General features: G+C 33.6%; 5 protein-coding genes across 6 annotated transcripts; 1 reads left to right on the top strand and 4 right to left on the bottom strand.

Moving 5' to 3' along the window:
* Nucleotides 1-2381: 2381 nt before the first annotated feature.
* Nucleotides 2382-10922, bottom strand: LOC105324738 (peroxidase-like protein). Its single transcript, XM_011423902.4, has 13 exons — nucleotides 10789-10922; nucleotides 7358-7525; nucleotides 7043-7205; nucleotides 6212-6456; nucleotides 5839-6015; nucleotides 5624-5666; nucleotides 5385-5503; nucleotides 5104-5199; nucleotides 4730-4828; nucleotides 3893-4625; nucleotides 3597-3775; nucleotides 3051-3168; nucleotides 2382-2820 (listed from the first exon to the last, which is right to left on the bottom strand). Exons 2-13 carry the CDS (start codon nucleotides 7521-7523, stop codon nucleotides 2418-2420), a joined length of 2541 nt encoding a protein of 846 aa, XP_011422204.3. The 5' UTR covers nucleotides 7524-7525; nucleotides 10789-10922; the 3' UTR covers nucleotides 2382-2417.
* A 14959-nt stretch (nucleotides 10923-25881) lies between these two features.
* LOC105324729 (peroxidase-like protein) lies at nucleotides 25882-55878 on the bottom strand. Its single transcript, XM_066083680.1, has 12 exons — nucleotides 55689-55878; nucleotides 55324-55486; nucleotides 51180-51433; nucleotides 43043-43219; nucleotides 41819-41858; nucleotides 41608-41729; nucleotides 34193-34288; nucleotides 33597-33701; nucleotides 29576-30359; nucleotides 29247-29425; nucleotides 26402-26519; nucleotides 25882-26197 (listed from the first exon to the last, which is right to left on the bottom strand). The coding sequence occupies exons 1-12, from the start codon at nucleotides 55870-55872 to the stop codon at nucleotides 25966-25968; spliced, it is 2454 nt and encodes an 817-aa protein (XP_065939752.1). The 5' UTR covers nucleotides 55873-55878; the 3' UTR covers nucleotides 25882-25965.
* Nucleotides 55879-61583: 5705 nt separating this feature from the next.
* Nucleotides 61584-66405, bottom strand: LOC105341159 (peroxidase-like protein). Its single transcript, XM_011447520.4, has 10 exons — nucleotides 66242-66405; nucleotides 65772-65945; nucleotides 65574-65619; nucleotides 65127-65242; nucleotides 64775-64870; nucleotides 64546-64644; nucleotides 63719-64448; nucleotides 63406-63584; nucleotides 63151-63268; nucleotides 61584-62001 (listed from the first exon to the last, which is right to left on the bottom strand). Exons 1-10 carry the CDS (start codon nucleotides 66387-66389, stop codon nucleotides 61671-61673), a joined length of 2037 nt encoding a protein of 678 aa, XP_011445822.3. The 5' UTR covers nucleotides 66390-66405; the 3' UTR covers nucleotides 61584-61670.
* A 7850-nt stretch (nucleotides 66406-74255) lies between these two features.
* LOC105341160 (glycogen [starch] synthase-like) lies at nucleotides 74256-91528 on the bottom strand. Of its 2 annotated transcripts, none has more exons than XM_066083507.1 (14): nucleotides 91326-91528; nucleotides 88824-89005; nucleotides 88097-88288; nucleotides 87576-87761; nucleotides 86948-87092; nucleotides 86497-86614; nucleotides 85872-85992; nucleotides 82768-82934; nucleotides 81428-81506; nucleotides 81195-81308; nucleotides 80547-80673; nucleotides 78640-78797; nucleotides 77592-77693; nucleotides 74256-77305 (listed from the first exon to the last, which is right to left on the bottom strand). In XM_066083507.1, exons 1-14 carry the CDS (start codon nucleotides 91468-91470, stop codon nucleotides 77051-77053), a joined length of 2091 nt encoding a protein of 696 aa, XP_065939579.1. In that variant the 5' UTR covers nucleotides 91471-91528; the 3' UTR covers nucleotides 74256-77050.
* Nucleotides 91529-93337: 1809 nt separating this feature from the next.
* LOC105341161 (protein FAM234A) lies at nucleotides 93338-99538 on the top strand. The gene is made up of 13 exons (XM_011447523.4): nucleotides 93338-93496; nucleotides 93702-94052; nucleotides 94203-94337; nucleotides 94473-94664; nucleotides 94774-94916; nucleotides 95047-95221; nucleotides 95373-95517; nucleotides 95621-95785; nucleotides 95867-95960; nucleotides 96103-96297; nucleotides 97491-97734; nucleotides 97815-97970; nucleotides 98078-99538. The coding sequence occupies exons 1-13, from the start codon at nucleotides 93490-93492 to the stop codon at nucleotides 98374-98376; spliced, it is 2301 nt and encodes a 766-aa protein (XP_011445825.3). The 5' UTR covers nucleotides 93338-93489; the 3' UTR covers nucleotides 98377-99538.
* Nucleotides 99539-113776: the final 14238 nt, after the last annotated feature.

Raw genomic sequence — 113776 nt, 5'->3', positions numbered from 1 at the left:
TTATATATTCTCGAGTTAAAGATAATGATTGAAATACCTAAAAAAAAAAAAACAACCCTGGCGATAGAATAATTACTTTCATCATAAATTTCCTAATAACTATAAAACACTCTAATTTAATGCAATGTATTACTAGTCTGTATATTTGTGACAGTCTGATGTAGCACTGGTTTGTTAAATATCTAATTCCTTTTTCCCAATCCACCTCTATACCACCTTGAAACAACCGACCATAATCAGTTGTTCGACAAATACATAGACAATTTTGAGTAAAAAAACTCTGAGTTAACTGTTGCATGCCGTTACATTCTTCAATCGACTGCAGACAAAATTATAAGGCGAACGAAAAGGTTTTTTTTTTTTCATATGATTTAATTACAAAAATAAATTAAATATATAATACATGTTTTGACACCAATCATGTTCTACGTAAATCGTCCACCAAACTTCCTGCGTTCTCTCGTTGCCTGGCCTCCCGTTTGCCCCCGACTGTTGGGAGCGTTTGGGTTATTATTGCTCCGTGATGGAGCACTGCTTCCCGCTCCATCTTAATTTCCTCCTAAATCTCCGGAAGTTGCGTCTAAAACATCACTGGGGTTAGGAACTCTGAATCCGACATTTGTAGGAGCGGTGCGAGTTTCATTGCTGGCGCCTAATGAATTAGAACTACTTCCAAGTCGTCGGGCGAAAGCCCCAGTCATTCCATTAAAAGGAAAGCAAGAGAATACAACACTTGTATGCATAAGAATGCACCAAAAAAAAAACCCGAAAAAAAGACCAATTTAATTTTACGTAAGTCATGACATTGTTCTGACGTGAAGCATAAAACCGGAATTTTTTTTGTTCCTGAGCGATTCTTAAATTTGTGTTCTCCTTGCCGAATGTCGGTCATCAAATTAGACAAAAATACGTCACCGAATAGTGCTACCATTGAGAACAAAATACGTCCTAACACAAGCTAACAAATTCACTCCTTTTAATTAAAACAATACTAGGTTATTCTTTATAAAACCGAAATACGAAAACAGTGTTTGATTTACTCATCTATGATACAACAAGCAAACCGCAATTGCAGATAGTTTGCACCTTGGTCTATAAATCAAGACAAGCATACAAGTATATCATTGCCGCCAGCTCTTTTCAGATTTTTGTATCTTTTGTTATGAACATTTCACCTTCAAGTTAAAGTCCTACCTCATGCACTTTGGTAACTATATGTAATACCATGTCGGAACTACGATAAACCGCAGACACAACGACACGTTTGGTTCACATTAGAATTACGAAGAGACACACTGTAGATGAGGAGAATAAAGACAAAGAGAACATATTCACGTCACAGGAAAAAAAACTCCCATTAAAATCCATCTCCTATGACCTTTAGATAACGAATATTGTCGAATTACCGTGTTACCGTGGTTGCTCCCTATTTTTAGTCTCTGTTGTTTATGCTACATTTGTACCACCCATTGTTTCAACTTTACTCGTTTTTTTTCTTTTAGAACCATTTTAACAAGACCTTGGACTTTCAGTAGGACGTAGATATCTATTTCTTGCGTCAAAACAAGTTAAAAATGGCGCGGTTTCAAGCGAAATATGCACTGATTGTGTAAACTTGAGCTCAAAAGCCAGACAAATCTCGTTGATTTCAAAGAGCCATGGCTGAGTGGCCGACACTGAAATGGACAGGCCTACGTCACATTGCTGTTTGACACAACTACCCAAAGTCCAAGCTCTTGATAAAATGGTTCTATTATAATTTCTGCCGTTGATCCTGCGTCCGTTGCTGTTGGTCACTTGGATGTTTCTGTGCCGAACACTGTAGCATTGCCAGGCTTCAATTGTTGTAATTTTGTCTCTTTTCCTCGCGTCTACTGTTTTATATGCCCGCTGTCTTGTAATTCAGTGCGATGTAGGTGTGTCGTTAGTTGGTGTATTAAAAGATATCTTGTGTGTGAATTTTCAAGAAATTACCAGCTATTGATATTAGTACCATTATATATTCTCGAGTTAAAGATAATGATTGAAATACCTAAAAAAAAAAAACCCTGGCGATAGAATAATTACTTTCAACTTAAATTTCCTAATAACTATAAAACACTCTAATTTAATGCAATGTATTACTAGTCTGTATATTTGTGACAGTCTGATGTAGCACTGGTTTGTTAAATATCTAATTCCTTTTTCCCAATCCACCTCTATTCCACCTTGAAACAACCGACCATAATCAGTTGTTCGACAAATACATAGACAATTTTGAGAAAAAAAACTCTGAGTTAGCTGTTGCATGCCGTTACATTCTTCATTCGACTGCAGACAAAATTATAAGGCGAACGAAAATGTTTTTTTTTTTTTCATATGATTTAATTACAAAAATAAATTAAATATATAATACATGTTTTGACACCAATCATGTTCTACGTAAATCGTCCACCAAACTTCCTGCGTTCTCTCGTTGCCTGGCCTCCCGTTTGCCCCCGACTGTTGGGAGCGTTTGGGTTATTATTGCTCCGTGTTGGAGCACTGCTTCCCGCTCCATCTTGATTTCCTCCTAAATCTCCGGAAGTTGCGTCTAAAACATCACTGGGGTTAGGAACTCTGAATCCGACATTTGTAGGAGCGGTGCGAGTTTCATTGCTGGCGCCTAATGAATTAGAACTACTTCCAAGTCGTCGGGCGAAAGCCCCAGTCAATCCATTAAAAGGATTGGCAGTGCTCCTTCGACTTCCCCGTAGTCGGATCATTTGGTTCGCAAATGGAGTTATATCAAACCCAAGGTAGTTTCCGTTTAGGATTATTGTGCAAGGTCTCTGGTTATTTCTAAATAATAACCAATCATTTGAATCATTATCTTTTTCATAAAAGAATTAAAAATAAAAAAATAAATAGGATTTTGAATTCATGTTTGAGAGTAGCTTAATTCAATTTCATAAAAAAATATTTTGTAAAGGGTTTAATTTAATGAAATAAAACATTATCAATAACACATCCTTTAGTGTTATCATTTTAGACGATTTATTTAATTTTTCATTTTAATAAATTGTAATTACCCAAATACTTCAGGTCGTTGAAATAGGCGTGGCTGGTACCGTATCTCCCCTAAGTCATTCTTCACCACAGAACAGAGAACTTTGGAATGGGTCATTTGTTTGATTTCGGCAAGCTGCTCTGTAATTTCCAACATCAACAAAGTACATGTTTTGCTCAGTATTACAATAAATATCACATGAATTCCTAAAATATAAAATAAAATCTTCCCACTTTCTTTTTTAGAAAATATATGGGTTTATTCACTAAGAAGATTATATTGATGGACGAGAAAATTACTTTTATAGGATTATTCTGCAGTGAGAATAATTGCGTTTATTTTCTTGATCTTACACGAATTCTTTAAAAGATTATAGAAAATTTGATATTTTTGAAACCCCTTTTTGTTAATTTCAGTGGTAATGGGCAGAGGGACAAAATAATAATATCGTAACGTTGGGTGAAGAAATTAAGCAGTACATTATATATACATATATATGTGACTTGGCGGAAAATATCTTTTATAAGTCGTCTTTGACAATTCCATTGTATCCATCTCATGCATATACCTTCTGTAAAAGCAGTGAGTGGATTTTCGTGGTCGTTGTTTTCGTACCAGAACCTATCTCCATGTTTGTACAGAGAGAACTGATAGGCCAACAGACAGGAGAAGGTGGGGCCCAGGATTCCTCCCCGGACGGGGGTCTCCGAAATACCACCAGCATACAGGTCTATATCATGAGGACTTCTGTAGAAGAAAAAAAATAGAATGGTTCTCTGTCTGGAGTCGGTTTTCGAAATTGTCAATACAATAAATGCAAGGCGTAAACAACATTGATAGCAGCTGCTGTACAACATAGCGTACCTATACACTCTAGCCAATCTCGCTGCATTCTGTGGGGAATGGTCCACCAGCCCCCCACGACTGGTGGTGCTGAAGTGGTATGCCGGATACCGTCCGCAGAACCGACGGAAGGCGTTGTATGGTGGAAGTCCATGCTCCCGGCCTCGCTGAATATTCAGAGCCCCGAGGTCAAAAGAGAGAGTCTCTGAAGGATAGGGACCGGGTGGACCTTCAAACAGTCTATTTCTAATGCCGTCCACAAGCGTCCGATCACTCCGGGATTTAGGGGATTTTGACATCCATCGAGCCATGTATTCATATCCATAAGAGGGAGAAAATATTAAGTCTGGGTTTTCAAAATGATCCTTTAACGGGAATGTCTGCACCTGTCCCCGTCCATTGTCATGACCGACAACGTTTCTAACCAAGGAGTGACCCATACGTAACACCGCCGCCCCAAAGGAGTTGAAGGTTCGAGGGTCAACGCTAGGGTTGTATATGTTATCGTGTCCAGATCGTCTGGAAAGCAGGTTAAAGAAATTAAGGTGGCGATTGTTTAGAACCGCTGGCAGAAATTCGTTGTAAGTGATATGCTGGAGTTCCGCGACCACAATCCTCTTGGCTTCCTGGAACAGAGTCTCGTCATCAGTGATACCAGTGGCTGTACGTAGGGCGTCTGCTATCAGATTGTGACGTCGTAACCACGTGGTATGCATGATTGTGAGCGTAGGCGTTTCGCTTTGTCTGTGGTCGCCTGTAGAATAAAGAGACACCTTAAACATATATTAATCAGAGAAAATTCCTTTTAGTATTATTCAAAAAAAATCTAATCATAAAGATTTTCATTGAAGGTCTTACCGGCCATGAAGCAGTGGTACTGAGTAGATATTCCTAACGGGCACCTGCTTCGAGGCAGAAGCCCAGGGTTAAGGTCACTCTCCCGCAGCCGTCCCCCTCCTGATAATATTTATCATACGGATTAAAAGCACTGTTACTGTATGATTATTTACTGAATGAAAATGAATGTTTTTATGAAAGGAAAAAGAAAATTTTGAAAAAATACTTTGACTATCTTTATTTATTTTTTTAAATTTAAGATAACAAAAGAAAAGCAAAAGTAACAAAAAGTATTCAGGACTAAATTTTGATATGAATCTAACATTTATTACGAGTAATTTGCAATTGTATACGTAATAAATAAAGTTACTTGACGAGAAAAGACCCGCCCTTACTTTGTTCTCTGAGCGCTAACTCCCTGGTTCTATGGAATCCATAGATCGCCGTGCCATCAATGAAAGAAGACCTCTGGTTCTGCTGCTCCCTGACGCCTACAGGTTACCCAAGTAAAGGTTAAACAGATTACGACATAATGAATGAATAAGGAATATTTAATAACGCACTTCAGAATACTGAAGTTGCCTTTCTGGAATTCTATGTTGGTAATAATCCACAGAGCAAATTCAATACCTCGAATTAAAGAATCATTCTTTCATTTAAAGAAAACGTGACTTACCATTAGTGCAGTCTAATGGTAGTGCAGCTGCATGTCGCACCATATTCATGCACGTTCGACCTTGGTAATATGGATCGTTGCTCGGGATGGGTATTGTGAAACAAGAAAATTTATTCCTCCTAGAATAGACATATTTTCATACAGTTTTATCAATTAAATGGATAAGAAATGTCAATTCGACCCTGAATGTATTTACAAAGAGTTATTGATATTCAATATATTTAAATTATGCAACTTACACCCCGGAGCAGCAGTCATTAATACTCCCCGGTGGACTTCCCTCTGGAAAGAATGTAAATTTGACTTTACGTTAAGAATATTGTGTAAACTGTTTCACGATGAAGAATTTTACAGCTGTTTTACATCATGTCATTTGTGAAACGTATGTAGGATTTCTGGGAAAAAGAAATGGACGGAATTTGAAAACTTGTAAATTTTGTAATTCCCAAGTTACCTCTCATGGAAGGGGTTGAAATAACGTCGTGATCGATAAACTGTCCAAAGTGTGTCAGGAAGGTTGAATGGGTTGCACTGGTTGGAGTAGATCCGGAGAGAACGGTATTACTGACCACGCGGGCACTAGGGAGGGACCCCTGTCTGTCGCTGGTCAGGGTACGGGGTAGTTCAATGTCTGTTGAAAAAATGTAGAGATACAGGCCACAGAATTTCGGAAGTCATAAAGGACAAGCGAAATAGATAGGAAGCTTTGAATTGAAAATGTGAAAATCAGACTTATAAAGGAAAATCCTGGACCTGCTACCATTCTTTTTCTTTCATACATATGAGAGAGATAGGTATGCTTTGTTTAAAGTTTTCTTAAAACTTACAGTCATCATAAGCATTTTGGAGGATACGGGACTGTGGAGTGAAGGATTTGCCGAGCAAAGGATTGTACAGGTTGTTGCAGGAACCGTCCGCTGTTCTGTAAGGGTCCCGGGAATTGCAGAATGGAATTTCATAACAGAATGGAGAGACAGCCCGTCGAAAACTGGCCGTGAGTCCTGCATCAGAGGTCACAAGCTGAGCCCGCTCATTGGCGTTACTTCCAGAGAACTGAGCGGCCAGGGCTGGGCTATATAAAAAAGCACAATTTGTTGAAATGTGGTTTAGACACAATTAATGTACAACGTGTTGTATATTGATATAAAAACTTTACTTAATTAAGGCGTGGCAAAACTGAGCTGGAGATAATATTTTTCTAGCGTAAATTACGTTAACATTAAAGTACAGTTTAAAATATTAATTTTATAAAAGATATAAATATGCTTTCATGTCAGTTTGAATCAAAGCTAAACACTTTGGTTTTAGTACGGTATCCAAAGCTAAAGTGAAGTCAAAGTACCAGAAACCTTTATACAAACGTCATCGTTCAGTTTAAAAATAGTGTTTTGGTATTACAGAATTCTCGTTCAAAATGAGTTGATCTCATATGAAAACCGCATGACCTTGCCTGGTTTTGAGACATTAAACTTTATTAGAACACCACCTAACAAACATGCATCAATTCTGGCAAAATACTAGTATTAGGTTGACAAAATAGTTTACACGATGTTCAAAGCGGACTCTGAGATAGCGTTTTGGACCACCAACTCGCACAAACGATAGAAAGAATATATCAATGTGGGCTACAAATTAAATTAGTGGGTTTTTAGCCTCACCTGGCCGCGATGGTCTTGGTGGCCTCAGCCGCAAACCTGGCCCTGTCATCTAAAAGCTGGTTCATTTCCGGTTCATTATTCTGGGAAAACCGGTTCAAAGAGTTTACTGCACTTGATCCCCTAGAGCTCCCAGAGGGTGGATCAGCAGTTCTACCAGCGATACCTAAAATGATATTGTAATATCCAAGTAATCAATTCTTTTTCAAAATAACTGAATTGGAAGTAATGCTGCAATCTAAACAGTGAATACAAGAAATGTGTTCTGATAGTTCCTGATTATGACGTCATAGATAAACTAAAGATTCTATTGCTCACTTGTTGGAATTAAAGACCGTTCTCTCGTTGGTTGTCGCGTAGTCCCCCTGCCCCTGTTAAACGCCGATGTTACAGCATCCTGGACCACGGAATCTATGGACTGGCCTTGAAGTCCCAAAATGGAGGCAGCATATAGCAACACATAAATGGTTGGTCTTTCAAACATCTCTGCAAAATTGATTATTTTCATGAAATTTTTGTCTCTGTAAACTGAAGAAAAGTTCTTATTACTGGTTATTTTGTCATTGGTTGCTCAATGTCAATCGTAGTCTTAATTATTTCCTCTTTGTATCTTCTATCATTATTATGCGTATAGAGTTCGACCACCTGTCAACAGACTCGCCGAAAATATACACCCTATGCATTTCGCTACTATATGGTAAATGTTAATGTTGATTTATTATAAATTATGAGGATAACTGAGATTTCATTTATAAGAATATCTAAATAAGGATTATATAAATGATGCAATGAAATGTAATGGCACATAGTTCTGATAAACGATGAAATGAATGTTGACTCGCATCCCTCTTTTGAAAATTATTTATATAAAGCTAACTGCCAAATGTTATGAACAGTTACGATTGGTAAGTAAAGCAGACTTGTGACATAAGGCCACGTGATTGTCATGTTTGAATCCTGGTATAAAAATGGATGATACTTAATATTAAGAAGAAAACAACAATTTGGCAAATCGATTTGAATTTAATGAACATCCTTAAAATGATTTTCACGGTTACTAGGTGTCCTTTGGACATTCCTCTTGTTTTTCAGCTCTATATAGGTGAGTTTGTTTTATACAAAAAACAAAATTATGTTCGCACCATTTTTAAAATTTTATATAACAACAAGTTTGTTTTCCACACTTCCTAACATTCCCTGATTTAATTTGGTTTTTATTGAAACCGTTATGATGTGGTTTTACCATTTTACATTTTCTTTAATGGGATTGTGGGCAGAAGTGTGCAACAGTAAACAATAAGTTATTATTCCAAAAGCAAACTACGACCAGTCCTCTATTAAAAGTTAAACCTTGTGGTTTTTATCACACACATATTTTACCTTTGTCATCTGACTGTTTCATTGGTTGTTTTAAAAGACTATTATCTTTAATACAAAGGGTATTTGTTAACAGTCGTAACAGTCGTAAAACTCCATGCATTTTTTATATTTCGAAATATTTAAAGGGACTTGGACACGATTTGAGATCAAAAATTTTATTTTTATTTTTTATGTATAAAATGGTTAACTGGTGCATTTTAAATGATTGACCAAAATATCGAATGTTAAAATCAAGTAACAAGTGAGATACAGAGGTAAGAATTGGTTGTTATGTAAACAAAGCTCGAGTCTTATAGTTGTTTACAAAAATGTAATGAGGAGAATTACCATTTCGTAGACAAAATGACATGTAAAAAAACAATTTAAGCTAATTCAATATCTTTGTAAATACTATTATCAACAAAAGAAAGGCTCATTTGATTGAAACTTACACCAATACAACACGTATGTAAAAAATTACAATATTCGAACTTTGTTTACAAAACAAAGAATTATGAACTCTGTATCTCGCTTATAACTTGATGTTTAACTTTCAAATTTTGACATAGCATTATAAACTTTTATATTTATCAGTTTAAACATTGAAAATGGAAAAATAAAATTTGAAAATTTAAGTCGAATCGTGTCCAAGTCCCTTTAAGAACTTCTTTTCCAAGCGTTCAAAGCAAGAAAGCTACAAAATGATCATGTATTTATGAGAAATGATCTTGTAAATACCTAATACAGTCACTATGACGCAATGATCTTTTAAAACATTAATTAATTTCAAAAATATTTATTATATTTTGAAAGATAAAAAGATAAAATGTCGTTGATAACCTCCAAAAAATGATAAATGGTGGCAGCGATTCAGTTCTAAATATATCTATAGGCTAAATTCTTTTGCTGAATATTGAATTTTTATCAGAACCTTTTTTGAGAAGGGTTAAAAATTAGAATAATGAAAATTATTACATTTTGTTTTCAGTTTCATTTCATTTACATTAATTTCATATGATTATTACACTGTACATCAGACGACACCAAAATGATTAATCGGTACCTGTATGTAAAATAATTATCAAATCAAAGTGTGGTTATCATTTTCTTAAAATGAATCATTATCTAACCACATGGCAAGCGAATGCAAAAAAAAAAATGCACTTCTGTTGTATTTTGCACTTACGTTAAAATGTTTGTTATTCATATTCACTATTAATCCTTATTTTCTGTAAATAAATGTCATTTATGCATTGCTATTATGAATGTTTGTGAAATGAAGAAAAAAAAAACGTTTGCAATAAAATTAACAGAGTAAGTTTATTCCAGTATAATAAAGGAACAAACGCATCGACTTTTGGGTTCAAAATTTAGTGAAGACACATACGTGGCCGTTTATTATCGAGTAAACAATAAAAAAGATCATCATTATTCAATTAGTTTTTTTTAAATTCATATAGTGCATACGTTTTGTATATTTCTTCATACCAAATGATTTTATCTCCGAGATCATTTATTTGTCTGTTTGAATATATTAGCACTTATTATAGTATAATTATTACAATAATAGTATATCCAAGGAAACCGTTTTTTATTATGGAGGCGGGATGGTCATCAAACTGTCCAACACACCTACTGTACCTGAACATTTAGGCATAATGTTTATCTCTTAAAATAATCTTAATAAAGAAAAGTCATAATACTTAAGCACAAGAATATCCAACCCTCGCAAATGGTTGATGAAAGATATATTTATATTAATATTAAATCTTGAACACTCAGTCCCCTTAAAGTTTTGATTTGATGTAATTTAATTTGATTTGTCAATAAACAAATTAGATAGGACATCAAACAATCCTTATATAAGCCTTCTCCATAAGGTACAGGGTAAGTAGATGTAATGTTAATTAAAGTGAAATTTAGTTATATATGTAATCTTATAGATGACTCTGAATAATTCTAAATACGATAGCAAAGTACAGCTAAGTGAATATTGAAGAGGACGACAGCATTGACGATTAACGCCAGTAAGATAAACAAAATAATTAAACAGCAACCAAAAAAAAACAACAACAAAAAACAACCAGAAATTTACGCCTCTCCCAATTTTTAAGGTACTTTAACACAGATACATTAGGATAACGTTATTTCGAGACTTATAAATAAATAAAAAGGGTTATATAGAAACAAGTCTAGCTATTTCATTACTCTTTGTAGCCTTTTAGTCACTTACAAAGTTGATTGAATCTTGTATATGTATAAAAGAGTTTTTATGATTATATGATAATCAAATGTAATAGCGAAAGGGAGACATGTTAGTCCCTTTAACTTTTAAACAGGTGATTATTTTAACAAAGTTAAAATTAAAAACTTCAAACGATGTTACTTACCTTAGTAAATTTGTTTTAGAAGAGTTTACAATCGTATTTGATTTATATACTCTGCATCGCGTCATCAAACTTGTCATAAACATCTACTGCACTACTTGATGGATAAAATTTTATGCGAAGATTTATGAATGAATGCACTTATAATTAATTATTAGCAACTAACCATTTTAATATACAGTTTTTTTTTTTGAAGACTGGGCGGATCTTTATCGTAAATCTTTGAATAGCGTGTTTACCTATCAGTTGTTTCCCTGTCATCTTGATTTGTGGCGATGGTTGATCTTATATGTAAAATAAATTTAATTTTTGATTCCTCTTTAAATATTATTTTAAAGATTCAGTTGGTAGTTATTGATATAATACATGTACTATTAACATGCTTTTCTTTGTCATTGTTATAAGAGACGTCTCCAATTCATTCTAAAGCAATATATAACTTCAAACGTTCACATCTGTCAGGAAATGGACTCAAGATTACACACATTTTCCCCCAGTTTTTGCAACACGCCTATTATTCATTTACACACATGTGCCGTGTTAGCAACTTGTATGGTATTTATTGTTTTAAACAAATATATGTCACTTTGGACTGATTTTGATTGAATTACAAAAATTGCATCACTTTTGGCGTCTATATTACTATTGAGTGAAAATAAATCAAATGAATAAAAAAGTAACACATATGAAATTAATCATTTAAAAAGAAACATAACATTTTAATGTACCTGAAAGACTTTAAAAATTTCAAGTTATGTGGGCCAAACTTGGACCATATATTAAAATAGTTCTTTGGCATTATTTAAAGTGCATTAATGGATTTTATTGATAGCTTTTCATAATGATTATATTTATAAAATTATTTCAATTTCAACACAAACTATATTTTGTGAATCGTTTATTGCTTGCATTTATTTTGTATTTAAATAAATGGTATCACGTTCGATAGCTGCAGGTCTGTAGCTCCCGCTCTGCACACAAAATCGGATGGACGTCCAGGAAGCTTAAGTTCCCTGCGTGCTAAAAAAAGGCGCACAAAAACGCGAAAGTTTTGGACTTCTTTTTGGACGTCACACGGAAAAAGAAAATATGATAAATTCACGTGCCCGATCAAATCCACCATTTTTACATGCAAACCAATTAAAAGACTTCCCTTCAGAGGAATGTTAAGTGACAAAATCTGTTCTAATACCTCAAGGAATTTGTACAGATTGTGTTCGGAAAAAAGTTAAATTCAGTCAAAAACTAGTGCATTTCTTGTGCGCCGTAAATTGTAACCTTTAGGAAGTAGGGAAAAGTCGCTACCAGGTCGTCCATCTATTTTTTTTTCAGAACAGGAGATACAGACCTGCAGCTACACATTTGAATAATTCCAAAAATTAAAAAAACTCATTATTTATACACAGAATGTAGAGTTGGCAAAAAAAAAAAAACCCCAAAAAACCAAAAAAACAACAACAACAAGATGCTGTCATTAGACAGTAATACCCGCACCAAGTGTTTGCCTCTAAATAACACTGGTTTGTACCAGTTTAATTCAAAATGAAGGCCACACACAAGTTACGGTAATACATTTAAAAATTATTTTCATAACTGAAGGATTAGATCCCTACCCATATGATAATACACATGACCAGCACTTTACACTTTATGAGTTGAACTGTTTGCATGTCAATTTTTAGTAAATCAATAATCTTAACATTTCATGTCATAGAAAGTATATGGTCTATATAATTATTACAAACAAAATTAAATTATGCCCCCTATCCGCGGGGGTTGCCGGCTTTAGATTTGCTTCTGTGTGCATACATGTACATAATCGTGTGCATGGATTTAGAGAAGGGGTAGGAATGAGGGGACCAGAGCTCTCTCCCCCATGACAGTTCATCTATATCAATTGTAAAATTACCAAAAATACACCTTGGACCCCAATGCCTTTACAGACAAGTAATTGCTTCAACCCATTGCGCTTCAGTGTTAGGTAACATTATTTTGGGGGGAAATATTATATTTATACTTTATTGTTTATTTAAATAGGAAGTATACATCACAATATGCAGGTGTTCTGCACCACCTTAAAGCTGTTATATACAGTACATAATAAAATAGTGCAAGGGGTTTTGAAGAATAGGTCATGAAAATACATGCATGTTAGAAATAACTGATCTTTGTCTGAAGTTACGTACACAACACAGGTCTACAGGTCTCAATAGCGGATACTAGTTTTACCCAGCTCTTCGATTAGATGGCTTTCACGTGGTGTATGTGTTTTCCATATACAGAAAAGGATTAGATTACATGCATAAACATTTCTTTTGTGATGCTCAGCTAAAGGGATCCATATTGTGCTCTAATTGCATTATCATTATGATGTTGACCAATATACATGTAGGTAAGCATAATACATGTATAGTGAGTATTATAGACGCACAGTATCGTGAGACACCGGTATATACATAAGCATTATTTTCACTTTCGAAATAAGTGATCTCCCTTTGCTAGCATACTATCATCTTTTAATATTTAAATAAGCTTATCATCGTTATTCTATCGCATTTGTAAAGTTTCTGGCATTTTAATTGCAAAAGTTATTTTTTCATTTGTCAGACTTATACTATTGAGTTGATCCCATTTTGACCCTGTAACAATTCCGTATTAAATTTGTGTATTACATGTATAAGAAAGTGTAGAGCCTTATCACTTTATATGAGTTGTAATAGGAAAGAAAGGGTCTTTCTTCCTTAATGTATTATAATGCATCAAGTAAAATGTAGGCCATGACCCTATGTGATTGTTCTGACCCCATGAAACAGGAAAATACAAAATATCTTTTTATGTCATTATGATGCATCAAATGGTGTAAAGTAAATGACCCACAGGTGTTGTCTTTAACCCCCCCCCCCCTTTATGAAATAGGAAATGATGATACACTGTATATTTTGATAACTTTTGAGATCCTCATCCCTAAACCATATAATTTATTCTTGCTCTTTGTGTCATTGCACATCGAATTGTATATAGGTTATGCCCCCTTGGAGACCCTGACATTCTAAAACTATAAATAATAATGAATGTTATCTTATTCATATGTAGTGTTTGATCCATGTGGGTTATTCCTAGCCTAATGATGACACTGTTTTGTTTAGGAGACTTTACAATTGCCCCAAATAGGCGAATACACATGCCTATAACATTTTGTTAATAAATATCAAAAATTAAATTTAGCAATTTCCAAAATGTTAATGTGCATAAATAGGAGAGAAAAAGCAATCAAGAAATGATTTAAAATTTGCTACTGTACACATGTAAGAATGTAAGACTGAATATTTAGAACCAGATTTGTTTGGGGGGATGTGGATGTGGAGTATAAACATTTATAATTTGAATCATTTATTGTTATTAATTTTAACTTGTTAATGAATATTAGTTATTGATCCCAAGGTAGAAATATAACTTTTGATCATATCTCAATAGATCATTTGTCAATTATGCAAGGTGTGATGTGATTTTTTTTAAAAATAACATTTTTTACCAGTTTATAAAACTTTTTAGACCCCAAATTAGATTTTGATTTTAATAGATCATTCAACAATGAAGAAAAGTGTAAAGGTTATTTCCATTTTAAGCCTAAATAAATGCAAGTTTTTTAAATTTCATTTTATCTATATTTTGAGGAGGAATACATGCTCTGATCCAGAAAATTTTCCAGGGGGAAGGGGGGGGGGGGGGCAACAGTTTGGGGGTGGGGGTTCCAAGTCATATATTTGACAATTTTTTGATGTAATTTAAAATAAGACTAAGCCATACTACAGTTATGAACATGAATTGTATAGAACAAAACACAAACTAATACATGTATATATACATAGGAAGTACATGTATTACAAAACATAGATGATAGATCTATATTTGGGTTCTTAAATTGAATCATATATCTTGTACTTATATTATTGTTTCTTTGTTCAAGGCATTGGTATGTAGGTCATGATCCCAAGTGCTCTTCCTGAAATTATCAAATATCATAAAAACCATTAAGATTCCAACCTTAATCCAAAGATATTATTCCTCCTTTGGTCATGGTGCATCAGATCATTATGGTATGTAAGTCATGACCCTAAGGGGTCATCCTGACCCCCTTATCAATAATTGTCAATTATCTTTAAATTATTGATATTTGATGATCCTATCTCTATTTAAACTTTATTATTAAGTATCCCACATGAAATTTAAAGACTTATTGTTTTTGTACGGTTCTTGTTACTTGTATTATTCTTCTTTTAATTTTCTTTTTTCCCGCTCTGAACTTGTTTTTCAGAGATGGCTTTACAAAATGGTAAAAAACTCTAGGATACAATAGGCCTGCATATCTAGTTGTACACCCTAGTTTGATTGTTCTCATTTGGGGCTAGACAACCACTTTTCGGGGGGGGGGGGGGCAAAAGGGTGTGGGGTCGAACATTGAACCTTATGGGAATAATCGTAGACTTTATTGAAAATGGTAACTTGAAAACGGACAAAGATAATAATATAATAATATAGGGTTTTCATAATCATATATTGACTGCTACTGGCAATAAATAGGGTTTATAAGATCTGACCCCTGGGGTTATCCCCACCCCCCAGGAAATGGAAATTACAATGTATCTCAGAAACTGTTATAATCATGACCCCTATATATATTCTTGTACCTTATATCAAGGGGCATCAAATGTGATGAAGGTCATGGGCCCTGTGGGGTGTCTATCCATTAAATCACAAGAGAAGTTCTAGGATCTATGTTTTTTGTTTTAGTGATAAACGTCAATTTTCTGCTACTTTTTTACTCCCTTGGTGAAATTTAAATTTTTAAAACCTTACTACACATCTATAGAACAGTTCCTATCATATCCCAAGATATGATGTGTCTATCAATTAAATCATAAGAGAAGTTCTAGGATCTATGTTTTTTTTAGTGATAAACGTCAATTTTCTGCTACTATTTGACTCCCTGGATGAAATTTAAATTTTTAAAAAACTTATTGCACATCTACAGGACAGTCCCAATTATATCTTAAGAGACGACGTACGCTACTCCAAAAGTTGTAATAGGAGTTCTGGAAACCAAACTTTTTTTGTAAATAAAACGTCATTTTTTGTTGCTCACTGATCCCCTTAATAAAAAAAAATTCTGGAACCGGATCACCCTTCAATATGACACCCCAATCATATTGTAGAAGATCATTTGGCTACTGAAAAAAGACGTTTTTTAAACAATTTTTTTTTGTAAAAAAAAAAACCACGTCATTTTTCAGCCATTAAATGACCCCCGGGACAAAATTGAAATATCCGAAACCTTTTTGCGCATCTATAAGATACCCTAAAACATATTCCAAGAGATGATTTGTCCATTGTTGAAAATGTTGGAGGAGTTCGAGGAGGAAGGTTTTTTGTGAATTTTTTTACCAATTATTTGACCCCCAGGACTACCAGATAATTTTTGAAACCTTTTTACAAAACAACATGACACCCCAAATCATACTCCAAGAGTTCCATTTGCTGGTTTATAAGATGTAAGAGCAGTTCGAGAAAGTAAAACGAGACAGACGGACGGACGGAACAGGGTAACAACAATATACCCGAACTTTCTTTAGAAAGTGCGGGTATAATGGCGTTTTTGACACCAGTTTTTTTGTAAACAAAACACGTCATTTTTTCAGCCATTAAATGACCCCCAGGACATAATTGAAATTTCCATAACCTTATTGCGCATCTACAGGATACCTTAAAACATATTCCAAGAGATGATTTGTCTACTGTTGAAAATGTTGGAGTTCGAGGAGGAAGGTTTTTATGTGAAAAAACGTCATTTTTTTTAAACCAATTATTTGACCCCCAGGACTACCAGATAATTTTTGAAACCTTTTTACAAAACAACATGACACCCCAAATCATACTCCAAGAATTCAGTTTGCTGGTTTATAAGATGTAAGAACAGTTTGTGACAGACGGACGGAACAGGGTAACAACAATATACCCGAACTTTCTTTAGAAAGTGCAGGTATAAAAAAGGGAAATACTTATTCTTCTCAAGACAGTGTGGAATTATTTGCAATTGCCGAGAAATACTTGGCGATAAATTACAACTACATACTTCGTACCTTATATCATAACTGTAAATGTGGAAAGTAGTTCACTTTGTTAGCTGCAATTGGATTGTGGCTTTTTTTTTTTATTTTGTATATCCCACACATTTTTGATGATTGGCATATCAGGGCCATACTTTTTAATGTTTTATGTAGGGGGTCTGATTCTCTATAATATGTTGCCAAATATATTGAAAATGAATCAGCGGTGTTCTCTAGTCTCGTCTGATGCCCTCAATATTTACAGTTTTTTCTTTTTTACATCTTTGTCATTTATTTGAATAAATGGCATATTTTCATCTTCAACTATGTAATGTTTTTCTATTTTTATCAAAAAACCTAGTGCAATCGTCTTGCCTCTAAATAACAGAGGGACATAAGGTACACTTTGTTAGCTATGACTTTTTTATCATTGTCTTTTATTTAAAAAACTAATCAATAATTCATTAGACATATACTTATGAATAATCAAAAGAAAGTTCAGTCGTTCACTAGTGGTATTTGTTTTAGAGTTGAGTAAGGTATAGGTGCAATCTATACAGTTATCATTAACGTGAAAGTAAAACTGTCAGATTCTCAGGTCTCTTTGATATGTGCCGAAAAAAATTGTGCAATATAAAGTGGGATTGTGTCACTTACGTATACGTGTACATCAGTATGCAAAACCTTAGTTACGGAAGCGTATTAGTGCCACATATACACTTCACATTTTTTTTATTTTCTACACTTTAAAGTGTAAATTTCACACTTTAATCTGTAAATTTTACACTTTAAAGTGTAAAATTCACAGTTTAATATGTAAATTTTACAAAATTCACACTAAAATGTGTAAAATTCACACTTTAATCTGTAAATTTTACACTTTAATCTGTAAAATTCACACTTTAAAGTGTAAATTCACACTTTAATCTGTAAAATTCACACTTTAATCTGTAAATTTTACACTTTTATCTGTACATTTTACACTTTAATCTGTAAATTTTACACTTTAATCTGTAAAATTCACACTTTAAAGTGTAATTCACACTTTAATCTGTAAAATTCACACTTAATCTGTAAGATTCACACTTTAATCTGTAAATTGAACACTTTAATCTGTAATTTTTACACTTTAATCTGTAACTTTTACGCTTTAATCTGTAAATTTTACACTTTATTCTGTAAAATTCACACTTTTAAGTGTAAAATTCACACTTTAATCTGTAAATTTTGCACTCTTATCTGTAAATTTTACACTTCAATCTGTAAATTTTACAATTTAATCTGTAAAATTCACGCTTAAAAGTGTAAAATTCACACTTTAAAGTGTAAAATTCTCACTGATCTGTAAAATTTACACTTTTATCTGTAAATTTAACACTTTAATCTTTTTAATTTTACACTTTAATCTGTAAAATTCACACTTTAAAGTGTAAAATTCACACTTTAATCTGTAAATTTTACACTTTAATCTGTAAATTTTACACTTTAATCTGTTAACTTCACACTTTAAAGTGTGAAATTCACACTTTAAAGTGTGAAATTCACACTTTAATCTGTAAAATTCACACTTAAATCTGTAAATTTTCACTTAAATCTGTTAATTTTACACTTCAATCTGTAAAATTCCTTCTTAAAAGTGTAAAATTAAGACATTGATATGTAAAATTCACACTTTAATCTGTAAATTTCACACTGTGAAGTATTAAATTCACACTTTAAAGTGTAGAATTTACACTTTAATCTCTACAATATACACTTTAATCTGTAAATTTCACACTTTAAAGTGTAAAATTCACACTTATAAGTGTAAAATTCACACTTTAATCTGTAAATTTTACACTTTAATCTGTAAATTTCACACTTTAATCTGTAGATTTACACTTTAATCTGTAAATTTTACGCTTTAATCTGTCAAAATCACCCTTTAAATTGTAAAATTCACACTTTAATCTGTAAATTTTACACTTTAATCTGTAAATTTTACATTTTAATCTGTAAAATTCACACTTTAAAGTGTAAAATTAACACATTGATATATAAAATTAACTCATTTATATGTAAAATTCACACTTTTAAGTGTAAAATTCACACTTTAAAGTGTAAAATTTACACTTTAATCTGTAAATTTTATACATATATCTGTAAAAATCACACATTAATCTGTAAAATACTATGTCAACACCACATGGCTGTTTTTAATTAAATGTCCAACATTTCTTTGATCTAGCTTTAATAATTTGTTACACTTTAAAGAGTGAAGTTAACAGATTAAAGTGTAAAATTTACAGATTAAAGTGCAAAATTTACAGATTAAAGTGGGAATTTTACACTTTAAAGTTTGAATTTTACAGATTAAAGTGTAAAATTTACAGATTAAAGTGTAAATTTTACACTTTAAAGTATGAATTTTACAGATTAAAGTGTAAAATTTACCCTTTAAAGTGTAGAAAATAAAAAATCAAAGTACTGAAGTACTGACGGGAGTTGATTTTATCGATTATTATTTATTTTAGAAACAGCGATAATATTATTTTGCATGGCAAGTGGTTTCCTATATGTATTTGATTTACGCACATTTTTTATAATATGAATGCTCGGACTCTTCCGAAAAGAATTTCGAGAAAACCCGATATGAATCATGTCGTGTAATATTTAAAGATACTATTAATTCCATCAACGTACGTATCAGTAATCGAAATATTTTCTGAAAAATTGTATGGATCCAAGCAATATTGAACTCAAGCTTCGTTCAACCGGACGCTCGGCTGTCTCCGTTAATCTCCGAGAAGCAAGTTTAAAATCAACTCCCAACAATGTAAAGTGAGTATGTGGCACTAATACGCTTCCGTATGAAGTAAATAAAGCTGGACTGAAATTAGTTTTCTGCCATAGAATGCTATTGAGAAAGAGGACATTGTAACTTGCATAAGAATGATTTAATAATATGATCAATATGTTAAACAGTGTTTTTATGCTTTTTACCTATATCGTATTTCCTAAACACGTTTTGTTTTTTATTAATCAAAAAGATATAGAATTTGAATTCGTTATTCAAATTAGTTTCCAGTTTAGAGAAAACGAGTCGTACTTTTTTGACGGGAATTACCGTTATTTACCACTGGTAATTCCCAGCACCGGTTTTTCTCGGCTAAGCCTGTCGAAAACACGTTTCCTCAAATAATTTAATCTGTCTCCAGCTTTTTTTTTTTGGAGCATTGGACTTATGAGAGAGAGAGAGAAAGAGAGAGAGAGAGAGAGAGAGAGAGAGAGAGAGAGAGAGAGGGAGAGTTCGCCAATACAAAAGCAGCAGTCTTGTTTTTCATGGTGGATTGCTAGTTAATTCTAACGACATCATCATTCATTCATCAATTCATATTTGTTCTATTGATAATTGATTTTTTTTTGTGTTTCATTATTTCCACAAAAATCAAAATTAAAATATTTTTTTTTCATAATAACCTTCAAACTGGACATTTTTTCATGTGGTTATAATTAATGAAATGTATCATAAACAATTTTTGGATATTCTGATTCTCAAGTTAAAATTTGAATAGATTATGATCCTAGCATAATGTTCTTGTTTATCGTAATCAGAAAATAAAATTTTCATACACAAAAAAACTTGTTGTTACTGGTCCTCTAAAAACTATTGTGGTTCCTTTAAACTAATATTGTTTCGTCAAAAAATGTTAAGAATGTTTACATATGATACGGTTTTAAAAACTTAGGAAAGTATTTAGTAGTAAAGTATAAACGTTTCACTTTATATTTTAGTTGTTTATTAGCTCACCTGAGCTGAAAGCTCAAGTGAGCTATTCTGATCACATTTTGTCCGTCGTCTGTCTGTCCGTCTGTCTGTCCGTCTGTAAACTTTTTACATTTTAAACTTCTTCTTTAAAACTCCTTGGTCAATTTCAACCAAATTTGGCACAAAGCACTCGTATGGAAAGGCAAATAGAAATTGCAAAAATGAAAGACAGATCTTTATTCAAAGCGGAGAAAACATCGAAACTGTCGAAAAAGGGAGGTGCATTTTTAAAAGTCTTCTTCTCAAGACCTACTAAGTCAAATTATATGTATTTTAGCATAAGTAATCCTTATGGAAAGGAAAATATAAAATGGGTAGGCATGACCGGGCCAGGGAAAAACAAAAGATTGATAGTTATTAATCTGCCAAGCTCATTAAAATTTCAGGATATTTACTGACCAGTATATTTGTATTCGCTGTGAATATTGCTGCAAATTAATGCGTAATTGGAATTGACGATTGCCGATCTGCCCCGGCTTTTATTTTGCCCCGGCCCAGGTTTGCTTACCCATTTTACCAAGACTCGTATTCCATAATTCTAAAAAGAGGTTCTTTGTTTAAAGCAGCCATGACACTATATGATAAACGGATCGATCTGACAATGATGAATTTGTTTGTTGTGCAACAGTTCGTGTACGAAGGGAATCTTTGAAACATGCAAAATACATTGGTACCGATTTTGTGAAGTAAATTGAGGCTAAATATTTCAATGCGTTGACAGTTTTCACATATGACGGTGGTGTTAGCTTGTTGTCATTTTCGTTTCGTTTTCATTTATGCTTTGCGTTAACCTGGGAACTGTCGCTTGTATTTCCTGATTTTTACGTATCAAATCAAACAGAGACTTTGGTAAGTCAAACAGTTTACTGTTTACCTGCGCAAATTAAGCAAAATCTGATGTATCAAAAAAGTACTGAAATACAATTCATTCTATCGGTAATTCGGCATTATCTTTTGCGTAATAGTAGATTAATGCAGTAGGTTTTGTTGATATGCTCGGCATTTTCTCGAGTTTATTCAGTTTAAATAGAGTTTGATATCGCTGACGGAAATATGTAGGTACAGTGTATATACATGTATATATTTGATTCATTTCGAAAAAAAAATGTGTTCTTTATTTGTTATAGTGCATGTTTCTTGTGTTTAATTGTTTACAATTTCTATTTACTTACCATATTTGAGTGTTAAGCTTCGAATTAAAAACAAGATACAGAATTTGCTCACAATTCTATGTTTGTACACAGATCTTAAAAACTTAAGATTAAAAAAGTAAAAATTTGGTCAATATTTATTAAGAAAATTTTCAAAGTCTGTTCTTCCAGAAACCAACTTTAACAACTTATTGTATTGTAAACTTAAGCTTTTTTCGTCATTATTACTCCTACTGTACATGTGATCCCTTGACTATGTTTGTGTTCATTGGTATAAACTGATTTTGAACCTCAAATACCAGTGAAATGGTCTTGAGTGAATAAAAGAATTGAAAATCTTAGGCCGTTCTTTTTTTCCATTCGAAATGCTGAATAGGAAATATCAAGTTAAAAATCTTAAGCTGAATGAAATAAACTCATGCGAACAAAATATGACTCAAACCTAGGCGAACTGTGAGCTCTGTATCTTGCTTTTAATTCCACGATTGACGCTGAAATTTTGGTTGAACATTAGAAATTCTATATGAATTAGAGTATGTTAAATACTTGTATAAACAAAATAAAAGAATGATATTCTGTATATACCTACTCTCTGGGGCCCCCTCTTTATACAATAAATAATGTGAAATCTACATCAATTTTGATAGTTTTTCAGACACGAGTAAATAAAAACGACATCTTTAAAACAGTTTCCATAGTTCTGACACATTTCTGTTGCGGGGATAAAGTAATTATTGCTATTCCTAAGAAAATATCACAGCGGAAAATTATCCTGGTTTGTACGCGAGGTAAATAACAGTCATTTAATTATAATGGAGAAGACATCAAATTTTTGAATGTTTTTAATTTGAGGAATTGAGATCATTGAGGTACAATTTTCTTTTTAACATCTATACATGTAGGATTTTTTAAAGAAAAAACAATAACTATTATATTTTTTTTAAATACAATTACTATTAAGAAGTTGATGAAAAAAATGTACCTATATGCTCTCATATATTTTGATCGCTTTACAAAGTGGGGGGGGGGGGGGGCAGAACGAAAATATAGGGAATTGGAAGTTAACAACTTAACAGTGTACCCCAACCAAATGTTTAGTTTTATATCTTGTGTAGGATTTTCTTATTCTGGTAAAAGATAGTATTTCATGAAGGTTCAATGTCAAAGATTACGTGTATGCAAAAATAAGTGTAAAATTCGAATACTTTACAATATTTTTTTTTGTTATTCTACCGATGGACCATATGGCACAATATCTTTTGAACGCTCATTGTTGCTCAGGTGAGCGATGTGGCCCCATGTGCCTCTTGTTTTGTGTACAAGTATTTAACATACTATAATTCATATAGAATTTCTAATGATGAACCAAAATTTCAGCGTCAATCGTAGAATTATAAACAAGATACAGAGCTCAAAATTTTGCTAGGTTTGAGTCATATTTTGTTCACATGAGTTTATTACATTCAGCTTAAGATTTTTAACTTATTTCCTATTCGGCATTTAAAATGGAAAAAAAATGAATGGCCTCAGATCTGTGTACAAACATAGAAGACGGACACCCCCCTTTTTCGACGGACAAAATGTGATCAGAATAGCTCACTTGAGCTTTCAGCTCAGGTGAGCTAAAAATTAAAGAATGATATGCTGTATATAACTATTCTCTGAGCTCCCCTCTTTACACAATGAATAATGTGAAATGTGGGTGAATAAAAACGACATCGATAAAACAGTTTCCATAGTTCTGACACATTTCTGTTGCGGGGATAAAAGAATTATCGCTATTCCTAAGAAAATATTACAGCGGAAAATTATCCTGGTTTGTAGCCATTTTTTATTTTTGAATAAAAATGAAAACAATGGGTGGGCCATAGTAAATTAGAGTGATGTGCCTGTCAATACGGTAACATTGATTTTTATAGCACTTTAACATGTCACGTGACAACATTTTTCATTCCAGTGTATTCATCAATCACGTGTGAGTAAAGTTATAAAAGTCACGAGTTTACGCGAGGTAAACAACATTCATTTAGTTATAATGGAGAAGACAAATAAAATTGTTGAATATTTTTAATTTGAAAAATTGAGCGCATTGAGGTTCAATTTTCTTTTTCACATGTATAAATGTAGGATTTTTTTGGATAAAATACCATAACTATTATATTTAAAAAAAAATACTATAACTAGTAAGTAGTTGAGGAAGAAAATATACCTTTATGCTCTCATATATTTTGATCGCTTTATTAAGTGGGGGAGGGGGGGGGGGGGGGAAACGAAAATACAGGGAATTAGAAGTTATTTAAGAAATAAACAACGTTTTAGTGAACATGGCGTTATGAATAGCAATTGCTCTGTTGGCATATTCCATGATGCGCACTAGCGCATCATGGAAAATATGCCAGCAGAGCAGTTGCTATTCATAACGCCATGTTCATTAAGTAATCGTTGTTTATTACTTATATTTGCATTTTACCACTCGCAAATACCCTGTATTAGCCTAGACCTTGACATTTAGCTATTGCATCAAAAATAAACATTCAGACTGTAATGTATCTTTTTAATTCACATAGATTTGTTAACAGAATCAATGATATGTGATAACAATAATTCGTTTAAAATGTTATTTTAAGTTAGTTTTAATTAAAAACATCAATTTTATGGAGTTGGAGAAAAACATATGATGTATCGTATAGTGGTTTAAATCTATAACGTCATGTTAAAGTATATGACGTCACACCTTTATGACGTCATAGTAAACAGACAGAGCAATTGCGATTATAGAAATATAATTGCAGTTTCTCCGTATGGACTTACAGTGGGAAAGAACAATGGATATATAACAGTGTACCCCTACCAAATATTTAGTTTTATATCTTGCGTAGGATTTTCTTATTGTGTAAAAACAGTATTTCATGAAGGTACATGTACAATATCAAAGATTACGTGTTTGCAAAAATAAGTGTAAAATTCGAATATTTTACAATATTTTTTTTTATTATTCTACCGAGGGTCATATGGCACAATATCTTTTGAACGCCCATTGTTGCTCAGGTGAGCGATGTGGCCCCATGGGCCTATTGTTATGATTCCGGCAGTTTTTTTGTTGCGAGAATTTTTTTTGTCTGTCAAAATTATTTCAAAAGCATAGTCAAAAGAACTTTCAATTCTTCAAATAGTTTTGATTCATGCTTTTTTTCTACAACAAATACAAAGAACGTTTACCTCATATTAATCAATCCATTTGACTTTCAAATTGTTGTTACTATATATTTTATTCTGAAGAATAATTCTGGTTTTTTTAAACATAAAAGATATATGTCTAACTCAATAAACTGTATAGGAGCTTTCAAATCTTGACGATGATCACAATGTGGATTTTAAAAAATAATAAACTTAAATATGCAGATAAGAAGATTACATATCACATTTCTTACATCGATTGTAAATTTTAATGACCATGCTCGATTTTCCTAAGCCTAGGATGTTTTGAAGCAATATAATGCCTGCATAAACATCCTTATTGATTTCATAATCGAGCTTAAGGACGAATACTTTGAATTGTAATAGACGATAACTTCGCAACTTCAGGCTTTGAAAAGAAATGCATTTAAGAAATAAGGAATTTTTCTTCGAGTATTATGATGTAATAAAGTAAACCAGAAGTCCTTTATGGTAGATTAAATAACCCGACCGTATTTGATCACCTTATAAGATTCAAGATTGATTCCTTATTACTTATATTCGAATATTTTTTTTAGCAATTGTACGATTGAATATTAAAAAAGTAATTGATAAAATGTATTGGGATAACCATTACAAAATCGATTTGTAGTGTTGTCAAAGACAAAGACACTGAAAAATATAAATATGTTTTTGACAACAAATGTAGAAAAATACTAAAATGTCCAGTATATTATAATTGATACAGATGTATTCAAATCATCGAGAATTTTGAAAAGTAATTGTTTAATACAAAACGCATTATCATGATTTCATTATAATTTTTATCCTCACATTTACAATTGGACAAATCAAATCTAATATACAATACACTTTTATCATGCATACACAGTAACTAATCAATTCTTCTATCAAACTCGACCGTCGCCTTAATGTTGTATCAAATGAAATTACGAGGTGAGGGAACTCTAAATCCAACATCAAATGGAGCGTTTCGGATTCTAGGTCTACTCCCGTATAGAGTAGAGGAACCTCTGGTGAACGGATCATAGGGATTCCGGGAGCGACCTATTCTGCTGCCACGCAGGAGATGAAGTTCGTTAGCAAATGGAGTAATATCAAAACCTAAGGGATTTCCGTTAAGAATTTCTCTGCAAGGGATCCGCGGATTTCTGCAATATTTCAAAATGATATGGAAATCATTTATATAATTTTAAAAAGTATTTTTATCTATAGAATAAAACTTTATTTCATTATACGGAGTTTAGCTTTTTTACGTAGCTTATCTTTCTTTGAATGAAGTTAAATCTTTCCAAACTAAAAATAAAGATAACTTTTTAAATTTTTCGTACTCTAATATTTTCATTATGACCCACCTTTCCTGATGTTGACGTTTAAAAAGACGTGCTTGATAACTGATATCTCCATGATCGTCCTTCAAGACTGAACACAAAACTTTGGCGTGAGTGATTCCCTTAATTTGGGCAAGTTGATCTGTGATATACAAAAGATATAGCATATAAAACACAATTTGTGATGAGATATATAATATTTAATTAAAGCACTTATTTTTATAAAAATAAAATTGAACAAAAAAGGTAAGCTTTGTTTTAAAGCACTTTGAATTTGGGACCATCTTAACGCTCTTTGAAAAAATCATTTTTTAAGTGCGTTGATATGGAAAAATAATTGTAGATTGATTTTTTTAACTTTCAGATAAAATTGGTAGTAAAAGAACTATGTATGATAAAAGTTAAATTTGGCCCCCATAATTCGCCAGTTTTTAAGTGTTTCGGGTACAATAAAATGTTAACTAAATTTTTAGTAGAGTTGATATAAAATATATTTTTCATCTATTTATTTGATTTATTTGCACTCACTGGCAGTATATGACGTCAGAAGTGACGCCATTTCTATAATTCAATCAAAATCAGCCAAAAATTGACATTTTTCTTATCTATTTACTAATGGAAAAATATAGAGCGCATGCTTGAACAAGGACAATTTTTTTGTCACTTATAAGTCTTGGCTAGATACATCTCTGATAAAGATATTTTATTTGTTCAAGAATGCGCTCTATGTTTTCGGAAGGAAAAACTGCTTGAAAACAAGCTGTTTTACGCTAAAAATGTAAAAATGGTGGGAAAAGGTTGTCTTTACAATGTCATATTTCTAAATTGTGGGCACTTGAACCAAAATGAATATTATGTAAACATATCACTTACATATCTGTACAAAGAAAACAAAGAATGATAGTAAAATGATGATGTTCATTTAAGGGAGCCATTTTATGCCCTTATCATATATAGTCCTTTATTCCTGTTCTTACGTTCAAGTCATACATAAATAAGTACTGACGAAAATTTATTTTTTTATTTACGAGTTAATACTTTCTGGCTCAAGTAATGAATATTTGCCATTTACCTACTGTGTAGATAATGTGACCCATGACTTAGTATTTAAGTATAGACATGCGATTTTTTAAAGCTGCAGTAATTCTAAATTCTATATCGAATGCCTTTAAATTTCAACAAGGACATATAAATGTCAATAAGGCATTTCCATCTTCGTTAATTTTTTGGGGGGTGTGTATAAAGAATACCTTTTGGAAAAACATATAACTCTCGCTCATATTACATACTATATATCTTACTATTAAATACTATTCCATATTTCAAAATCCCTGTTTACGCGATTTGTAAGACGAGTTCATAGTTTTCTTTTTGAATTGTAGAGCTATTTCAACAGAAGAAGCTGTCAAATTAATAAGTGTTAAATATTGAATTATAAGTTTATAATTGGCTGAAATGTACATTCAATATAAAATGTTAAAATAGGATTTCAAAAATGAATAAATTCTTTTCATCATACATTTTATAATTTTGTTTTCATAATTTGATGCTTAGAGATATTCTTTACTTCACATAAGAACTGAAATTTAAATAACGACTGAATTAAATTCAAGAGCTAGCGATCTTATACTTAGACTTCCTAAACTGGGTTAGAACAACGTTTTAACGTTTAAAAATACATTCTTTGTTTAAGAAAAAAAATGAATTCAAAATTCATTTTTTATACTTTTATGTGGTGTTAAATTGAATTGAACAATCATCACTTTAGAACCCGCAAAGTCGGGAAGGGGAAGAAATATGAAATGCATATGTGCCCTATTGAATCTTATTGTTTTTCTTTTCAATCGGTGCGGCAGGTGCCATAATCCTCTTCAAAGAATTGTTCCACAATTTTTTACATTTCTATCTGATCTCTAATGAATTTGAAACACAATTCATCAGGTCTCTGGGAGGAACTGAACTCGACGGTAGGATTAATGTTCTATGTATAAAGCTCATCCAGCATGGATCAGCGCATGAGAAACGTCCTTGTCAATACTATCTGACGCTATTATCTCCCTTGCTGAAAGAATGAATCGCCGTATCGGTTCAATGAAAACGAAAAATCAATTAATATTTCATATATAAACAAAACTATACATCTAAATGTTTATAAATAAATTTAAGAATTTATTTTATCAAAGTGCAATGATGTAAAAACAAATAGTGGTCTACACTCATTACGCACTTTGAAAAATTATTTTAAAGTGCGTTGATTTGGACTAAAATTTTAAGCACTTTGAAAAAAAAAAATTCTAAGTGCGTTGCCACAAAATCTTTCAAAGTGCGTAATATTTTCAAAGTGCGTTCCCACAAAATTTTTCAAATTGCGCTAATTCTGTCCAAAATTTAAAGCTCTTTTGAAATTTTTTTTTCAAAGTGTGTAATTTTTTCAAAATGCGTTGTAACAAAGCGTGCTTTTTGCATTTAAGATAAATACATCTCATAAATAATACCTCCCAAACGCCATTTCAGTTGTCCTATCGGATAATAGCACGCATATAGACTTTTGATTTTGTTTAACCCAATTGCACACATTGAATAATAGTTGACATGAAGTATTTTAATACGTTGTCTTAGATTCTTTATATTTCTTTGTGTTATTTTTGTTTCTTACATTCATTTAAACAGTTTGTCTTGTTGAAGTTGCAATGACTTTGTAAAATATATATGTCCAAACATATGTTATTTGTACAACAAATAAATTTTTATCAAAGTATAAGAAGTCAGCGGCTAATATAGGGGTTATAAGAACAAGGTTAATGAGAGGAAACTTGGCGCAAAATGTCTTTTATAAGTCGTCCTTGACAATTCCATCGTATGCATTTACCTTGTGTAAAAGCAGCGCGTGGATTTTCGTGGTCGTTGTTTTCGTACCAGAACCTATCTCCATGTTTGTACAGAGAGAACTGGTAGGCCAACAGACAGGAGAAGGTGGGGCCCAGGATTCCTCCCCGGACGGGGGTCTCCGAAATAGCGCCAGCATACAGGTCTATGTCATGAGGACTTCTGAACAAAAGAGTAAGACAATGATTAGGTATAAATACACAAACTTCAAATATGTGATAGTCAAAAGGTTATATCACTCAAAACTAATTTCTCTTCCGTCCATAATCTAACACGGATAATAGATTTTGCGAGATTGTTGAAATAATATACCTGTAAACCCTGGCCAGGTTAGCTGCATTCTGCGGGGTATGGTCCTCTAGCCCTCCGTGTACACCTGCAGTGAAGTGGTATGCCGGACGCCGTCCACAGAACGCGCGGAAGGCGTTGTACGGCGGAAGTCCATGCTCACGGCCTCGCTGAATGTTTAGAGCCCCGAGGTCAAAGGACATGGTTTCACGATCGAACATGCTGCCTCGACCTTCAAACAAATGGTTTCTGATTCCATCAACTAAAGTATTATCACTACGAGACTTGGGGGCTTTAGACATCCAGCGCGCCATATACTCAAACCCATGAGGAGGGGGAGGATATCTGGTCTGACAAGGGGGCAAATCACCAGGCTCGCAAGCAGGATAAAAAATGAGATCGGGTTTATCAAAATGATCTTGTAATGGATATGTTCTTACTCGCCCACGCCCATTGTCATGACCGACAACGTTTCTAACCAAGGAGTGACCCATACGTAACACCGCTGCCCCAAAGGAGTTGAAGGTTCGAGGGTCCACGCTAGGGTTGTATATGTTATCGTGTCCAGATCGTCTGGAACGCAGGTTGAAGAAAGTAAGGTGGCGATTGTTTAGAACCGCTGGCAGAAATTCGTTGTAAGTGATATGCTGGAGTTCCGCGACCACAATTCTCTTTGCTTCCTGAAAAAGAGTCTCATCGTCTATAATTCCTGTGGCAGCTCGTAGAGCCTCAGCTATCAGATTGTGACGTCGCAACCACGTGGTATGCAATACTGTGAGGGTTGGCGTTTCGCTTTGTCTGTGGTCGCCTGTAGAATTATAACACAAGGTAAAATGTAATGTTATATACTGTTTTATGCCAAGAGTTAGTTATATATTTGTCAAAAGGATAGAAGTTTAAATACATGTATTACAAAATTTTTAATTCATAATCAAAAATTATTATTTGTAACAATGTGAAGTGACATTTTACCGGTGAAGGAATTTTCAAGGAGGGAAGGGTCTTGACCCTTCACTACCACCCCTTCTCAAAACCCATGCACACAATGACGTTGGTACACAGAAGCAAATCTAAAGCCGGCAACCGCCGAGGGGAGGGGGCATATTTTTATTTTGTTTGTTATAATTATATAGGCCATGCTTTCTATGACATGGAATGTTAAGATTACTGATTAACTTAAAAAATGAATTCACAAGCAAACAGTTCAACCGCAAATCGTACATAAAAGGCTTCTCATTTGTATTATGGGATGGGATCTCATCCTCAATGAACATTACGATTTTCAAAAATTACTGGAAATTGTATGTAGCCTTCGTTTTTACTAAAACTGGTACTTTAACAAAACAGTGTTATTTAGGGGCAAACACTTGGTGCGGGTATTACTGTCTAATGACATCATCTAGTTTGATATTCCATTGTGTATTTTCTAGCACGCATCATGGAATATACCAACAGAGCAATTGCTATTCATAACGCTATGTTCACTAAATAACGTTGTTTATTTCTTAATAATATGTATGTTTATGCGGTTGATTGACAAAAAAAATCAAAAGATATAAAAAAAATCAGTTGAAATATGTGGAGTTGTCGTGGGAAATAGATAAGCTGTTTTTATTTTCTCATGAATTGATGAAATGTGTTTGAATAGTGAATATTCAAGGAACTTTTTCCATGCGTAAAGTTGTTGACGTTTTGTAGTAAATATATTGTGCGGCTAACAGTTATAATTTCTACAGAAAAGATTGACTTTTAACAAAATATATGCTAAAACATGTAATAAAAAGAATCATGATAAGAAGTGGTATGATTTTTATCCAACTCGTTGTGTATTTTCTATCCCCTCACCAAGACTAAGGGATAGAAAACACACAATTCATTGGATAAAAATCATATACCAAATTGTAAGAGTTCCTATATTTTTAAAAATCATATATCAACATCTATAGCTAGTAAAGAATAATAAGGCAGGGAGAATAAATAACGTATACGAATCATAATCAGCGCATGAGATTTTCAATGTAAAGACGAAGTATTTTTGTTTTGAACATATATTTACCAATTCATTGAAAAAGGCCATGAATCCTTCAAATGTACAACCCCACACTTTTCTTCTAAATTATTTTCCTCCCTTGTTTATTCAACGTAAGACAACCACCTAATCCTGCGTAATGTTTATAAGACGTCACGTTTGGTAAAAACACAGAGTGTAATATTAAAAAATTATTACATGAGTGATATCCACCGTATATTAAGCTTAACATGTAATAAGACATGTTGTTATACTTTCATGTTAAATACTGAAATCTGATTGGTTAAGACGCAGTTAATAATATTTACTATTACCCTCAGCGTAAGCAACGCACTTGGCAACGGGTAACATTATATAAATAGTGCCTGTTTGGGAGGGTAACAGTTGAAATTGACACCCCGAGAAAACCATTGTCAACCGACGCGAAGCGGAGGTTGACAATGGTTTTCGAGGGGTGTCAATTTCAACTGTTATCCTCCCAAACAGGCACTATTTATTTTGTTATACTGAATGTCTTTTTTAAAATTTTTAAGAAAATTTTACTGCTTTTATATAGGAATAACGTGAATTCTACAGCGAACCGTACGCGCATAATTTTCGCGCATGTAACATTTTTTAATGTTACCCGTTGCCAAGTGCGTTGCTAACGCTGAGGGTAATAGTAAATATTATTAACTGCGTCTTAACCAATCAGATTTCAGTATTTAACATGAAAGTATAACAATAAAAAATATTACATGCGCGAAAATTATGCGCGTACGGTTCGCTGTAGAATTCACGTTATTCCTATATAAAAGCAGTAAAATTTTCTTAAAAATTTTAAAAAAGACATTCAGTATAACAAAATAAATAGTGCCTGTTTGGGAGGATAACAGTTGAAATTGACACCCCTCGAAAACCATTGTCAACCTCCGCTTCGCGTCGGTTGACAATGGTTTTCTCGGGGTGTCAATTTCAACTGTTACCCTCCCAAACAGGCACTATTTATATACTAGCAAATATCTCAATTATTCAAGGAATGAATTTGATTTCTATCTTTGTTATAACATTACCTTTAACTTATGCTAGTATACGTAGGTAAAATGTTAATATTCTACAACTAAAATAAGAAAATGAGGCCCATTCTTAACGAGGCCGAGTACTGTTCTATTCGCACGCTTTCGCACAGCGTTTCATTTGTATTGTGACGTCACCTTTTTGCTTGATTGACGCCATGGCGTTATGGTTTCAACTGCAGATATTCAGCGAAATTTGTCGAAAATAGTTCGTTTGAGGCGTACAATTAATATTATATTGTAGAATAAACATACATGTCTTGAAGTATAAGATATATTTGGACTCGGGTCGAAAATCTGAAGAGGATTCGGCAAACCTAGCCCTCTGTCACGTTTTCGTACCCCGCCTAAATATAGCGTTATACATATATTTCAAGACAGTAACCATGTATTTTATATTAATGACCCTTAATATGTGATGTTACATATTTATTTATTACTAAAATATGTCTGAATGTTTTAATGATACATTAAAGTTCACCATTTCCTCCTTTGTCAAACAAATAATAGTCATTATCTGACATATCTGGGAAATTGGGCATACAAAAAAATAAACAACTTAGATAAGACACCAAGAACAAACCAGGAGGAAAGGGGATTTCTTGTTGACTATTTGATACCTTTCATGCAAAATCCCATAGGGCCCTATGTTAAAAATTAATCAACTTTGAGATCACCCCCTAAACAAACGATGTAGTAACTGTCTGATTTTTTCGTCTTAGAATAAATTTTTCAGTAGAAATTCATGTAAAAAATTTCATTAAAAATCTAGGGCAGATCAAATTAGACCCGGTCTTGGTAAGTTAGATCATATAACATAGGCTAACAAAAAAGACATTTAACTCATCATGTACAAGAAACAGAACTACACTGGCTGTTGAACAACTGAGATTTATGATTTTTAATTCAATTTAAAAAAAAAAGAATGGTATGTTTTACTTTATTAAAGTTAAACACCTACCGCCGTCGAAGCAGTGATACCGTGTGGTTACACGTGTGTCGGAAGGACAATTGTCCGATGGCAAAAGTCCATCAATAATATGACTTTCATTCAGTTTACCACCGTCTGAAAATAATGAAAGCATGACGCAAATCAAATTAAATTAAATTAAATTATATATGTCAATTCCAACACATACGTTAATGCTATACCTCATTCTACATCGGTTTGAATTATCTATATTTCAAAAATGGTTTTAAAAAACATTTTTAGCAATATCGAGATAATTTCAAAAGAATTGCCAAACAATTATTTTTCTTTTGGAACGTTTTTAAAAAATTGCTTTTTGATTTAAAAAAATGGCTTCCTTACTGAAAGATATAATTATATTATCTTGTTCGTAATTTGAATTTTAATATAAGTATTTTAAGAAAACTAAAGAAAAGGTTGGTTTCAAATAAAACACTGAAAACTTTAAATTCATTTTTAAGATATTCTTTAGAATTAAATGAGAGAGTCTTGATTTTGAAAATATCTATAGAACTAAGATAAACTCTAAATTTTCTGTTGAAAATGACACAGAAAGCAAAAATATGGACGAAAAGACGCGTTCTTACGTTTTCTTCTAAGTTGTAACTCTTTTTCCCTGTGGAAGCCATAGATCGCCGTGCCGTCTATAAAGGAGGATCTCTGGTTCTGCTGCTCGCGGATACCTTGAGGTCAATGTTAAAGGTTAAATAAAAATAAATGATGACGCAAGAGATACAAAAGCCTTAACAGTAACGTTTGTATCATGTAACTCTTTAAAGGATTCACTTAATAGCAATTTTAGATAAAGAAAAAGTGAGAAAGCTCACATACCCAACACCGCACTTTAATTAATAGTGTCACACATAATGATTGGCAGAAATTCGTAATATCCCTCTGCTATGAATTTTACCGAATAAGATAATATCTTATTTTTTATAATAACATATAGTGTGTACAATTGTGCCGTATTATAAAAATGTCAACCAATTACTTGTACATTAATATTGGACACCCGGCCCATTGGGCCTATAGGTCACTTTGGTAATCTCAACAAATATAGTTTTTATATGACTGCCGTCATGAGAAAAGGGCCCTTAAGGTCAAAATTTCACAAACTCACTTTTTTGTCAATTCTGATTAGTCAACTCTTTCTGAATACAAATATACAAAATTATCCAAGATCTTGTGTGTTTTAAGCATTTTATAACAATTTTAGTAAGAGATGTTAACACGACTTTGACGTAGCTCGTCGAAAACGTCACGACGTCAATTTATTTTGGCATTCATCATTTTCTTCTGTACTTCATTTCACAACGTCTTTAATTGTTTGAAGTAGAATTAATTAATAAATTTCTTACAATTTTAACAAAAGAGATCAAAACAATTTGAATATCCAGGTATAGTTAATGTTCTGCATACTTCTGATGACTCCACATGCAATAACCCCCTCCCCCCCCCCCCCTCCCCGAACATAAGATAGATCGGTAAAGGATATCTAAGGAAAACAAATATCAAACTTCTCCCCAACCTTTAAATAAATCAAAGTTATTTAAGCTGCCGAGAAGCAAATTAAATAAGCAAACATGTAAGAAACATAAAGATGGTCAAATTCGATGCTTATGTTTCCACAATTTCGGGGCATTGTCAAATTGCATACACGAATTTATTTTCAAAAAGATAAATATTTATTCCTTTTATTTATTCTTTTGCACGGAAATTTTATCGCATATTTACAGATATTACTTTTTAAGTATCTTCATAGTTCTATCCTGTGCAAAATTCACTATTCAGTTATAACATTATTTTTTAATTACTTTTAAAATTTAACATATGTTGCGTGATATTTTCTCACAGTTTATTTCTTACAAAGTTATTTATTTATTGATTAACACTTTTCGGACTCTATATGTGATTTCAAAGAGACAGAGTGCAATGTCTCAAGGACTGTTATCAGTTTTTCATTTCTTGGACATAAAAGACTCATTGAGTTTATTTAATTATTTTATATCTGTGAACCTTTCACTCAGCTTACTAATGTCATCACCTTTCAAATAATACTCATTGTTCAGATTCTTATATTTAGTAATTTACAATTGTTAATCGGCAGTCTGGAATACGGCGGCCAGCCTCGGTCACGTCAGACTCACCCAGAGTCTTGAGTCCGGAGGCCACTTCTGGCCATATCCGACTTGTATGTAATATGTCTGTCTGTTAAAATCGTTATAATGTTGCCATCGTTGAATCTCGTCCAATAAATGTGGAATCCTGCATCAATTGCATGTTTATTTCTCTGGAACTGTATACTGGTGGACCTTCAGGAATACGGCATACATATCCTTTGTTTTACCTTACGGCCTACAGCGCGCCACAACCTTATTTCTGCACCCCCCCTCGCCAACATTCCCTCACCCCGTTCGTACTGCAAACGGCTGATGCAGTTCCAGAAGAATTCCGTAGCACCGTAAAACAAACGTGGTCACAGTTCTGAAGCAAGATAGCTGTTTTTGAAACTCGGATGTTATGGTGTTGAATTATTGTCATGATTTCTCTTCTCTTTCATAGTTACGTTATCAACACTTAATTCTTATAAAATTATCGATGGAAAAAAAGTCGGCTTCAAGACTGTCTCACTGAAAAGTAATTACATCTACAAGAATGTGGACAGTTGATTTGAGAAAAAGATTTTAACAAAATCGGCATCTTATATTTATAGATTAAAATTTACATCCACTAAGTATGATTCCCGCTATTTCTTAAAAATTGATTGTACATTACAGCTGTATAGAAACAGACAGGACTGTAATCTACTCGGTCCAGTTCTAACCATGCAGTTTACCGATCGGTCGAAATCTTTAGCAACCTATGAAAAATCACGAATTGCATGATGATGCCAAACTCAAATTCCCATATAAGACGCTTTGGTTACAGCTTTTATCTAACGTACTGGTGTACATTAACAATAATCCAGTGACTTTTACTGACGTTTTACGATCAATTCCATTCATTTATTTATTAAATAAAAGATGTAAATTTAAAAAATAAACTGCTTTCTTTGGTGATACATGCGGGCTATAAAGATAGCCATATTCCAGAACGCGGGTTACGTTAATTTTCTTGGTATTGATCGCTATTTTTTGATTATGTTTATATATACTCGTACACCCCTAATTAAGTGTATCAAATACGACTGACCAGCAAAATACAAAAGCCACCCCACGTGTCACGTGCTGAATCTACACTTCTATTCAATCGCTTTGTAAGTTCACGCGTACCGTTGATTTTTGTGATGCGATTTTTATAAACCATAACCGAATCGTTGAAATAATTAATTATATATATAAGCATTATTCACTTTTTTTTCAAAATGCAAGATTGCAAATAAATTTCATTAAGATTTCTGCATTAATTATGTCCATTCTTTTGGACTACTTGGAAGTACAGTGCCGATAGACGTAGCTTATACTCCGTGAGAAGTTAAATTTTTACATGTTGACTAAATTTAATTTTCTTATTATCGATGTTACACGATGAATCTCTCTCTCTCTCTCTCTCTCTCTCTCTCTCTCTCTCTCTCTCTCTCTCTCTCTCTCTCTCTCTCAATGAATACAAATATCGGCCAAGTGATTATCAATTTTAAACAAAATGAGAAATTAGAATGATAGAAGTCCCGAAGTTTTAAGAAATCGCGATTCTCGGCTTTTTTTTTTATTGCTGTACATTGTAACAAACACACATGAACATTGACTTCAGTATCATCGAAATTTGTATCTTGTATAAAAAAGAAAAGATGAGAAACCATCATCTATGAAAGTGAATTGTACGGCCATGCATGTTAGTAATTGTAAATGTCACACATGTAGTGTTTATATTTATCGATAAACATGAATTGATTTATAAAACTTGATATTAAACGTATAGTAGTAAAATGATTGGATTTACCAACCTGTTTAATTTAAGGAATTTTGAATCATGTACAAAACTGATTTGAGATGAATATAATCATATAAAATGCTATAAATCCATGAAAATGGGGTGATTTTTTAGGCATGTAATGACTGATTTTTTTAATGTAAGTTAGCTCAAAAAGTACACATAACATGTGAATTTGGGTTATTAAATTGCAGAAGAAAACAAAATGTGTTGCACTCAAAGAATAAACAAGTTTTTCATTTGTACAGGTATATATACTTTTATGTTGTTTCATTAAAGGCACTTTACATGAAAATGTCACTAAGAATAAGATTTTTCCATGGAATCAAATGTGATATATCAGAGTAGATGTTTACGCTGTGAAAATATTTCTCAAACTCTTCTAATCCGTTAGTTATAGCTTTTTAATTCGTTATATAATTTCAAAATTTGGTCGCAAATTCTTAAATTGTAGTAGAATTTGCGCGAATTTATTTTGAATGTTGGCAGTAGCACTATAATTGAGACATAGCCGCTTCTCTCGTGTTCCTTCCGACTTATTTAAAAAGTGTAGACTCGTCTCCCGTGAGGTTAACTTCCAAACTTATGATTTGAAATATTTGACTTGTATTTTTTCACAGTAATTACTGCACAGATAACAGTTAGATTTGAACAATACTGTTCTGCATCGATTTGGTATGTCTCAGCTTTCAACCCCTCTTATCAACAACGAGTGTGAAGTGTAGTTTTTTTTTACTTTATTAAATCATACATGTATTGCTCATGCAAACTAAAGTTGTATAATCTTACTCATTGCAGATTGCTTTATAAATCATCATCGGAAATCCACGACCAGTCTCGCATTCAATTGTACGCGTATGCGAGACGGGTCTTTGGTTTCTAACAATGATTTATAAAAAAAAAAGTGATTACCAATTAGAGCATATTTTCATCACACACTAGAATGTAAAATGTGGTGTTTAAGTTTCATAGCGGATGCAAAAGCAATAATTTTATGACGTCTCAGCATCAACATGTATGCAATATTACGCGTTCGAAATGTGTAGATTTTGATGTTACATGTGTATATTTCATTTATCAAATGTTTATTTTTTAAATCAACATGTAATAATTGACTGAAAAAATATTAATCGCGGTATTAAAACAAGGCCTGACTCTAGTTATTCATAAGACACAACACAGACGCAGAAAAAAAAACAGAAAAAAAAACTGCGTTTACAATGCCGCAACTTTGACGTCGTTTTCTGAGCATTGTGACGTTAAAAGATAAGGGCCCTTTTCTCATGACGGCAGTCATATCTATTTTTATATATTTTAAAGAGAAATTCATAATTGATTTCATCAAAGTCAGTATGAATAAATTGAAATGAAACAAAGTTGATAAAGCGCCTAGCACTGCTAGATTTTTCAAAAATTTATCATGTGTCATGATATAAACAAAAGTAGACAAAGTGATTTTTATCATTGCAGCATAAATTTCGAAATCTTATATACATATGAAAATAATGTGTAGTTATATCCTCTGTCAATTCATATTACAAAACATAATGAAGCGCTACTTTTAAATTCAGAATAGCACTTTGTTGTAAGGGTTTGTAAAAACTGCTTTAATCAGCAAAGGTTATCTTTCTTCATCACAAACTTAATCTGCAGGGTAACTTGAACATGCAGTACAGGATAAATTGCCATACCGGTAGTTTCTATTTTCAAAAAAGGTTTTCTGTTTTAAATTTAGACAAGATAATTATAGCAAATGAATCCATCTGTTTTTAAAATGCTAAAAATGTAAACCAGAACATTTTGTTACAACAGAAGATGGGGATTAAATAAATGACCCACTACATTTAAAATTATAGTACTACCAAAAATATTTCAGTGAATAATAATATCTGAAATTTTTTCTCAGAATTTTCTTTAATTTGCTAAAAGTCCAACTTTGAGCCTTATTCCATAATATAGTAAAAAGACCGAATGTTATGTCAATAAAAACTCATTTCATAAATAGATTTTTTGTTTAAAAAAACTCTATTCCTGACATTGAACTTTATAACAACTAAAAGACTGAGTAAACAACATTCTTAAGTAAACCCTAAATTATAAATAAACATACATTATATAACCCTAAAATTACAGAAGACAACAAATGATTTTTTTTAAAAAAGCTTTGCTAATATCGGATTTAATTTTGTTGCTGATTTATTTAATTTAGATGGAACATTAATAAGCTTTGAGAAATTGAAACAAATTAATCTCAACAAAAAAATTATATAATATGCAGGTATAAGAACTGCTGTAAGGACCAGATTGCATTTTAACCATATCCGATTGCTTACTTATAAAGGTTGCAAATCCATGTTAAACAAATTATTAGAAAAACTTTGCATCTATATCAAATGGAGAGAAAATGCCAAAAACTGGCAAAAGAAACGTGGAGAAAAATTGTGGACTCCCTTTGAAATCAACTCAAGAATCAAAACTACAATGGTTACAGTTCCAAATTCTTCATAGAATTCTCCCAACAAATGAATATTTTTTTTTTAATAAATAAAGCAGGATCTCCTGTATGCACTTTGTTGTAAAAGAGATGACGAGGGTATTGGTCCTTTATTTTATGAATGCATTGTAGTAAAAGAATTGTAGAGTGATGTTGAAGAATGAATTTTGAGACGGTTTGATTTGTAAATATTTACAATTTCTGCTATCTTTGTCTGTGGTAACATTACAAATCAATTTTGAAGCCTAAACCCCAATAATTTCATAAATGATGAGTGACACAAAATGGGCACGTCTTATAGCATAACTGAAAAAAGGTATTGGCTGCGCCGCATAGTAATACATAACATGAGCTACATAACAAATTGTGGCTTTAAAATAATGTTTAAAAGTGTAAAATATGAAAATAATCTTAATATAAGTAATAAGGAATCATTCTTTGAATTATATGAGGAGCGGGCTTTATTAAATTTAACCACGCCCCGACCAAAATTATCACCTTATACTAGTAATACTCAAAAAATGATTTCTTTTTTCTTAAACAACATTTGATTAAAAATCAGAGGAGTTTTTTAATAAAAAAAATAGAAAAATTTATGATTATTTTTTAAATTTGGATGTTCTTATTGTAAAGCAATACACTCGTTCTTGTAAGTATAAAAGGAGCATAAATCCAAATATACCTGCATTGAAAATGTTAAAATAAAAAGGCTTTTGATCAAAAAAATATTTTCCAATGAAAAAATGTAGATATAAGGAGTATAAAAGCCAATGGCAGAAAGTATGTAATAAGCTGTAGTGAATATGATCAAGTTGTTCTTTGTGGTTTTTTCTATTTTGCTTGGATAACAATGTTTTTTCTATTTCTTAATCCTCTTTCAAGCATCTCTGTAAAACAGTTACCATTTCTCATGAATATGATTCTATTTTTATATTAATACGTAGACATTCCTCCTATCCCTTTCTCTCACTCTCGTCCTTTTTCTCCTCTCTCTATCACCACTAGCATCTCTCTCCAAAATCTACTTTCACTGCATTTAGTATTTAAGAGTGTAAAATAATCAAATAAAGACAGGTTTTCTCATATGCAAAATGATTGTATAAACTGATTTATGAGGATTATCTCATGTGTACATATGTTGTGGAAGTGGACATTCAGTTGAAAAAAAACCAAACTGAATTTTAAAAGGAACAAAATTTTGTGCAAAGAGAATTTACTCGTATTTACGAATACAAAAACAAGACAGACTGACTGACTAACGGACTGATAAAAAAAGTGCCTCCGCGGCTTAAATGACTTCAAATTACTTAAATACGGAATCATGATACATTTAATTCATATATTGTGGAAAATCTTGAAGACAATATTTGATGTATATTTTATACATTATCAGTAGCACGCTGCTCTTATCACGTGCCTATAAAGATTATAACCTTATTTTGGAAATGGGTACTCAAATTAAATGATGCATTGAAGAGTGTTGAGGCAAAACTATGGTTTGAAATATTGTAACCATATGCTTTGATTTCTAAAACCTTCATTCTTGTGTTAAAAATACAAAGTTCGTAATCCACTTACCATCGGTACATTCTATAGAAAGTGAAGCTGCATGCCGCACCATATTCATGCACGTTCGACCTCGAAAATGTGGATCGTTCCTCGGCACAGTAATTGGAAAACAAGCAAATCTATCCATGGGCCTGAGACAAAGTCAAGATTTATTAAGATGTTATGTAAATTGAAAATACCCTATATATAGCGTGTGTGGAATGAACATGAACCTACTTACCAATCGGAGCAGCAATCGGTGATTGATTTGTTTTTATAATCTGTAAAGAAAAAAATATACCCACACTCCTTAAGGTTTGGAATAGTGGCTTTCGGGGAATATTTAATTTTACTCATAATGGATAATTAAAATATGTTAGAAGGACAATATAGATCAGAATAGACATTTTTGTTATTGATACATTGATGTAAGACTTAATAAGCTTCTCTTACCAGAATTTTACTGAAAATATTTCTTAATGGCCGATATTTGTACTAAATTTTAGCTCACCTGAACCGAAGGTTCAAGTAAGCTTTTCGTTGTCCGTTGTTTGTCTGTAAACTTTTCACATTTTTTGACTTTGATTTTAAAGATATTTATAACAGCTTGTTGTATTTAACAAGTAACATTCATATATTTATATGTATTCAATTCAGTAATAATAGTTAAATTACTATCAATTACATGTGTATAACTAGATCTGAATATCAAAATTTAGATACTTATTAAGTGTTATATCTCTACAATTAACTAATTATTAATTATATATATATATATATATATATATATATATATATATATATATATATATATATATATATATATCCGAATTTTTGGGCTTTAATACCGAGAAAATCGGAAGAGTACTGTCTTTTGTTTTATATATTTTAAACATAATTGGTATTTGAAAATTACCAATTTGTTTACTTTTTTTTTAATTAAGCTTCGCAAATTAATTATCAACGAAAATTACATTCACGCTAAATCACGGGAGGCTCTTCAGTCTATGTTTCCACAATATGACATTTGCATGAATATGACATACTCAGAAACGATATTACAAGTACGTGTAAATTTTCATTGAAACTCAAACTCAGTGCATTTAATATGAGAATGTCAGCATAGTGTGTAAATACGAAGCGAGTAAAAAAACGTTGGTGAAGAAGTGTTGAATTCTTCATTAAAATGAAATAAGTTTTTAGATGAAAATTTGACTGTTATTTTCAATGCAGCCTCATTAATTTTCTCCAAAATCGTTTCGGAGCGATTCTACATTTTTTTGCTACATAACGGGTAAAGGACTGTTCCGACACACAGTTAGAATATTCTAACTAAGCTGAGTGTAATGAAATTAATATCATTATTGTAGTCTTAAAGCTTGGTGATGATAAACATACGCTATGTCTGTTGTCAAATCGTATTGAATTTATTCAATAAAATATGTTTAAATTAAATTCTTATTACCTAGCAAAGATGGAGTTGAAATTACGTCATGATCGATAAACTGTCCAAAGTGGGTCAGGAAGGTGGAATGCTCGAGGCTGTTTGGCGTGGGTCCGGACAGGACGGCATTGCTGACCACACGGGCACTAGGGAGTGGCCATTGTCGATAAATAGAACGGAAACGGGGCGTTTCAATGGCTGTAAGTATACATATACAACTAGGTTACGCTAAGCCACGAGTCAATGGGCCTGTAAAACTAGAAAGAGCATTTACTATAAAAAAACTATAAAAACGATTAATTGTGTCAGAAAGTATGTATTTCAGTAGGCAAAAAATTGTCAATACATGCTGAATAATTATAACATCTTATTTATGGTAACATGCAACATACTTGCAACATGTATATTAGTTGCATCTCAGCATATCTATCTCGCATTTCAAACATAAAAAGGTTGTTCGTTATAATATTCATATCGCATGCCATCATACTTAAGTTGCATGTCAACATATTTATTTTTGATATGAAAATACTCATTTTACATATCAGCGTTTATTAGTTGCATTTCGACATATATACATTTAAACTTGCATGTTGGAAGTCACATTCAGTTACATATAATTTCTGATTATTTACCAACAATTTGTATTTGATTGTATTTTTCTTGCATGTCAACATAAATATGTTGCATGTTGATCTACTTATCTAGCATGTTTATGTAAGACATGTACCGTAGTCTGTTCCAAGTTATTGTTCCTGTTACATTTTGACTATTATTAATGAAAACACACACACCTTTGAAGCAGTAACAATTGAAATCGAAAAAAGAGAAAATGCATAAATTATCTTCATTGGCACATAATCATTTTTCATTCTATAAAAATTTTCAGGAACGACAACAGAGTTCTTACAGAGATGTATAATTAGAATTATCATGTCGTTTGCAATGCCGGTAGATTTTTATTTTTGGTTGTGAATTAAAATCTGGAGTGGAAATGTGGGTGCTTTAAAACAGAAAATATAGAATTTTTTTTAATCTAATGGAGGAACGCAACATACATCCGGTAATTTTCGTGACGATCTAATTTTCGCTTTTTTCGTGAATTCTTTCAAAATCGCAAAATATTGAATTCGCAGAAATTATATCCTATATTATTTCTTTACGAAAATTTTAAAATTGCAAAAAAATAACTGACGCATATTTAAAATGCTGCATATTTTCCCATTTTTGCAAGTTTTGTGACAGGCGGAAAAAACCTGGACATACGGTAGTTAAGACACACAAACATTTATAATTATTGAAACATTAGGCAAAGAGTGGCAGAAGCAGAGACTTGTGACAGAGTATCTGTTGGCTGCCAGGATATTAAATCCGATAATGTTTTTCACAAAATTTAATGAATCATATTATGTTGGGAAATACTAATGTAAACCGATATGATATACATATAATGAAAACTAGATACGATCTCGTTACGAGTAACGAGTAGGTATTCCGTTCAAGTTTTAAACGATACGATATGAATATCAATGAAATTTCAGAATTCACCCAACCAATCCCTTTCAGACAATGTATAAAATTGTCAATATCCTTTAAAATGCTTAACAAAGTGTTGCTTTTTCACATACAGCACATTAAAGATTTAAGATATTAGTCCCCTAAAATCACTAATAACGTCATCAATGGAATGGGTGTGGCAATGAGTTTTACAAACTGATATTGTTACGATCAACAACTTTGTTTCTATAATGCAATACAAAATCTTTATCGTTTTAAGGTATGTGTAAAAGACTTTACGAGTATCTTAGCCCCTAATTTCAGGGGCCAGCCCTGTTTTCTTTTTCGTTAGAAACGGAAGACCGTAATTAAAAGCATTTCTACTAGATTTCGTGAATGTCTTAAAACTTTTACCATGTACAACAGTTTTTTATTCATTGTGTCCATTATATAGATTTATGGCTGTATTTGTACAAGTTCTGCGTGTACAGATGATACAATGGCAATGCAAGTTATTGACACAGATACTTGGTGCTAGTTTATTTGTGTTGTAGTTGGTTGAAATTTTTAATGGGGATGTGCGGCCGTCTTTTACACTTTAGCAGAATAATGTAAAGAGTTCTTAAACTGGCTTGTTTCTGTCCAAAACTTGTTTGTTGTCAAAAGATACAAAAGCAATAAATATGACGTTCAACATGTTGTTTTTCTGCAAATAACGCACACAAGGGCAGAACAATGCATTTTTAAATCACTTAGAACTGCGCAGCACCAGACTTGAATTTAAGATTTAAAAATTTGAAAAAATATGAAAGGAGGTCTTTTTTGGTCCCTACCCTACTTCTAAAAAGAATATGACTTATTTTAGACTAATAGAACTAAAACAAAACAATTGGAACTGGGAGGAGATGTCTGTCACATTTAGCCTAACTTGTTTTGAATTGACATTTATTTTTGACGATGTGCCTCCATAGACACGGGGGTTCTAAGTATAACCTGGTATTTTCTTGTACTAAAATAGATCCCATGCCTACTGATAAAAATAGGGTACGAAATTTTGAGACAAAGTTTTTACATTAATGTGCAAAATTCAACCTTTTTCTCAACAAATGGTTGTAGAGAGGACACCAATAAAAGGTATGTGTGGCGTATTTGGAGTAAAATTTTTGACATGAGTTTGAGTAAAAGTATATATCATGTTTCTTATAATAAAACGTTTCACAAACTCTAGGCCCGTAAACCATGTTCTTTCTTTAGTTATTTGTCTCTAAACTTTGCTACACGTCTAATGAATACTTATGTGATCCGCCTTTTATAACGCCACTGCGCATGAGTGCGGGAAAACTAGTATCAAAAACACGATGGAAGAACAGTTTGTTTACAAATTAGAATCACGTTTTTATGATACTCGAAGCATTATTATTCAGTTATTAATGAATGTAAAACGATTTAAATGGCTAGTTATGTCTAATAAACCCGAAACACGATTTTAGCATCAACGACACGGTAAAAATAGTGAATACCCCTCTCCCTGAGGGATGAATGAACTGAGAGTGTTTATTTATTCTTCATTCAAAAATTCTTCTAAACGAAAAACCTGACTAACAAAATCCCTACAACTTCATGATAAAATCTTAAGTTTAACTAGAACTTTTTTTGTCTTCAACAAAAAGTAAGGGCTTTTCGACATCCCCTTTCCCTTTTTTTATTGTAACTGTCAGGTAAATTCGTACTATCTTTTTTTTATTTAAAAATTCTTCACCGCCTTGGTATAATCAGTTGCCTATTAGAAATATAAACTTATAAATAATGAAATGTCAAAAAAAGTTACTTCAGAACTTAAAAAGTAAATTTACTTTTAATTTCCAAAAAATCATAAAAAAGTAAGTATTCCTTTCTCAAATAGAAAACGTGGTATGCCTAGAGTATTAATGTTCTACGTTCATTGAGCAAAGCGAGATAACTCTTTCTAAATCACTTTTTCAACTTTTAAAAGTTGCAATATTCACGCCCTTAAAACTCCTATAACAAGTCAAAAAATGGTCCTACGGACCATAATTTTAAAATTGTACTCTTTACTCAGAACTTAAAACCGAAAAGATTTTAAAAATCGGATGAAAAATAAAAAAGATACAGCTAAAGGGTTGTTTTCAGCTTTGACCCCTCTAGATCCCTTATCTTTCAAAATTTTTATCCCAAAACATTTTCCGGTCTGCAAATTAGGTCTCTCAATATAAATATAAAATATGAAAATATTTACTTGAAAACTGTTTGAGAAAACGAAGCACGCGTGAATTCAGTTTAACATTAAAACACCCATAGACAATTTTTATCAATTTATAAAACCGGAAGTTCTCAACGGTTTCAAACGCAACTTTAAATATATAATAATTATGACAGTTTTAACATTTTTCATTCCTCATTTATAAAATTTGGTGGTTATTTCAATTTTTAGTTTTTTCATCCCCCCTTTTTCATAGTTTGAAGTCTAATATCTCAAAAACAGCAAGAGATAGAACAAGAGGCCCAGGGGCCACATCGCTCACCTGAGCAACAATTGCCTTAATTCTGATCGAATTAGCATTACAGTATCATAATATCTTGGCAACTAAGTACAGTAGATCTTGCTAAAAAAAAATTGAAAATCTGCCAATTTTTATCCACCTCCTCTTTTTGGTAAATACCAAGCCCCTTTTGTTGTTGTACCTGTAAGAAGATTTTTCTCTATTCCTATAAACAACCCCCCCCCCCCCCATTTCGTGGCCCCACTTTTCTCTAGGGAATCATGGTTTCATCAAACTTAAATCTGCATAACCAGTGCTTTCACAGTAAGTACTGAGTTTTGGACCGAAAACTTTCCCAGAATATTTTTAAAAATTTCTCTATATATTCCTATGTAAAAATTTAAACCGCCATCACGGCCCCACCCAAAAACGATAAGATATTTAAAAAAAATGTTTACACTAACAGTTTTGTACAGCTTGACAAGATACATCTTATTCTAAAATTTGATTGCTCCAACTCAAAAAGTAAGTAAGATATTGCGGTTTTTTTTATTTTTAGTAATATCCTTGTAAAAACCGGAAGTCACGGAACCGGAAGTCCAAAACCTTACATACGCGTGTCATCAACAATTGCTCTTAGAAAGTTGCATATTTGTTTCAATATTCTTTTCCGTTTTTAAAAATCACTGACACAAATCCTGTCAAGAATAATAATAAAAACTAGAACTGTTTTTGTCTTCAACAAAAAGTAAGGGCTTTTCGACAGCCCCTTTTAGCCCTTATTCATTTAAATGTTAAAAAAAATAATCTCTAATTTATTTCCAAATGTTCTTAACGCCTTGGTAGATAGGAACTTATGAGTAGTGCAATGTGAAAAGAAAGATAACTCCAGAACTTTACAGGTAGCTTCACTTCTAATTTCCAGAAGAATATTTTCAAAAAATCATATTAAAGTAAGTATTGATTTCATTCCCCGGACACCAAATTTGGTGTGCCTACAGTATTTATATATGCTCTATATTCTCACAGCAAAGCGAGATAACTCTTTCTAATGCTTTTTTTGAAATTTAAACAAGTTGTGATCTTTAGGCCCTTCGAACCCCTATTAGGGATCAAAAAGTGGTCCCTCGGACCATAATTTTAAGATTGTACTCTTTATTCTAAGCAATAAACTGAAAAGATTTTTAAAATCGGATGAAAGGTAAAACAGATACAGCTAAAGGGCTGGCCCCTGCAGATCCCTAATTTTTTCATATTGTGTACCCAAAACCTTTTCCGGTCTGCGCATCGTGTGTGTTATTATACTAGTGAAATATTGTAATGTTTACTTGAAAACTTTTTGAAAAACGTGGAATGCGTGATTTCAATTTAACATTGAAACTCCCTTAGACGATTTTCATCAACTCATAAAACCGGAAGTACTCGATATTTTTTGTTGAGACTTAGAGCGTATGTTAACTACTCATACGTTAACGATATCAAAGCGTCAACTTTAATTTCTAAGGTCATTTGAATTTTTTTTTCTTTTTTCATCCCCCCTTTTCTCAAGTTTGAGGTCTAATATCTCAAAAACGATAAGAAATAGAAAAATGTTTACACTAACAGTTTTGTACAGCTTAACAAGATACATCTTATTCTAAAATATGATTGCTCTAACTCAAAAAGTAAGTAAGATATTGCGTTTCATTTCATTTTTAGTAATATCCTTAAGCATGTAAAAACCGGAAGTAACGGAACCGGAAGTCCAAAACCTTACATACGCGTGTCATCAACAATAGCTGTAAGAAAGTTGCATAATTGTTTTAATATTCTTTTCCGTTTTTAAAAAATCGCTGACACAAATCCTGTCGAAAATAATAATAAAAAAAAGACGAAAACAATTGGTCTTTTCGACCGAAAGTCGAAAAGCCCTAAAAAGACGTAAACAATAGGTCTTTTCGACCGAAAGTCGAAAAACCCTAATAATAAAACAGAACGAAAACAATAGGTCTTTTCGACCGAAAGTCGAAAAGCCCTAATTCGGCTTTAATTCCTTTTCCATAAATCTACATGGTCTCTGATGACAATCTTCCCTTTGTTCCCATCCTTGTCAGTCTGTCTCTTTTTTTTCTTTGCCAAATATGTCAAATTTAACGATATATCTATCCTTTTTGTCGTCGCCATTGTTGTTGTGATAGACTAAGCGTGGTATCACGTGACCGATTTAAGGCGAGGTTTATTCAAAAACTTTTAATGTTGTATTTATTGTGGACAATAATCATAAAAATTATCTATTAATTTCTATATTTTTTTAACCCAATTGATATAAACTGCGTTATTTATTGTGAAGATCTATTCTTAGCATGAAAAAATACGCCACATATACATTTAAGGTGGCTCTATACACCACTTTTTGATGACGCAGTACGCAAAAAAGTAAATCTGGAAACATGCATTTCCGGTACTGGCTGATTTAAACTGAGGTGACTTGTATGGGAACCGCTATTTTGAAAAATTTGTTAAATGGATAGATTTAATTTGATAATTGGAAAATTCATTACATACAAGTAATCAATGTGGTATGTGACACCTTCACGTTGTGTGGTATTATTTATCGAAATAAACAATAAAATCAAGTATAAATTTTTAAAGAGTTTCTTTAGCATCTTCGATATGTTACACCGTAGCGCAGTGGGTTAGTGGGTTCACTACAAACCAGTAGGTCATGAGTTCGATTCCCGTTGAGAACAATAAATTTTTTAACTTTCCAAAAATTTCTAAAACGTATTTTTTGGTTGAATACCGTGAAAGAAAATTCTAAACAGGTGAAAATAATTCAATTATAATATACTTTAATGCACATTAATATCGACACCTAACGGAGATGAGAGGGTTGCTTTGAATTTCTCTCAGGTTGGGATACATATAAATCCTATTAGCCTAGTCAATGTTCTCCTTTATTTATTTGACTTAAGTTTTGCATTAAAGCGAATATATTCACTTATACAGGGCAAAGTCTATAATGAAATATGTATGTATTTATCATTCCAACATTATATTTAGGAAATTTTCTTCAACTCAGAAATGAAAAGTCCCCAAGGTGTTTAGGCCTTGGGACTTAGGAACGATAACCCTTACATGAGGAACTTTCATACCAAATAAAATTTAAGATATTTTTTGTGTTTATTTGCAATGGTTTTCATTCAATTTTTTTATGTCACATTTATTAAAATACATTTTCTTATAACATCAAGCAACTTTTTCAGATGATTTGTCAACAGAGTAAGAAAATATGAAAAAATATGTTTTGGGGAAATACTAAAAAAAATTGCAATAATAACATCTTTGAATGTTAAGAAGTGTTATATTTTTTTTTATGTGTCCGAAGGAAATATCCATCATATGACAAAATAATTTCTCTCAATTTGTTGATAGCTGTCTTTTTAAAAAATATTTTACAAAAACACGAAAAAACATTAAAAAATTCTTTAAAAATACCTATAGTATCCCTATCGTCATTTTAATATTTGATAAGCATATGTTTTGTGGTCTTCTATTGAAAATTGGAATAAACTGTGGGTGTATAGAGCCACCTTAACCTCTCTGTTACATTTTCTAATTTTTAAATTTTCAAAAAAAGTCTGCAGCTGCGCAGTTCTACAGCTGTCCTTAGTAATTGAATAAGCGTTGTTCTGTTCTTAAATGTATAATATGCATACAAAACAACATATAGAACCTCATATTTATTGCTTTTTTTTTTTTATATCTGTAGACAACAGCTTTGGTCAGGTTTATGCAGAAACGATCTAGTTCAAGAACTGTTTACATTTTTATTCTCAAATGTACAAGTAGGCCGCATATCCACCTTAACCTGCTATTTATGAACTAACAACAAATGAAATTAGAAATGAAACCTTATATAAGTTTTTTTGTTCCAATCTATTAATACGAAAATGCTCCAGATACGGTTCTTCAAATATTGTTTGGGAAATGCAACTAACTTTTCGATTAATGCTCATACCAATGATTTTGACACATCAAGTTCAAATGAATTACCTAAAATAGACGCTTAATCTTAAGCACAGTGGAATAAGATTCGACTTAACAAGACATTTAGATAGGGAGTCATAGACCAGCAAGTACCAATTTGAGCTTGCGCTTAACATAGTCTTAAAACTTACTGTCATCGTAGGCATTCGGGAGGATCCTGGACTGGGGAGTAAAGGATTTGCCGAGAAGAGTATTGTACAGATTGTTGCAGGAACCGTCCGCCGTTCTGTAGGGATACACAGGATTACATCTCGGAGGATGCAAACAAAATGGTTCTGCGGTCTCTTTGAAGGTCCTTCTGGTCCTTGGATTAGTCGTCACTAACTGAATCCGTCCAAGTTCACTCCTGGGGACTTCCTGTCTAATGTTTCGAATCCCTTGAAGTCTGCAATTATTAAAAGACTGTCATTGAAGCAGAATATCAACTGTTTTGCTTTTTTTTAATAACACAAACATTTTTGTAAAATGAAAGTTTCATACAAAGATAATTTTGTGTGACATAGAAAACACTGTTACTCTTTCAGAAACGTTTTTATGGTTTTATCAATTGGACAGTTGAGGCCTATGTCTACCACTGCTTTATGGTATTTATCATTCACAAGCTATAGATCTAGAAGTACAAGACAAACACAGATAAGAAAAGATGTAATGCAAATTTATATGATCTTTTTACTTTTTATCAGGATTGTTGTAACAAGAACTATAATGAACAAGAAGAGTCAAATAACAATGTATTTTCTCTTGATGAACTTAATATGTTATCTGATATTAATCTTAATAATGACATTAACCAACCAATAACTTGTGAAGAAATATTTATGGGTATCAATATGTTGAAAAATAACAAAGCTTGTGGTGATGATAGAATTTTTAATGAATATATCAAAAGTACCCAAGATTGTATGTTGAATTTATATACTGTATTGTTTAACAAAATATTTGATTCTGGTGTTATACCCACACAGTGGGTTAGTGGTAACATTATACCTGTTTATAAGAATAAAGGGGATAGTACAGAACCCCAAAATTATAGACCAATTACACTTCTGAGCTGTCTTGGAAAATTATTCACTGCTATCATTAATGAAAGGTTAAACAAATAAGCTGACAATGTTCAACTCATTTTAGAGAACCAGGCAGGTTTTCGTAGAGGTCATAGTACAATAGATCATATTTTTTCATTGTATTCTCTTATCGAACTCTTCAAATTGCATAAGATGAAATTATACTGTGCGTTTATAGATTTTGAGAAAGCATTTGACTCTGTTTGGCACATTGGTTTATGGAACAAGGTATTATCAAACAATATTGATGGAAAATGTTTTAAAATTATTACTAATATGTACAAAGGTATTAAGTCAAAAGTTCTGGTTAATGGATTAAGTTCGGAATTTTTTGAATGTACAGTTGGAGTTCGACAAGGGGAAAATTTATCGCCTTTTTTATTTTCACTATATTTAAATGATCTTGAGGAGTATCTTTTATACAAACAATGTCAGAGGTTTGTCACACTTGTCTGATAACATTAAGAAAGATCTTAATCTTTATTTAAACCTTTTTGTCTTATTGTATGCAGATGATACCATCTTATTGTCAGAAAATCCAGAAGATTTTCAACACTTACTCAATGTTTTTTCTAGATATTGTAAAGAGTGGCGTCTTAAGGTTAACAGTAAAAAAACTAAAGTTGTAATATTTGGTAGAGGTAAACAAACCAACTGTTTTACTTTTGAAGGTTCCCAATTAGAAATTGTTAACAACTTTAAATACCTGGGTGTTACTTTTTTTAAAAGCAACTCTTTTAATCTTAATGTTAAAGAACTGTTTGATAAAGCTACTAAAGCAATGTATGGTGTTATTGGGAAGTGCAGAACCCATAATCTAACAATTGATTGTAAAGTAGATATGTTCGATAAAATTATCAAACCAATATTATTATATGGATGCGAAGTTTGGGGTTTTCATAACATTTATCTCCTTGAAAAATTACATTAAAAATTTTGTAAACATATATTGAACTTGAGAACCTCAACTCCAAACTTTATGGTATATGGGGAACTTGGAAGATACCCCTTAACAATTAATGTTAAAGTTAGAATGATTTCCTTCTGGGGTAAATTAGTCAATTTCCAGAACTCAAAATTGTCAGCAAAACTTTTTAATGTATTGATGAATTTTAATAACCCATGGTGCGAAGCCATTAAGAAAACTTTAAATCAATGTGGATTGACTTATATATGGTATCAAAACACAATAAACATACCCCGGTTAAAATCTAAAGTATACAATATTTTATTAGACCAATTTAAGCAATCATGGTATAGTGAGGTACATAATTCTCCAAAAGGTTTAAATCATAGGATTTTTAAAAAGTCACTGGATTTTGAAAAGTATTTATTGACTTTGCCAACACAATTATGTAAGAAATATTGTAACTTTAGAACTGGTAATGCTAAATTACCTATTGAGATAGGTAGATGGTTTAATATTCCTAGAGAAAACAGAATTTGTAAACTATGTACCTGCAATGAAATTGGGGAGGAATTTCACTACCTTTTCAAATGTACTGATGTATATATATCCAATTCAAGGGTTAGATGTTGACCAAAATATTTCATAACAAATCCAAATGTTGTAAAATTTGAAAACTTTTTAATGTCATAAACATAAACCAACTTACCAATATTTGTAAACTATTAGATACTATATTTGAGAGAGTTAGCTCTCTTGGTTAAATTATATCTGTTATCCCTTCATCATGCCTGTACCATTGATTTTCATTTATTATATATATTGTAGTTTGTACATACTGTACATATGTATTTTCTCTACACTGTAAATTCAGTTATGAGAATAAAGTTCATTGTCATTGTCAAAGAGAACATATTTGTAGGGAGATAACAAAAACAATACGCTATGTAAGTCAATTAACCTCTAATTATATTCGCTTCAGAACGGTATAGTGGTATTATTTAATGTTATTCTTAAAAAGATGCTATCACAAATAATTTACAATCGATAGCTTCCCATATAAAAACATCTATTGCATGCTCATAGAAAAACTACAAAGGATACACCTTTTCAACCACAAAAACCCCCCAAAGAAGCCATTAGGCATTCACGGTCACCTGAGTACCATAGCCCATACACAAACTTGTCGAGGAGTCACGTATATGCATTTAATTATTTAGTTTTATTATGTAGTTGAAAAATTATAATATTGTAATGGTGACCACCTCCCTGCCTGAAATCTTTCAAAAAAGACTATGAAACCTATAATATTTTAAATCATAAAAGAGTGCATGTCCTTTAATTGAAAAGGTGCAAGACTCTGATAGAAAATAATTTTCCCATATCTGTCAATTTTCAAGATAGGTTTTATGTGTGTATGTTTTCATAGAAAAACTAAAACAAGGTGGCTACTATAGATGTTTTGTTTAAAACAACCTCCCATCCCCCATCCCCAGGGGCACACAGAAACTCTACCTGTGGGCATTTAAACAAAAAAAGTATAAAAAGTTATTTAGTGTTACTCACTTATCCTGTTCCAGCAATACACTACCTGGCATTTATACAAAAATCATTTTACATCTACTGGTTATTGGTGATTTTGTATAGCCAATAATTACTTTACTATTAACAAATCTACTGTATTTGTTTATCTAAAAACATCAAAAAGTGTTTTTGTTTCAAATGTTCAAAATACTTGCATTACTCTTTTGATCATACTTCTTAATTACATTATATTCAATGATTAATTACTTAATATGAACAAGCAAAGGAATATAGCTCCATTATAAAGAAGCAAGGGGAGATGACTCCATTAACTCCCCCTGAACTCTTTGCAAATGGTTTCACAATATCTTAACTTTGATAGACAGCTTCATTCTTTCTCTTTGATAAATATGTGAATTTACTAAACTCTTTCATTGAAATTACTAAGCAGAATAAAATAATAAGACAAATATATTCCCCCATCAGTCGTGGTGCCCCATGTGCCCCGGGAGTGGTAGAGCCATGAACTTCACAATTTACAATCTTCTTACAATAGAGATACTTCACACTAAAAATAATGCACGACGCACGACGACGCACGAGAACAGATAACAATAGGTCAGCTCAGTTAATCAGGTGACCTAAAACACGAAACACGCGGCTAAGGAGGATTGATGGTCAACATTAAAAATTAGATGTTTTAAATAATAAATTGTAAATAATGAAACCATGAAAATAGAATTTGACCAAAATCGTGACAATTGCCCCTTTAAAACTAACCTTGACGCAATTTCCATGGTGGCCACTGCCCCCGCTCTTGCATTGGTTTCTAAACGTTGGTTCATTTCCGGATCATTGTTCTGAGAAAACCGGTTCAAGGCGTTAACAGCATTTGATCCCCTTGGTCTTTCAGAGGGCGGTGAGACTATTCCACGTGCACCATCTAAATTTAAAAAAAATTCACGATACGATCTCCTTACAATCACTAGCTAAAATCAATAACTGTGAAATAAAGTATCATACTAATGACAGTATGGATAAATTAGATTGAACGAAAAAATATAATTTGCATTTATATGTATGTACCAGATTTGAGTTCTATAAGTAGACTGTGTATGAATTAAGACATTCATTTCTTTACTCACCCATTGGAAAAGCAGCAAAGTTACGACGAGAACCTTCTCCCGGTGGCATTCTATTTTCCCTGCCCCTGCTAAACGCCGAGGTTACCGCATCCCGGACCACTGATTCTAAGGTCTGGCCTTGCGCATGCAGTCCCAAAATGGAGGCAGCGAATATCAACACGGAAATTATCGGTCTCTTATACATATCTGAAAAAAACTTTAACTTAATTCGGTTTACTATGTATCTTCATTATTACACATGTATGTATTGTAAATTAAGGTACTTCACTGCACCTAGATTCAAACTTGTTAAGACACTACGTCACAAGTTGGTGCTTACAATGTTTTGTTAAATTGTTTGTATCAATCAATTTGGTAGGAACATCGTCATAGCTCAGTGGTTCAAGTACCGGGCTTGTGAACTGCATTTCGAATCCACTTGGGGCTTTTGTTTACATTAACTGAATTAAATGTTTGAAAATATAACTTTTCATCCAAACTTGCACATTTTTCCGCCTATTTGACTTGCATACTTCTTAACCATTTATGCTTTCCATCATAATCAAGTATTTTCTGCTGATTTAAAACACTATTTCAAGGTGTAGTGAGTCACCTTAATAAAGTTTTGAGTAGTTGTTCAAGTTGAGGAATGTCTTGTAAAAATTATTTAAGTTACTTTGAGAGGATTTTGGAGAACTTATCGGAATAAAGATGGTGAGTGTATTTATAAAAACAGTCGTCCCCTTCTGCTACATGGACTTCAAACTTTTTGATCAGTCGATCTTAGGCAATAAAAAAGAGGAGAAGGATTCCAGAACTCATCTCTAAATCAACTTTTTTATTTTGCAATGTTACGTTCACAATGTGTAAGACCTGAACAGTGCAAACCCATTGTAAATCAAAACCGTGATTTTATTTTCCCTTCATAAAATTTTCTCAGATTTCCTATATCCTTTATTAAACTCTTCGTCCAGCATTTGATAATGAACGGAAGTAACAATTTATTTGATTTGATTTGTCTGTAATCAAGAGAGGGGTTCTCTCTATGTGTTTTTATTTCTTCTTAAGGTAGTTCTTGATAAATCAGATAAATTAAACAATTTATATTGATCTAAATTATGACTATGAGAAACTATGAGAGTGACAAATCAAGCCGAATTCACGAGACTGCATGTATTCATTAAGTAATTTTTTTCTTTGCACTTGAAAAGAGATATCTACCTTTTATGAAAATTAGGGTAAAATATTTCTAAGAAAAAACTTACACTTAAAAGATTAATTTAAAAGCATACTTTTTCTATTAACTTTAGGGTTCACACCATGAGACGATAAATTGGTTTTTAGTTTTAAAAAAGAAGAAACAATTTCAATAACAAATATTTTTTTTCATGTGATAAACCATTCAAAATTATTCTAAATTCTTATCAATTAAGAACACAATCTATGATATAGATATACATGTAAGATATGAAATGTGCTATACGTGGTCTACCATAACAATTTATGCTGAATATGGATTTTTTTTTCTTCTTCTTAAGTTTGTAGTTGTTGTTTTGTTATATTGTTTTCTTTTATCTTTATTTACCAGTGAATGCTTCCAAATTGAGATTGATCATGGAACTTGTGACATTAAGTTAAAACTTGATTTAAATTACATTGCCTTGTCTAAGCTAGGGCATTTTTATTCTCAAAAAATCCAAATTTAAAAGATATTTACGTCTCTGTTCTGGCAAAAAGTAAAGTCTCAGCTACACGACAATTGTAATGAAAATCTAAAACGAAAATGTGTTTGGTATTTTGACTATTCACAAACCAGAATAGAGCCAAGGTGAATATACTATGACTGGTTACGCTGAAAATAGTTAAAGGATATTCTCTTATATGTTTGCAGAGATACTAAAATATGTTAATTGGGCTTGCAACAGACCTGCTCCTTGATATTCATAATTAAAATTGCTTAGTTTTTTTTTTTTTCTTGTTTTTTTTTCTCTCAATATTTTAAGGTTTGATATCGTTAACAGTTTCTGTCATTTACTCCCATTCTGTGTAAAAGCATTTAATATTAACGATTTAGCTTTTATTTTATTTTAGCGGAGCATTGCGACGTGCCGTAGAGTTGTTTGACTTTTTTTTTTTAACATTGAATAACGAATTTATATCACAGTTTAAACGGGAAAATCTTACCGGATATCTAAACAATATGAAAAGATTGAATGGGGACTTTCAAAAAGTGCTTGATTTAGGTAATTAAACAAACATTGGTTTGTTTAGAATTTCATCCCCCCCCCTCCCCCCACCAAAAAAAAATTAAAATTATACAAATTCGCATTAAAAAAAATTCAGTGATGTATTTAAGACATTAAGGTATTGAGATATTTGAAAGATAGGGATCACTCGTTGGAGCTAACGGTAGTAAAATTTTTACAAACTGTACATAGTTGGCGAAGTTTCTAAAAAATTACTTCAAATAAATAATGCAATAATTCGCTTACCTGAATAAAAATGTTTTTAAATATTTTGTTATCTTATCTGATATATATATATATATATACTACATCGCAACGCGTCATCTTACTGAAGTATTGAAAATTTTATCTAAAAAATTTTTAATGGGATTTTCCAAACAGTTTAATGAATGCAGCAGTACTATATTCTTGGAAAATTTTATTTTGATAGGAGGGGAATTCAAATTTTAGATCATCTCTGTTAATTTAGTGATTACAGATGCTATTCATTTGTGATTGATTAGTGTATGGTTAGGTTTGATTTCAAATGTACTTTGTTTTATTGATGTCGCGCGAATCCAGATGGGCGTATCAAGAGCTAGTCGAGCATGCATGCAATTTGGTGTATATCATTTTTTTTCTGCAAAGGTTTCAAATCAATGTTATTTTTTTATTTTCATGTATTGCTCCAAATTATCAACAGTATATCTGTAAATGGTCCGACTGTCCTAACTGCTTTGTTTATTAATTTATTGTTTGTTTATTATTATTTTTTTATTAAAGTATATATTTATTGCAGTTTAATCAACATTATATAATTGTAAAGCATGGATATGATATAAGTGTCGTTACGTCTTTAGTAAGCCCTTCACACAAATTAAGATTATTGAGAATCTACATTTTTGTAAAGGAGGAATGACATAATATGCCACAATAAGATACAAAACGTGTACATGGTTTTGATAAATTTTAACCCTTTCTGCTATATATGATTTTCAAATATTAACATTCGCAAACGAAATTTAAAAAATGCTAGTTATGACCCAGTATTTTTGAATTCAAGTCCAAAGGAAATAAATGCATTAATTTAGTTTGTGACGATACTTCAAGAACATGAAATCCCAAATAACAGTATTTTCAAAGCTCTGTATGGAAATCCCGTTTGGAACAGGGGAGGGGGTTCCAGATCCATTAAAAATTCCTTAATAAATTAAATTGTATAGTAGAAAACACATTTGATTGAAATTTCACGCCGCTGTTATAAATCTACTTTTAAGGCGTTTGTATGATATATGGTGAACAATCGTTCCTAACTAAATTTGAATATTGTTTACCACACATCATCTAATAAATCATAATCTATGGAGGCATATATCTACTGCAGAAAATGACAATCGAAATATCAACATAAATAAGTATCATCTACAATGTAGCATGTTGTATTTCACATGAATACGATATTTGGAATAATTTTAACATTTGTTACTCACTAAATATGCCTACAGCTATTGTCTTGCATCTATAGACAAGTTGAAATCCAAGTTAGGGGCCTATTTCTAATGGTCAACCAAAATTTGAGTGTCAGTAGTTGGGTTTTATATATATATATATACAAAGCTCAGGCCATGTTTTTGTTTACATTTTGAAAACTTCAGGTTTAGATCTAAACTGAATGTGACAAAAGCTGAGATTTTCTTTTTTGTTCAAAACAAATGAGCAGATAGAAAAATCAGCTTGAATAAGAACTTTTACTGGTAAATTGACCCAATAAAAACATAAACGTTGCACGCGCCTTGTTTACATAGCAAAGAATTGTGAGCTCTGTATTTTTGCATATAAATCTTCGACTGATACTCAAAATTTGGTTGATCATTAGATATCCATAGATAAGGCATTGTAAATAATAAAAATAGAAAAATAAATTTTGACCACAACCGTAACCATGCCCTTTAAATAAGCTGCTTAATGAAGAACATTTCAATTAACCGTAGTTAGTGTGCGTAGTATGTACAAAACTGTTAACATTTATGAAATAGGAGTTTAATAGAAGCATCATGACTTGTACAGTTGCGCAAAAGAGACATACATATTCATGCATTTGTGTGAAAAGACGGTCATTTCTGACAGGATCCAGGAACAAAAAGTATCCGATACATTTCAATGAAATTTTTTTTTCGCAAATTAAAAATTGTTTTTAAATTCCGTTTGTTATTTATTTTCCCCAAATTTTTTCATTTCATTATCTATTGTAAATTATCAAATGCAAGAAGAAGTATAAATTGTTTTCACAACGTTCAAACAATCAGTCACTAAAAAAAGGTATCCATCATGGGACCAATTAACTTCTGTTTCACGTGAAGGACTTTATTTGAATACTTTCCAAAAAGAAAATCCAACGAAATGGAAGCATAAACATGATATGTCAATAGGTAGATTAACTAATACGGTTAATATATGATATGTAAATTTTTAAAAAGTGTGCTCAATATAAATCATCTCAATTAATGACTTAAACTGTGGAAAGATCATATGAAGATAATTAGCTGAAAACTTCTAAATCAGCAAAAATATAAAGATATTAAGCAAATTATCAGTTGGAAATTTTAATTAAAATTGTATACAGAAAGAATTTGAAATAAAACTAATGTCGCTTATTTGACTTTGATTTTTCCTCCTTCACACACGTACACTATCCAAACATTTGTCGATTAAGGAAAAAACTTTACCTCGTCGTTTGACATTATGTTGCTTTGTAAAGTATCTTGTGTTGTTTTAGTGCGTGACTTTTGATTTTACATGTCTTTTTATTAACGTTTCTGCAAATAATTACGCGTTTGTAATTTGAAAGAATATTCACATATTTTATTTGTTTACGTGCTTCTCGCATGCACTTTTTGTGCGACGCTTGTTCATGTTGTCTGTGCATCGTTTGGAAGGATCTCAAAATTATAGCCTCTTTCTGCATCAGCATTAAAAAACCAGAATGCCATGTCCCCTTACTCCTTTTTTCTACTTTAAAACAGTAGCTCTAGCTGTGTCAAACGGCAATGTGACATAGGCCTGTCTATTTCATTGTCAGTCACTCAGCCATGGCCCTTTGAAATCAACAAGATTTGTCTGGCGTTGAGCTAAGATTGACAGTCCACGGCCTGGTTAAAAAGGTTCTATACAAAAGGACGTGACATAAACTTATATGAAAATATCGTATATTATTCTGTGTGTTTTGATTTGCTCATCACAACATTACAGCTACTGCTATTTTTGTCATATTTTACATTCATATTAAATATCATGCTCATATGATCAGCGATAACTCTCAAGTTCGTTTACTCTGAATTACTTTTATTGGGTGAAGTTAATATGTGGTCCCTGGGTAATCTGAAATTCTCTCAAGACGGTCCTCGTGCAAAATAACGACACACCGCCTCCTCAGGTTAAGCAGTAGAGCGAATGAAGTCAATGGTTATTGTACATATTATATTTATCTTAGGCAGCTATTGGATGACCGAATAGAAATGATTAACGTACACGTTAACAGCGCTTTGTTGCACTTTACTACAGGGCTACTGTACCATACTGGTACGGTACGTGAATCTATCTCAATTCATTTTGCTCAACAAAAAATCCGATCAACAATTATTAGCATGAAACTCATTAAAACAAAGAATTTGAACAAATACAAAACCAAGATTTATTAATGTATAAAATACGATGTGGTATGGAGTGACAAAGAAGTGGAGACGCAATCACAGAATACTTCAGGTATAATGATTCCACTTCAGTTCCTTTGCCAGAAGGCTCGTTGAAATGACTGAGGCTGCAGCCTGTTGGTCCTGCGTGTAGGGCTATTTCTGTTGTCATTTGTGGACAATTTAAGGATGTTTTCTACCACGTCTTTCGGATTGGGGATTTTGAACCCAGCGTTAGGCGCCCTTCTTGTCTGGGATGACGAACTTCCTGAAACTCGTCGGAACGAGGCCGCAGCCAATCTGCTGACTCTGGCTTCCCGCCGGGATCCTCTTAACGACACAAGCTGGTCAATAAAAGGTTTGAAGTTGTATCCTATAGGACTTCCTCTCAGGATCTGGCGACAAGGACGTGGCTCATTTCTACAAGATATAAAATGTGTATAAAACTAATTTTCAGTTAGATTTACACGCAACGAATCTGGAAAGTGATATCAAACAAAGTTAACGTCTTCGTAACATTAATTCCATATAACGTGGACTACACGATTAACTCTTTTTCATACTACGACAAAATTGTTATCCTGTACAATTTTTTTAAAATGATGACATTACATGGAATTGCATGCGTTAACTATATCCCACTTACCTGTAAACTTCTAATCATCAGAGTATCCTCCTTCATGAAGTCAGCCCTTACAAATGCACCTGTCTGTTATTGTCTCTAACTTATAACTAGTATTATTGTCTTTACTTATCCACATACCAGTAAACATTTCCAGCTTAGCACAGATAATCTCACTCTTACACTTACCTGTCAACATCTTCAGCTTATCATAGATAATCTCATTCTTACACTTACCTGTCAACATTTCCAGCTTATCATAGATAATTTCACTCTTACACTTACCTGTGAACATTTCAGCTTATCACGGATAACCACACTCCTTAACTTACCTGTCAACATTTACAGTTTATCACGGATAATCTCACTCTTTCATTTACCTGTCAACATTTACAGCATATCACAGATAATCTCACTCTTACACTTACCTGTAAACATTTCCAGCTTTGCACAGATAATCTCACTCTTACACTTACCTTTCAACATTTCCAGCTTAGCACAGATAATCTCACTCTTACTTTTACCTGTAAACATTTCCAGATTTGCACAGATAATCTCATTCTTACACTTACCTGTGAACATTTCCAGCTTAGCACAGATAATCTCACTCTTACACTTACCTGTAAACATTTCCAGCTTAGCACAGATAATCTCACTCTTACACTACCTGTATACATTTCCAGCTTAGCACAGATAATCTCACTCTTACACTTACCTGTCAACATTTACAGTTTATCACGGATAATCTCACTCTTACACTTATCTGTAAACATTTCCAGCATATCACAGATAATCTCACTCTTACACTACCTGTAAACATTTACAGCTTAGCACAGATAATCTCACTCTGATACTTACCTGTAAACATTTCTGCTTAGCACAGATAATCTCACTCTTACCTGTAAACATGTCCAGCTTATCACAGATAATCTCCCTTTTAAACTTACCTGTAATTATCTTGATGTTCCATCAGTCTTGGCTGATAATTCAGGGAGCCTTTGTCGTCTTTAAGCACGGAACATAATATTTTGGAGTGAGTTATCTGTTTGAGTTGAGCAAGTTGTGCTTTAAAAAAAAGAAAATGTTATCATCTAAAATATTTTATTAAATAGTCTTATACACTGTATGATTCACTTTAATAGCATTCATATTAATGTATTGATCATAAACCGCTATAATAATAATAAACTTCATATTCTTACGTCCGGTGAAAGCAGTGAGTGGATTTTCGTGGTCGTTGTTTTCGTACCAGAACCTATCTCCATGTTTGTACAGAGAGAACTGGTAGGCCAACAGACAGGAGAAGGTGGGGCCCAGGATTCCTCCCCGGACGGGGGTCTCCGACATTCCACCGGCAAAAAGGTCAATGTCGTCTGTGGATCTATTAAAGCAAAGAAAGAACAATTAATACTGTGTAAATTGACGCGAACATCTGCTAATATAAAACACATTACCAAAAAAAACCATATAAGGGAAATCACTCTAAGTGAATTGTTGATAGAAAGGGTTTGTTACCTGTACACACGCGCTAGTTTGGCAGCGTTGGTTATGGAATGGTCCACTAGTCCACCGAATCTGTTACTGAAGTGGGCGGCCGGTCTCAGTCCACAGAACTCTCTGTAGCGGTTGTACGCCGGAAGTCCGTGCTCCCGCCCCCGCTGGATGTTCAGAGCCCCGAGGTCAAAGGACGCGGTTTCCGCGGGGAATGGACCAGCTGGTCCCTCGAACAGTTTATTTCTGAGTCCCTCCACAAAGGCATGATCACCCCGAGATTTCCCATTCTTTGCCATCCAACGAGCCATGTGCTCGAATCCGTGCGGTGGTGAGAACATGAGGTTTGGATCCTCGAAATGATCCTTAAGATTGAATTGTTGGACACGCCCTCGCCCGTCATCGTGCCCGACTTCATTTCTGACCATCGTGTGTCCCATACGTAACACGGCGGCTCCGAACGCATTGAAGGTTCTGGGGTCCACACTAGGGTTGTAATAATTGCTATGACCAGAGAAACGTGTCCGCAAATTGAATACACGCATGAATCTGTAGTTTAAGACTGCAGGTAAAAATTCTCTATAGGTCACGTGTTGCAGTTCTGCGACCACAATTCTCTTGGCTTCCTGGAATAGAGTCTCATCGTCTGTTATATTAGTTGCTGTACGTAAGGCGTCTGCTATCAGATTGTGACGTCGTAACCACGCGATATGTACAACTGTGAGGGTTGGGGTTTCGCTTTGTCTGTGGTCACCTTGTTAAGAAAATTGAAAATCAGTTTGTTAAAATTGAACGTTATTCTTAATTCAAAAATGTGTTTGGCATATAATGAGAATGGAGACTAATCTTACCGGCTATAAAGCAATGGAAGGGCGTGGAGATTCCCGCCGGACACGTGGAGCGAGGGAGGAGGCCTTGGATTCTGTCGCTCTCTAACAGCCGACCGCCGTCTGAATGAAAAAAACATGTTCAATGATATGTCGAAAATATTCATCGCCAATAAAACATTAGAATGCAGTACTTTAATTAAGGGTAAATGAGCCCTTTTCTATAGGAATATAAGCCACGAGGCGGCCATACTTCGTACACGGAGCAGTAGTTCCCTCTCCCTGTTGAATCCGTACAGCGCCGTGCCGTCAATGAAGGACGACCTCTGGTTCTGCTGCTCACGGACACCTGTCAAACATCCAACGTGTACAGCAATTGCATTAACGACCGTTACTGACATTTTTAGACTCTATCAATATCTTTTAGAAGGAAACTTTTTTAAAAAAAATTCATAAATACATTCTAAGTTTAAAGCTAACATATAAAATGCTTTTCGTTTCTAAATGATATCTCGCTGAAAACCGTTTTTTTTTTTTTCATTTTTAATGCAGATCTGATGGGTAATTTGATGACCATACAGCCTTCCTTACATACAAGAGCTTACCGCTGTTACAGTCCAGCGGCACGGCCGCCGCGTGACGGACCATGTTCATACAGGACTTTCCGGAAAATTCGGAGTCACCGTCGGGGACATTGATTGGGAAACAGGCGTACTTATTTCTGTTGCAAAAAAGAATTTTTTGAGAATGTTAAGATATGTAATATATACACGTATTAAAAATACAATTTTTGATTTAAAAAAGCATGGTCAAAAACCCTTAACATCTCGAAATATGTCACGTTTTTTTTTCTCATAAAATAAGTGTATTACAATTTAGACCATCACTAGCAGTGGACGCATATAGTACAAATGAAGTACTGATATTGGTTGAAGACATCATTCATCTGGTCATTATTACTTGAAGCTTTCAGTGTAATTGAAAATAAGTACTTTATTTATATTGTTTATGACTAAGAATGTCACTTGAAAACTACTAACTCAAATACTTACACGTTCGGAGAGCAACAGTCGAACACGGGATTAGGCGGGTCACCCTCTGAGAGAAATAAGTATACACAGTATGCTTACAATTTACGTTTATAGCAATGACAATCTTGCATTTCAAAAAGCTTGAAGAATGCATAGAAAACGATGAACTATCTTTAGGGTAAATAAGGCTACTGAAGGGTGAAATACAATGTAACCGACCTGTCATGGAAGGAGTGGAGATGACGTCATGATCGATGAACTGCCCGAAGTGGGTGAGGAATGTCGTGAAGGTGGAACTGACCGGGTTGGACCCGGACAGGATGAGGTTACTGACCATGCGGGCGCTAGGGAGGGGATCCCCGTTACTGTCCTTCGTCCTGGGGAGGTCGATTGCTGGAAACGACAGTCAATGAGTAAAACGGTTTGTTCTGAATAAACTATTTTTAATATTTTTTTTAATTACCATTAATAAGAATTTTTCCCCCGACATTCTGAATTTTTTTTCTAAAAAATTGGTCTCTCAGAGAGAAGAATTCACCGACTTGATCTACAAGATTGCGGACAAGGGAAATAACTCGGAAGAAAAACACATTTTACAAGAACTATCTTTTGGTGTTTCCATAGTGAATGTGCTTTTTTTAATGAATTCTTAAGATTTGAATTGAACTTTTGACTGCAGTCAGACTTACAGTTATCGTAGGCGTTGGGTAGAATACGGGACTGAGGAGTAAACGCTTTGCCGAGGATGGGATTGAACAAGTTGTTGCAGGAACCGTCCGCCGTTCTGTAGGGATCCTGGGGATTGCAGACCGGAATCTCATAACACACAGGCGACATGGCGCGCTGAAAGCTTTGTGAGATCACGGGATCGGAGACCACCATGTGAGCCGCATCGTCGCGCCCTCGTGCCTTGGCAAGCACTGGCCGACTGGAAAAAGATTTTGTCAAGAATTAAAGAGCTATGATTACGAGAGAGAGAGAGAGAGAGAGAGAGAGAGAGAGAGAGAGAGAGAGAGAGAGAGAGAGAGAGAGAGAGAGAGAGAGAGGACTGCTCAAAAGTGCGTGAAACAGCCTTTTTATAAAGAGTATTTCTTAACAGAAAAATGTCCTTCTTACTGCATTATAAGAAAACTTACGTATTCAAATATTGGCATTGCCCTTGCGAGACAGATAAGCATCTTCTTTTAACAAGAAATGCGAAACAAACCTTCTAGCGATTTTCTGCGCAGCCTGTGAGGCCATCCGGGATCTTGAATCCAGCATCATGTTCATTTCCGGTGCGTTGTTCTGCGAGAACCTATTGAGAGCGTTGATTGCCATGGCTCCCCGGTTGATATAATGGTATTTTTTCTTTTCCTTTACCTCTATAGCCAAGAAAAAATGTGTTTATTCAATATAATAATGAACAGACGTACTAATTATGGACCCAGAATGCTTTTAATTCGGAGATAAAAAGCCATCTATCGTTAGTTTTTTTAGTTTTTTAATTGCAAAGAAACTAGGAAGATAGATAAATATTCTAAAGACAAAAACATGCCTTCCAACCAGCAAACTAGTCATTTTCTTCACACTGAGACCAAATAATATGTTAAAATAGGATTCACTGGAGTTTATTGAACACAGAGGAGGTGGCCTTGACCTACCTGCTGGTATAAGAGCTTTGCGCATGTTCCTGGGCATCTTGAAGCTGGACTCCACGGCTTCCCTTACCACAGCCTCCAGCGACTGACCACGGGCCGTGGAGAGCAGCGGCACTAACAGACAGACCAGCAGCGGGGTCCTCATAGTGACTACACACACTGAAGGTTAAAGGTCAAAACAAACTGAAGGTTAAAGGTAAAAAAAAAACCTGAAGGTTAAAGGTAAAAACAATATGTTTTAAAGAAAAAACAAACACATCATACAATATTTGAATTTTCCTATAAAAGTGTGTGTAAGAATTATCTTTGTCCCGAATAAGGCCAAAAAAAATCGAAATTTTACTTGACACCGGTACAGTACATGTAGTACTCTCTTGTATTTGTATATTGGGCATATTTATCTTTCTTTTTTTTAAATCACATCTTTAGATTTTTATACTCATTTCATTATGTTGACGGACTGCACTTCCTGCTTTCTTTTTCAACAACATGAATCAATGAAAAAGTTGGATTCACAAGTTAATACCATGCACAAATACATGTAAAACCACGTGGATACGACCCTTAAATATGAATTTATTACTTCGTAGATAGTTACATTTATCTAACTCCTATTGAATGGTTACTTTAAGAGATCCTCGTTTTGTTTTGTTTTGTTTTGTATTTTTAATTTTTTTTTTATTTAAGATATTATTGATGTTTGTGCACAACAGTCAGAACTTTCGTATCTATGTTTTGTAAACACTGGTCCGCAACATCAAAGTGATGAAGCTACGGGAAAATGTGTACCAGAGAAAAGTCATCGATTCCTGTTAATCTTTTTTTTTAAAGATCCCCAACATACATGAAGAGGTAACAGGTTTCTTTGAACCGAAAATTAAGTGAACTGGATATTGTGTGAAGGTTAAAGACGACCTCGGTCTGTGTGTGATTTTTAACATTAATATATCGAAAAGATGAAATTGAGAGGAAAGGTAACTATACATTGCAACCAGAAAGATATATCCGAAAGATTAATATATTTCAATTTACAATCTCTGTCCTGAATATTCTTGATCAAATCGTCATTCATAAATATAATGTGTATGTAGTAAAGTTAGCGGGTCACGTGATCATGTAAATGGCTTGATGTATGCTGTAATCGTTACGGATTTATAAAATTAACATAATCTAGTTAATTACTTCATAATCACCGTCTTTAGTTTTATCCCATTGAATAGTTCATGTTGCACATGTTTCATTTACACTCAATTTACACAAATTTGCATTATTGTAATTTAGCACGTTGACCTTATAACATCGATATTTACGATTCAATTAAACAGTATTAATTTAAACTTTAAGATTCCCTGAATCAAAAACAGGGGACCTAGCTGTCAGGTTATGACAAAATCACTCCGAGAACGACCTGGATGGCATTTTAAAGTCATTATAAGTGATACTAATTAACATTTAAACGTACTCGATATTAATATAAATATGTTCGCTTTGATAATTAATTGTCTTGTCATGACATTATTTAAAAAATCGAATATAGTCAATGAAGGGAATTTGCCTCACCTTACTGATTTTGATTAGTTTTCGTTTGAAACCAAAACAAAAGTTTAAGAATTAAAGATTTTTTTCTTATTTAATTGTTGTTCTATAAGAATCTATATATCATCAATGTGTATTTATATTTCATAATTCCCTTATGTAATTTAAAGATTTAGAAAAACGTGGCATAACTGTTTTACATATCTTAATCTGAGTTAAACGCGAAGTTTAGGGGATGTTTACCGATGTATCGTCAAAATCTTTCAATGTAAGCAGGCATCGACAAACATCAAAAGTTGTCATAGAAAATATTGGTATCGAGCATATTCACTTGGACAATGGATTTTCCAATTCATAATGTCTGAATTTGATTATGCGGCGTTTATTTAGAAAGATGTAACGACGTGGCCTACATTTATATAAAAAAGAAAGACTGTAACAATAGGTTCGGGTACGTTTTATAACTGTTTTTGTTATGTGTCTTTGCAAAAATAGTTCACGTTTAACCAATTTGCCACAGAAGTGGGATTGTTTACAATGAATGCCTTTGCTCTTACCTTAAGCAACAATTGCTTTACATAAAAAATAATAGTGAACCCATCTAAAATACCAATGATACTGATGTCGCTTTGATGATCTTACATGTGCGTGCAACCAACGATCGGTAAGTGAAAACGTGCAAATACCACCGAAGAGGGAACGAGGTAAAGAATGGATTTGTATCACATAAAAAATGGAAATAATTTTATGTGAATTATAAAATGAAAAAGAAAATAATATGAAAATAATTGATAATAAATGGCTTACCTGTGAAAGAAATTGATCTAGATATTTAGGACTACACAGATTTATATGTAGGTCTGATGTGACGTCATCACTTTTAACATTTGGATGGCGTATAAATTAGTCCTGTAAAAGTCACAAGTTTCCTTTACTGGACAACTTCCATCTGTACGGTATAGATCTGCAGAATACTTTTCAAGATAAAGAATTTGAAATGAATTGTTTTTGTTTTGTAGTCCCCCCCCCCCCCAATCATTTGACGCTGTTATTATGTAATGATGTGTGTTTGTTTTATATTTCTCTGCACTGATTTTTTTTTTTTTTTTTTTTTTTTTTACAGAAGTACAATTTTTATTCAAAAACCTAAATCAAATAATATCTACAAAGTAAAATGATAACTAATTCTGAGGAGTGAACTTAAGTAGGATCATTTGTGCTTCATTGAACTAATTTCCGGGTTGTTAGCAATGATGTCAGAATTAAAAAAAAAACCCACATAATATACACGTAGAAATGTTCTTTCTATTTAAATTTCATTTACTCATTGGCAATTACCTATAGATACTCGACCCCCACCCCCCCAAAAAAAAACATAAAAAAGATAAAAGCTTTGGGGTTCATATTGGCTATGCAGGTAGCGGTTCTTTCAGCTTCAATTTTACCTGCATGCACTACCAAAGGAGGGACTTTAACTTAACAAGGGATTTAAGTGCTATATCTATATTTAATCAACAAGTTAAAGACCATTAATCTTTATCGGGTACGAGAACTCTTCGTCTAAAATGGTACATGTATAAAAACATTCCTGACCGCACTGTTATAATAACCATGCTACATGCACATGTATGTTTTGCTGTGGTCAGTATATACCACTGTGGGTGACAAGACTCGTTTAAGCGCGAAAGTTGTGTAGAATAAAAAGCAGTATAAGAAAACCAATTCTTTGTCAAGACGATCAACAAAACATTGAAAAAGTGATGATTTTTAACGTAACCTTGACATAGCCTTATAAGGACGCAACAGCTCTGTGTGTGGAACTCTGGCGGGTACATAATGAACAGAAACCACAAAAACCAAATTAAAAATACAAAGAATCCTATTTTCTATTAAAACAATGTAGCTTCATAGCGAGAAATGTGAAAATGTGAAAAATCTACTATTTTAATTTTGTAGTGACATCGGTAGAAAGAATATAATTTTTTATTCACAAGTTGTAACTGTATGATTTTTAGAAAATACAGAATATACGTGTATACTATAGTTTGTCTTTGAAGTGTAAACACCTGTTCAATAAATTGACATTTTTATGATGCATTGGATCGTGGTAAACTTTAAGGGTTTTATAAGCATTGAATCAGTAATTAATTATTAAGAGAGGACGCCCCACCAAGTTACAATATTCTGACCGAGATGTGTGTCCTCGTCTACTGTCTTGCCCTTCACAACATTTCGAGTCACGTAGAACTGCAGTCATTTCGATTTTTGTGCAGTGTTCTATATTTTTGCCCTTTATCCAGTACTCACAACATTTCGAGTCACAAAAAAATGCAATCATTTTGATTTTTTCTGCATTGTTTTATATTATTGCCCTTTATCCAAGATGACACGTATCAATCATCAACGATGTGTAAATTTCATGATTTTGCGGAACTAAGACCCTACCTTTTATAACCCTTACAAGATACACAATCAATATTTCTGCTTGTCTCAAACAGTAACAGCATAACAGCTGAGCGGTCATTGCTCAGTTCGCACTTTTAAATGCGCTCGCTGCCCAAATGCAGTTTGTGTTGCCATTATTAGATCTTCGCTAGCCAAGAGTTTCTGATCTACACCGCTCCTTACAAACCCTTAGCATATCGTGCTTTCAAAAGTCGGGATTTTTCCCTGGATTTTGATTGGGGTTTATTGAAACTGTTTGAAAAAAAAAATAACCAATTAAAAATATTCAAAATACATCTGATTTAAGGTGGTATGGACCATTTGTCGATATTAATGTGGATTAAAGTACATTATATTTAAAATACCTTTACCGGTTTAGAATTATCAAATTTACAATATTTTTGGAAAGGTAAAAATTTTAAAAACCCCAGCGGGATTCAAACAATGACCTACAGATCGCAGTGAACCCTCTAACCCACTGCGCTACGCTGTTAATTAACAATTTTGAAAAAAAATATTTATAAAATTCACTTGATTTCATCGTTTATTCTGATAAATGATACGTCACAACATGGAGGTGTCCCATACCACCTTAAGCGACAATGTATTCGCACTGTTTATTATGGTGTATTTCCTTCTGTTTTCTGTTATGGTATTTGTTGTTGTTTTTGCCATATTATTTGTTGTTGTTTTTGCCATACTATTTGTTGTTGTTTTTTGTCATACTATTTATTGTTGTTTTTGCCATACTATTTGTTTTTGTTTTTTGCCATACTGTTTATTGTTGTTTTTGTCATACTATTTGTTGCTGTTTTTGCTATACTGTTTATTGTTGTTTTTGCTATACTATTTGCTGTTGTTTTTGCTATACTTTTTGTTGTTGTTTTTGCCATACTGTCTGTTGTTGTTTTTGCCATGCTGTCTGTTGTTGTTTTTGCCATACTGTCTGTTGTTGTTTTTGCCATACTGTCTGTTGTTGTTTTTGCCATACTGTCTGTTGTTGTTTTTGCCATACTGTCTGTTGTTGTTTTGCCATGCTGTTTATTGTTGTTGTGTTTGTGTGTTGTGTGTTGTTTTTTTGCCATACTGTCGTTGTTTTGGCCATGCTGTCTGTTGTTGTTTTTGCCATACTGTTATTGTTGTTTTTGCCATACTGTCTGTTGTTGTTTTTGCCATACTGTCTGTTGTTGTTTTTGCCATACTGTCTGTTGTTGTTTTTGCCACCATACTGTCTGTTGTTGTTGTTTTTGCCATGCTGTCTGTTGTTGTTTTTGCCATACTGTCTGTTGTTGTTTTTGCCGTACTGTTTATTGTTGTTTTTGCCATACTATTTGTTGTTGTTTTTGCCATACTATTTGATTAAATTGTTTTTTGCCATGTTGTCTGTTAGTTTGCTTGGCCCACTGACACAGTTAGATCCAGTAGATCTTTCCGGTATTTCGTGGAAAACATCGCCCTATTATTGATTAACCATTTGTCGTTGCATTAAACCTTACATTGTACGAATTAAATAACGTCTTCTCTTGCCCGGCAGTTAATGCAGACAAATTACCGCGCACCCCCCCCCCCCCCCCCCCGGATCAGGAGTTTAAGGCTTGCATGGTGAATTTGAATGTAAAAAAATTATTTTCCCAATATTTGGGGGTAGATAACCCCCCCCCCCCCCCACAAACACACACATTAGAATACAAAAATGCTGACCACCTGAGTATTTAGGGTAATAAAATCATCTGTTCATGACAATGTATTGTATTTCAATCGCAGACATGTTAGCGTGTATAGGTGTTATAAATATAATATTCTAAATTGTTTCATTTCTCTGTACTCTGCAATTAAACTATGAAAATATTTGTTTATGTCAATATACTTAATATACACACTTCTACTGTCACGAAGTTGTCATCTGCACGGTTAACAGGTTAATGTGTCGACAGTCTCTAGGGGAAGGGGATGAGCGCTGTTGACAGGTGCGCTTAAACAGGCCTTACCAAAGGTCCTCATTAGCTTATCGTTGTAGATGTCTGCACGGAAAAGTAGATAGGAAGTAACTACGATTGTTAGCCAACGTTGTGATGACCCACGAGTGACTTGGGTCGTATGCTTCAGATTGGAGATATTTTATTTATGAATGAACTCGTTTTCATGTTTTGATTTTCTCTGGATGGTAATACACGTTGACACAGCGCACTGGTTAGCTAGAGATAGCGGTAAAGCCATTCGACACTGATGATAAAATGGACGTGGTTCAAGTGACTAGTTACACTTTAAACACTATATCTGTACACTAGTAGTCCCGTATTACTGAAATACTGAAAAGAACTCCGCCCTAGCTAAATTTGTATCGGTATCGTCAAATTGGATTTCCCCACAGAATTAGGTCACCTGTAACAGTAAATTCGGTCGCACTAACATATTTATTAATTGATGGCACCTGCTTCGTACCAGAATTAGATGATCTATGGTCCAATCGTTTACCTTATTATGGTCTTAGTATGTAAACGGTGAAAGGCCAGCGGTGACTGAATTCATTTAGGTTTGATGTATATTGGCCAACAAAATATATAAATACAACCACATGTTAGAGATTTCATGAATTTAAAATACAATTTTGGGGTTTTTGGAAATTAGCAACTATTTCCATAATCCATTTTGAAAAAATTGGTGGCTTAGCTACAATGTACATGTAGGACAGTTAGGTTGCCAAGTACATTTTACTAATAATAACAAAGTGAGTGCATACATAACCTAGTTTGTGTGTTTTGATTTATTCCATTCTCCAGTTGAAAGGCCGGTGGGGGAGGAGGCGGGTGTTATTCACAATTAATCGTTCAGAAACATGTAAACTGAAATATTCAATTATAAGGTCCTAAGGTAAACATACATCGCCATCGCCAAACTTTGGCACAGTTAACAGATGCGAATGCTACATGCGACAGGCATTGAGTTTTGACACAGTCTGTTAGTTGATCAGTTTGGACTGTCAACCTGTAACGCAGAAATGGACCAGCGTTTTATTAAGAATAAACTATCGGGTACGAAGAGAGTTATAATTTGCTCAAATAACTAAATAAAACAGCAGATACCAGGTATGTGCTAACAATATATTTATATCGTATAATTATACCACATCGAAAACAGAAAATGCTTACATGTATCATATATTAGGGGATTTACAACACACTCAATAAGCCACATTTTAACACACTGGTATGTGAGGTTTGTTTATAGGAAACAATAATATTACATCAGCATTAAACCTTGTCATATTGTTATTTATGTGAGGTTTGTTTATCAGAAACAATATTATTAAATTGCATTAAATCTGATCACATTGTTATTTGCTTACATCATAAAAGGAGGAGAACTCTGTATGTAACAATTATCACAGAAATCTATGGAAGCACTTATCTATACACCTAGTGTCCGCAAAAATGACATCATGCAAGCTCTCTGTGACTTCTACTCATTTCAATTCAATCTTACAATAGAAAATGAATCTTGTTTTCAGCTAATAAACTCAGTAAAATTTTCAAAAACATTAAGCACTCATTTTTCCTTTGTAAAGGAGAGATAGCTGCACTTGTCTATACAAAACAAAACAATAAAATAAAAACACAGGCGTCAGAACTTTACACAGTCATAAACCAGTACAGAAACACTGTGACAGAGGCAAAACTCTCCACACAGGATTAAATATACACAAAGGAGGAAAATCACAGAGATTTAGCTAATATAACAGCTATATACACCTTATTCCAAGATATGGGCTGGATATAATGCAGAGTTATCTACCATGAAGATGTACATATGTAAGCTCTAGTCGCTGAATAACTAGAGAGCCAACCAAAAAAACAGCTTACTAGAATGCACAAGAGTTGAGTACATTGTACACTTGAAAGTCTCAAGAATTCTCTTTTTGTAAGTCATTTTCATTTGATATTTTAGTTGTAACATTTTTAAATAGCACTTGATAAAATAATGCATGCATTGAAAAACAATCTAAAAAAAAGAATACTCTACAACAATTTTTTACTGCATAAAATCAACGCACTATACTCATCTAATCAGGATCAATCAAGCTCAATCAACTTTGTACAGATAAACAAAAAAATAACTCAATAAGCCAGACATCCCTCTATTTGTTATAGATCAGTAATAGAGTAATCATCTCTGTTTCTCTCACACACAATATGTAAAGACTGGCCGTATATACTGAAACCAGAGGTGGAGAGTGAAGGATCACAGAGATGTTACACCTGAGGAAACTACAAGGTCAGTCTGACGCTGACAAACCACAGGTGTGTATATCTACATGTAGGTGAGATCTGTATAGTACACACTGTAGTATATACTATACAACAAAAGCTCAGCCAGAGGGAGAGGGGGAATGCATCATTTATATACACAGTCAAAGGATGGCACAAAATCTATACAGTGTACATAGTCAATAATTAATATAACAATCAATGATAACAATCAGCAATTATTAACTTGGGCATAATGAATTTGAAAAAATAACCCTTCATTTTTATAAAACAACTGTTTTAAGAGTTTCTGAACTAAACAAAAAACATACAATCTATATCCAACACTGTGTAACATTTTGTATGTATCACATCATTTACTTTTATCAACTTTCATTAAAATTAATCATAAGAAATTATCAAATTAAGAGCTGCAGCCAGATTGGACTAAATGCTTTTGTTGTTTTCAGTTGCATTTGGGCGGTTGATTGCTAGAGGTAGCTGGGTTACAAAATTATTGATTAACTAGAATATCTGATCAATACATTAATTGACAAATAGGATACCATAATAACACCATTCAGCTGAAATTAAATTACAATTAAAAAATACAATCAAAATCTGTAAAGCTGACTGAACTTCACTAATGGAGAGGGGGGGGGGGGGGGTTGAAAGTCTAAAGCAGAACATTGTTTGACTAGCTACCACCTGCTGAACTACAATAAACATTCATAAACCTATAAATGTCATTCAAAAATTCTTCTTTTATCATAGAGCTAAACTTGGGTAAAAATCTATTAACAGATCTAGCAGAATGTTACTTTTCCAGAATCAATTCAAAATTGGAACTACCAGCACTTGAAGTTGTTCATGAATATTTATATATATCTCTATTTATGATTTTTGATTTGAACAAACACAGTCCTTCAACATAAGAGTTACTTAAACCTACCTTGCATGTAGCAGATAATGATTCTCTTGAATTCATTGTATGATTACTAGAATAAATAGATTTTTATTCCATCATATAAACTTTTTATTCAATCACATAAACTTTTCTTTTAGAGATTGTCTAGTATTGTAACAATTGTAAAGCCTGTCTAGTATTGTAACAATTGTAAAGACTGTCTAGTATTGTAACAATTGTAAAGACTGTCTAGTATTGTAACAATTGTAAAGACTGTCTAGTATTGTAACAATTGTAAAGACTGTCTAGTATTGTAACAATTGTAAAGACTGTCTAGTATTGTAACAATCGTAAAGACTGTCTAGTATTGTAACAATCGTAAAGACTGTATTGTAACAATCGTAAAGACTGTCTAGTATTGTAACAATTGTAAAGCACCTGATAAAACAATACCGATTCTTTTTGTTAGATTTTTACCTCACAACGACATACTATGTTGTGAAACATTGCTAACTAAAAGAGAGAAAATAAAAGAAGAAAGCAAATAAAATGTTAAAAATGAGGTCAACTCATTTGAGTGCACTCGCCAACACTCCAGTATTATATAAAGCTTTTCTGTGGTATAAAGCAAAACACCTCACTACTCAATACACCAGGTAATTAACCTACAAACTGATAGAAATCCTTTAACATGTAACAATAAACCGGGGATGTCCTTCTGATTCATCACTTAAACATCGGCATGTCGGACTCTGGGTTAGAACTCATTTCAGCATTCTCTTCATCCTCGTCGATATCGTCATCTTCATCATCCCCATGTTCCGAGGGGGCTGGGGTGGAGCTGCGCGAGGCCGAGGGTGAGGAAGGTTCGGAGGCCGGCCGAGGGTACATGAACCTCTTTTCCTGTAGGATCTCCTCCTCCTTGGCAGCAAGGTCAGGGTATCCCCGGGCTACAGCGATCTGGCGGGCTTTTCTGTAGTACTATCAAAAATAATAGAGTACATAAGAAAAGAAATTCACTAACATCTGTCCAATAGTTAAGAGTTTTAAAAAGTCTACAAAATATTTCATACATCCATATCTGTGTTAACTCACACAAAGTACACAAATTTTCAAATCAATGAAAAAAAAAAAAAGAGTCGAATTCTACATCTTTACATACAGTGCATTAGTTAGTTAGTAATTAATGTCATCTTCTGTAATAAATCTTTATCATTGAATCCTTTGCCATCAATAAAAGTGAAAGTGAAAGTAGTCTTCCACTCACCACTCCCAGGTTCCTCCAGTCTAGGAGGTCACTGAGGCGCTCCGTACGATTTCTCTGAATGATACGCTGTCGCCGGGATAAACAGGTGAAATCATACATATACTGAAAAGGAAGAATAAATCATGAATGTACTGCAAAGGAAGGAGAAATTATACACCGATGAATGTTGTGTAGTAAAACTGTATTGTAATTTTTAAAGAAATTTTGTAAAATAGTGATTATAAGACAGTCAATCTAAAGCTTACCATTTTTTAAACATTAAAAGTAAAAGTAAAAAAAAATTGATAAATGAATAATTTTAAGACACTGTATTACAATCCAAATCAAATGTAAAATTATGTTAAAGTTATGTTTAAAATTTAATGCATAAGACAACATTAATTGAGTTAGAAGAAATTCAATTTATGAAAAAACTTGTTGAACTTGATAACCATGACAATTTTGCATTTGTTACAAGTCAAGATTTTAATACATTTTACTGTGATGAACATTAAACTCTTGCTTTTGATGACTGTAAAAAAGTGACTTTTAATAGTTGCTCATGTCTGATTCCATCCAAACATGTTGGAATGAACAAGAATTTTTTCATATATTACATGGTTATCACAAAGGAAGCTAGCTTAACTTAAGAATGCAAACTGAATGTTAAGCAAGAAATACCAGTTATATAGAAAGATTTAGTGAAATACATGCAAAATCTATACAACAGTTGAATTATTCATCACAAGCACATGGACAAACATAATAAGACAGCCGTAGATACAACAGACAAGATGGACTGATCTAGACACTACAAGAAGACAGCAATAGACACTACAGACAGGTATATTTAGTCACAACTACACTGAGTTAGACATTAAGAACGAAAGATGGACAGATCCAGTCCTCACTGAAAGTAAGACACTACAGACAGATATATTAAGTCACAACTACACAAACAGTGTTAGACATTAAGAATGAAAGATGGACAGATCCAGTCCTCACTGAAAGAAAGATACTACAGACAGACAGACCCACACATTCCCCTGGTGGAGACAGAGCTGTCTACCTTAGTCAGTTTATGGATAGATTCGTCTGGACTAGATTCGCGCCGATCAACCACATAAATACCATACGACTGCGTGTCCGTCACATGATTCTCCATAAAACAGCCGAATCCCGACAGGTTGGTCGTGATGCTGGGTATTCCCATCACCGTACACTCCGCTAGAGTTAAACAGGACATGATCAATCAGGGGGTGCGTCTTATACAAGGCTCCTCACTAACCCAGGCCATCAGGCTTAACAAAGACAGACACATCCCAGACGCCTCTCTCTAATGACTGTCTCTATACAACTTGAGAAGGAAGGCATGTCAAATCTGATTGACTTTATTTACGTAAGTTCAGATACCAGGTACTCATTTAATAAAAAAAGGTACCAATCAAATTAAAAATGCAATTCTTAAGCATGAACTTCATATTTTAATATTCTTGTTCTGAATCATTTCCATTGCCTAACAAATTGCAAAATATTCAAAATCCATGTGAAATTTCATGTTCAACTAATGATTAAAACACTTTGAAATTTATTGTAAATTCTTGGAGAATCCGACAAAAGAGAGAGAATCTGTCAGTAAACTCTAAATACACAAAGAGAATACAGACTTAAAAGAACATCAACATTCAAAGCCTTCAGGTGTTAGTGAAGCCAACTCATAAGTATGCATGCAATACAGGGAAAGACAACTCTATCCTGTCAAATAAAATAAGAAAGGCTGGCATGCTGTAAAAAAAAGAAAGTGACAGGGGGCCTACAAATAAATGGGTCATTCCATGCTTGGTTCCCATCGTTACCTGAGTCAGCTGATGGATTGATTCGTCTGGACTCTTATATCGGCGGTCTACAATATAGAGTCCATAGGACTTGGGATCATTGATGTGTTCCTGCATGAAACAGCCGAAGCCCGAGAGGTTCGTGGAAATACTTGGGATCCCCATCACGGTGCACTCAGCTGAAAGTGGGTCAGAGAGAACAGTTAAAACAGACACAGACATCTCAAAAACAGGTTGTCCAGTACATGTACAATTGTCATGTGAAAAAATCTCATTCTCTGGAAAGAAATCTTATCAAGGTACATTACAAAATACATGTATCTGGGAGTTGAAGTATAAATAAAATTTTCTGATAAAAAAAACACCAGAAATATTGAATTATTAACTAAATTATAAACTTTGACAATAAATGTATAATTTTTACTGTTACAGTAGTGATCTTTTACGAATTTTGGTTAAAATGGGGCCATTGAATTTTTACACGTTATATTTTTACGAATTGTGTATGTCTGTAAAAATTAAAATAATCAGAGGTAAAAAGTTCTGGCCGTGGCAATGTTTGTAAACACATTGAATGCTTTTACAAACAAATCCCATGTTCAGAAAATTGTTTTGAGTTAACAAGTCCTTAAACTATTATGACATGTTTATTTACCACATTTTCTTATACAATGTGCCCTTTACTTATTCCTGTCAATCTAGGTATCATCATTGTTGTACAACATGTGCACATCTTGAATTTACAGGAGATACAATGAGAGACAACTCCATTTCAAAAATATCTCTCTCTCTTTTCTCTCTCTTTCTCATACATACCAGATGAAAATTTGTGTTTCTGAACTTCTGTGAAAATTCATGCGTTTAAATTTTACAAATTTATAAAACTTGCAGCAAGTAATAAATACCCGTTATACCGTATCCACATATTTGTATCTAATCTATTATTTCTAATTGCAGACAAAAGCTGTATTGGACATTCAGCATCCTTCTTTCAGAAAGTGTATACTGTATCATCTAATAACTACTTAACAAGACATAAAACTTGATTCTTTTATGGTAAATACTGATATTTGGACAGATGTATTAAGATCAAATTGTAGTTGCTGCCCTGGGTTATGAAAGCAAGGAGAATGTGACAGACCTGGCGTGTAGCCCCAGGGCTCGTAGTACGAAGCGAACACCCCAAGGTGACAGCCCCGGACAAAGTCCTCGTAGTCAAGGCCAAACAAAGGGTTGGTGGAGTTCAGGAACTCGGGGTGAAATACAACCTGGAAAAAAAGTGTTAACACAGATACATCACTGAAGGTCAGAGTCAGAGGTTTGGTACAAATTCCTTAGCTATTCACGTTTCCCTTAGATATTCTTGTATATCATAACAATTTAAAATTGATCTTGAATATTAGCATCTCATGGCACTCCATGAAATAAAATTTTAATTTATATGGATAATATTCAGAATCTAAAGCAGGAATCAAAAAACCTTTTTTCTCATTTGTCCTTTTTACAATGATCTTGCTTGCAGATCTCTACAGTACACAAATACAGTCACATAGACTTATACATGTACCAATAAAACACATATGTAAACCATAACAAAGCTCGGGATTTGTTTACAAAACAAAGATTCAGTATTTGACTTTCAAAATTTGACAAAGCATTAAAAGTACCCATATCAACCATTCTAAACATTAAAATCGAAAAAAATAAAATTTTATTTAAATTTGTCCAAGTCCCCTTAATCTTGAAGGGTTAATGGTGTTAGAAAATAACCAACACAAGATGATCCTACCTTCACTCTGTCCTCTTTTCTGTTGAAAAGTTGACATCGTCGAAGGGCATTAAGGATTTGGTCGTTTGCGTCTTCATTAACATTGTGCGTACATATAGGAGGTAAGCTGTTTCTCTGAAAGATGCAACAGACATAACTGTTATGAATTGATTTTCCTCTTTGTCTGCTTAAAAATGAATTACAAGCTGATCGTACAAATGCTTTGATCTTCTTTTTACAAAGATATATGGTACCTGAGCAGAGTAGATACACCTCTTAAGTTTCACTATATCTTCTTGTTCAAGAATTTCATCTCCAGTTGGAATTTTGCCCCTGTAATCAGAAAAGTACTCTTACAGGTTAATATCTACTGTTAATGGATAAAATATAAATAATGATGACTGAGTAACATTATATAAATAGTGCCTGTTTGGGAGGGTAACAGTTGAAACTGACACCCCAAGAAAACGATTGTCAACCGACGCGAAGCGGAGGTTGACAATGGTTTTCGAGGGTTGTCGATTTCAACTGTTATCCTCCCAAACAGGCACTATTTATTTTATTATACTGAATGTCAATTTTAAAGAAAACTTAACTGTTTTTCTACAGGAATGACTTGAATTCTACTGCGAACCGTACGCGCATCATTTACGCACATGTAACAATTCGTTATGTTACCCGTTGCCAAGTGTGTTGCTAATGCTGAGGGTAATAAAACGGATTATCAACTGTGTCTAAACCAATCAGATTTCAGTATTTAACATGAAAGTATAATAATCTAGTTTGTTTTCTCTCTGATAACACACTGTTAACCTGACTACAATACTGTATACAGAATTATTTTCGCCCCGTGTAATTTTCACCCTTCTACATTTGCAAACAGTTTCGCCCTGTCTTGAATTCTCCAAAACACAGTTGTGTTTAAAAAGAGGTAACTTGTGACATTGAAATCCATACAGCCTCAAATCTGCCTGCTGACAAAGAGGACAAATGGGGCAAAAATAAAACGAGGGTCAATATTTCCCTGTATACAGTATTCCTTTATAGCTAAACTCCTACAAATCTTATGTGCCTGAGGGACTGCTCTACCTCTCCAACTATTCCATACCTGAGCCATTGTTCCAAATTTAGTAAGACTCTACCTGAGGCATAATTAGACCATACCTGAGGCACTGTTCTATACTGTGGAATCATTTAATTTCGTGGGGGCCAATTTTTGTGGATTGTTGGTTTTTTGCTTGTTCATGGGGATCTAATTTCGTGGATGAGTCAGTTTTCAGTCTCAGTAGGTAAATCAAACCTTTTATAATTAGTTTTCGTTGAGGATGTAATTTCGTGGGCGAGGGCTACCCACGAATACCACGAAAATTGAGCCACCACGAATTTTAATGATTCCACAGTAATTAGACCACACCTTTGCTATCATTCTATAATTAGACCATACTTGAGCTTTTATTCTATAATGAGACCATACCTGAGGCACTGTTCTATTATTAGACCATACTTGAGCTTTTATTCTATAATGAGACCATACCTGAGGCACTGATCTATAATAAGACCCTATCCGAGGCACTGTTTTAAAGTTAGACTGTACCTCAGGCACTGTTCAAAGATCCTCTTGCCGATCTGTGTCTGTACGTGGTGCACGGTCTCCTTCAGCTGTTTGGAGATGGCCTGGCCCCGCAGGGACTCCACGTTGAAGTTGTTGGTCTTGGTGGGGAAGATCAGGAAAGCCACCACTGTCACCTCACTGTTAGCTTGCTGGAGATAGAGAAACAAATTCATCTTAAGGTAAGACGACACGTTCCTCAATGTGATACGGTGTATAACTTTTTCCAGGAATTTGTTAATTTTTTATCACTACTTTGACAAGCTTTCTTGCAAAAAATTAGGGTAACATACCAGGCATTTCTGTAAAATACTAGAGTATGCAATTTCCTATATAATCTTCTTGAAAATACACTTGAATTGCTGATATAAAAATAAACAAATACATGTATACAGCACAGCAAAATTCACTATATTGGAACTCTATCTCGGCCGGGCATGGCTTTGAACTCACGACCTCTAGAACCTATACGCTTCTGGCAGTGAGCGGCCAAGGTTCTAACCACTCGGCCATCTATACATATAGTTATATACAAGTAAATTTGAATCATTTTAAAAATAATCATAAAATTAATATTTTTTATTGGAACTCTTTATTACAAGGAGATACAAAAAAGATGCTCTAGGAACGTGTCGTCTGACCTTAACGTAGCTCGCGGGTTTTTCTGACGTCACAATAGGAATCGACGTAAAGAGTTGAGTCAGACCGTCATAGTAAACTCATAATTTTATTTTAAAATGACAAATGAGATATTTAGAAGTATAAAAGAAAATATCTTAAAAAGCTTATATGAGGTTTATGACGGTTTATACAAAGATTTATAATATCAAGTGCTGAAAATTTAAAGATGTCACATACATTGTCACATTTTGTTCTATAAAGATAAAGAATGAGTGTGCGTTAGAACTCTTCCATTTAAAGTAATGTTTTAAAATAGAATGTATATATGCATTAACTTCGCTTTTTTTTTTTTTTACAATTATAACTTCCGTAATCTGTACTACCGATTAAATTCTTAAATTTCTTTTGGCTTGAGAGAAATGTTTTATTCGATTACTTACTTATATTGTCAGTAGTTGCCTGGCATTTTATTTTTGCATTGATTGACTCAGAGTTTCATAAAAACAAAAATAGCAATTTTCTGTATCTTTACAGCCTTACATTAATTGCATTTAATAACATTCACAATAATGTCTAATAAGCATTAACATGTTCTAAAATGTGTTTAACAGCTAGTCTTGTCAATAAATGCATTTCAATTTTGGTGTTCTAAGAAGTAAGGAAATGATGACGTCAGGCTAATGAAAATATAAAGTTTTGAGAAATCTTTTAAATCTTTAAAGTTTTTTTGCCAAAAATTGGCCGAGAACACATACTGATATTTTTTTATGAATAGATTCATAATTATCTCCTCTGTAGTTTTTGTGTTGAGTATGATTAATTTCGTCTGAATCGTTTAAAAGTTTGGAGCATAGTTTTGAAATGCGTTTCTTGGTTAAAATGTGCATTTTACTATATATTTCATTGAAATGGCGTTGCTTTATTTTATTAATGACACTGTATTTGAAACACGATAACATTATTACCGCGCAGACGAATCTTAAATAAATTTTAGAAATAAAACTATAAAACCTATGGATCACGTGGACAAATTTTCAAGGTAGGTTTTCTCACAAGCAGGTAAACCCGCGAGCTACCTTAAATCCTATCAATATCTAATTGCAGGAGACAGACAAAACATTAACTTATTGGACACAGACAGAAAAATACGAGCTTGCTGGACAAAGAGAAAGCAACATTTAATGATGACGGACCCAATTTACTTCTACAAGAGTGATTTTCATGAAAATTTTATATGAGTTAGAGTTACTAAAGATATATAAAAATCAATCAAAAAATAACATAAAAATCGAATTAGATTTTTAGTAGTGACCATTTCAAAGAATGTTAGTGTTACTTCTTTTTTTCAATTGAACATAATGGGGAAAAAGTGTTCTTGTGAGAGAAAAAATTATTTAAAAAATATTCTGCAATAGATTTTCTATTCAAATTAAAATATAACACTTATATGATGATTTTGAATTAACATCATTTAAAAAATGACTATGCCATTGACTTTGTTTTGACGGAGGCACATGCCAATGTGCGGTTTGTTGTTATATCTTTTTCCAATTTTTCATGAGAAGTAGTGCGCAAACTCTAAGACAAGTTGATGTACATTATTTAGAGGCTGATTTATGAAACAAAATAACTAACAGAGTAGTTGAACATTTGTGTATGATAAAATACTTCAAACTTAAGCACAAGGTCCGTTTTACCCTATTTTCGATACGAGTATTGAAGCAGATCAAAATCTAAATGATTTGTACACTGGCTCAAATTCTGTAAACTAACCTACAGTTTATATAGATGGTTATAATTAACTTGTACTAATAAAAAACTTACCACAGTACATGTACTTAACATCCCTTAAATAATGTTGAAAAGCATATTTTGGCATGTTAAATTATAGCAAGGTCAGCCAGTACTTGCGCTACATAAAGTGTGAATTGATGACGTTAAACAGCTATATATTGCTTCATAAGTGATTTTTCATTGAGTTTTAGTGATTGTGACGTAATACAATGTATTGAGATTTCAATTTTTGTAACAATCACTCCCTCTAGCTAAGCGATGTATCTGCCCATTGGCAAATAGAACTGGGTCCGCCATCCTTAAAACATCAAGCACGAAAGCTTGGGTTTTATTCAGCATTGTTCATTGAAACACATTATGTTTAATAAGCTTTTTAACACATCAACTGAATTTTTTACTCCTATTATATTAATGCAATTGTGAGTGAATTATTCCTAATCTTACTAAGAAAGGAAAACGACAATACATGTAGGAAGAGAGATAATTCTTGTTACATAAATTCTATAAAATGTATTTTATTTTTGGGCCTGAAAAAAATCTATAATTTTGTACTAATTTCCTTTTTTTTATCATTTAAACATCATAATTCTGGTTGTCTTATGTTGTCTGATATGAATATACGATCTTCTAATGACACCATTCTCCACAGAACAAATAAAGTTCAATGTACTAACCTTGAGATAAAAGTTTAGTCTTGCCAGTGATTCTATGAACATGTCCGCTCCTTTGTTGGAAAACTCATATCTCCCAGCCGTGAAAAAGTATAGCGTCTTATCCAGATCAAAGTCATAGTGCCTGCAGAATAAACAAAATATATGTGTCATACTTGGATTCCGATTTGATAAAACCAATGGCAAAATTTATAAATCTGTGTGTATTGCCTTCGTACTTGATATTTAATAATGATGTATTTAATAATGATGTACAATCTACTAATTGGAGGTGTTGTTTGTTGTGTTTTCATACACAATTAAAATTTAATCATTCTTACAATTTTTACATGATTAGTGAATAACACACGATATATAATTACAAATATATGTTTTTATTAAAAAATTGTTACTTATTTTTTCTTTTTTCACACAGCCATTTCTTCTAATACCTCTCAAATGAAATAATATTTATATTATACATATTTTAGCTGCTCCAATGTAAGTCAACTGCTAGACAGCACTTAGCTACATGTATTTCTAAAAACATTGGCTAAATCTGCCAAGGGTTGTAGAAGGGTAGAGTAGATAACCCTTTGCTAGCGAAGATGACAAAGAGTGAGAACAAAACAAATCTGAATTAAGTTACCCATAAAAATGTCCCCTGACGAAGTCGTGGATCTTCTCCTTGTAGATGGCATGCAGATTCTGGAACTCATGGATGGCACTGAATTTGACCACATTTAATCCGTTGGGGACGATCACATCTAGAAATGTAAGAGATTGATGATGACGGCTGTATCAAATCCATGAAAAGATGTTGGAAGAAGCATTAAATAGCCTACATGTAATCAGCATGTTTTCGTAAGTAAACCACTCACCTAATTGTGGCCATGGAATACACTGAGAGCAATCAGGTCACTTACCTGGTTGAAAGCGTTTGTACTTGGCTGACACCACTGGGCCAGCTAATTTCCTTGCTAATATTCCCTGAGCCACTAAACTGGCTGAAAACCAATAAGCCACTCGCCTTGCTAACATCAGTGAGCTCTCACCTATCATTGTGCCACTAACTTAGGGGACATTACTGAGACATTTACCTGGCTTCCGTTTCAGCAGGTGCTCTGCCTCCACCCCGGTGATCTCGGACACAGTGGTAAACACCTGAGAACAGTGGACGGCGGCCCTCTCCATGCAGTAACGGTGGTATATCTGACGGTCACCGGCCTCCTTGTCTAAGTTATACTGAAAGATAATCAAAGTCCTGAATGTACTGAGAGGTCATATGCTATTATACAAGTATCAATGACACTTCCACCCTAACATCCAATGACAGATATCAATATAAGCTGTAGAACTTGTTTGTCAACTGTTGTAAAATAAATAAATTTTAAGTGGATTATATAAGTTGAAAAATTATAAAGCCAATTTTTAGTTGCTTGTTTAAATGTTTGTGATCTGCCTTTTTTATTGAATAGAATATAATAAGTAAAACTAATTTGTTCACATAAATGTAAACCAAAAACAAAACTGGTATTTGTGCATCAAAGTTTAATAAACACTTTGCTTCCCTGAAAATTAAGCTCTTTGTCACATTTTACACCAAACCATACCTCAAGAAGAGCATGTTGATTTTATAAATCCTTAAACTGATGTTTAAAATCTTCAAATTAGAAGTTTACATAATTTTTTTTTATAGAAGGGTACTACATTTTATGCACACAGTACCTTGTCTATATTGTTGTAGAAGTCTGAGCTGCCAGCACACAGGTATCTCCCCAGCAGTGTGGCATGTGTCGTGAAGATGGTGGTGCAGTCCACCTTCCTGGTCCGCAGGTAAATCAGCCCCGCCCCAGCCAACCACTCGTGAAAGTGGGTCACTACAATCGGCTGATCAGTCAGATTCTTGCGAAACTGAATTGAAAAGTCTTTTGATAAGGATATCGTCATAAGGAAAATGCTTTAGGAAATAAATGCTAGCATTTACATCTTGAAGATTGCTTTCATATTTGAGAGACAAGGGTTACATAGCAAGACAATTTAGATGTTAACTTTCAAAAGTGCTACAAAGGGTTGCATAACAAGACAATTTAGATGTGAACTTTCAAAAGTGCTACAAAAATATAAAAGCAAAGTTTTTTTTATGGAAGAACACAAAGACATATGATAAATGGGCCTAAAAGTACTCTAATTATTACAAATTAAGTAATTTGAAGGTAAAGGTATAAAAACTTATTGTCTTTGCTCACCTCACCAATAAACCAGGCTACCAGAGCCCCGAATATGACAGCGTCGTTCGACTCGCGGTCGTGCCAGGGGATTCCTATGCTGGCTTTCTCCCACAGCTCATGTTTGAATTCATCCAGCTTCCAAGCAGCAGATCCGATGTCAAACAAAATGACTTTAGGATATCCGTCGATCAGCCAGCGACCAAAATAAACCTAACAAATAAAATAAGTTATCTCTGTCACAACAGAAAGCAATCAATAGAGTTTCTGCAGCAAGATGCATCAGATTAACTGAAATACTGTCACAAGAATTTTTTAAAGTAATTTAACATCTCTGTTCTATGTCGTGTGAAAATGTTGGTGCTGGCCATTATAATACAAATAGTATTGATTGAAGATGAATTCTGCACAGCACCAGAAAAAACTGGATAACAAATAGAATATGTTAAGAACTCTGAGAAAGTAAATGAAACATGCAATAGTTGGGGCAATTTTACCGGTAGTTAAAATAGATCAAGAATAAATAAAGTCCTTTCCGCCCCCCCTCCCCAAATCTGTGTATGTTCTTTTTTGTAGCTCTGTTGTTTTATCAAACATTCCTCATTTTGTTGATTTTAAAAAAAAATACCGGTAGTGTAATATTAGGTGGTTGAATATTAGTACCTTACCTAATATTACCGGTACTAACCCTGATACTTGGCTGCATCTCTCAAGGTACAGACTGTATACCTGTCCTTATTTGACTCACCTTGATACCTGCGTCCCTCATGGTCTGTAGCGTCTGTCTGTAGACATAGTGGGAGGGCTCCAGGATCTCCACTTCCGTTCTGACACATGCCTCGTTATAGGGACCCAGCAGACAGTACTGTTCTCCTAGCTCAGCTACACTGACCGGGGCCTTGGACTTGATGACAGTATAGATACCACCAACTACAAACAGACAGACAGACATATCAAACACTGTAGATACCACCAACTACAAACAGGCAGACAGACATATTAACCAGATTAGATATGATCAACTATAAAGAGACAAAACATTATCATAAAATACAATACATGTTTACAGACGAGTGTAGATACCTCCAAAATTTACATTCTAGTGATGAAACATGTAGCATCAACTACAGACAGACAGACTGAGGTATCAAACACACTTCAGTCCAGATGCCATAACATTCTGACAGATGACCTTTGCCCTCTGCTAACAGTGGATGACAAATTTTGTCAGATCATTAAACGAGTCTAAGTTTATAACCCAATGTGGGGAAACATTCTTTGTTGAATCTGATAGCCACCATTACCTTGAATCTAATGCTAGCAATTAATTTGGTACTAAAAAGCATTTTAATACATGTACAAGGTGATCAGCCAGTCACAAAATATCTGAATATGATTCAAATATTGACTTGGGTTGAGGGCAACACATAAGCCCAAAAGGGATGAAATATTGCCTGATGCTAAGTGAGCAAAATATTCATCCCAAGGTAACATTTATCATATTTACTTTGCCCCAGAGGGACGAAATATTGCCCAACATAAAGAGAAGGACAAAATATGTTTTCCAAGAGGGCAAATATAATCACTGTTTCTTGGAAACACAGTTAATATTTCTTTTGTTATATGAAAACCAAACTAAAAATCAATAGAAACATATCACAATATATTTAACATAGAAATTAGGAGTTCAGTTTTGTGCTAAGTTCATTTCCCAAACACCCTTGGCATCAAAGGGTCACTGGTGATATCCCACTGCCCTTAAGAATCAAACAACATCTGTTTTACCCAGTTTTACTTCTCAATAAATCCATTACACTAGCAAAATCCGCAATGCACGTTTGTTCCTAGCTTGCCATAATTGATTAATTGCTTATTATGACATCACCTCATTTTGGTGTGGCGAAGAATTTATTTATATCACCATCTATGAATCTACCAATCAGCGTGATCAGAAATGATTTATTGAAACCGTGGAAGTATTCTATCAACATCATCCCTAGCCGGTCAATATTTATCAGACAAGTTATTGACCATCTACATAATTTTGTTTAATGATATATTTTAATTCATCTAAAACATTATTTGAGAATTATTAGTGATTTAATTTGGTCGAGCTAAATAGTAACTGTTCTTATATTAGTACTGTCAGCAATTGGACTGAAAGTCATGACAGGTTTTGCAGTCCTTAAAAATCACTTGGCCTCTGACCTTGACCAAAGTATTAAGTATATGCATGTAGCTTGAAGAATTCTAAAGATATGACAAGTGTCAAAGAAAACATCTGGCAGAAAAAGAAAGTCACAGAGAGTTCAGTGTTTTTTAAGACAACTTTTTAAAATAAATCTTAAAGGATAAGCCGATGGCTATTTGTCTTCATGTAATCAGACAATTTGCCTCTAAAATTACAGTTACGTTGATGTGAAACAAAAAAAAAGTCTTCATTAAGGAGTCATTACATGCAAAAACTTAAACTGAATGCACTGTATATAATCTTTTCATTTCACGCTAAAGAAAACATGATTTGGTAATTATGAACCTCATTTACCATTAGCACGACACCTATTAACTTCCCATGCGTCGAGTCAGCAAATGTTAAATATTACCTGGGCTATTCATAATACAAAACATGAATGAAAGCACGAATCATAAAGCTACATGGAAAAATGAAGAATGCGCGTAGTTTTTTTTTTTTTAGGAAACAAAAACATGAAAAAGACACATTCAAACTTTAACTTTTTTATGTCAACATGATGAATAATACATTGAACATTATTTTGTAAGGACCCATCTTTTATTACAAGAAACATGAATAATTTCTATCAACATACATAAGATAACTATCAAGGCCACATGGTCTCAATATATCACTTAACTTTGTCCAAATATCAGGAAGAGATTGAACTTCAGTTGCCATTAGATGTAGTACAAGAGAAAGATGTGTAAATATCTGAAGTTCTGCACACTATAACTCGATGAACATACAAATTTAATTCACTGATTAAACATGCAGCTATTTTACAATATCTTCTCTTCAACATGTACGTAATACGTAGATCTCTAATATTATTTCCTTTTAAGGCAAATATCTCGAACTGACACATCCCGCAACATGTCATAAATTAGTAAAGGTATATTTGACCTCCCTAAACTCGTACGTTTTACATGGTCCGTACATGCAGTCGTTTGTAGGTCAATGTTTTTTAAACCTGACCTAAATGCGTGATATATACATGTAGCCTACTTGTTTTACCTTTATTTGCTACTTCCCAGGCGATTTCAAACACCCATTTGTTTTGTGCGGCTGCAGTGGCCCCTCTGTCCATAAGCATCTCTTCAAATTCCGGACATGCATCTTTAAAACTTCTGTAAAAACTGTTTCGTCTTCTCATAGCCATAATTTTCACTGTCTCAGCAGTTAGATCAGGTCAAGAACATTGGTAGTATTTTCTGAATTGCGAGCCCGATATGAATATCCGAATCTCGGTCACGTCGCAATAATCCGGATGCCCCCCCCCCCCCCCCAAACCTCGTGTATTTTTTCTTTGTTCATCATGCGTTCTTTTTTAGTGATCGCTATGTCACTGTCCTTTTAAGAATTACTTATCTGATTTATATTTGGAGAAAAAGATAGCTAAATTATTATTTTTTTTGGCTTGTCAAGATTTTTGATGAGTATGCCCGTCCCCTTTAAAAACGATGCTACGTACATGTACCTGCTGCAGTCTTTCTATCAAGAATTTCAACAGAGTTGTAATTCAAGACGAGTTGTGAACGTTTCATGACTTTAGAAATATGAAAATTTTAGTAACTTCCGTGTAATCCACCCTATCCTTAACAAAGCTTTATCCTGGACCCACAAATCATGCCGTTCTACGGACGGTCCTCACTTCACACATGCCCCCTCCCCTACCTTCGAAAATTCCGTAATTTGCCCGTCATTCATCCAGTGAATTAAATTTACGAAAACCACATGATACTGATTTTATTAATTCACTTTAACTAGGCTATATCGTACCAACACCGTTTGAAGTTCATTGTTTGAAACTAAATAGAAATGAAATAGAAAAATAGTCGATCAAAGCAAATTGTGAAAAATAGAAGGCAGAAATAATCTTTACATAATGTTTCTGTATACGTAGCAATAATATGCATTCCAAAAAGACTAACGCAAAAAAGAATGATTAAAAGTATATTGTATGTAATGAATTCACTGATTTATTGAAAACAACGACCACGTGTTACAGTCTGATAAAATATAATAACTTCAGATTAACATCTAATCAAGGATTATTATTTTGAGACATAAACATGTAACACTGTGCCGGATAATTATGCCAGTGCCAAGGTGGCATTTTCGCACCCGTCTAAGCTGCTTATATCGAACAACTTAAATATGCTTAAAGAGTTTACAACAACCTTTGTTACATGTGTATCATTGTATCTCACCTATCAGAAATAAATTCCTACAAGAAAATATTTTTTCCCACGGGAAAAAACTATATTTTTTAAAGGAAATATAAAATTTCCTATCGGAATACAAGAACTTCCTACAGGATTTTCAATTCCGGTAGGATTTGAAAAAATCCTATAGGAAGTCTTAATTTCCCATAGGAAAACTACCTGTCTGAATCAAATCCTTACAGAAAATACCTTTCTCCTATAAGAAATATAATTGGTCAATATTTCCTGTAGGAGAATTATTTATTCTATGGGAATTATTGTCCTTTAGGATATTAATTTTCAAAGGTAAATATCTCACCTGTAATGCGAGACACATTTCAAAGGTAAATATCTATAACAAACAAAAATGAAAAAAAGGTTATATAATCTCTAGACAATGGTTTATCATTTGGTATAAATAAATTTTTCCGAAACCGTACATGTACATTGTACATGTATCTTAAGCGGGTGCAAAACTGTCACCTTGCACTGGTATAATTACCTGGCATAGTGTTATAGTGTATAGTGTATGACATTGGTCGACCGTTACCAAACAGTTGAGAACTAATGTCAGTGGTTAACCAAATCCGAAAAACTGGGATGATGGTGGGGGTTGTGAAGTGTTTAAACCATCGGCACCCCCCCCCCCCCCAAAAAAAATCTCTCAAAAAAGAAACAAAAGAGGGGAAAAAAGTAAACAAGTAACATATAATATTTAATGGACATCGATGGTCAAAAGGCACGTCCATTAATATATAATGAGAGAGCAGTGTTATCTCGACCTTAAAGTAATGTATAAATATACCAAGGTGGACGTAGATATAGCAGACAGGAACTGGACATCCAAGACCCCAACACAACCCTTATCTTCATTATCGTAATAGTTGATAAAGAGGAACGAGATAAAGAAGTTGGGAATTAATTCAATAGTTACCCCGGGAGTAGTAGATGGCTCTACAGTACTGAACAAAATAATGCCAGGTAAGATGTTGCAACCAGTTTCTTTGTACAAAGATTCAATTAAGTGTCAAATATAAAACTATTATAACTGTATCTATGAACGCATTCAAGTAAAGGTTCTGATAAACGACATAAACTTCTCATCTAAGCGATAGGACTGGAACGCTTATCACCAAATTTCAAATCTATTAATTCACTGTAAATATATTCCTCATTTCAAAATCAGGAAAAGATTACAACAACCTCCTTCCACTTGGAAGCGGAAGTGAAGATGAAGATTACGACACCCAAAGAACATATCATCCGGAAGTTACCATACACGACAAGAGTTCGTTACTCGGATCCAAAGCCAATTGGACCGGATATAATTTTTCAAGATCTTCCAAACGTTTGGAAAGCAATAAATGTTGCACAGCAACAAATGCTGCGCTGATATTTGCCATGTTGCTGCTTGTTTTTGGAGCTGGGTATATGGCCGGGTTCTTTACGCCAATGAACATAAAAAGACCAGATGATAAGTCTCACACAAGGGTTGCTAGAAGCACGTCCCCGTGGAGAACAAAGATTGCAGACCATGGTAAATAATTATGAAAACTGTCATCCTTCATTCTACAATTAGTTTAAAACAGATAAACGGGTATGGTAATTATAATGTTACATATGAGTACCGTATAGATTTTTTTTACATTTACGTATTCAGGTTTCTGTGCCTGTTATTTCTTGCCAGGTTCTGAGTCCAGTATACGTTTGGTTGACGTGGACGGAGATGGGCTGAAAGATATTATCACTGGTTTAGCTATCGGTAAAGATATTAGTACCATGGTAACGGAACCAGACATGGACAAATTCTGTAGAAGCATCGGTAAGTTTTAGTTATCTAGATGATAAGAATTGATATAAGCCCGATAGCTTCCAATCAAGTATTCGCTGCGATTAAAATAGAATTCTAGTTATTAAAACTTCTAGCTATTAATTTCATACATGACCTTTCTATTAGACGCGAAGACTCCATGTGCTGGTAAAGTTGTCGCCTTGAGGGGTTACGACGGTAAACTGCTGTGGAAGGTAGACGTTTATTCCGAGATATTCGCCATCAACTGCCATGGTATCGATGTTAACAAGGACGGTACTTACGACTGCTTGGCGTCAGGACGTCTTGGTACCCTCGTAGCCATCAATCCAAAGAATGGTAACCGTCCAACATCTGAATTTAATATTCATTCATTGCTTCCTTGTTGCCTAGATTATCTTTTCGAATTTTATTTAGTCGTAATATTTGTTGTAACCGTTGTTATTAGGGGAATTGCTTTGGACGACGGATAAAATGAAGCTCCACGATGGATGGAACATCTACAGTCCGGCCACCGTGCAGGATCTGGATTATGACGGAGTCGGAGAAATCGTCATCGCTCACGGTGGTGATCCGGTCATTCCTGCTGAAGTATGAATATGTACTATAGTATTGCAACAACACAATGCCCGTAATCGCACACAATGACTTCACGCTATAATTAACACTGCCCAAATCCATTAGAAGCATATTTTTACATGCACTTACTAAATTTTAACAGACGCATGATAGGAATCCCGGTTGGATGATGCTGATATCTGGAGGGACGGGTGAACCGATTGGACGTCCTCTGAAAATGCCCGAATCCAAGGAGATTTATATTTCTCCTGTTATACACGAACGTAGGGATGGATCCCAGTACATCTTGTTTGGTAGTGGAGGAGAAACGGTCGGAGGTAAACCATCGTTGACATTGTTAAAAGTAAAAAGGGTAGGAAAAAAACGTTCTATTAAATCAACACCTTCGATTTTTGTCTTGACTGCTTGGAACTATAAGACAACATAGTTGCTATATTCTATAGTATGTATATTATATCTTTTTTAAAGGTTTGTTTCTAGCGATGTCCCTGCCCGACTTCTACAGATACGTGCATGGTTATGACAAGGATCACATAGTTCCAAACGTCCGAGGAAAATATGAAAAGTTTGGCTTCAAGGAGCCTATGGATCACGGCATGATAGAACTCTACAGGTATTTCTGTGTGGACTACCACGGCAACAAAGCACATTATGCACACACTCTTTATGTCTTCATCACTTACTATAGTATTTGTAATTTTTTGTCTTTTTTTCAGGAGCGATACAAAGGGAGTAATGGTTCCACCCGTTTTAACAGATGTAAATAAAGATGGCGTCAAGGATATAGTGATGTCAGCTTTCGATGGAACCATGATTCTGTTTTGTGGGGAGAAACTGGCCATCAAATGGAAGGTGAAGTTTGAGGACAGGGAGTCTTACAGGTAACGTATACTGCCTCTTTAATTGTTATTCTTGCACCTTACTTAGATGAAATAAATTTTCAACTGAACTTAATTTTCCAGCAACCCAGCACCCGGCTATTTTAACGATGATGATACTTTAGATTTCATGGTTCACTGGAGCGGAGGAGCCTGGCCCTACTACAATTTCACTGAGGTAGCATTTTATGTTGGCGAAAATGTTGACAATAAAAGACCCCTGTGTTAACTATCACATTCTTGGGGGCAAAAGAAATTCAAGACCAAGACGAACTATCACGTGTAATTTTGTATTTTCATTGTTTTTCAATCCATCTAAGACACTGGTTATTGATGGCAAGGATGGAGCAATCTTGTGGAACACGACGTCAGGTCGATATGACGTCACTTCCGATCTAACAGTCAAGACAACTGCCAGAAACCGCGACATGTTCTTATTCCGCATGCAAGGGAGAAAAGGAAAAGATCCGAGGCCCCAAGGAGCGATACATGGCGCCACTGGAATTCAGAGAGTGGTATTGTTACTTACACGATGATTCACGTCACATAACAATATATAAATAGTGCCTGTTTGGGAGGGTAAGAGTTGAAACTGACATCCCGAGAAAACCATTGTCAACCGACGCGAAGCAGCGGTTGACTATGGTTTTAGAGGGATGTTTATTTCACCTCTTACCCTCCCAAACAGGCAATATTTATTTTATTATACTATATGTCTTAATTTCAAAGAAAACATTACTGTTTTTATATAGGAATGACGTGAATTATATGGCGAACCGTACGCGCATAATGTACGCGCATGTAACAATTCGTTGTCTACCCGTTGCCAGGTGTGTTGCTAACGCTGAGGGCAATAGAACGGATTATCAACTGTGTCTAATCCAATTAGATATCAGTATTTAACATGAAAGTATAATAAATTTATTTGTCATCTTTGGTAGTCATTGAGCTAAACATGTTAACATCTACTGCAAGATAAACTGTGGGCCTTTTAAAATTGGCCAACCGAATCACAAAGTTAACGCATTTAAGGTCAGACGACACGTTTCTCGAGAATCTTTCTTGTATCTCCTCGTAATAAAGACTTCCAATAAAAAATATTAATTTAATAATTATTTTATAAAAATGATTAAAATTTAATTCAATGTGGTCATGTGTCTACATGGACGAGTGGATAGAACCATGGCCGCTCATTGCCAGAAGCGTATGGGTTCGAGAGGTCGTAAGTTCGAAACCCCGCCCCGGCCGAGATAGACTTCCAATATAGTGAATTTTGCTGTGCTGTATAAGTATTTATTTTTATATCAGCAATTCAAGTGTATTTTCAAGAAGATTGTATAGGAAATTGCATACTCTAGTATTTTGCAGAAATGCCTGTAAGGTACCCTAATTTTTTGCAAGAAAGCCTGTCAAAAGAGTAGTAAACCATCAACAAATTCCTGGAAAAAGTTATATAAAATTGAGGAACGTGTCGTCTGACCTTAAGCCCTGTTCCACTTTCAAACGATTTTGGATGTCAGACATAGGTAGAATTCTATTTAGCTATGTATGCCGATGTTCATTTGTGATGACAAGAATTCTTAGCACCTTAGCAAAAATGAACAATTCTAGACGTTACAAGCTCTATTCTGACCAGAATATTTATAACAAAAACGTTACAGTTGTTCAAATTTTACTGAAAACAAATTTGGGCTTTTGCAATTTCTAGATAAACAACAAAAGATCTGCAGACGGCCAAATGGTTTTCGTAGACCAACACGTGACAGATTCTGACTTTGAAGATGATGGGATTTTCCTTCCGGAAGAAAATGTCCGTCACAAAAGAGCTGACAACTACGTAGAATGTGAAAGTGACCAGACAGTCTTCTTGGCCGAACTATTTGCCCTAGACAGAACGGTCATGAAAAACCCAGTGAAACTTTGGGAGAAAGGCTCAAGCAAGCTCAGATATAGTATGCGGTTTTAAGAATAATTAGACCTAATCACTGTCAAACAAAAATTTTCAGTTTTAAGATTCCATCTTAAATTTAAGGGTTAAGCAGTAAAGACCGACAAATGATGCAGCATGTTCAGAAACAGTATGGAGTAACCAACAACCTAACCGAGTTGGAGATTCCTTGGACCCGTGGCAAGAGATCAGCAGACGGCACTATGTGTGTGATGATTCAACCAGACGAAAGAACAACAGGTACAATTATATTACAAGTACTATTTGATCCTCAAATGCATAGTATTTCTTTGAAATTTGTATGCAGTTTGAACGTGTTATTTGCATTCATTTGCTTGTTTTTTTAGGAGCTTTTGGTGACGTAGATGGTGACGGTAAACTTGATGTCATCGTGAACTTGGTTTCAGTTGGCGTCATTCGTGATGAACATGCGAATTTCGTTAAAATGAAGTTCGATACAGATATCTATAAAATAAATCTTGATGACGTAATTAAAAATCAGATGTATGTACCAATCAACGCCACGCTCCATCCAAGAATGCAACATGTGGACAATGAGAACCAAATACACACCTTGAACTTCCTACCTTCGGACGAGCAGCTATGGGGTGGTTATATGGGAACCTATGGAGACTGTGCTGTCTGAACAAGGACTGTCTGAACAGAATTACATCCTTTAAATTGATTTGATATTGGGAATTTCTGTGCTTGTTACTGTGTTAACAACTGTTTTACCTTTGTTTTATATAATGTATATTATCTTCATTAGAAGTGTATCGGCCGTTATATACGTGTTTTGGACTAGGTGAGACAGACAGCAACTGGAAGCTACCTAGGACTGTATCGCCCTCAGGGCTGATATTTCTCTGTCTCAGCCCGTCGTAGGGGGTGTATTGCCCGCAAATTTGAAATCGTAAATTCACAATTACCAGTGTTTTATGAAGCAAGTTTTTGAAATACCGAAACAACAACAAAATAACAAAACGCATAACATTGCACGTCGGAATATTCTTTTTTAATGCTGAAAATTGAAAAATAGTAGTTTTAAAATAACGCCAAACAGTGGTATGTATTTAAGAAAGGAGAAGTAACCGACACAACGGTTTTGTATTTAGAACAATGGCTAGCTTGCTTTCTTTATTATCAATCAACGTTTAAATTATGGAGGATATAGAGAAGGATTGAACACAAGATTACATCTTAGAGTACCATATGTCAGATAGCAAAAAATAAGCGGTTAAAGAAATTGACGCGTACGAATGTTCTTAAACAATCGGCGAATCGCTACTGAGTATCTGTATGGACTTTAATGAATGGAATCTGACAGGAAACTTACGAAATTACAGTGAAAGAATTGACTCATTACGAAGCTGCTCAAGTTACAAGATTCTTTGTTGATACTTTTAAATTATAGATAATACCGGTGTTGTAACACCGGTAGTGCTTCATCCCAAAAGACAGACCCATTCTATTGAACATTGAACACGACGGTTTGTCAACAAATGCCGACAACTCTTTTGTACCAAACGCATATAAAAGGAATATAATCGAGTTTTGAAAACCCGAAAAGAAAATCGTAAATACATGGGTTCTTTATAATAAATGATATTTATTGTTTGGAATTTGATTTGGATTTTTGATAAAAATCTTTGGTTTAAGATATACATGTATGAGATGAACAACATCACACTGATGTTTTGATCTCATCCCTGGCATCATCCTGACGGCTCTTGTGCTCATATACAGCGACCTCGGGCTAAAGAAGGATGCGATATAAAAATTGCCATGTAATGATCTCTCTCTCTCTCTCTCTCTCTCTCTCTCTCTCTCTCTCTCTCTCTCATTTTGTTGTTTTGAAAATTAACATTATCAGTAATATTTATGAATTGAGTTATTTATTGAAGTTGAAATTAGTTTCTACATTTATAATTGTGCTTTAAGAAATCAATGAATAAAATTCGCAAATTAATTCCATTAAATAATTCAGTTATTTCAGAAAATTGAACTTGCAATAAAAAAAATCATAATTCCAGACAAGAGGGATAATTCATATCAAAACATATCCCTTGCAAGGTAAGAAAGTAGCCACCAATTAACAAGGCAGTAAAACATGATATTCATTTTTGGCGACCATTTTAGGCATGTATCTTATATACTGTTTAGATGAATTTCCATACTGTTCAAAGGTAATAACTGATAACTTTCGAGACGAACTTGCTAGGAAATCAGGCTTATGAATAACTTATTTAAGTAGAACTTCATACAAGAAATTTCCACAAAATATATGGGGTAAAAAAAACTTGACTTGACCTCGATTAAATATAAACCAAATGCAAGTGTTCAGATTTTCTCGTAACTGTATGCAATTTGTCATGGATTTCGTTGTATTATAAGCGGATCCACAAAATTTTAGGGGCATGATCACGATTTTGGTCAAATTCTACCATGCCCTTTTAATTTTATAATATAATAATAGCTTTTTTCTGTTTTAATTATTTACAATGCTTTAGGAATGCATTTCTAATGATCAAATGAATTTTGAGAGTCAGTAGTCAAGTAACAGGCAAGATACAAAGCTCGCAATTCTTTGTCATGTAAACAAGACGCGTGCCCTGTTTTTGTTTACATAGGTTCAATATACCTGTAAAAAATCTTTTTTGAGCGGATTTGTCTATCTTTTTTATTTATTTTAAGCATAAAAAAACAGTTCCTAACGTTTAACACATTCATTTCAGGTCTAAAATTTGAATTTTCACTTTATAATTCAAAATGTAAACGAAAGCTTTGTTTACAAAGCAAAGAATTGTCACAGGTGCTTGAAGACAGGATCGACCCCCCTCCACCCCCCCCCCCCCCCGCCCCAATATATAGACCCCCAGGACTTTATTTTTCTTCTTCATTAAATCATCCTTTTATGACAAAAAATCAGACCCTCTGTACATGTACATATAGTATTATATGTACAGAGGGTCTGGTTTTTTTTAAATGTTTGTTTTATGTAATTTTGGGCAATGAATGAATAAATTAGATTAGAAATATGTCATAAAAGGATAATTTAATAAAAAAGAAAAATAAAGTCCCGGGGGTCTATATATTTGGGCGGGGGGTAGGGGTCGATCCTGTCCTCAAGCACCTGTGAGAATTGTAAGCTCTTTAACTCGCTTATAACTCAACGAATGACTCTCAAATTTTGGTTGCATATTAAAACCGCCTTACTGATGCAGTGTGAACATTAAAATCGAAAAAAAAAATTCTTTGACCAAAACTGTCACCATGCCCCTTTAAAATCTTCATCGAAGAAAGAAACACTCTCTGACAACTGATATCGGCAGCTAGTAATTAGACATTGAATATAGTAAATATTGTGCACGAGTATACGTATTGGCTTCCAAAAATTCATAATAAATCGATATTAATTTTACTTCTAGCATAATTAACAGAGCACAGATGTTTAATTCCTTGGGATTTATTGTCTGCAAAAACCTTATAAAACCGTATTGTTTAGTTACATACTTTGCTAGTACAATAACGATTGATATCATTTAGTGTTGTTAGATTAAACATTAATTATAGATATTTTATCTACGTATATACGTGGGGTGTTGTTCTAGGCAATAACGTATATACATGTGTAGAATGTGGTATCATATGCTTCAATAAAATAATAACGTTATATTATTTAATGACAAGAAAAACATGACCATGTATGAACAGGTCGGGTACACTACCTTTTATGGATAGTATCATTTAAAACGTGACAATATTTGCGTCAACCAGGTTCTCCAATCCACTGAATCAATCGCAAAGCATGACGGTCAACCACGTGTTTACGTTTCAACAGACACACGTGGTTTTTGTGTATTTTATACACAATATCTAATTGCTTGTCGGAAAAAAATGCACAACTTGGTTTTTACTAAAGAAAGTAAAAAGGAAAGATTACGTACCAAAGACTTTGTTTCATGCTCACATTGAGATATACTGTAACTGTTTAAGTTCATCAATTGCGGCTTCAAAAATTAATCACTGTCAAAAGACTGGCAAACATACGCATACAGGTACAAACAGATTTTGATAAGAAAACACTGCATCATTGTTTATTGGTGACGTAATCATTGGACATCAGATATAAATACAGGTAATTGTACATTTTTAACGTACATAAATAGCTACGATAATAGAAATACACAGATATACAAATACAGAAGTACAAGTTGTGTAGCATGTAGTATTTTGTACGCTAAGCATTCTGATGAGTGTCCCTGAAGACAATTCAATGCGAATTCTACTAATGTTGTCCCAAACTTAGGGTATAATGTGAAAAACGGTACTCACTGCTTCTAATTCAATAGGACTTCTCTTTTGAACCTAGACAATGGGGTATTTAAATAGTTGATACAAGGCCTCATAGGCAATATTTTTTAAATGTGAGCATAGAAATGAAAGAACCGACATAATTTTCCATATTTATTTCATAAATTCTTAAAAATCATTGAAACTGAGTCTCCAAAGGACAATTCAAAATGGTATAATTTTCAATACTCTTTGTATACACTGAAACTTGTAGTAGCCCACAATGCCTTGCAACTCATTCATCTGATATGTCTGTCAGATAGCTAATTTAGTACGCAAATTTATTTCGACATCACAAAATCTAGTGGTCTCGACCTGATGAACATGAAGAATGACATATTCATGTTTTATAACAATAAATAAACTTTTACACGTGTAAATATTTAAACAATAAATGCTTTCTTTGGTGATTCATTCGGGATATGAAGGTATTGCAGAAAAAATACATAACCCGCGTTAGCAGGTTATGTGAATTTTTTCTGCAATGATCGCTACCTTCATTACCCGAATGAATCATAAAAAGAAACCATTTTATTGTTTATATTAACATCTTTCTTTTAGCCAATTGATAAATTGATTATGAACAGCAAGTAAAATTCACATAAATTACTGTTAATGTACGTAAGTACGTTAACTAAAAGAAACAGCCAAATCTTCTCCTGTGAGACTTTGAGTCTGACGTCGTCATGATTATTTCGTGCAGTCCGTGATTTTTCCAAGGTAGTTGTAGGTCTCGACCAATCGATAAACTGGGCATGTCAAGTTTGGTCCTGTCACTTTCTTGTCAGTTTCAGCCGCTGTAGATTTCGACCAATCAATAAACGGGGCATGTAGATTTCAATCTGGCTGTTTCTATAGAGCTATGAATTAACTATAAGTTTCCGTAAGAAATAGAGGGAATAATACTTGGTAGATGTAACTATATCAGTATACAATGTACAAACAAATAACGATGAAAATTTATTTTGACGCTGCTAGTTGTGTACATGTGGAACCACATGTTGCTCAAGGTTTCAGGTTCAGTCGTGTTATCGACAGTCGTTTCTCTAACTTGTATAATCCGTTATGTGAAAACTAGCAGCTCGTGCACAGACGATTACATAATATTAGTACTTTATCGGAGGGATGAATGAGTGTCTTGATGACAGAAAGATATGAAACATTCTAGATCACAATCATAATGTTCAACTTAAAAGATTGACATCTCTCCTGCTGATGTTTGATAAATACACTTGATTAAGTGTCTATTGTGATAGAAGGCACGAATACTTGTAAATAAAAACAATGTATTACTTTTCTTTGTGATATGATACAATCTTGTCAAATCAACTTTTTAAATAGAACACATGTACTTTGAAACGGATTACATTGTTATGATATGGAAATTTTAATGTATAATGTCGAAAAAAGACGAAATGATTTCCATAGCATCTATCGTTTTCAAGTTATGTGTTTTATTTCTGCAATGCGAATTTCTTCATACCCGCATGAATTACCAAAGGGGCATTATATTGTATAAATGTTTGTGTTTTGGGAGTATCCTTATTGGACAAAACAAAAAGGAAATGTTGCATGCATGGAAAACCTCATTTACCGACATTGAGTAAATGTGCATGTAAAATGGTAGGTGCCATTGTTTTCAAAGTAAGAAGAAGTGCTTATATTTATTATTGATAATATTTATCAGAAAAAGCAATCAGTCGAACTGACATGGAATATTGTTCAATTCAAATCTGAACAAGTACGAAACGTTTGATTTTGTTTGAATTGCAATATTTCGTCGTTCCATTTTTGTTTAAAAAGGTTTTCTATCGTCTAAATCTTTAATCGTCATTCTGTATAATCTGTCTTGTGAAAATAATCAGTCCTTACTGATAATTTTGTAAAAGTGTCGAGGGATCCGTACCTAGTCAATTTCAGAGTCTTGGGTTTGAATATAAAAAAATGAAACAATGATAATTTTCCTCTCTAAAATGATTGCTGGTAATATTTGGTACTACAAATATATACAAAATAGCCTACCCTTACCTAGAGCTACATCATACAATTCATGGTTTGAAACTTTTAAACTTTAAAAATACCATGAGGTAAACACCACTAATGCTTTATTCAGGCGATATTCAGGTGTACCCGCGGCACTCCCTAGCTATATAGCCTACTCAAGAGTTAAGCCCTCAACAGAGACAGTCACTGTGTTAAGGCCTTTTGCAGGACGGGCAGTGAAAGATCTCTAACCGAAAGCATACAACTTCTCTAATACTTCTAGAGTATCAACAACCACTAAGTTATGCTAACCTCTAAGAGGACAGCCTCTATAATAACAATAGTCGTCAGCCTCCTAACACGACAGGTCTTAAATGATCGATGTGGCAAACCTCTCTTTCAAGGCAACCCACCTACTAAGGGTGCTTTCCATTTAACCGGCATCGCCGGATATGCCGGTGTTGCCTTTGTTGCCGATTGCTGGAACGCGCGTCGCCGGCGAGCGATTGTGGCAACGCAAAATACCGTTGCCGATTAGGAAACAATATGGCGTCGAGGTTATCTTGTTCTACAAAACCAGTATTTCTAAAACTAACATTTGTCCTACTACATTGAAATACATTAAAACTGCAAATAGCCAAACTTTCTGGATCAAAATTTAAGATAAGTATCAGTTTTATGCTGCAATCGTCCTCGTTCGAGCATTGTGACGTTGCCAACCGTTCCATTTACGTCACCGTTTCCCGATAACGTCGCCGGCGAGGCAACGTTAATGGAAAGCGCCCTATGTTTTACTTACAATTAAATCGAGCGTAAAAATTAATGAATCTATATATTAGATCCGACACTTTAAAGATGCCTAGTGTTGTTGATTCTATTCACTGCTTTTTATATATATATATATATATATATATATATATATATATATATATATATATATATATATATATATATATATATATATATATATATATATAAGCATTGCACAAGTTACGTAGTAAGTAAAAAGATTTTTGATTTGTCGTTGATTAGTACCCGGTATATACCTTTCGATAAATATTTAGGGTCTTCCGTTTCCGACGGAAGACCCTCTTGTTATTCTATTGTTTCTTTTCCTTATTATTATTTTATTTTTTATTTTTTTTCTGACTTTTTTCGAACGCTATATCTCGTGAACTACTCGACCGATTTGCATGAAATTTACAGGACATATTGAGCATCAAACGTACTTGATATTATAAAAATTTTGGCTGATTACGTCACTTCCGGTTTGAGATTCTGAGGATTTAGTGAATTTTTAAGGACCATTTTGTCCACGTAACTCCTCAAAGAGTAATTGTGATAGAAACGTGAAATTTTCAGGGATTGTAGATGAATGTCTGTAGATGATCCTATTTATTTGATGTTTTGAAAAATGCGCAAAGCGCCGACGCTCGCCCGAGCTCAAAAATTGGCACCAATATTTTTAACGTAATTTTCGCACATTTTCTGCCCTAGCTTTTAATGTGTAAATATTTTGTTAAGACATGTAATGCAAAAGTTGTTCAAATTTACTACGACTTTCGTTTGATTCCAAGAAAAAGGGGCTGGCTTCTCAAATTAGGGGCCAAAAGGGCTCTAAAGTATTTTTGCAATAACTCTTTACTGAACAAATATTTGTTATCAATTATAGAAGCAAAAATGTTTATTGTACAGCTGTTTATCTATACAGTACCATATCTAAGTCATATGTTACGTAATTAGGGGTTTCAAGGGGCCAGAAGTCCAAAAATTCGATCATTAATATATGAAAAAGGAGAAATATTTTGAAAAGCATTGTAGAACAAAAGTTGCTTAAAATAATGTTCTGTACAATATGCCACCTTAATTTTTTTTGTTCATGACCCCATTTAGGAGATAAAGGGCCGGCCCCTAAAACACATTTGTAAAGATATCCTAAGATCGGTTAACATTTCGTGAACACTTGTTAAACAAAATATGTTTGTATTTGCAAGACCTTTCATTTGATATCAAGAAAAAGGGGCTGGCCCCTCCAATTAGGGGTCAAGGGGGGTCTTAAATCTTCTTACAAGAACTGTTTACTGAACAATAATTTGTTATTATTTATAGAAGCAAAAATGTTCATTGTACAGCTGTTTATCTATACAGTATCATACCTAAGTCATATATTACGTAATTAGGGGTTTCATGATGCCAGAATTTAAAACCTTGATCATTAATATCTGAAAAAGGAGAAATATTTTTAAAAGCAATGTAGAACAAAAGTTGTTCAAAATAATGTTCTGAACAATATGATACCATAAATTTTGTTGTTAGTGGCCCCGGTAAGGAGTTAATAGGTCGGCCCCTAAAATACAGTTGTTTAGATATCTCGATAACGGTTAACCACTCGTGAACATTTGAACAAAATGTTTATATAAGCGAGACCTTTTATTTGATATCAAGAAAAAGGGACTGACCCCTCAAATTAGGGGCCAGAAGGGCTATTAAGCCTTTTTTTAATAACTCTTTTCTGACCAATAATTTGATATAAATCATAAAGCGACAAAGGAGCTTTTATTAAGCTTAATTTAAAACTGAAATCCGTTTTAAAATTGGACGATGCATTACAAAATATTGGGATTTAAAAATTGAGTTTTCCGGAAATTTTGATTCCACGTTCTTGGTTAAGAAAATAGTGTTATGTTAAAAGTTAAATCAACTCGTACCTTAAATGATTCGGAAATTGTTCATTCGTACTTGAAGATATTCGGGACTTTTTTTATTAAGTCGTTCCAGATATTGTAAAGGTTTTTGTTAATTCGTTCTTGAAATCATTCAGTCATTGCTAAGTCGTACTAAGAATTATTCGATTTTTAAAAGATATTTTTTTTATTTTCTTTGTTGTTGGTTTTAGAACTTTGCTTTTTACAGGAACTTCTATCTTTACTCTCGACACCACCGGAAGACCCACTCGTTGCTTTGCAACGAGCTTTGCTCTAGTTTTTCTTTATAGTTGAAGGATTTCAAAGGCTATTGCTTTAGTTGGTACATGCTTTTCTGTCAATAACCGGAACGTTTCATATCTTCTAGGCCACGACTGTTCACTATCAGGATAAGTCAGGTTTCTGGCTTTTAGGCCTTATTGCTGACTGCAATGCTCTAAATATATGGCAGCACTACACCTACATATTTGATTACCTGATACGATAACCATACGCATCAAGTAGTGTCAATGTGCATCAGAAGATAAGAAATCACTCGCGAAAAATTAAAAAAAACCAGTTTTCTGAACAAATGTTTTGAAACTACTTCACGCAAATATCATCATTTTAAAAAAAAAAGCTTTGGGTTGATTTGCAAAGCCATACGTACCATTTCTCTAAACAGTAGATACAGTTGTTACTAAAAATAAAAGATATTGTGTAAACTTATTTAAGAACTCTAGCTGAGTTGTCTGATGGTAGGTTAATGAATATCGTCCTCATTTCTTTCCCAAAGCGCCGTTGCAAGTCAAAATCTTTAAAATTAATCAAGTGTCTTCTTTCATTTTGACTAGGATTAAGGATTATGTTGGCACGATAAGTATTAAATGTTGAAATTCCATGGCAGACAAATTGTTCTCCCCACTGTTGGAAATACTTTGCCTTTATTGCCATGTGCAGTCAACAATAAGTAGAAACCGTACAATGGTGCCCCTTTCTTCAATGAACATTCTTATTTTATGGATCCGCCTATAAAACGACAAAACCCATGTTCAGGTGCTCAGTAATAAGAACATTTCATCCATCTAAATAAAATTAGAACTTCCATCAGCTCCCCGGTTTTCTATATGTCGCGTGACATATAGAAAACCGGGGAGCGGATGGAAGTTCTAATTTTAATTAGATTGAACATTTCAGCATCTTATTGTTGAAGCCCTTTACAGAAAAGGTTTTGATCCTTTTTAACCGGGTTTTCCGAAGGAAAAATCCGGTCATTAAAATGGTGAAAATGGCGGGCGGCTGCCAAAATGGTACCTTCATTGTACGGATAACTCCTCCTACAGTTTTCAAAATAGGAAGTTGTTCTTTTGCAGATCAATTGTACATATATCAGAGGTGTGCATATTGCTAGGATTTTGATTTCTAATCATTTATGAAAAAATACCAGCTTTTGAACTAAGTCATTTTTTGGCAAAATATTGCATATAGGGTACCCTCATAGTACGGATAACTCCTCCTACAGTTCTCAAGATAGGAAGTTGTTCTTTTGCAGATCAATTGTACATATATTAGAGGTGTGCATATTGCTAGGATTTTGATTTATGATAGTTTATCGAAAAAATACCAGCTTTTGAACTTAGTCATTTTTTGGCAAAATATTGCATATAGAATACCCTCATTGTACGGATAACTCCTCCTACAGTTCTCAAGATAGGAAGTTGTTCTTTTGCAGATCAATTGTACTTATATTAGAGGTGTGCATATTGCTAGAATTTTGATTTCCGATAAATTATCAAAAATACCAGCTTTTAAACTTAGTCATTTTTTGGCAAAATATTGCATATAGGGTACCCTCATCGTACGGATAACTCCTCCTACAGTTTTCAAAATAGGAAGTTGTTCTTTTGCAGATCAATTGTACATATATCAGAGGTGTGCATATTGCTAGGATTTTGATTTCTAATCATTTATGAAAAAAATACTAGCTTTTGAACTTAATCATTTTTTGGCAAAAATGTTGCATATAGGATACACCTTTTCACTGGATACGGGTTGACATGGATTATGGATACAGTTCACATAAAAGAAAACCCGGTTTGCTGTCACATTGACAGCTTTTCACTTGTTTTTAATTACAATAATCTTCTTTAAAGACGAACTCTTTGTAAAGATAGAAGAAAATGTTCAATCTCAATTCAAATAGATAAAATAGATAAAATATTTGGAATTTTTTAACTATTTGTACTTCATAGCTACAAAAAGTACCTTCCATTAAAAAGAGCCGCGAAATACTTGATTAACAGATTTTTCACATCTCTTACATTTGAATAACATTAGAAAGCAAGGCGGAGTCTAATTTCTACTTTATATATTTAAAAAAAATCTGCGGTGTTAATGTCAGAGACGACCTATCTTCCATTATTTTCTATTTTTTCCTATCACCGCAATGTGAGGATTTCCACTACGTAATTCCAGAATTATATTTTCATGTTATTTGATTTTTTTTCTATTTGGATATATACTTTTAATTGCAGTGGCGTAGCGTGTCCCACATATATGTGTAGGCAAAAAATTGAAGCCGACGGCTTCATTGACAGGCGTAGTGCGGAAGGGGTAGGTGTGGGAGGGGTCGCAAAAGAGGGGGGGGGGGGGGTAAGGGGACCTCCCCCTTGAAAATGTTTACAAAAAAGAATCAAAATTACCACTTCTGAGAGCAGACATTTGTTAGTTTTAACAAATTAGTTATATATGTTTTAGGGACCATTACTTTGGAAATCATTTAAATTCGTGGGGGCCAACTTTAGTGGATTGCTTAAATCTAATAGGTTTGTTGGGAGGTAATTTCGTGTATTTTATTATACCAACATAAGGAAATAAAACTTTAAAAGTCTAATTTATTTAAAATGCGTGGAGGATGTTGATTTGCGGATGAGAGGTATCCACGAATTCCACGAAAAATTAACCACAACGAAATCTAATGATTCCACAGTATGTAAATTTAAAATATTTTATTTCCTGTTCTCAGTCTATTTATTTTGTAATAAACAAATAGAATCTATGTTTCGTTAATGAAATTTTAAAGAAATCATTCATATACCGTATCCATAACCTACTTTGCATGTATTCTGTAAACAAAACGAACAACCGTACGTCACGCGGTTAAGCAAAAGGCACATGTTTTGAAGTATGAGACTATAACATTTCATCGTTTCGGTTATCTCATAAATTGTCTTTTAAACTTTGTGGCTTCGTACCTTTGAACACACAGATTGGATATCTTGCTCTGTTTCTTCAGAGAACACATTCTTCTAATCTGGTTAGTTTATCCAAGGTATTGTGAGGGTAGCAGCTTGACAGTTGAGAGTTGGCGGGTTTAATATAGATCAAGACTGAACATTATGTTGTCATCTTCTAGATATTACAATATTTTCTGTGATTTAATCTTTTATAACTGGTAAGGCGAGTTCCCTCTGACAGAAAAAAAACTTTGATAAAAAACTTTGATAAAAAAATTCATCGTTTCAGATATTTTTACATTCAGTGAATATTTCCCCTTATGTTTGCATTGGAAATCTGCGACGTTCAATTTTCTATACTTACATCTACCAAGTATAATTTCCTCTATTTCTTACAGAAAGTTGATTTATAGCTCTATGGAAACAGTCAGACTGAAATCTACACGCCCCATTTATCTATATGACAGACTCAAAGTCTTACAGGAGACGATTTGGCTGTTTCTTTTAGCTAACCTACTTATGTACGTTAACAGTAATTAAGTGAATTTTACTAATTTTTCATAATAAATTTATTAATTAGTCAAAAGAAAGATGTTTATTTAAACAATGAAATGCTTTCTATGGTGATTCATGCGGGTTATGAAGGTAGCAATCATTGCGGGTCATGTATTTTTCCTGCAATGTCGATACCGTCATATCCTGAACGAATCACCAAAGAAAGTATTTTATTGTTTAAATGAATACACTTTGCTAATTCATGCGCCATGCGTCTCCACGTGTTTTGAGTATATTTACTTTTGTAAAATTAAATGAAACTTTCAATCGTACATAATCAGTTTGATATGTACTTTTGACAAAAAAATAATTAATATATATATCTACTCCTTGATAAAAAAGATTTTTCTCCCCAAAGTTTCTGGCACTATATTTGTTGTCGCGTAAGCTATCTAAATAACAAGTAAATATGGCTGTTCCATGTATATTTCATATCCCTAACAAAGAGCGTAAATAATGGCTTAATAGCGGCGATACACATGACTGTTGTAGAGCTGCCCCCTCCCCCCTGGGGGGAGGGGGGGGGGCTACTATATAGTAGTTGTTCCCCCATAGTAAGGTTTCTCCCTCACGCGGGGGTGTTAAGGTAGCATATGGGCAATTTAGCGTTTTATTTTGACTGTTATATTCAAAATCGTGAAATTAAATTATAACTATTTTGAATAAGACCGAAAACTTCGTATTACATACAGCTCAGATTCCATATGCTTCCTTAACACCCCCGCGCACGTTTTTGGTTCAGATTTTATAAATATCTTAAATTGAAACCCAATAAGGATTAAAATCAATGTATGTACACCCAGGTTGCATATATATTTGCAAGCCTCTGTTCTGGTTGAGTATCGTTTTGCCGATTTATTAATCCTATAGATAATGTTGAAAATTGAACATACGTATCATGGAATACAGTACCTAGAAATTAATTTAGGTAAAAATTTGATAAATTACCTGGTTTGATATTTTATTCACAATGCAATCTTCGACGAGACAGTTCGATTTAACTTAATATGAACTATGTTTTCATGTGAAAAAACATACTATAGCAGGGTCAATCAAAAAATACGAAGACTTGTGTCATGGCTATGTTATTTAACGTCATATTATTGCTAAATTCAGTAAACATAATGATGTCGTACCTGGCGACCGTTTCAACAACAATTTGTAGATCGTAAACGTCACCCCTGCGAATGTTATTGTCATTCAAATTTTAGACCATGTGGTTTTATTTGACCCTTTCAGTTTCGGAGAAAAAATCGTACCTCGTGTATATAGTCTATTTCACAATATCTAGGTTCTTGTAGTCAAATATAAAATCCGGAGGTTTATTGATTTTAAATTATCTTCATTAATTGGTAAATAAAATGCGTTCTAGAAATAAATGTGACTATACAAAAATTAGTTTTTGTCTGCTGTTGCAACAATTAACTTGCTTAAAAGAAATCCCTCCTTAGGATTAATTTTCGATCCGCGCCTGATCTAGTAATAATATCAATAGCGAAACACACTATACTATTTTATGCAGAATGTTCCTTGAATATGGCTCGATATACTAAGTTTTTATGCAAAATAGACACCCATTATTTTTTTTAAAACATGGTATTGCACACCACAAGCATCAAACATGGCTATGATTTTATTAAGCAACCAAATGTTTATATTCTTAACCACTCTACACGTGGTTGAACACGAACGATAACTCTGTTCTGAACATTATCGTTTAATATAAATAACTGCTAGATGGTGAAATAAGATATACATCTTAAAAGCTTTTCCCGTTTTAACATAAATGAAAGTAGGATATGATATGAAAAACGACCAGTACTTACGTATTTTGAGAATATTGTTGTGTAGCCGAGAAACTACAAAACATATAGTTCAAATATCTGGTGTCTTACCTGACAATATGCGGCAGACAACAGACAATGGTAAAAATATATAAGGAAAAACAGGGTAACAGGTGTGGTGCGGTATACGGCAGGATCAGAACTGGAGCTCCAGTAGGTTGGACCAGGTAAGGCTGGGGTGGACCAGGGTCAGAGGTCATGCATAACAATACACATACAATAATACAATGCGTTTACACTACACTCCTCCCCGTTTTATAAGAAAAAGATGAATGTATATATACTATACAGTAGGTAATCTGTTTGAAAAGGTTGACAAAACAATTAAGATACTGAAAAATATGCTTAAATATCTCTAAACAGGTTTTGGAGGAATTATTTAAGAAAACTACCATATGAAAATACAACGAGAATAAGTACAATAATAAATCCCACTTGAAATGGGCAGAATAATATCTAGCCCTAAATTTAGCAGGAACATTACAATGTGATATGGCATTGTGGACATCAGTGTCCTAAGGCACCTATTATCAAAGATATGAATTTTGAGTACTGGAGTTGGCTCATCGCATGCAGTTTCGTCAATTAAGTAAACGGGACGTATATTTCTAAATATCTTGATGATGTGCTGGTGCTGAAGGTGATCCTCCCCTCCTTACACAGTTAGGGTACAGACAATGCTGAGCAAGGTAAGGCCTCTATGTAATGGAGTGATCAGAGTCCACTAACAAACACTTGTACAGTATTTACAATTATATACCAACAAATTATTGTCCAAATGCAGCTTTATTCTGGTGAAGTGAAGGTAGGTATATACCAAGATAAACAAGAACTAATGTGGGCCTATGTGGAAAAAGGCTCTGATCCATATGGTAATATCTACAGCGGAGTTTAAGATGCAACATTCTAAGTCCGCCGTCTCATGATCCGCAGAACATTCTGCTCCGTCATGAACTTCGGAAAACTCCTGTTGATCTAGCTGACGATTCTGTAACTTGGAAATGGTCTTCTGTTGCATTATGTCAGAATCCAGAATTGTTTGTATGTATGTCTATACAAGCCTTTGAGGATGTTGAAGCAGTAGCTGATGTTTCCTATATACATGTATACCTGTAGATTAACTAACTTAACAGTAACGGAGAGCTATCAAATACCAATTATTAAAAGCACAAAATGGATTAAATCTAATTATGACAATCACCCTTTCTTGACCAACAAATTATTTCTTGTATAATAAATAACAAAACAAACTAGTTTTACATAAAAAGGAATGTTTCTTTCAACTACACACTGTTTCAAAATATAACCAAAAATATGAAAACATGGACGGGGAATGTTAACTATAAAATGTTACATGACACATATTGACTAAGTATACTGTTATTGGTAAT

The sequence above is a fragment of the Magallana gigas genome, chromosome 5 (assembly GCF_963853765.1).
Source record: "Magallana gigas chromosome 5, xbMagGiga1.1, whole genome shotgun sequence".
In the NCBI taxonomy this organism is placed as follows: domain Eukaryota; kingdom Metazoa; phylum Mollusca; class Bivalvia; order Ostreida; family Ostreidae; genus Magallana; species Magallana gigas.
Note: the sequence above shows the minus strand (reverse complement) of the source record. Positions and strands in the feature narration are given on the sequence as shown.

Coding starts and splice junctions, on each gene's coding strand:
- LOC105324738 (XM_011423902.4), bottom strand. CDS start 7,523: ATGTTTGAAAGACCAACCATTTATGTGTTGCTATATGCTGCCTCCATT. Junction 6,016..6,211: donor CCAAAATGCTTATGATGACT/GTAAGTTTTAAG, acceptor TTTTTTCAACAG/ACATTGAACTACCCCGTACC. Junction 5,667..5,838: donor TTCAACCCCTTCCATGAGAG/GTAACTTGGGAA, acceptor CATTCTTTCCAG/AGGGAAGTCCACCGGGGAGT.
- LOC105324729 (XM_066083680.1), bottom strand. CDS start 55,872: ATGTATAAGAGACCGATAATTTCCGTGTTGATATTCGCTGCCTCCATT. Junction 55,487..55,688: donor CTTTGCTGCTTTTCCAATGG/GTGAGTAAAGAA, acceptor TTTTAAATTTAG/ATGGTGCACGTGGAATAGTC. Junction 34,289..41,607: donor TTCTATAGAATGTACCGATG/GTAAGTGGATTA, acceptor ATTGACCTCAAG/GTATCCGCGAGCAGCAGAAC.
- LOC105341159 (XM_011447520.4), bottom strand. CDS start 66,389: ATGTCGCCTGTGTGTTATGAGATTCCGGTCTGCAATCCCCAGGATCCC. Junction 63,585..63,718: donor AAACTAGCGCGTGTGTACAG/GTAACAAACCCT, acceptor TTGCTTTAATAG/ATCCACAGACGACATTGACC. Junction 62,002..63,150: donor GAACATCAAGATAATTACAG/GTAAGTTTAAAA, acceptor TATATCTTGTAG/AAATGAGCCACGTCCTTGTC.
- LOC105341160 (XM_066083507.1), bottom strand. CDS start 91,470: ATGGCTATGAGAAGACGAAACAGTTTTTACAGAAGTTTTAAAGATGCA. Junction 88,289..88,823: donor TGAGGGACGCAGGTATCAAG/GTGAGTCAAATA, acceptor TTTATTTGTTAG/GTTTATTTTGGTCGCTGGCT. Junction 81,507..82,767: donor ATCTTTGAACAGTGCCTGAG/GTACAGTCTAAC, acceptor TTCTGATTACAG/GGGCAAAATTCCAACTGGAG.
- LOC105341161 (XM_011447523.4), top strand. Junction 94,338..94,472: donor CAAATTCTGTAGAAGCATCG/GTAAGTTTTAGT, acceptor CCTTTCTATTAG/ACGCGAAGACTCCATGTGCT. Junction 96,298..97,490: donor CCACTGGAATTCAGAGAGTG/GTATTGTTACTT, acceptor TGCAATTTCTAG/ATAAACAACAAAAGATCTGC.